Source organism: Pinus tabuliformis, chromosome 4_2 (assembly GCF_031772625.1).
Source record: "Pinus tabuliformis cultivar Carrire ecotype Pingquan chromosome 4_2, CPIR1, whole genome shotgun sequence".
In the NCBI taxonomy this organism is placed as follows: domain Eukaryota; kingdom Viridiplantae; phylum Streptophyta; class Pinopsida; order Pinales; family Pinaceae; genus Pinus; species Pinus tabuliformis.
Window position 1 is genome coordinate 530,820,278 of NC_142304.1, and position 144,179 is coordinate 530,964,456.

Here is a 144,179-nt window from a genome sequence, read left to right on the forward strand (position 1 = left end):
TGGGTCCTAACGCGTCAATCACGCCTGGAGTCCTCATGAGGCTCCTATGTTTATTCCATAACTGTAATGGATCTCTAGGCTCAGCTCTTACCCATAAGTCTAATCCGTTTTCTTGTCTTTGGAAGGCATTATAGGCTTTAAGCCATTTGATTTGATTAACTCCAAATGAAATAAATGCCTGCAATTGGATATCCCCAACGAAAGGGCCAGGGTTCTGCTCTGTGTCCTGATCTAGCACAAGGTTATGCATATAGAATTCACACAGTAGTCTTTGAACCTTTACTCCATAGTGCTTACAAGGGGTTCCTACTTTGACGGCCTTAATTTTCAATTGCAAATATCGTTCCATTAAAAACAAGGCATAATTCTTGGCAGGGGCTCTACATGCTAGGATGTTAGTGTACAAAGAGCATAAGGTATCCATCTGTCTGATACGACATCTAATCTATGAGTTACCTTTGTGACTTTTTCTTGTTATTTTCGCCATCCTTCAAAGGCCTGGCTTTCAGATAAATTGACATTCCTTAGCTACTGTTGTAATTCTTCATACTTTTCTCGAGAAACCGTTTGTTCTGTGAGTTTTCCTACTGCTTGCTGAGCTTGCATCAAACCCTCTCGTAGGGTTACTGTCCTCGGATCGTTGTCCCACATAGTAGAGGCCAGTGGAAGATTTACTTGAACCTTCTTATTGCATCGCCTCGTGTTTATAGTCTGTATTCCTTCAGATGATTGTGCCTCTGTCCAAACTTCCTTGTCACGGGCTGATATATCGTCTGTTTGCACTTCAACATGGGCAACAGTGGAATGTTGTTCCTTTTTCTTTTGAACAACAGTCTGCATTTCAACGGGGGTTTGAACAGCAGATTGTTCTTCAACAGCGGTTTGAACAGCAGACTGTTCTTCGACAAGGTTTTGAACAGTAGGCTGAATAGGGGTCCTTCGAACCTTTTTCTTGGGGGGTCTCACCAGAGTGGCTGCATGTCTCCCCCCTGAAGTTCTTTTTGCTCTTTTTCTCATTTTCAAAACCCTGATTTGCTGTCGAAGTCGAGCTATCACATTCAGTAATCTTTGTTGTTCTTTTCTTAATCGTTTAATTTCTTCCGTTTCCTTAGAAGGAACAGTTGTCTGTTTACTTGGGCCTGGACTTTTATCCTGGCCAATTCCCTGGTTTTCTTCTTGGGGTGCTCCTTCGTTGTTTTGTTCAGGTTGCTCAGGAGTAGAAACCCTAGCTGGCTTTGTTATTTGCTGGGTAACTTCCTTGTCCACCCCTTCTTCTTCATGCAATTCTTCTGGTGTAGTCTGGCTGGGAGCGGATTGTTCCCCTTCTATATCTTCATCATTCTCTTCTCTTGTCATACTTTCATCATGAACAGAATGATTCTCTTCGTTTTCTTCCTTGTCGCACAATTCCTCGGGTGCATTTTATCCTAAGCAGAATGCTCATTTGGTTCTTCCTCAATCTAGAGGCCTAGCGGGCTGAGAGGCTGGCCATATTCGCCCATATTGGCCAGAATTTTGGCCAATTCGTCCTCTTGCAATGGATTTTGCAATGGACTCTCTTCACGTTGTTCTGTCTCCGCCTCCACCTGCTCAGGTTGCTCGGTCTCTTCCTCTGTTTCTCCTTCCTCATTTCCTCCTACTTCTTTCTCATTCTCTTCTCCTTCCAATTGCGGGGGTTGCTCGTCCCCTGAGTCATCTATCTCCACAGGTTGGTTGGTACTCCCTTGGGGATTCTCCAACCTCCCTCTAATCTGTGCCAATCTAACTGATTTTCTTTGTTTTGATGGTCTATTTGGTGTACTGGTAGTATGTTTGCGTTTTGGGGCTGGCGGAGTCGACACCCCATCTATTGTAGCAATTAGCTCTTCCCAGCTGCTCTGTTGCTGAGCAAGACTATGGCTAACTATCAGCCGTATCAGTCCATGGTGACTTACTACCGATTCCACATGTTGTGACTTTTTCATGCTTCAGGCAACATCATGAAGTAATGAATTTAAAAATGCAGGTAGGTTCACAGAGCATTTCTCTTTTAATACAGCTAAGAGTTTAAGGTGTCGTGGTCTTACCACGTCTTTCCTACCTTCACAGGTGATGTAGGTCTGGATGACCCTCACCAACTCTACCCATGGCTCTCCTAATGCTGCTCGTAGGACTCCCTTTCCTCTGACTGTTAGGTTCTGGCCTTCATCCTAGAAGATCTTCATGATCTTTTTTAGTCTCTCCTTCTTTAGAGTCCACACAGGTCCAATGGCTGGCAGTCTCGAGACCTCTGCAATTACATCATCAGTAACTGCTATGTGTTTTCCCCTTACTGTGGAGTGGTGTTCTTGCAAGTTCTACAAGAATTCTCTTGCCATGGTCTCGTTGGATTCCTATAAACGATTAAGATAGACTAACCATCCTGCCCTTGCCAGGATTTCCCGTGCAGCGTCAAAAACTGTCAATACCTGTGGTTCTCTTCGAATTGACCTTCCTCCCATGCTTTAGCTTAATGTAAAAACACAGAGACAGCAATGGAACAGCAAGCTGTTCAAATTGTTAGAAACACAGAGAAAATAGCAAGATCGCAAGGCTCGCTCAAATTTTACTAATTGTTGCAAACTATGATACGGAAATATCTTAGGAACAACAAGGCATGCAAATTGAAAAAATCGAGATACCATTAAGCCTTGCTATTCCTAAGTAAGAATTTTCCGAATAATAGCCTGACACGTATGTCAGCAAATTATGAAGTCAGCGCCCCCCCCCCGCAATGTGATAGGCCATCCTCGGCCGTCAAATGAAGGAGCGGCGGGCCGATCTGTTCTGGTATAGGGTCATAAAGGAATAGTGTATGCCAAGATGCCATGTTTACAAAAGGAGCAGGTTACCGAAATCGAGGTGTATAATAGGATCGCTTAATTAATAGGAAAATGCGGTTACATGATGTGAGGCTGAGAAGATAGGAAAAATGACATGCACAACAAGTGTAATGTGATCATTATCTACTTTTCCCGTCATGATTGGTTATGATGGATTTTCATGTGTTTAATGGTTCGGGCAAGTGATATGCATAATCTTATTTGACAGATTACAAAGGTATAAGACAGGGACGGGTATTAATGATTACTATTGGTGTATAAGAAATGTGACTTCAATACCATTAACAAAGCTCTGCTGCCGACAGATGTCCATAACCTTGGCAGAGTTGTTTGTTTCACCCATGGAACCATGATCCTTTGTGTATGGCTAGGAAGTATTGTTCAGTGTCAAAATGGAGGTCATTATGCTGGCTTGGTAACCAGTTAAATCATAATGCCATTCACCAAGAAGGAGTGAAAGGTGGGCAGGCCAGCTCGTGATGAGACCTTCTGTTCCAAGGACTTTTTATTTTTTCTGATGTGCCTCTTGGACCATATCCCTGGTGTGGTGGCCATAGTGGGAATGCCACTTCACTTTCTTCCTTATGATCATGGTAGGCTGGCTCTTGATGAGACCCCTTATCCTGCATTTGACAATTCAAAACATTCTTCTTTTTTCTTTTTCTTTTTTTATAAAATGCTTCCCTATTTATACACAAAGGGTGGTTCGGCCCTCCTTAAGAGTAGGAATGGTGGAAGAAGTCTTAACATCTCAATAGAAAGATGTAAACACTTTGTTCTTATTCCTTAATAATGATAAAAAAAAAAGATTATGGGAATTTAAAAAGAACCAACATGATAAAGATGACCAATCATGTCAGTATTAGTAGGGTAATGACAGCGAAAGTGATGAATAATTGTGTCCTTTCTTTGTTCCTCTTTATCAATTCATAGCAATTTCCTGTAAAAATAGCGATTTTATATAATTTGCTGATTTCAGTATGCTCTAGCTTTGTATCCATTGCATGAGTGTATAGCTGTGCTCCAAAAGACCTAAAACAAGAGGAACATCAGGTATCTTTAGTCATAAGTAAAAGGAATACAAGAATGTTGTCGTTTGAAAAAGGAAGGGCAAAGGAATACAAGTGTTGTTCCTTTGAAAAAGGAACAGCAAAAACCGAAAGTGTCGTTTCTTTGGAAAAAAGAACAGCAAAAACTGAACATGTCATTCATTTAGAAAAGGAATAGCAGAAAACCAAAAGTGTTGTTCCTTTGAAAAAGGAACAACAAAATGCAAGTGCTAAAAAGCGTCGTTCCTTTGGAAAAGGAACAGCAAAAACGCAAATGTCGTTCCTTTGGAAAAGGAACAGCAAAAATCAAAAGTGTTGTTCCTTTGGAAAAGGAATAGCAGAAACGCAAATGTCGTTCATTTGGAAAAGGAACAGCAAAAATCAAAAGTGTTGTTCCTTTGGAAAAGGAACAGCAAAAATCAAAAGTGTTGTTCCTTTGGAAAAGGAACAGCAAAAACGCAAATGTCGTTCCTTTGGAAAAGGAACAGCAAAAATCAAAAGTTTTGTTCCTTTGGAAAAGGAACAGTAAAAATCAAAAGTGTTGTTCCTTTGGAAAAGGAACAGCAAAAACGCAAATGTCGTTCCTTTGGAATAGGAACAGCAAAAATCAAAAGCGTTGTTCCTTTGGAAAAGGAACAGCAAAAACGCAAATGTCGTTCCTTTGGAAAAGGAACAACAAAATGAAAATGAAAAAGAACGGCTGAAACAAAAGGTGTTGTTCTTTTGAAAAAGGAACAGCAACAACGACAAAAGTGTACATAAATGTTGTCTCTTCAAAAAACGGAATAACAAAATGACAACGTTGTTTCTTCTGAAAAGGAGAAACAGAAAAAAAAATGAAAATTCAAACATATATACAAAACAAAGAAATTATGCACAAAGTATAAAAACAGATGAATCACTTAATGAATCACAGGTGAGGAAGATTTCTCTTCCTCATGTAGAATTTGCATATCGGAGTCCTTGCGTAGTTGCTAGCAGAAGGATTCCCAAGTAAGTGGTTTGTGGTATAATCGAACTCAGTGGCCATTCACTTTAAAGGTATGTGCAGATCCATCAATAGTGACTAGAGTAAGGGTGCCATTGTCATGTACCTTCTGGATTTCATATGGCCCCAACCAGCGAGTTTGAAGTTTCCCGGGAAAATTCTGAAACCTGGAATCGTATAAGAGCGTCCAATCTCCTTCGCGAAATACTTTCTTTTTAATGAGAGCGTCATGCCATTTATCTCACTGCTGTTGGATTAATGCAGTGTGTTGAAGGGCAGAGAGCCTGATTTCATCTAATTCATTGATCTGCTGTAATCTACTAATATGTGCCTCGTTTAGGTCTAGGCCCACTTCTTGTGCTATTCGCAATGTTTGGATTTCAAATTCTATGGGAAAAATGGGTTGCTTTCCAAACACCAATTGATATGGTGAATAGCCAATAGTGCTTCTCCATGTTGTTTTGTAGGCCCACAATGCTTCTGGTAGTCTTGCAGCGCAATTGCGTCTATGTGACGCAATGGCTTTTGTCAAGATTGCTTCTATTATTTTGTTGCTGCTTTCTACTTGACCGTTTGCCTGCGGGTGGTATGGAGTAGTAATTTTATGCTAGATATGATAGTTTTTAAGTGTTGCAACAATCTTATTACCAGCAAACTGTGGTCCACCGTCTGTAATTATGTCTCTTGGAAGCCCATATCGCACAAATATATGAAACAGGAACTGTATGACAGAATCCTTTGTAGCTCTCGGTAATGCTTCTGCTTCAACCCATTTGGTGACATATTCTGTTGCCACCAGAATATATGTTTTCTGGTTCGAGGATGGGTTAATTGGACCAACAAAATCAAGTGCCCATCGCTCGAATGGTTCAATAACCAGTTGTGGGTTTAGGGGCATTTCGTCAGACTGGCCAGGGCGTCCTACCCTTTGACAACTGTCACAAGTTTGAACGAACTTCTTTGCATCTTTGAAGATCATAGGCCAATAATACCCTGTTTGTAGTACCTTATGTCCAGTTCTCTTATCGGCAAAGTGTCTGCCACATGGTCCGTCGTGACAAGCTTTCAAAATATCAAAAATTTCATCCTCCCGGACACATCTCCTGATGTGCATATCTGCTCCTGTATGGAACAGGTAGCCCCCAATCTAGGAAAATCGAGCACTTCGCTGGACAATCTGTTTTCGTTCATTGGGGGTCAGATGTTTTGGTAATTTACCTACTGCTAAGTAATTCGCAACATCAGCATACCAGGGTGTTTTAACAATGACAACAAACAAATGCTCATCTGGAAATTGATCTTCAACTACTGCTGCGTCCACTGGTTTTGGCATTCACGAGAGAAAGTCAGCTACATGATTTTCTTTTCCAGGTCTGTCCTTGATTGTAATATCAAATTCCTACAATAAAATCAGCCATCTAGTTATTCTACCATTTGTGATTGGTTTATTCGCTAAATATTTTATGGCAGAGTGATCTGTGTACAAAATAACAGGATATCCAGTAATGTAATGCCTGAACTTATTGACAGCATGTATTACAGCTAGAAATTCTTTTTCAGTAATAGTATAATTCAATTCAGCAGGGGATAAATTCTTGCTAATATAATAAATTGCATATGGTTTTTTATCTTCTTCCTGCCCAAGGACTACTCCAATAGCTGTATCTGAGGCATCTGATGAAATCTGGAATGGCAGGTCCCAATTTGGTCCTCAAAGGACTGGAGTTGTGGACACAAGCTTCTTCAAATCCTGAAAAGCATGGTCACATTTTTCTATCCAAAGAAAGTCAACATTACCTATTAGTGCATATAGAGGTGTAGCAATATGTGAAAAATGTTCTATAAACCTTCTATAATAACCAGAGAATCCAAGAAAACTGCGTGCCTCTATTTGAGTAGTAGGAGTGGGAATTAGCAAAATTATTTGAATTTTGGCTAGGTCTACTTGTATGCCAGCTGCTGAGATATAATGGCCTAGAATAAGTCCTTCAGTCATCATCATATAGCATTTTTCATGGCTTAAGCAAAGCCTGGTGGCAATGCAGCACTGCAGGACTTTTTCTAGTGTGTCCAATGCTGGATCAAAATCATCTCCGTATGGTGTAAAATCATCCATGTAGACTTCGAGCCCCTCATTTATTAGATCTGAGAAAATGCTGAGGATAGCTCTTTGAAATGTGGCAGGAGCATTGCATAAGCCAAAAGGTAGAACTCTGTAGGCAAATGTTCCCCAAGGACAAGTAAAAGTAGTTTTGTCTTGGTCTTCAGGGGCAATCTGAATCTGATTGTATCCACTGAAGCCATCTAAGAAAGAAAAGAATTTCTTTCCTGCTAGAGTGTCTAATACTTGATCAATGAATGGAAGGGGAAAGTGGTCTTTTTGTGTTGCTTTGTTTAATTCTCTATAGTCTACACAAATCCTCCACTTTCCATTCTTCTTTGGTACCACAACAAGTGGAGAGACCCATTTACTATCGGAGATAGGGTAGATGAAGTTAACATCTAAAAGTTTTTGAAGTTCAGCTTTTACAACGTCTTTTAGATGAGGATTAAGTCTCCTTTGTGGTTGGTGAATAGGTCTTGCATCCTTTTCTATATAAATGTGGTGTGTACATAACTGGGGATCAATTCCTTTCATATCAGGGTAGTCCCATGAAAATGCTTCTTTATGTTTCATCAATAATTGGATGAGCTTCCTTTCTTGTTTGGAAGTCAGGTTGAAGTTAATGTTTAAAGTCTTCCCGGGCTCAATTTCCACAATTTTGCTATTCGAAACAGAGGTAGTAGGTATTGTTTGATCATGTGTATCTTCAAGAAGATCCTCTTCTAATTCATTATCAAATGCCGCTTCTATCATGTGACATTGTATGTGGGAACTGAGTTCAGCTTGGCTAATGAAATTATTAATGGCATCATATTATGTTTGGTCTTTGAAATCGATGGCTTCTTGTATGGTTAATGGAGATCTGATATTTTTAGTGAGGTATGATACAAGATGCTTGTTAGTTTTTATTATTGTGACACTTGGCTACGCTAGGGGGTATAAAGCGAGATTCTTAATATTTGTCCCCCTAGTAATGGTCATATTACCTTGTCGGCAGCCAATATAAGCATCAGCAGTTGCGAGCCAAGGTCTTCCTAAGATCAATGGATGTTCATCAAGTCGGTTTTTGGGATTTATTATCAGAAATTCGGCCGGATACTCCTAGGAGTCAACAGATACCATAACATCATGCAGTGTGCCCTCTGGCCTAACTACAGATCGATCAACCAGCTCTAATAAAGTGGAGGTCGGTTCTACTGATGTAATCCCCAGTTTTTGGCAAGTAGTGGTTGTTAAGATGTTAATTGCAGCTCCTAGATCAACTAAGGCATTTGAGAAGGTTTGACCATAGATTTGTACAATTACTATTGGATTTCCTGGGTCTTCATATTTAATGGGTGTTTCTTTTCCTGATAATAAGTCAAATAAAGTGCCAACTACTTAGACTTTTGGGTTATTTTTTATTGTCCTCCTTGGTTTCTTTATACATAGTTCTTTGATAGTCTTTGCATATATCGGGATGTCTTGAATGGCTTGGAGGAGCGGGATTTTTATGTACAGGTTTCGTAATTCTCCCAGAATGTCAAAATCGGGATATTGTATAGGTCGAGGTATAATTAAGCGTTCTGGGAATGGAGGAGAGGATGTGGTTGTTGGATCATGAATTTGTTGTCTGGTCACGTCCTCTTCTTGTAATGGTTGTTCTACAGGCAACTGATTTTCAACTTGAACTGTTTTATCTCCCTCTGTTTCAATGATACGCCTAGATCTTAATTGAAGGTCATTACACTCCCTTAGATCGGTTCCTACCTCTAGTGTTTCGATTATTTTAATGGACTGGACCGGTCAGTTATTCGGATTGGGGTTGGGTTGGGTTGGGATTTGCGGCCTTAAATTAGACTGGGGGTTTTGTTGTAGGGCTGGAAGTGTAGGTTGAGGGAGCGGAATAGTTCCTACTGGTTGATTCATCGGTCTTTGCCAGTTTGTCTTCCAGTTTTGACTCTGTGAAGTAGGAGGAGTCCATTGTGGTGGATAAACATTGTTTTGCCAATATGGTGGGGTATAGGGAAAATTTGGCTAATTGGGTTGGCTTGCTTGATTCGGCCATGGAGATGATGAAGGGAATGATTGTTGTGACCAATTCGGGAAGGGAGGTTGATTTTGCCACATTGAATTATATTGTTGAGCATGGTATTGTTGAGGCTGGAAAGAAGAAGGTGGATCTAAAAACATACCTGTTTGTCGCGACTGCCATCGACGGCGCTGATTAAGTAGATACACCAACTCTGGCTCTTCTTCTGCTTCCTTGTATACTGCTTTCAATCCAGGAAGTGAGGGGCAGCTTTCTATGGAGTGGTCTTTTGTACAAATGGCACAAATTTTGACTGCATCTAATGGACACTCCTTATGGCTATGTTTCTTTCTGCATCGGGGACAAAAGATTGCCAAATTCTGTTCTGCTTCTGCTTGCATTTTTTTGGCCTGCATGATATCAAGTTGTCTTGTCAACGTCCCATATATGTCAGTTTTAAAATTTTCTAATAAATTTCCAATTTCTGCACGAGTTGCTCCTTCTGCCGAGATTCTATTATCTCTTACAAATCGATCATGTTCTGCTGGTTTTAGCCTTGTGCTGCGTCTTGAGCTCCTGATACATAAATCAATAATGCCAACAAAATTTTCTTGATAAATATCTCCTTTCCCCATAATGTTTAATGTCTCAATCCATTGTTCCTTCATTCCCCTAATTAATGTTGTTTTTAATACATTATCAGGTAAAGGTAATGATGCATAAGGAGATCTTTGAAGATTATATTGGAATCGTTCAACATACTCTTCTAATGTTTCATTTGGTTTAGCTACCATCTGAAATATTTCATCTTTTAACTCTCGAGACCTGCAATAGTCCTGATATTTTTTTAGAAAAGACTCTTTCATTTGATCCCAATTATTTATAACACCACCACCTAGTCCCATAAACCATCTTAAAGCAGCCCCTTTTAATGTAGAGGGAAATAATTTCAGTTTCTGGGGATCGGTGGTATAGTCATATCCTCTACATAGCACATCGAATTCAAACATAAATGCATCTGGATCTTCTGATGTAAGGCCATGGAATGTAGGGATATGTTAAAGAGGAATTGCTTTCATAGGTGCATTAGCTACGGTATCCACAATGGGGTATTGTAGTGTAGAGGTTTGGGTGTTAGGCTGATTCTGGGCCATTTGGTCAAATATATGCCAATAGCCTTTTGGGATATCTAGGAGGGTATTCCTAGGTTGTCGAGATGGAATGGCTCTAATGGGGATGGCCTTGACAGCACTTCCTTTATCTGGGATGATGAGAGTGCCTAATGTCTAGGGGGATTCAGGTTCTTTAATTTCGTTATAAATGATTTTTGCAGCACTTCCCTTATCTGGGCTGCTTAATGGCTGAATTACCCTAAGAGGAGATGTTGGTTCTTCAGCTTCTCCTGTTTCTCCTCTTCCTTCACAGAGATTGCTAAGGTTCCCTTCTTGCAATGATTTTAGGCTAGAATTTTCAATTTCTTGAAAATCTTGCTCTTTGGTTTGGCTATGCACCTCAGCAAAGGCTACAGATGGTGATCCTGTGGCCTGAAGGGAACTAGTAGGCTGTCTAGAAGTAACTTTTCTAGGTCCTATTGAAGGCTAAGATTATGCTTTCTTAAGGATTTCATCTATAAAGGTTGATCGGCCAAGGGTCACCGGCCCCTTAGCTTTATCAGGCTTAGGTAGAGGTTTGGGATTCTTTTCTGGCTTTTTCTGCTTAGTCATGCACACAAATCAACTGCTAGATTCTACCCAAACAAAACAACAACAAATCTATAGGAAAGAAGGCAAGGGAGAAGGGCTATTACATACTCCACATGCAGGTTCTTACCTTTCATTTTTAAAACCCAGATCTTTCCTAACAGGTTCTTACACTACTCTAAAAAAGAAACAAATGGCTACATTCTTCCCCAGCAGCGGCACCAAAATGTCGAGCCGTAAAAAGGGTCTTTTTCACCTCTAATTACCTCACATTAACTTGTCAATCCAGGAATGATTTTTTATTTCAAAGAGTGTACTCAGTTTGAGGCTGTCATTTGTCAGAGTAATGCTAGTAGTATAGTGCTCAAGGAAATACAAGAGTAAACGGATGCTTGAAAGAAAATCTATTTACAGCAAAATACTTTAAAGCCTAAATCATGCACTCGAAAAATTAAGCAATTTATCAGTCAAGGGTCCAATAACAATAACTCATCCCTTTGGAAACTGATGTAACTAATCAAGGAACAGATCATCGATCTGGGGACTAGACAACAAATGCCAACGCTCACTACAATTTCGATCGTTCTACACACCAAAGGAACAATAACGCAAATAACAAGAAATGGAACAACAACTAGAAAATGTAACAGCACTAAGTCTGATGAACAGCAACACCTTAATCTTCAGGAACAAGTGCAGTAATCGTATCCTACAGAAATCAGATGGCAATCTTTACTGAAAGGGTAAATCGGACAACACATAGAAATAGAACGGCAACCAATGACCAATGAAATATAGAACAACGCTTAGTGCCAATGATGAATATACAGTACCGAGATAAATAACTCACACAACATTCAGAGATATTAAGAGAAACAGTAATCTGAGTCTAATACCACAAATATTGATCTCAGTTAGAAAGGGTAACGATCGCAATTCATAATGGAACAGCAATGTCAATTGAACAGCAATCGTATGAAGTATAAACCATAGACGAATGCAGTAATACCAACTTAAGAATGTTACATCTTGGTTACTCTGTAGTTGAATAGCAATAACATTCTGTAAAGAACAGTAATGTTACATTAATGACTTAAAGGAACAGCAATATGTTATCAGGTCAGAATGAACAATACAACTTTCCTGTTACAGAGACGATATTGTAAATATAATAGAGCTATAATATAAAATAACAAAACACGCCAGATTACCGATCAAAACTGATAATGCAAATCCACACACGAGCTAAAGGTAATGGTACAGGAGCAAGTGTTCCACCAGTTCCTCGCCCTTAGCCTCCACGGATACACCACTTGAAATTATTCCAGAATCACAGATGGAACAGCAACCATATTTGTATTAAAACATTAAAACAAAGTTACAGGGGATCACTTCTCAACGAGAGTCGATGATCAAAGTTTCAAATACAGAGCAAAGTTACATAAAAATTAACAGTCTCCCTTGGGCTAGCAGTGTTGCCCCTACTTATAACAGCTAAAGTGGAGATATCAAAGATGCGAAAATAGTTAAAGCAGCGATCCCTCAGGATCAAAGGATCCTGATGGATTCGCCAAGCTGTTAATCCTCAGTTATCCGGTCATTTTCTTGCGCCGAGTCGATATCTCCTTTTCATTTCCTTGGCTGAGATGTTTTAATTTAGATCATCTTGTTTGCAAATGATTCCCCGCCAAAGGGACAACGGTTAGCTTGGCCCTATCTTTTTCTTTGGAGCGGCAATCTTTAGTTTTTCCCTTTTCCTGCATAAGAAATAGAAATTATTAGTGCTTTCATGCTGCATATAAACCTTATATATTTGTCATGATTTCCCATTATCTACCTAGTTCATGATGCAAAGATGTTACAAGTTCTAAAGAAAAGATGACAAAATAGTCAATAAAAACATACCTTCTTCAGTACTCCACAGTCATTTCTTGAGTTACCAGAGTCACTTGAGGACCAATGTGTTGAACTCGGAATTGTTCTAAGCATTCAACCTTTGTCATCTCATCCTCCGCCTACTTTCGATACTGGTTCATCTGCTGATCTTGGCCCAGAATATTCAAACAATCTCGTTCAAACTCCTGAGAACTCGTCAACCACTGACGGTCAGCTTGGACTGGTTATCTACCCTCTGAATCCTCTGTTTGACCCTGTTGTGATATCACCACAACGTCCTTACAGTCTGTACGACCAACCGAGTGTTCCTTTGGAACTATCCCCTCATACTTCTTCGGCCATTCGTCATCGTTTGTTCCCAAATATGGAACCCGAAGGCGATGCTCCAGTCACCTCTCCGGAAGAGTCCGAAGTTTCTACTCCACACATTGTCGAGGAGGAAGAGCAGCCTTTTCCTCCTGAGGGTTTCCCCTATACCGGGGGTATTCCCACCAGTTTGCCACCTAACTATGTGTCTTTGGCACAGTTGGTTTCAGGTACACCTAGTGCCTCATCACTTTACCATAACCCTGTTTGGGCGTCAGGCGCCATGCCTACTTCAGGTCTGTTCATTGCGAACACGACTTCCCAACAAGCTGTTACCTCAATCCCGGTGCAACCCACCGTTCTGAACACCCTTGTATCATCAATCCCAGTTACCCGTCAGGCACAACTGGCAGTTTCGAAGAATGTCTCTGTCAGTTCCTCCATCCCTCTAGTTAGTGGCCAAGCTGTGCCACCGCCTGGGGGGGAAAACCTGAATGTTTCTATGGTGTCAGGTGCCACCAATGTGAGTGGCTCACAAGCTCACATGCTTGTTATGAACCAGCCTCCTTCCAGTGTTATTCATAACCCTGTTGATCCTACTGGATCAAGCAATGTCCAATACCAACAGGTTCAGAATCTCGTTGGTCCGTCTAGATTGAGCAATGTTCGTTTAATGTGATTGGATAACCAGATTTGAAGTCTTATTACCGGTTCTAATTTTTCAATGTATTCAAAATAAGATAACCAAAGTTGAGTTTTTTACGATACATATAAAGTTTGGTTAAAGCACTCACACTATACGATGGAGCAATTAAGCGCTCTGACCGAGTCAAGGCCAGATCACTGATAGTATGTGTGCATTCATCTTTCGAATGGAATAGCCATAATCCGCATACCCTATTTGGTTGAATCATAAGGTCACACCCACTTGATCAGTGGCAAGAATAGCTCGAAAAGCAGGAACTGTACAGCCAGGGCCTACTCCTTACCACATTCAGTGCATGCACTAGCTTTCTTCGCGAAGAATATGGAATTTGTCTTCTTCGCAACAACAGACTTGTGTTGTTGTTGTTGCTGATGCTTACGGTTCTTCCATCTAACAATTATATCTGCGCCGCTTGGGATTCCGGTGGAGGTCACAGAAAGCAACCTATAATTCATATTATTCCTCTTGCCCTGAGACATGACCATGCTCATCCCAGATCTCTCATTGTTCCATTCACAAGTTTTGAAGTTCCTCTGTTGATCGTCCACCACATCGTAGTCTTCGCTAAATGGACGGGCTCTTCCATGTGTCTTGGCCAGGCCAGATCTGCCATTACAAAAATCCTTCCCTCCCGGTTGTGAACAGTCGAATTGTCCCCATCACCATCCAAGATCCCAAAATTTCTTGTGCCTTCCATTAGTTTTGAAATAGAGTTGGACTCTGCTTGGGCAAGCCGGCCATATGCCCCTGTCTGGTAACAGAATGAAATGGGGAATTGGCATCGGCGAGTAATGGAGTGGACAATTCGTTCCAATTGGTGCTTGCCAATGGCAACAATTGTCACAAACTTGCAACAGCATTGGCATCAACGAGTAATGTAGTGGACAATTTGTTTTGGATAATTCGTTCCAGTTAGTGCTTTCCAATTGCAACAATTGTCACACACTTGCAACAACTGTAATACACACTGGGTCAACCCCAACCCCACGAGAATTTCTTTTCAGATAACTTATTGATTTTTCAGTTATATAAGCATGGACTCCCGCTACTTGCATGCAGGGCCTAGCCATATGATTGACCGACTGACGAAAATGACGAGTCCATATATAGCAGCAACCAGCATCAAAGGGAGAATCTTATTGCACTGGCTTGCTCCCCTGCTGGTTCAAAATCAGTTGGTTTACATGTAAGTTAAGAGAGAATGCATTCTTGCTAGCTAGCGGCTTAAACTCTGTTTTTAAGCTCTATTATAAGCTTTGTTTGATAGATTTAGGCTTCACTAGGTCGTTGGCCTCCTGAACCCTTCTTACGTTCCCTTGGCTTAACGGGGCAAGATACCAGCTGAGTATAGCTATCCAAGCATAGTTGTCTCCCAAAATCTAACAGAAATAGTGCTTAAAGGATGCAATGATGTACTACTTCTGTTTGGATGGAGGGTGAGTGGGCCCGATGAAATCCATGCCCCACTTGTCAAATGGCTCAAAAGTCACTTGAGGTTGTAGAGGCATCTCATCCCTTGGGGTAGGTTTCCCCATCCTTTGGTACCAATCACACTGGCTGGTATACCTCCTCACATCTTGGTGAAGAGTGGGCTAGTAATAACCAACTTGTAGAAACTTGAATGTTGTTATTTTGGCTGCAAAGTGGCCTCCACAAGGCCCATCATGATAGACCAGAAGGATGTCGAAGATTTCCTCCTCCTTGACACATCTTCTTAGATTTTGATTCGGACCTAGCTTGAAGAGATTGCCCCCAATCTAAGTGGATGGGGCACTCTTTCTTATGATTCTTCTCTTTTCCTTGGAGGACAAATTTGGAGGAAACTCTGCAGACACCAAGTAGTTTGTTATATCAACAAACCATGGAGAGAGAACTGAAACGTCGAATAAATGTTCATCTGGTAACTAATCATCAACCATTCCTTCCTCCCCTATAGGCAAAGTCAATCTGGATAAAAAATCTGCAACAACATTCTCCTTGCCAGGCTTATCAATAATAGTTAAATCAAATTGCTGCAATAAACATAACCATCTAATGATCTGGGCATTTACATTAGCCTTATTCATCAAGTATTTAATTGGATCATGGTTTGTATGTACAAATGTTTGGTAACCAATAATGTAATGCCTAAATTTATTCAATGAATGCACAAAATCTAGGAGCTCTCTTTCAGTCATCGTGTATTTCAGCTAGGCTTTCGACAGATTATTACTAATGAAATAAATGACATAAGGTAGCTTGTCATTTATCTAGCCTAGAGCTGCTCCTGAACCTTTGTGAGATCCATCGGCATGAATATGAAAAGGAAGAGCCCAATTTGGGCCTCGGAGAATAGTTGCAGTATTCAACTTGTCCTTTAGGGTGTCCAGGGCTTCTTGGTAGTTGTTTGACCATAAAAATTCAGAGTCTTTGGCCAATATCCTAAATAAGGGAGAAGCTAGCTTGCTGAAATCTTTTATAAATATTCTATGGTATCTGGATAAACCTAAAAATCTTCTCACATCTCTTTGTTTATGTGGAGTCGAGACCCTTTTTATGATGCCTTATTTGGATCTACCTACAATCCTTCCTGGGATATGGAGTGACCTAGAAGAGTCCCTGCAATCATCAAGAACTCACATTTTTCGAGACTAAGGGATAAGTTCATTTCAATGCATTTGTTCAGCACCTTACCCAGGTTAGAGAGATCCTCTTGGAAATCACACCCATAGTGTGTGAAGTCATCCATATAAATTTCTACTGCATCGTGGACTAGCTCTGCAAAGATATTCAGGGCTTCCCTCTGGAAAGTGGTGGGAGCATTACATAAACCAAAAGGAAGGACCCTATAAGAAAAAGTACCACAAGGACAGGTGAAGGTGCTTTTATCATTTTCTTCTGGGCTGATCAAGGTTTGATTGTACCCATTGAAGCCATCTAAGAAAGAGAAGAACTTCTTCCCTACCAGACCATCTAACAGGTGGTCAATGGAAGGTAGATTAAAATGGTCCTTGTTTGCTTCTTTGTTTAGCTCTCTGTAATCAACACAAATGCTCCAATTTCCATTCTTCTTTGGAACCAGCACTAGAGGAGACACCCACTCACTGTCTGAGATAGGGTAAATGAATCCTGCATCCAACATCTTCTGTAACTCTTCTTTAGCTATATCCTTGAGAGCTAGATTCATTCTCCTATGGGGTTTTCGGATGGGCTTGCAACCTTATTTGATGTAAATGTCGTGATTACACACCGAGGGGTGCACTCCCTTCATTTCTTTGTAATTCCATGCAAAGGCATCCAAATTCTCTCTTAGCATATTACATAACTCTTCTTCTTCGTGTATGGATAGAGAGGGGTTGATTTTCAAGGCTCTTTCAGGGCCGAATTCTATTATCTTGACACGATTAGGGTTTGATTCAGCTAAGCATAGATCAACCTGATGGTTGTCCTTGGTTTCCTTCATTACTTCCTCCAGAGACATGGTGTTGGGAGTTGGATTTTGGAGTATGTGTTCAATCAAATCATCTTCATTGGGTTGCCCTCCTCCTATGGCAGTTTCTAGGGTATAGAGTTGAGAGGAGTAGACTTCATATTCTTCCTCCTCTTCTAGCCATAAATTTAAGTCATGTTATAAATATGGCTAAGAAGGAGGGTACATGACCAACTACTTCGATGGATGCCCATTTCTTATAGTCATGTTTCTAGCCTTGCAGCTTATGTAGGCATTGACAGTGGCTAACCAAGGCCTCCCAAGTATGAGAGGATAACCATTAAATTTGGTCTTAGGCTGGAGAACTAGGAAGTTTTCATGGTATTTCTAGGAGTCAATGGAGACCATCAAATCCTCAACGATCCCCTCAGGGGCTAGTGTGGATTAGTCAACAAGCTACAAGATTTTCGTAGTCTTTCTTAATGATCCCTGGAGATTCATCTTGAGCATAGTGTCCTTAGTCATTACATTAATGGCAACCCCAAGACCAATCAAGGTATGGGGGACAATGGTGCCATTGATGTGTACATCTACTATAGGGCTTCCAGGGTCTAAATACTTTGGGCAAATTACCTACCCCAACATTAAGTCGGACAACTGTCTAATGACATTAATGGTAGGGTGTCTCTTTTTCACCTCCTTGGATGTTTGAAACACTTCTCTTTAATCATCTTGTTGTAAATAGTTACATCTTTAATAACTTGGAGAAGTGGGATTTTGACACATAGATTTTTCAATTCACCCAGAAGTTCATTCTCTTCTAGAGTATGCTGGACTGCATGGATTAATATTTCATGAAAGGGTGGTGGATTCACTATAGGCATACTTTCCTCTCTTTCCTCCTCACTCTCCCTAGGTGGAGGTGGAGGTTGGTTATCTGGGAGCACTCTTCCAGACCTAAGGTTGATTTCATGAATTTCCACACTATAATTAGGGTAAGATGTCTCTCCGCTATAGACCTATTATTCCTCTCTATTGTTCGGGTTCGGGTTTGGCTGGGCATGCATCTGAGGTTTTCTAGGTGGAGCAGGGTATAAAAGTTGTGGTTGATATGGAGGTGAAGGCAATAAAGTTGGAGCATTGTTGTATGGGGGCTTCCACCCCTGGGGTGGTGCATTCCACTGAGGTTGTGGAGAACTATCTGATTGAAATGGTTGGTTGGTCAACTGGGAATTATATTGAGGTGCAAAAGACTAGGGAGAACGTGTAGATCAGGAGGGATGAGCAAGGGGGCCCCAAGATGGAATCGATGTGTTTTGATTAGGGTTGTAATATAAATAGGATGATGCTTGCATGCCCTGTTGGTATGGTCGAGGGCCATGAGGTCTCCTTTGATTTATGTAGCAGAGTTGTTCAGTCATCCCTTGAGTTCCCTGATACACAACTTTTATTCCAAGTAGAGAAGGGCACTTGCCTGTGGAGTGGTTTTCTTCACTGAATGAGCAGATTTCTATAAGTTTTAATGTACATTCATTCCTAGGGTACCTCCTTGTGCATCTAGGGTAGAAGATGGCTAATGCTCTCTCTGCTTCCTCCTGCTTCCTCTTGATTTGCATAGTGTCCATCTATAGGGTAAGGGTTTGCAACATTTTGTTGAAAATAACAACAAGAAATACTAAAAATAGAATTGCTAATAATAACATTGTTATAAATAGCAGTTTAGCCAGTGTTGATCTTAGCAACAATGGATGGAAAAATGGAAGGGATAAAAATAGAATTCTATAAATATCATTTCGAGATACCTTCCTATTTTAGTCAGTCCCTAAACTAAAATAGTGAAATAAAATTCGAATTTGATCTTAGCAGCAATTTGTAAATTAATTAATTAATTCATCTTGAGTTAATTAGTTAAGTAAAATCAAACTTGAAGTCTATGTGGGGACATGCAACAGTTTCTTGATTAATTGAGGAATTTATCCATCAATTAAAGAGATAAGGATGAGTTGTAATATTGAGTTGTAATTAGTTGACTTAATTAACTGAGTCAAGTCTAGTTAGATTAATTCAAACAGTTTTTTAAGTTAATGTAAGTTTAGTTAGTTAATGCTTGCATGCATGTAACTACTGCACTTCAGATAACTAAGTATTCTCTCATAAATAACTCATGCATGTCAGTTCAGATAGAGACCCAGTTGAGATCAGATGGAGGGGCAGTGTACTATAAATTGCTAGAATATTCCATTGTGAATATTTCTTGCATGCAGAAGGAATTATTTCCTTGAGGATTCCGCAGTTACTTCTTCAGGTTAAGTGAGTTTGATGAGGCCAATTCACACATGTGACATCATTGGACCCCAAGAAAAACTGCGGAAGGAAATAGGAGGCTTGGAGGGCTTGAGGAGGACATATACAATGTCTATTCAGTGTGTGAGTAGTATTGTTTGATTGCAAAGAGAGCAGGATAGCTTGAGAGATGATTCTTTTTATAACTTGAACAAGATTTCCACTTGTATGGTAATACAGAGTTAGGGTTTTAAGCTGAGGCTTTCCCCAAGTTATATCTTCTATGTTATTTGTGATTGATTTCTCATTCTCAGTTATATGTGTTCTCATTGATCGTGCTCAAATTGATTAAGCTTCTGCAATGTTTGTTGTAGAAGTAGATCTTGTATTGTGTTTTAGTATATTGCATAATCTCTTGATCTATAGTGGGAATTTGTACATGGTATCAGAACAAAGGTGATCAAGGTGAAAAATAGTATACAAGAAGGAGAAGTTCAAAGGTTGTGGTTCCTGAATATAGAAATCAAGTTCTTATCACATCTCAATTTCACTAATGGCATTCAACAATTTAAGACTCGAGTATGCCCTTGATGGAAGCTCGAATTATATAGGCTGGAAGGATCTCATGGAGGCAGTATTAAAGGATAATGGTCTAAAGGACTTCATTGGTCAAGAAGTCCCCAAGCTGGCTAATGCTACTCAATTGGTGGAATGGAAGAAATGTGTGGCTAGAGCAAGGAGAATCCTCGTGGAGGGAATTCGAGACCACATTGTCTCAAGCCTCCATGGGAAGGAGACATCATTTTCGATGTGGAAAAAATTGAAAGATCTATATTAGAACAACAACGATCAGAGGAAGATGGCGCTGAAAGACAAGCTTCGTAAGATCAAGTGTGAAAAGGGCGACACAATCTCTACATATCTGAACAAGCTCACCACCTGCAGGGATGAGCTTGGAAGTGTAGGGATCACAACCGCTGATGATGACATGGTGAGTCTTGCACTCCTCGGTCTTCCTAAGAGCTGGCATAGCTACCAAGACTCGGTTAATGGAAGAGAAAAACTACCAGATTGGGAACAACTTTGGTCGGATCTGATGTAGGAGGAAATAAGAAGAAGCACCAGAGATGGATCCTCATCAAAGCAATATGATGAGGAAAATCTAGCCTTATAAAGTAAGGTGAGGAAAGGGAATTGGAAGGCGTCCCATCCCAAATTTGATTCTTCCCATGGTGGGAAGAAGATTGACAAATCGATAGTGCGATGCTTTCATTTTCGTGAAGTGGGCCATTATGTTACGAATTGTCCACAGAAGAAATCCAAGAAGGGTTCCTCAAAGGGATCTGATGGTGAGGCACTGGCCTCATAGTTTGAGCTAGATTTCTCGCTTATTGCATGCATCGTTTCATCCATGGTGGGATGTGTGTGGTACATGGATAGTGGAGCTTCATTCCACATGTCAGGTGACAAGAATATTTTTAGTACCTTGGAGGAGAAGGATCTCCAAATACGGATCAAGATGGGCAATGATGGAACGTATTGTGTTTCAGGTGAAGGTACGGTTGTGTTTTAGAGGGAGCATGGAGCTCCCCTCACCCTGACTGATGTAAAGCATCTACCAGGTCTGAAGAAGAATCTTGTGTCTATCGCTAAGCTAGAAGATAAAGGCTATGATGTAGTCTATCTTAAAGGAATGGTATTCCTGAGGCATATCGGTACTGGACAGACAAAGCGAATAGCGATTTGAGTTAAGAATCTCTACAAGTTGGAGGTAGACGAATGTGTTGCTTTGAGTTCCAAAGTTGAGATGGTGTAGAGCCAAGATATTGGCGAGCTATGGCATAGAAGACTGGGCCACTTACACCATGGAACCCTGAAGATCATGCAGCAGATTTCTACTAGATTACCCAAGGGAAAACTTGAGTAGACGGCTACATGCAAAGGTTGTACCTTGGGTAAGTATGTGAAATCTTCCTTTCCGTATCGAGATAGTAGAGCTGGAGCAATTCTAGAGTGAGTTCACTCAGATGTTTGTGGACCTTTCTCTATAGCCTCCACTGCTAAACAAAGGTACTATGTTATTTTTATTGATGATTTTTCTCGTAGATGTTGGATCTACTTTATGCAAAAGAAGGATCAAACCTTCTTGAGGTTTTGAGAGTTTAAAGCCTTGGTAGAGAAAGAATATGGAAAGAAAATAAAAGCCTTGTGTAGCGACAATGGTGGAGAGTATGTCTCCAAATAGTTTAAAGACTTCTATGTTGCAGAAGCTACTAAACGGGAATTGATGGCACCCCATAACCCACAGCAGAATGGGGTGGTTGAAAGGAAGAAGAGATCGATTGTGGGAGCAACTCGAGCGATGTTTCATGACCAAAGCCTACCACTACATTTGTGGGTTGAGTCATGCAATACAACAATATACTTGTAGAATAGAAGCTTGCACTATATACTAGGGATGAAGACACCTATGGAGGCTTATTCCGGGAAGTGACTTGATATAAGTCACTTCCAAATCTTTGGATCATTAGTTTACTATCATGTGACCAAAGATGCTAGGAAGAAGCTAGACCCAACATCTGAGTTGGAAATACTTGTGGGGTACATGGATATACCCCACAATTATTGGGTGTACCTGCCTCCCACTCAGAGGAATGTGGTACGCAGGGATCTGAAGTTCGATGAGAAAAGAGCCATGCGCTTATCACTTGAGAGGGAGATTGAGTTGCATGAAGATGAGTAACTTTCAGTTCCTAAGGATGAGGAGCCTCAGATTGATGCGGAGCAGCTGCATGCAGAGGATCTGGGAGTGGAGACATCCACTCATGCTGATACTTCTAGAGATGGGTGGAAACACTCAAGGGACGCTGAGAGGTTGATACTGGATGCGCGGGAGAATGTGGGATAGCCATCTTCTCAGTGTAGATAGATGAGGTCACCCGAGTGGTACACTGGGTACATGGCCCTGGTTGGGGAGTGTGTAGATATCAAACCTTCTTCATTCGACGAGGTAGCGCAGCAACCAATCTGGGTTGAAGCAATGGTACAGGAGTATGACTCTATCATTTGGAACAGTGTGTGGGATGTTGTTCCAAGGCCTCAGGGCAAGTCAATAGTGAGTTCTTGATGGCTTTACAAGGTAAAGCAGGTAGTTGATGGCAATGTTGAGAAACATAAGGCAAGGTTTATTGCCTGGGGTTTCTCACAGGTCGAGGGGATCAACTACAATGAGAGTTTTTCTGCCGTAGCAAGGTACTCATTGATTATATCGATGTTGGCACTATCAGTTCCGTTGGGGTGGAAGATCCACCAGATGGATGTGAAGACAACATTCCTCAATGGGAAGATTGAGGAGGAGGTGTACATTGAGCAGCCAGAAGGTTTCGAAACCTTCGATCGTGAGTCACATGTGTGCATACTCAAGAGGGCTTTGTATGCGCTGAAGCAAGCACCCTGTGTTTGGTACACTAGGATCGACAACTATTTCACTAGTTTGGGCTTCACCAAGAGTGAAGTAGATGCGAACCGTTACCACATCATGGTAGAAGGTAAACCATTTATCACTGTTCTTTATGTCGATGATTTGATTTTGACAGGTGATGATGAGCTCATACAGTCTTGCAAGTAGGACCTTGCAAGGGAGTTTGAGATGAAGGACGTGGGCCTTATGCACTACATTCTAGGCATGGAGGTGTGGCAGAAAGATGGAGAAGTATTTGTGTCTCAAGGAAAGTATGCCAATGAGATACTCAGACGCTTTCACATGGAGAAGTGGAAGTCCACGTAGACTCCTCTAGCTAGGAACTGGAGCAAGGAGGATGCTACTTCAGGTGAGGTAGTAGCTCCTATTATTTATCGGCAGCTGGTGGGTTCACTTATGTATCTAGTGAACATACGACTCGACTTATGCTTTGCGGTGAACCAGCTGAGTCAAGCTATGGTTCAAGCTACTAAGCTATTTTGGAAGGTAGCGAAGCATGTGCTGAGATACCTCAGAGGCACATCTTAGTTCAGATTGTGGTACAGACAGATAGAGGGAGTGAAGCTTTAGGGCTTCACAGATGCAGATTGGGCAGGGAGTCCATCATACTAGAAGAGCACTTCTGGAGGAATCTTCAACCTTGGTTCAACTGCAGTTTCCTAGTACAACAGGAAACAAAGATCAGTTGAACTTAGCTCAGTAGACGTTGAATACATGGCTGCTAGTTAGGCTGAATGTGTGTCCATTTGGATGTGGAACATTCTAGTGGGATTGTTTGGTCTGATGATGGATCCTACAATGATCTACTACGATAACCAAAGTTGTATCAAGATCTCAGAGAATCCAGTTTTTCATGAAAGGTCCAAGAAAATAGACTTCCGGTATCACCTTCTTTGAGACTATGTGGTCAAGAGGATCATGTTGTTGCTATATGTTTTGACTGAGGAACAGGATGCAGATATTTTGACTAAGGCATTGTCAAGATGCAAGTTCGAGTTCCACAAAGACAGGATTGGGGTTACTGATAATCCCTTTCTTGTTGAGAGGGAGCATTGAAAATAGAAATAAGAAATTATAAAAATAGAATTGCTAAAAATAGCATTGCTATAAATAGCAGTTCAGCCAGTGTTGATCTTAGCAACAATGGAGGGAAAATTGGAAGTGCTAAAAATATCATTCTATAAATAGCATTTCGGGATACCTTCCTATTTTAGTTAGTCCCTAAACTAAAATAGTGAAGTAAAATTCGAGTTTCATATTAGCAACAGTTTGTAAATTAATTAATTAATTCATCTTGAGTTAATTAGTTAATGAAAATCAAACTTGAATTCTATGTGGGGACATCCCATTAATTGAGGAATTTATCCATTAGTTAAAGAGATAAGGATGAGCAGTAATATTGAGTTGTAATTAGTTGACTTAGTTCACTGAGTCAAGTCCAGTTAGATTAATTCAAACAGTTTATTGAATTGATGTAAGTTCAGTTAGTTAATGCTTGCATGCATGTAACTCCTGCACTTTAGATAACTAAGCATTCTCTCATAAATAACTCATGCATGTTAGTTCAGACAGAGACCCAGTTGAGATTAGATGGAGAGGTAGTGTACTATCGTTGCTAGAATATTCCATTGTGAATATTCCTTGCATGTAGAAGGAATTCTTTCCTTGAGGATTGCGCAGTTACTTCTTCAGGTTTAGTGAGTGTGATGAGGCAAATTCACACATGTGACATCATTTGACCCCAAGAAAAACTGTGGAAGGAAATAGGAGACTTGGAGGGCTTGAGGAGGACATATACAGTGTCTATTCAGTCTGTGAGCAGTATTGTTTGATTGCAGAGAGAGCAGGATAGCTTGAGAGCTGATTCTTTTTGTAACTTGAACAAGATTTCCACTTGTATGATAATATAGAGTTGGAGCTTTAGGCTGAGTCTTTCCTCTGGTTATATCTTTTGTGTTATGTGTAATTGATTTCACATTCTCAGTTATATGTGTTCCAATTGATTGTGATCAAATTGATTAAGCTTCCGCAATGTTTGTTATAGAAGTAGATATTGTATTTTGTTTTAGTATATTGCATAATGTGGTGATCTATAGTGGGAAAAACTACACATTTCACTCTTAAAATCTTCCAACATGTTTCCAATTTCCCTTTTTATAGATGTGTTGGAAGAGGATGAGATAGCCGTCGTTTCACTGACCCTACCCCTTTTTCTAGCTACCCTAGAATGATTCTTGAAAATAGTCTTGATACCATCATAGGGTAGCTGGTATATGTCCCCTCCTAATGGCAGGTTTAGTGTTTCTAGGAGATCTTCCATGATCCCCCTGAGAAGGACTAACTTAAATGACTCAAGATGAAGTGTGCACCTGGCCCTTTTATAGCTGAGCTGGAAAATTTCCTCATAATCATCTAAGGACTCATCATGTCCCAAGGTTATTTTAAAAATTTCCTCTTCAGTATCTTTGGACCTCCATTAATACCTACACTTTTTGTTGAAAGCTTGTTGCATCTGAGCCCAGGTAGTCATATTATACCTAGATAAACCCATGAATGAGCGTAGGGTTGCATCCTTGAGAGTGGATGGGAATAATTTCAACTTTTGATCATCAAAGGTGTAATCATAAGTTCTGCATATGACAACAAATTCCAATAGAAAAGTATCTAGATCTTCTGAGGTCATGCCATGGAAGTGAGGAAGAGAATAGGGGCATATGTTTTTCATCTTGGAATCCCCATTGGTTTCTCTGATGGGAAAATCACCCTCAATTCTTTCCCTATCTTCCCTTTAATTTCTATTTTCAGCCATTATGTCAATTGGAATGGTTTCTTCTTCTTCCCCTATAAGCTCTTCAAAAAAATTTGGTTGCTTGCCTAAGGGGTCCTCTAATTCACAACAATTGAGGAAGAGAGAAGGTTGGTTGTTTGAAGTGGTGGGGGTATTTGGCAGAAATTTTCCTAAAATTATCCCTATTCCTATGACGCATGAAATGAGTGTTTTTGTTTTGTTTTTCAATCTTTAAGACTGATTTCAAAATATAAAAGACACACTGAATTGAAACTAACTGTTGAATGAAATCAATTGTAGAATGGAAAGGAAAGAAAGACAACTTACAAATACTTTGCAAAATGGAACTAATAACAGAATGAAAGAGATAATAAATAGAAGAAAGAAATCAGAAACCACATCTACTTAGACACCTACCCGACAATGGTGCCAAAAAGTGATGAGCACCAATATTGCAGCAAGGATGTTGCAACCCCTGGGGCTACCAACCTTACTTCGTCAACTCGGGGTTCGTACAAACTTGGAGGTGAGAGTGTTGTATACACAAATAGATGTAATGGGTCCAGTCTTTTCCACTGCTGAGCTAGGGTGATAGACCACTAGGGCTTCTCAAACTAGCATTCTATATATTTAGAAGAAGTTTGATTACCAATTGAGAGAGGAGAATTTTACCCTAATTGAGAGAATTGAAATGCTACTTTCTGCAGTAGTGAAATACTGAAATAGATGCCTAGAAAACACATAACTCATCTAGCTATTTGTTAATATACCTTTCTTTCAAAATAACTCTAATTTAACACATGTAAAATGTTAACTAACCTAAGCATGAAGTCTGATGTAATCAAGCACTTAACTACTATGTACATGAATAAATATAAAAACCTTTTTCTTTTTATCTTTTTGTAAAAATATAAATGTTAATCCTTCTTGGTTGCATTGAAGGTGACATAGGTGTGGAGGGAGGTGAGTGAAATGGTTCATATGTCTTGGGAGGAAAAGAGGGGTCTACTCCTAGATTTGGTGATGCTTTTTTACAATTCGGGCTTAAAACAAACCAATACAGGTTTTCCTATAGGATGTCCTAGTTCACCTACAAGATCCCCTATTTTTCTAGAGGATCGGGCGAAAAGCATAGGAAGTGGGTTGGAAGGTGGTATGGAGCTTAGGGAAGGTGAGTAATGGATTAAATAAGGCAAGGGAGTGGTAGACACTCACTCATAACTCAAACTAAAGCTTTATGATGGTTATATTTGCTCAATAAGCATGGCAAGTTTCCATTCAAAAACGATAACTCGGATTGAGAACTTAGTGGCCTTTGGAGATCATGGGTGGATATGGTTTGGCTGAGGCTGATGACATAAGGTATTCCTGCAATGTAGAGACTCCTACAAAATATACATCATTGTTGGCATTTATCCATAAATCATTTCAAAACAAGAAGGGTTTACAAAATTATGAGAAAACATAATTTGCATCATTTGTTTGCCAAGTTCATGCATGGGAATGCTTGAAACCTATTATGAAAGAAACATCAAATCTAATGCAAAATTAAGATATCATAAAGGAAAATTGCAACCTATCTTTTAAAACTAAAGGATGGTGATTTAATTAGTAGAAAAACCCTAAATTCCATAAGAAACCAGAATTCTCTCTTTTTGGGCTGAATGGGAGTTGTTACTCAATCCATGGTCCCAAGAAGGGAAGAATGAGGTAATATCCACCTGTTATCAAACCTTCTTGAAAATTTCCTTATCTCTAGAATGTTCTTGTTAGATCTATGCACAAATGGAAGAAAACTAATCAAATCTACCAGTACTTGCAATTTAACAACACCAAAATCAATGTAACAACTAACCTATGCGATAATATAAGCATACAAGTACCGTAAGGGGAACCTATACTGCTAGGATTGGGCCCTAACCCAAGATATTAACCACTCTAAGTCAACTCAGTGCTGGATCAAGGGAATGCTACTCATTTTCATTAACATATCAAAAAATACATAACAGTGTTTTGGTCACAATCCTTCAATTCGAAAACTGCTTAGCTATCTTGCACAAAAATCTGAATTGTAATGAGGATCTAGGCCTCTTTATTTATGCAACTAAGTTTTCAAACATCTTCCTTAAATCTAGGGAGGCTTGGCTCCGAAACTTGAGATTAATTGGTTCTTAACTATCATTGGCTTGGTTGCCAATGGTCCTCATGACTCGGTTGCTTGCAACTCCAATCTGGTGTGATTTGATTAAGGAATATTCGTGTGAGTGAGGAGTTAATGAGGGAGATCCTATCTCCTATAATCTCTCCTTCTTGTTTCATTCGAGTTCATGCACCCTAATTAGCCACATTTTTCTCCCAAAACCTGCAATCAATGCACATTAGACCACTAGACATAACATCTTACTTTTACTCATCTTATTAAGCAAAATATAATTAAAACACGTAAAGAATTATGAGAAGAGTTGATTTTAGTAAGCCTGGAGGTGTATTAAGGTCCATATATTTTACCCAATGATGAGCCTCATCAACATTTTTGTGCCTGATATTATTTATTTTTGTGGAATATTGTGAGAATATTGGGAAGATTATGAAGATTTGGAGGAGGAGACAATTATTCTGAAATAATTTTACAGATTTTGGAGCTCCAATGATTGAGAAATCAAGGAATGTATTTTGTGTCATTTAATGCATATTCCTAGTATTGGGAACCAAATCCACTAATTAATGGATTTTGGTGGGGAAAGCTTCCTCATTTCATGGGGAATTCTTCCTAATAATTTTGTATAAGGACCAAGTCAAATTTTCCTCTAGGTGTAGATTATTTTTAGTCTTCTTGTGGAGAGAACTCGTTTTTGGTAGCTCCACTTTCATTTCTTGCAAGTATGTAATTGTATTGATGGAAATAATGAATATTGGTGTCATGTTCAACTTCTAAATATTGGTCTCCTTCATAGGACTTTCCTTGAGCTTGGCCATCCTAAGATCCTGAGAGCCCTTTTGTATCATTTAATTTTATTCCTTTCACTTTTTATTCACATGATCTCTTGTTCTTATCTTTCTATATTTCTTCATTTAGTATTAATGAGTTTTTGCTTTAGGATTGAGTTAAATGGTTGAAGTAAGTTATTTTTCAGGATCACAAGCATCATTTTAAGAGGGGAATAGCTTTGGAATTTCATAGTAATGAGTTACTTAGATTAGTTTTCTTATTCCCAAATCTAGATTTTTCGAAGTCCTTTGTGGAAAATTACAGTAAATTTCTGCTAATTTTTAGAGCATGTTAACGAGCTTCAATCAAGTTGATTCCACTTTCATTAAATCACAAAAAAATCTAGTTAATAAAAAAAACACCACATTTCATTTTCACTTGGTTAGGTTAGGCATTTTATAGTTTTTTTTTTTGAACTTAAGCATTACTACTTTCTATATTTCAATATCAAAATTACTTACAACATTCATATGTTCCAGGTGGCTAGCTTGCTCGCAGGAAACCAAGCAGCCACCTGTCAACATTATACACCGACCAAAATTTAAAAATGTTCATCTCCTTGGTTCTATCATGTCTATTCTTTCTAACCTTACTAATTATTCTATCTAGTAATATGTAATAAAACATCCAGAAACAATTCATTTACTACAGTACTTCAAACAAAACTAGCCAAGAAACCAGCTTCATCAGTCCTCATCTAACGAAAAAACTGGGGTGGGCGCCATGGCACTTGAACCTGGAGTCACATTCTTCTGCTCCAGAACCCATTTCATTTCCTACAACATTTGTTCCATTTTTCCCAGAATTTGATTATTGCTCGCGGCCTGGCTCTAAACCTCAGAAATTTTCTTCAGGAGTGTGGACTTTAAATTTTCCAATTCTTCCTATGTCTGACTCCTGAGCTGCTCCTCCCTCTACTTCCTTTCCTCCTCTTCTTCCTCCCAGACTGCCTGGTTCATTTCCATAGCATGGGCTACCACGTGCTTCATAATCCAATAATTTTGGATCGACTTATTAAACAAAGAATTGTGGCTCCTGGTATTTCCTGGATTTGGTACTAACTCTTCCCATTCCCACTGAGGAATCTCCTTGTTCGAGCTAATGGATCTCAGCTCCTGTTCCCACCCATTTATCTGTTCCCTGATTTTTGGGGAAATCTTAGCCATGTAAGGCTTTATCATATGCATTCTTTGCTCGGCCTCTGGCTTCCTTCCACGCTGCTTCAGGTTACTACTCAATCCTTCTTCATGGGTCCAAACTTGTTTCTCTTTCTTCGGAGCCATATTGTTGTTTGCCTGGAGACTATTCTTGGTTGTGTCTTTCCTACCTATCAAGACAGGGGACCACAAGTTAGTAACTCTATTGCGAATATCTACTTGAACCCACTCACTTACCACCCTTGCATGAATCTGGTGATCCCGAGTTTGCTTCTGATAAGAGGTCCCTGGCCAGTCCACGACCTCTCCTGCAAGTCGGCCCCTTACCTTCCCCCTCTCTCTACTTCTATGTACTTCCCTCGATGCCCCTCTTGTTGTTTTTCTATGTACTTAGCCATAATATCTCTTCTCCCCGACTGTCGGGGGAAACTGCTTTCCCACCTGTTTGCCGATGGAGTTCTACTCTTGGCCTTACTTAAATTGCCTATGTAGCAGACATGGTCATGGTTTCTGTGGCTAGTAGGGAACCCTACTCTTCCCGACTTAGCTACCCTCCCCACCCTACTGCCTTTCCTAGGCTTGGATTTTTCCTTTCTCAGAGAACCGTATTTCTTTCTACCTGGGGCATCATCATATTTGGTGGAGTAGAGACCTTTCTTCCCATATGTGGGATTGCCTATAACCTGCCTACGTCTGCTTTTCAACTTCGTTTTCATGGACATCTCTGAGAAATAACAGAATTTCCTACTTCTATCTATCTCAAGAGCAGCAGGGTAGGATAATGAATATACATACCACCTTTCCTCGCTGGTACTGTAGCTTTGGTCTGAACTCTGTGCCTTGCTACCAACTTTCATCATTCTCTCCTGTTTCTTGCTCTACTGCATGTAAAATCCTAATGCCACCTCATGCCCTTGTTTGTTTAATCCCCTCCATCCTTCTATCCTTACTGCCACCTGTCCTTTTTCTTTCCTTGCTCTCATCCTCGCGTCCCTTCCTCGGGATTTGTCTCTACCTGTCTGGCCGCCTTTACTCGTCATAACTACTACATTCTCCCGGCTGCTCCTATCGTATCCTTTCTGTACTACATTTGCCACTTGCCAACCCTTCGCGGCCTCTTGTCTCGACTCCCCACGCTCCTTCCAAGTCCTTTCTTAATGGCATCTCGGTTCTCTCTTCTGCCCCATCCGGTGACCCTACCCTTCCCTGCCCTGTCAGCTGCCCTGCTCCGTCACTTGCACTGCCCCTGTCCTTTCTCATGATTATCCTTTCTGTCACCACCTGCTGTAATATTTCTCCACATCTGCCACTTACTAACTTGTCCTGGCCGTTCTCCTTAGAATTTCCATGGCCACCCTTATCGATGTCGAGAAATTTCTGCAATTTCTCTCTCTCCTCCAGTAGCAAAAGCTCCATTCCTCCGTTGTCTATCAACTTTCCCCTGTTCCTGCTTCCCCAGTTCACTAACTAGTCTCCCGGCTGATTTCCTGAGCATCTTACATGGGTGGGGATCAGATAGTCTATTGTGGTAATTAGTTTCCCGATTTCACTGATGAGCCACACTGTTCGCCAGCTCTTACTTATTTTTTCCGCTTGTTTTTTCTGTTGCAGCTGCTTTACCATATCCACCACTAGTTTTGAGTCTCCTTCAGTTAGGAGACTCAAAAACTTTTCTTGAATCACAATTTCAAGGCTGCGCTTCGGCGCGTGTAGTTCCTCTTTGTTATTAGTCACCTCTCCACAGTCCATCAAGAAAATTCTCAAGGTTTTTCCTCTGTCATTCCTAAACCCCCCCCCGATTCCTACTTCTCCTAGGTTTTTTTTTGCCACGCCGTCGAAATTTAATTTTGAAAATCCCTGTGGGGGATGCCTATACTATTTAATTTCTTCAACCTCTCTGATTTGGTCCTTTCTTCGGTAACTGTCAATCATGATTTGGGTTAATTCTAGCCACTGCAAGATCTTCACCTCTGTTTGTATGACCTTCTAGTCCTCTTCCTTCCAGTGTTCCGTTAAATTTGTTTCTCTCATGTTCTTGATTGTTTGTTCCCATATTTCTGTCTAGGTTCACTTTTCTTCTTTGAAGATCACATTGTTCTGTGCCTTCCAAAGATTCCAGAGTAGGAACCCAGCGGACAGCATCCATGCATGATTTAACACCGGGTTTTGGTAAGGTTTCCTCGGCCAGTTTTCCAAGGTGTTTTTGATGTTTTGGAAGTTCCTATAGCGGTGCTCAAACATCTGGTAATGACTTTCCCATAGGGTGTTGCTGACAATGCATTTGTTCATAAGGTGTTCCATCGTCTCCTCCTGTTCATTGTAGATCGCGCATCGTGATGGTCCCTGCCTCCTTTTTCTCTGTAATTGATCCTAGGTAAGTGCCCTGCCATGCAACAGAATCCATAAAAACAAAGTGACTTTCGGCCAATGCTTTATTTTCCATAAGTTTTCCATTTCTTTGTCTCTATCTGTTGATTCTGTTTTGCTTTTATGTAATACCCTTCTGCTATAGAAAAGGTTCCTTGTATGCGGGTTCCCCATCTTAGGATATCTGGCCTTGTTTTTACCGCCATTTTATGGGATGCCATTTCTTTGTGGTAATCATCCCACCTTTCAGTGTCGGGGCCCATGACCCAATCCTCCTTCTATTTCCAATTGTGCCAATAATCCCCTATGCCTAGTTTCCAAAATTTTCCGACCACATCCTCCTCTGCCTAGGAGGTGAATGCTTGGATGACTTGAAGGGCTTCCTTATGGATAAGCTTTTCTCGTTGTTGCCAGGATTCCTCCTAAAACTTAGCTTTGTCCCCCTCTCTTATCTCCCAAAAGTTGTATTCTCTTATCAGCTCTTTATTACTCCTCGCTAAGTTCCATATTGTGGAGCCTTTTTCCTCTGTCTGGCTTCTCATCCTGTCTTCTGGTTGCTCAGCAGCTTCATATTTCCTCTCCCAGATTGCCTTCCATAGGTCTTGGCCGCCCTGAGTCCACCTCCACCAAAGCTTCGCCCCCATCACTTGGTTGAGTAAGTAGGGGTCCCGCAAGCCTCAGCCTCCATCTTTGGTTGGCTTGCTTGGCCACTCCCAAGAAAGTAAAGCCCATTTTCGGGTTTTACTACTTCCCTGCCATAAGAATTTCTTGAACATGGCTACTAGCTTTTGGCTGATGGACTTGGGAACAGCTTGGCTCGATATCTGATAAATTGGGATGGATTGAAAAACTGCTTTTAGAAGAATTATCCGACTGGGGGTGTTCAACAACCAGAATTTCCAATTGCCCATCTTTTTCCTGATCTTACTTATTAGAGGTCCCCAGTTAGCAACCCTATATTGTTTCTCATTAAGCATAATACCTAGATACTTCATTAGGAAAATTCCAATTCTGAATCCCATTGATCGAGCCAGGAATCTTTGGGCCGCTACCTATGTGTTAAAGAAAAGCATTTCTGATTTCTCTTTATTAATCTCTGTCCCGGATGCTTGGGTGAACTCAGATAGGGTTTTTAAGATCTGTTGGGCTTCCTTAAGCAAGGCTTGGCCATAAATCATTAGGTCATCTATGAATTGCTGGTGTGTTATGGGGATATAATTCCCACAAATTCTTAGCCCCTTTATCTGTTCCCTGGCTACTCGTGCTTTTACCAGCCTGCCCAGCCCTTCTGCTGCTAAGATGAAAAGAAATGGGGACAGGGGATCTCCCTGTCTGAGCCCTCTCGAAGGGTTAAAAGCTTTGGAAGGGGTTCCATTCAGCATTACTGACATCACCGTTTGCTCACCATTAACAAGATCCATTTCACCCATCTCTCATCAAATCCATGAGCTTTGAGGATGCCTTCTAGGTACGCCCAACTAAGGTGATCATAAGCCTTTACCAGGTCTAATTTGATTATCATGCCTTTATTTAGAGAGTTTTTCAAAGAGTGTATAACCTCTTGCGCGACTACAATTCCATCTATTATCTACCTTCCTTTTACAAAACCAGTTTGTTCCTATGCAATGAGGTCGAGCAGAATAGGCTTGAGTTTATTCATCATAATTGTTGCTAATATTTGTACACTACATTACATAGAGATATTGGTCTGAATCCCTGAGGTTCATCTGAGTTTCCAGTCTTTGGAATCAAAGCCAGGAAGGTGGCATTAAGGCCCTAATGCGTATGCTTTGTACACCTTGATTCCTCCACTAGGTCCAACACGTCACTACCCATAAAACTCCATGCTGCTTGGTAAAATTCGATGGTAAATCTATCATGTCTCGGGGCCTTATTTTTTTCCATTCTATTAACCACTTCCTCCACTTCTTCTTTTGTCATTACCCTAAGTAGAGCCAGATTTTGTTCTCTAGTTACTTTCTTAGGTATATGTTGACAAACTCTGGCGATTTCCTCCTCCCTACTAATGGTTAGTTCTGTTAGGATCCCTTTGAAATAGTCCACCAGGAGCTTCTCCATTTCTTCCTGTTGCAACACTTTGTTTCCTTGACTATCTTTTAGTGAAAAGATTCTATTATGTTGTCTATGGTTCAACATTGCTCTGTGAAAGAATTTGGAGTTCTTCTCCCCTTCTTTCAGCCATTGGACTCGTGATTTTTGTTTCCACATAATTTCTTCTTGCTTTTGTATTTCCTCTAATTGATTGATTATCCTTCCTTCCTCCTCGGCCAACTCCTCACTTCTTCCTTCTTCAATGATTTGTTGTTGAATTCCTTTCATTCTGGACTGTAATTTCCCTCTCTCGTTTTGAATGTTGCCAAATTCCTCCCTGTTCCATTTTTTAATTTTGCCCCTTATGTTTTTGAGTCTAATTTGGAACGTGTGCATTTTGTTTCTACCTTCCATTCCCATTTTTCTCTCTTGCGACTAGTTTTTTACTTTGTTTAAGAATTCTACATCTCTTAGCCAAAAGGACTCAAAACAAAAAGGTCTCTCTTTATTTTGATTATTCATAGCTATTTTCAGTTTGATTGGCCAATGGTTTGACCCTATGGAGGGGAGGATGGAGGCTTTGTAGAAGATGTCCATACCTATTATGTGTTCAGAGACCAAGAATCTATCTAATCTTGATGCTATTTGTTTGTTCCCACCTCTTCTATTGTTCCAGGTGAATTTCCCATTTATTGTTGGTATGTCTACCAGATTTAAGTCTGTTTGGACATCTCTAAATCTTTCCATCTCCGGGTCTTCCCTCCTTAATCCTCCTTTCTTCTCCTCTTTAGAGGTTATCATATTAAAGTCTCCTGCAATAATCCACCTTTGCTCCTGGTGCATATTCTTTAGTTTTTGCAAGTGACTGAGGAAAAGGCCTCTATCTACCGGGGTGTGGGGCCCATAGACTGCTGACACTACAACCCATTCACTTTTCCCAATGAGTCTGAATCTGCCAGTCAGGATTCTGGGCATTCCTATCCACCAGTCTGATAGGACTTTTGTTGGGTTCCATATTACTGCTATCCCTCCCGCACTTCCTTTAGCATCTATGGTTACTTGCTCATATCTTGCACTTATTTTATTGAGTATGTCCTCCATCTTATGGCCTAAAATTTTCATTTCTTTACTAAGCATTATCTATGGTTTGTCTTTCCTCAATCTTTCCGCTAAATATCTCTGCTTCCCTTTCCTATTCAAGCCTCTAATATTCCAGGATGTCAAAATCATTGAGGGTTTTGATTTAGGTTTTGAAACACCGTTCGTTGAAAGTGGAACCACTCTCCCTGTATTCACTAGCATTTCTCCCATTAGTTGGATGGAGTATTTAAGATTTTTCCTCCCTCTTTTTTTTTCCTACCCTTGATTTGTCCTTGCTGATCTATTCTACTGTCCTTCTGGTTCTCTTGGTAATCGTCAGGCACAGCTTTACCTTTTTCCTGTTTAGCTATATATTGCTGGAAGGTTTCCGCATACAACCTCTTCTGGTCTTCCGGGATAAATCTCTCATCCAAGTTTCTCCATTCGTTTAATAATTTTCTTAGAACTTCTTCTTCTTTACTGAGATCATCCCTGGTTATATCCATTTCTGTCTCCATCTGTTCTGCCTGTTCTTTGCCTTTGTCCATGACATCACTCAGGGCTTTCCTCTTTGTGTGAAATCTTTCATTGCTGGAGCTATTGTTTGACTCTTTATCTTCCTCATTTTCCATTTTTTGATCCTCATCTTCTCCCTCTTCCTGTAGTATTTCAAAACTATTTGATTTTCCTGGGTTTGTTTTTTTTTTCTTCTTGTCTTCTTTGGAGTTTTCTTTGGTTATTTTCATTCTACTTTTTACCTCTTGGAATCCTTCCTGGTCTACTGGCCCTTTCTTATGTTGCTTACTTTTCCTATCTTCTTCTTCTATTGTAATAGGACATTCCTTAACCAGATGTCCATATTCATGGCATCTGTGGCACCTAAATGGTATATGCTCATAGTCTAGGTTTTGTTGCTAGACTTCTTCATGATACTCTAGTTCCATGAAATCTGGGATTGGGTTTTCAATTTTCATATACACGCATATCCTAGCATATGATGTATACCTTCCTTTATTTGTAGTTTCCTCTATTTTCACAAAAATACCTATAGTTTTTCCTATCCCTTCCAAGATTTCCAAATCCCAAAAGTCCATAGGTAACCCAAATAATCGAACCCATACTGGAGCTACTAAATTTTTTTCGTTATCGGGGTTATAGCATTCTTCCCAATATCTCATAAAAAGACCAGCATTATAATAAAAATAGGGGCCATTTTCAAACATTGTTTCTTTATCTTGCAGGTTAGAGAAGATTATTGTAAAGAAGCCTTTAGCTCCCAAATTTAGCTCGATGTGTCCTTGGGGCTACCATTTTTGCTGAATCCATCTGGTAAGGTCTCTTTCGAATGGCTAGACACTGAAAAACTCATAGATAAGGGCATGATCCTTCATGTAGCTTCTATATCTTTCCAGTTTATTTGGTGGGATTACAAATCTTGGTTTCTCCTCCGCACATGGCAGGAATTTTCCCCGTCTGCCCACCTGCCATGTCGCTCCCAGAACAGGACCTACATTCTACTTCTCCTTTGCCGACTGACTGTTCTATCCTTCCCCTGCCGCTGCATCCTGATAGGAGGGGATCTCTCCCCTCCTGACCTCTTCTGTCATGACTGTGGCTCTCAGATGTCTGGCTTGTCTTCTGCTGTGACTCTTTGTTGTCTGCACCCTTACCTTTATTTATTCCTCCTTTTCAATTTTACCACATGGCCGCCATTAGGTTTTGGTTGCAGAGCTCCGCAGAGAGACACTGAAAAGTTTGGCATTTTATATATTTACTAGCTCACTAATTCTCAAATTTCTAGATATTAGGCTAGTAGTTTTTTGCTATTTTTTAGCATGGGTTAACAGAGGTCTTTTAGATTTATTCCACTTGGAATAGAGACCAAAGAAATCCTAGTCAATAAAAAAAAAATCCCATCCAATTTGGATTTGATTTTCTTTCCCATTCGGTGAATTATAGTTTCCTGTAGTAAATCTGTAGTTTCATGTAGTAACTATAGGATCTCTTGCAGCAACCTTCCAACATGTATATACTTGCCCAAGTTCACTAAATAATAATTTTTATTGTACCTTAGGGTTGAATCAAGACCCCCAGGATATAAATGAGTATGGAATACTAAATACCACTTAGAACTTGCCTCTTTACCCATGCAAAACATTTTAGCAATTTGGGCTAATGGATTGATTTATGAAATGGATAATACATTGATGATTGCCACATCCAATGAAATATGTTAATGAACCTAAACTCCTTGAAATTTAATTATTGAAGTTTACTTGATGAGATTTACTCTATGCAATTAGAGTATGTTTCTTTCCTTGTATTTTCTTTATTACAATAGGTTAAGGTTTCCATTTCGAGAATTTCACTTTATACAATTAGTTTAGGATTTGATTTCATTACAGACACTCCATTACATCATGAAAACAAACGAAGCACCCACTGTATTCTACACATATAGTGATGATACCTCTTAAGCTTGTATGAACCTTGGGTTGATAATTAAAGTTAGTAGCCTTGGAAGTTGCAACATTCTTGTTGCAATGTCGAGGCTCAACACTTTTTGGTGTCGTTGTTGGGGAGGTGTCAAAGTATGCATTGTTTTCTTCCCTAGTTGATTCATTTATTTTTACCTTATGCAGAAAAAAAATTGCATTAGGAATATTTCATTTCAATAACAGAAAATTTCATTGCATTATCATTCTTATTCAAAAAAAAAATACTTCACCAACAACACCACCCCCCCCGCCCCCGCCCACATTTGATCATGTGGTGTAGTAATATCCACATCACCTTTCATTTTTTCAAGTAGAAGAAGAAGAGGTGGAAGAGGAGGAAGAAGAAGAGGTGGAAGAGGAGGAAGAAGAAATGGTTGGAAATGATGACAGTGAAGAAGATTCTCTTAGATTACCCATTCAAGATACTGATGTCAATGTGCATATGAAGAACATCCCTACATCTTTTCTTTCGAACATTCATGGTCTAAGGTTAGAGGATCCGAAATCCTTTCTCTTTGAATTTGAAATTGTTTGTAGATCTTATGGTTATTTATTACACACTTAAAAATTGAGATTGTTTCCAGTAACATTGAAGGATAGAGCTCTTAAATGGTTCATGAGTTTAGGGACTATTTCAATAAGATCATGGAATGATATGAAAAATATAGTTTTAGAAAAATATAAAGATCGGTATCTTAAAGAACAAACCTTTAGAATGAATAGAAAAAAATATGAGAGCCTTGAGGATCTAATAAAGAGGTTAATGTATAATGTTAAGAGGGAAAAACTACATCATTTAGGATCCACCATACTAAAAACCCTCTTACTTAGAACAGTTAGGGATGAATGGATTGATCTCCTTGATCTCATGAGCATAGGAGATGCATTCCAACTATCATTTGTAGAAATTTGTGAAACTGGCAAACACATTTCAAGGGGAAGGGAAAGAGTAAGTAAATCAACATCAAGATTGATAATTCAAGCTAAACATGGAAATTTCTTTGATGACTTTAAAACAAAAATTCTTAGCAATCTAAGCAAACAAGTAGAAATGTTAAGAATGCAAGATGAGGAAAAACAAGATACTAATATTTGTGTTGTCCATGAATAAATCACATGTTAAATATTTCCCCTCATTACCAAGGTTGAAGGAAGTTTACCAACAAGACAATGGAGCAATTCAATTACCAATGAAGCTATGTTATGTAGCTCCAAGAGGGCCATGCTAGCCTATTAAACCTAATATGAGACAAAAGCCTAATTCACAATTTCAAGATTATGCACATCCATCTCAAAGTATTTGGAGCACATCCTTTCCTTAGCAACCTTGGTCATCTCAACCCCAAAACCAATATTGGAAATAATGTTGGAAAGTAACTTATGGGAGCCATCCACAATATCAACAATATTTTCCTCAATATCCTCCATACCCAACTCCATGTTATCCCTACCATCCACCTCCACCACAACCACAACCCCAACCACATCCATCTCAAATATCCACTCCCACTCAACTACGTATACCACCATTTCCAAACCAACACAAAGAAGTAGCTCAACCCACATACAATGTTGAGGCATGGCACTTCCAAACATCTCCTCTTGATCTCAATGGTATTCATATTAGCTCAATATGAGAATTGCAGAAAAGAGATTCTCTTGATGTCATTGAAGGGAAACATTCAGAAAAATAAGATTCAAATGAGAAGACCAAAGAATCATGGGTTGCACTTGATGAAGAGTAGACATGAAAATGAGAGATTAAGAAAGTTCCCTCATGTTTATCATCAGATCCTCCATGTGTTCAAGAGAATAATCAGCAAAAAGAAGAAGATCTAAATTTCATGGAAGAAGAAGACATCAAAGATGATCCAAATCAACAAGTGGACCAAGGGCATCACATCTATATTGTAGTATGGTTCCAGAGAGTCACTAAGTTGCAACAATACTCTCTTTTTCATTTGTGCTTGATATCATCAAAGTCAAATCGTTTGGTCTCTTACATTCAGGTACATGTCAAAGCACATATTTCAAGCCTACATATCAATTTATCTGTCATATTAATGTGAACATGGCTCCATTGAAAGTATTCTTATATTTGAAAGAGATTTTGTTTTTCAAGTAGAGTAGGATAGAAAAAATAAAAAATAAAAAATATGAGAAAAAAATAAAATCTCAAGTGAAAACCTCCTTTGAGGCACTCGATATTGGATCATTGATTGGAAACCTTCATGAGGTGGTCAATGGGTTGGTAAAAAAAAAAAGAGAGAAAAATAAAAGATCCTAGGTGAAAACCTCCTTTTAGGCACCTAGGTAGACTAGTAGTTGAAAACCTCATTGAGGCAGCTAGTAGGCCTAGAAGAAAAAAAAAGAAAAAATAAACAACGTTGCTCCATGTATCTCTCTCATGAATGCAGGTGTTCTCCAACCTCTGCAAGCAATAGAAACAAGTTAGCCACCAAAAGAAAAGTTGATCAAAAGCCTAGTGAAAGGAAGTCAAACTTGGAATTTCTCCTCCTTTTCTCAGATGCTCCAGAAGGACCAAGGCCATGCCAATCCATTACTATCATCTATTTAAACCATCTACTCATCATTCCCAAGCTTTTACTACTCATTTTCCTTGTTGTCCTAAAATGATACAGGAAGATCTTGTAGTTACTACAAGAAACAAAAATACATAAAGCAGAAATTATTTTTGTCATATCTTGAAAATGATGCATATGTTTTCCAATATGTTTCAGGGGAAGATGCATATGGATGATAGTAACATGCTCAAGAAATTTCAGAAAATTCTAGTGCACACTTTTCGAGAAATCGACCTCCATCACCTATAACCCTTTTTGGTTTTTCTCGATATTCATGCATCCATTTGCAAAGATGTTTCATGGGGAGATGAATATCGATGATGGTAATATGCCCAATAAATTTCTAAAAATTCTAGTGTACATTTTTCGAGAAATCAACCTTCATCACCTACAACCATTTTTATTTTTTCTCGAGATTCGTGCATCCATTGGGCAATTTTTAATGGTGAGATGCATAAATATGATGGAAACATGCTCACAAAATTTCAAGTCAATCCAGTATACCATTTGGGAGATATGGGTTTAAACGGGCTGCTACAAGGTTTCCTGTAGTTACTACAGGATGTTCTAGTTTACTACATGATGTCTTGGTTTTCTACAGGAAACTAGCTGAAGGATATAGGAAGGTAGGGAAGGTGAAATGAAGTGTTGGTAAGGGGTATGAAAGTTGTGAAAGGTGTGGGGAAGGTGAACATCACCCATGGCCTAGCCCATCACTCCAAGAAGGCCAAATTTGACTAAGATAGCTTGCTCACGTTATCTAGAATACAAAGGTTTATAATCACCAAGCTATGAAGACCCGTGTAGAAGAAAACAAAGGAAATTATGACCTCTAAAAGATCATGGATCGATCATCAAATTAGCACTAGTATGCATGCCTCTCCAACAACCATCAAGTAGGTACATGTATGCAATATTCGTGACCCCTTCTCTCGAGCATATTATAGTTAGAAATTTGTTTTCGATGCATGTGAAATGAGGTTTTATAAGCTAAGGATGAGTTAGCAATATTGGCCACCTTCAACTAGTTAATACAACTAACTCCTTCACTCATGTAATGTGGAAAAACCAAACTAGGAAGGGTGATGAGTTTGAGGAATGGGGACAAATTAAAAGAGGAAATTTATGCAAAGGCCAAGTCACCACAGCACTCCAAGCCTTCCATCCACTTCATATCCACTATCTACCCATCACTAATCCATCCCATTCCATAAGAAACAAATTAATTTTTTTCAAGAATAAACCCTATACTCTATGTGACCTTGAAAATTGCTTGGAAAAAACCACACAGAGCACATCCTCTCCATTTTCACAAACCTACACTACTCCCTTTGAGCCCTAGCATCATCCCCCAAACCCTCTACATCATTTCTCATCACTCCTATACAATTAGAAGACGCTGAAAGAGAAGGAATGACTGCTACAAGAAGGCATAATGATACTACAAGAAGGAAGAAAAGAACAAATTGCACTAAAACCCAAAATGGAAGTGCCTAAGAGAGACCTAATCAAAACATATAACTCTAAGGCCATTAGATAATCATATAGGCAAAAAAAGACAATAAGAAGACAATAAAAGGCAAGAAGGCATTCACTATCAAAATATAACTCAAACAATAGTGATGGAAAGAGGCTTTCCAAGAGGTCTCTAATCTCGTTCTAGCTCTTGTGCAAGGCGTAAAAGATGTTATGGAAAGGGAAGAAAGGCATGGAAGTTAAGTTTAGGGCCTACCTTAGGCTAAGACTATGATTTCTGCTCCAAACAGGTTTACACACGCTGCTACAAGGTTTCATGTAGTTACTACAGGAATTACTACAGGGTTTCCTGTAGTTACTATAGGAATTATTACGGGATCTCCTAGTTCTCATCTAAAGTTGTTTTGAAGGTTTCATAGGTGTCGAAATGGTGGAAAAGGGTAGCAGTAGGTTGGAAAAGGATGTGGAAGACCTTGCCAAACTGAAAAATATTCAAGAACCCATCTCGAATATGGGGAAGAAGGCAGGCTAATGGTCTCAAGAAACACTGTGATTTTTCTATGCACAAACAATTTTGGAAAAATGAGTGAAAATGTAATGAAGGTTTCAAGGGAGAGGATATGAATGAAATGGATCTACAAGCCAACAGAGTTCACTTATAAAGAGGAAATTTTTATTTTTTACCTTAAAGCTTGTTAAACAATCATGAAAAGAACTACTACATTTTTTTGCTTGTCCTTGCAGAATTTACAACCAAGATTCCTAATAGAAAGGACTGAGGAATGCACAAGAGAGAGGCCACTAGGGCCATGAATGAGGCACAATGAGATCACTAAGTTTCTCAGAGGATGAGCAACACCTTCAGCAGGGGGGTATGATAGGCCTCTAAATTAGACATAAATTAAGGCCCATTTGAGCATCATTAAGCACAATGAACCTCTCTTTTGCATTATATCATGTATTTTTAACTTTAATATGTTCATTAGGAAGGTTTATGGACAATTGCATATTTGTGCCTTATATTATTTATTTTTATGGAATATTGTGAGAATATTGGGCAGATTATGAAGATTTGGAGGAGGAGATAATTTAAGGAATTTCTCCCTACTACATGAGGATCAATATTAAATAATAAATCAAGAAGATATTCTGAAATAATTGCACAGAATTTGTAGCTCCAATGATTGAGAAAATCTACGAATGTGTTCTTTGTCATTTAATGCAGATTCCTACTATTGGGAACTGGATCCACTAATTAATGGATTTTGGTGGGGAAAGATTCCACCTTTCATGGGGAATGCTTCCTAACCATTTTGTATAAGGAACAACTCTAATTTTCCTGTAGAGGTGGATTCGTTTTAGCTTCTTGTGGAGAGAACTCATATTTTTTCAGCTCCACTTTCATTTCTTGCAGGGATGTAATTGTATTGATGGAATTAATGAAGATTTGTATCATGTTCAACTTCTAAATATTGGTCTCCTTCATAGGAATATGATTTTCCTTGGGCTTGGCAACCCGGGAGCATCAGAGCCCTTTTGTAACATTTACTTTTCTTCATTTCACTTCTTATTCACATGCATCTCTTGTTCTTGTCTTTTTCTATTTATGCATTTGGTATTAATGATTTCTTGTTGCAGGATTGGTTTAAATGGTTGAAGTAAGTTATTTTTCCATATCACAAGCATCATTTCATCATTCGAAAAACTTTTCAAGGTCATAGTAATCATTGAGTTACTTGGATTAGTTTTCTTATTCCCAAATCTAGATTTCTGGAAGTCCTTTGTGGCATATAACAGTAAATTTCTGCTATTTTTAGAGCATGCTAACGAGCTTCAATCAAGTTGATTCCACTTGAATTAGATCACAAAAAAATTCTAGTTAATAACAAAAATTAACCCATTTCATTTTCACTTGATTAGGTTAGGCATTTGATAGATTTACTAACTCACTATTTCTCGAAATTCTAGATTTTAGACTAGTACTTTTCTGCTATTTTTTAGCATGGGTTAACAAAGGTATTTTTTAGTGATTCCACTTGGAATGGAGAAATAAGACATCCTAGTCAATAATAAAAAAATGTCCCATCCAATTTGGATTTTATTTACTTTTTTATTCGGTGAATTATAATTTCTTGTAGTAAATATACAATTTCTTCTAGTAACCACACGATCTCTTGTAGTAGTTTTCCAACACGTATATACTTGCCCATATTCACTCAAGAATCTTGGTTATTGTAAATTAGGGTTGGATAATAATCCCTACACTCTAAATCAATGGTTAGGAAAGACTAAAGACCACTTAGGACTTGCGTCCTTACCCATGCAAAACATTTCAGCGATTTGGGCTAATGGATGGATTTATGAAAGGGATAATACAATGATGATTGCCACATCCAATGAACTTTGTTAATTTATAAAATTATAATAGGCTTATTTCCTTGTATTTTCTTTCTTGCAATAGGTTAATGCTTCTATTTCGAGCATTTCATTTTCTGCAATTAGTTTAGGATTTGATTTCATTATAGGAACTCCATTACATCATGGCAGCAAAGGAAGGACCCAATGTATGTTCCACATGTAGTTCTGATACCTATTAAGTTTTCACAAACCCCGGGTTGATAATTAAAGTTAGTAGCATTGGGAGGTGCAAAGTTCTTATTGCAATACCAAGGCTCATCAAGACCTAGGAGCTAGCCCCCCTGAGTGGTTGGGATGGTTCTTAGGAGTCCTATAGCTGATGTGAAAGGTCTTTATGTTGTGTTTCTATTGATTCCACTTGCTTAAGGTCACATAGGAGGTTGAATATAATGATAGTAGCCTCTTGTAACTTGTTTAACCCAGTTGGCCAGTTACTTGGGAAGATGTGGGAGGAGTGTGTTATAGAAATCAGGAAAAACACCATAAGATACACTTGTATCAACATTTATGTAAGACATGTACACATAAAAACATGTTCAAAGAGGGTATTCAAAAATAATTACTACATGATCAAACCATTGTTATAAGAACCAAATTGGTGTTCAAACCAGAAAACCTTATGGATTGAGAATTGGTCGGATTTGGACCAGACCCGGTAAAAAACCCAAATGAAAAAACAGTTCACCAAAAAGACATAAAATATTCATATTTTAAAGAAAAAAATATATAATCATGTGCATCCATATGAATCCAAACCATTTATACACAAATATTCCGAATTTTTCATTTCTATAACATGTAATACTGCATATAACCAAAATAACATAGTGCAAAACATCATTGAACCAAAAAACATCAAGAAGCGGGCTATAAAAGGCCTCTATAGTCCAAAATAACATGATAGTATGATACTACAGTCTACAATAATATAATTACAACCTACAAGTACTAAATGTATGTGGCAACCCTCATGAAAATTCCATGTAAAAATATATATAAGGTTGCAGTGATGAGACACCTATTCCAAGCTCAATGATGGGGAAACATCCTAATGGGTGTTGATTCAGATTATTATGGCTAAGTAAATTGGAAAAGGAAACAACTAAGTTTTTGGAAAGGCACGAGGCATTAATTGGCATTTTATTTATGAAAATAATGGAAATTAGGAGAAAATGAAGGTGAAAAGGTCACAGGTTTCATGTAAGGAGGAAAATGAAGGAAAATAATGGAAAATGAAGAAAATAGAGCCCTCATTAATAAAAAGGCTTTTGCGGATCAGTGGGAAAGACTTGATGATTTCAGTTTTGGAGCTCTCTCATTATTCTCTCTCTCTCTCTCTCTCATACTCTTGGATACTTAGAGTTTTCTTAGAGCACTCTTGGAGGGTGTGGCATACTTGGAGTTCTGGAGAAAGGAGGAAAAGGAAAACTAGGAAAGTGCAAGAGTGCATCAGTATCAATATCTACAAAGGGTTTTTCTTGCAGGTATTGAGTTGCATGTATGTTTTCCTCACTAGTTTTGGCATGCATGACACATGCATGTGGTTTCTTGGTTGTGATATGTCATTGGCATGGAGGATTTCCTCGATTGACAATGTATTTTTCTAGCCTTGCCATTTCTTAGATAGCCATGGATATTGTGGCTTTATTTCCTTGTTTTGTTTTAGTTTTTTCTCATATTTCCTTAGCTTGGGTTGAGTTATTAGTTCCCGTAAACCTTGGCTGGAAAAACGTTATGGAAGCCCTATAACAAGTTGGGTTGAGTTACTAGTCCTGGAAGCCTTGGTTGGACAATACTCTCGAAGCCCTGTAACAACTTGGGTTGAGTTATTAATCCTGGAAGCCTTGGTTGGACAAACGCTTTGAAACCTGACATGAGTTGTGAGTTGAGTTATTAGTCTTGGAGCCCTGGTTGGAAAAACACTCTAGAGCTTGGTAGTAGCCCTGGGTTGAGTTACTAGTCCTTGGAGCTGGGTTGGAACAAAGATTGTCGAGCCTTGGAAGGCAAGGATAAAAACCAATCAAATAATGGTTTTGGTGATGTATGACCATGAGGTGGAACTACTATTTCATGGCTTGAGGTGGATTGCCTCTGGAATCCTGGATGGCTTTTGATTGATGTGTTGTATGAGATCCCACATTCATGCTTGGAATATGGCATGAAGGTGAATGGTTGAAGAGAGATTTGGCTCAGCCATTTTACGGTTGGATGGAACATGGAAGTCCCATCCTCGGTTTGGATTTTATATCATTAATGAAAGGGTATTTCTCTTGGTATTTCGATGAGTATTATAATGGGTTTTATGTGGTGTATATGGTTGTGATTTCATTGATATTTTTTTCCCTATTATTCTAGTTATGTAAATGTTTTATGACAGCAACCATGAGTGGATATCCTCACATGGTTCTTACCTGTTATTGAATGATCAATGTATCTATGACCTAAAGGATGAAATGGCATCTAATAGAATAAGGAGACATTGCTTCATAGCGAATCTCGGATGAGTATGAGATCGCTATGCTCAGATCTTTTATTTACACATGTAGGTTGCATATTTACTAAGTGTTTGAAAAAAATGTCTGTCATGTCTAGTAGGGGTCTAGTCAAGGTCTTGAACAAGTATTTCCTTTAGTACTATCATTTCCATGTTATTTAACTGATTTCAAAATATGGTTCAATTATGTTCAATGACATGGGCTCCGGGCCTAAAAAAGTGGCTCAAATCCCTGAGTCGCTGGTATAACATTGACAATTTGGGTCTCTGGTAACTGGAAGAAAAGCCTATGAGAGTGACTATATGGTTACAGTCACATGCATGCCTTTTCATGGGAGTGAATTTGGGTTTAATTCATCTAACTTCTAGGTTAATGCAGGGGTTGGGCACCTAGAGTGGTGGATTAGCTCCTCAGGGTCCTGAAGCTCCTAAGGGAGGTTAGTTTGTTTTGTTTCCATTGATTCCATTTACTTAAGGTTACCTAGGAGGTTGAATCATATCATATTAGCCTCTCCTCGCATGTTTACCCTGGTTGGCTAGTTTCTTGGGTAGATTTCGGAGGAGGGTGTTACAATGTCAATATCGTCATTGGAATCACCATCCTAATCCTTCTCATCCTCTTTTGGAGAATGAGTAGCATCCAAGTCTACAATGCGATTAAAACTTGATACCCCTAGCCCTAAATCTGGTACTAGTACTTTTGATATATATACCTCTGCATCCTATGGAGGTGCATCCAAGTCCAACCACGAAATCTCTTCATTTCCAAATGTTGGTGCGTGACTCTCCATAATCCATTCTGATGTCAGATCAAAATCAGCCAAGAAAATGTTTCTTTATTCAGGGGTTTTGTTCAACAATTGGTTATGTCTCTACCTAAGGTTGTACTAAACAAAAAAATGTCATTGAATTTCTTTTCCTCCAAATGGTTCCTCTTCTTAGTGTGTATACACTCAAACACACTCCAATTAGTCTGACACCCTGAAGCACTACATGTCTAGCTCAATATTCAAATTGTAATTTTTTGCAATTGAGGGCATTCAACACCAAATTATTGCAAATTTTGACAATTCTTACCTAGGGAATTCTTTGGTCTATTTATTATAGCCATAGAAATGTCATAGGTACCAATACTCTCACTACAATTCAAAGGCTCGTCATGAATATGATATTTAGTCTTGGAATCTAGGACCATGTGCTCAATGAATTTATAAAATTCGACTAATACCTCCCCATTAGCCACAAAATTTGTAGTGTAATGGTACCTTCAAAGTTTAGAAAACAAAAACATATTGATCAACAAATTTAAAATATTTTGTAAAGATTTTATAATTAATAATGAATGAAAAATTTTAAAAGTTAAAACTTATAAGCATTGAAATCCAAATTACATACCTTGGATTTAAGTAGTAGTCAACTGCATGTAAATATCTATGGAGTTGTTTGTTCCATCTTTCATCATTGGTTCTCCATAGAGGACTGTACCTCTAACATATATCCCCATATGCTACCTTGATTTGTTGCTTGGCATAATCCATGACCTCATAAACAAAACTCATGGAAAGTTTATCATTATCCACCATCCGCAAAATTTTGACAAGAGGCTCACTAAATAGAACAATCTCCTCTACCTTTGACCAAAATATTTTTTCAAATGCTTGGTCAGCCATCTAATTCCCTTCATCATTATTGCTCCATTGAGATTCATTCCATTCATCACAGGGAAATATCTTCCTCAAGTTAGAATTTTGTTGAACAAGGGATTTCATCGAAAGAAAGTTTGTTGCAAAATCATGTGATCACTAATTGAACGAGCTCTTTACCTCTATTTTTCTTTCTCATAAGGTTTAAAACCCATGAGTGTTTGTAGATGTGCTTGGCTATGGATTTTTCATCATCCACACACTTCCTCACCCACTCAGTTTTTCAAATATTCTCAAGCATGGGGTCCTTAGAAAGGTCTGCACATGAAGACCACCAAATGGTGGGGTTTTTTCCTCCAACATCTTTCTAACTGCAATATAGTTAGAGGCATTATATGTGATCACCTGTGCAAAATTTTCTACCCCTACTTCCATAACTACATCACCTAGAAGACACAATACTAATTGTGCATCCTTCACCTAATCAGATGCATCAATAGATTTGAGAAACATAGTACCTTTTGGACATGCAATTAAGAAATTTAGTATGGTGTGAGATGAACAAGAAATTTTGAACAAGCTGAAAATAGTTTAGAAATGTGCTCATTAAGACATTGAATTACAACATTATATAGACAGTGCTCTTCAAGATAACATCGATACTGAGAATGAGATACGGGCTTTGAAGGATTTCAAGGACCCCTGTATAAAACTTGGAAATTTAACAAAATTAATTGCCTGTCATTTTGAAAATCTAATGAAATTCTTTGAAACAATATGCGATATGTGGAGAATTAACTAGTTTAATCAGTTACTAATGTCACAAGCTTAATGCCACTATTTTTCTATATATATTTATCCACAATTAACTACCTCAACCTCATGATGGATTGTTGTATATCTATAATGTCAATATTGTATATTTCATGTTTTACTTGTGGCACAAATTATAGTGTATAGGTCACACTTTGGCTGAGGTCAACTTTAGAGGTAGTGATACATCAATATAATTTATAAATATTATTATAAACATTTAAATATTTAATTTATTAATTATAAAATAAAGTTTCCAGAACGCTAAATTGGTGATCAAAGTGATATGAAATCATGTAAATAAAGAGATCCAAAGTTCAATCCCCTTGTTGTAACACACACACATAAGAAACTAACATTTATTTTTAATTAATCAAATTAATTAAAATAGCAGCATAACTTACTAATACCACATGCATAAAAGGCTAACATTTATTTTTTATTAATTAATTTAATTAAAATAGGAGCATAACAACTTCTAAGAAAAATCTTAAAATTTGAATTATCATTACTACTAAGAATATTCTAGAATATTTCAGGGGAGTTAAAAGCCCTATAGGAAAATACACATGCCTATTAGTGTAAAAATCATTTGATTCCCTTAAAAACCTCTACAAATCACCTATCACCATGGGATCCATTTTGAATGTCTCTATAAAGGATGATATATTTTCGTTGGAAGACATTGAGTCTTGGGTTAAGTAGCTAATGGGAAAGATAAGGACATTAAAGGTGACCAAGTTCAAATGTTTAAAATAGGAGAATCTATCCTCATTCTACACATACAAAAGGTCTTTAGCTATGAAGCAAAGATTCCCCAAGTTTTGTGATCTCATGTTAGGGCTCTATAGGCATATGTTATATGCTTGGCTAAATGACTCACATATTGGTGATGGGGATGTATGGATTATATTGGATTTTCATGGGAAGGGTGGGAAAATATCCCTACTTGTACCTGCTAGCACTGATGCCATGAATTGAGCTAGAGACTATTAGGATGTCATCTCCTTGAATTTCACAATGCTGTGAGGGTGGACTGTGGATTCAGTAACTCATGAGGATTTACTGATGGGTATCTATCAAGGCATAATCCTTGATACTTAACACCATTAGTGTCACAACATAATACAACATAGGAGTTTACAATGGTTCGCATCATCATGGTGACCATGTTCACATCTATTAGTCACATATGTATGAAGAGCATGTGGTGTAGCACCCTTGGAACTTTTTCATGGACTTCTTGAAGGGAAAACCCGACTTGAAACCTTTGACATCAAGAGGTTGAATGTAATAAATGATCATTCTGATAAATGAAAACATTAAAATAAATGGAACCAATAAAAAATAGTTAAAATAAATATTAATCTAAAGGTTAAAATTTGAGGGATAGAGAAATAAGGTTATACTTCTAGAAACAAATTTAAGATAAATGAAAAATTTCCAATAATCAGCCTCAGACTTAGAAATATTTGTAATAAAATAAATCCTTATATTTAAAATCCATGCCTTACAATGTCCATATTGGGATCCACCATGTTGTGTTATTGTTGGGGTTATATGACGAAGATAATAGAAGAAATAGAACATACCTTGTGAGGTTATATGTTGAACAAAATAGTAGGGTTAAATGGTGTGTAATACGTGACTATGAGTACTATGTGGAGGTTGAGTGTGTTTCTAATGTAAATCAGGAGTTTTTATACAATTTCTCCCATAAATTTTGTTGGAGCTATTTAGAGGAGTCTCATCATCCAATAGGTTGCGACATAGTCAAATTATGGAATGATCAAATTAATGATAGTGATTCATTAGTGTGTACTGGATATTTTGTAATTCCAAGTCCTACCCAAAGTGTAAATGACCAGTAGATAAAAATCAAGGGTATGTGCATATGAAATGTAGGCCCCCGTGAGAGTTTGAGTTATATTCGTTATGCCTTGGTGATTGGTCTACACATGGTGCTCACCTCCATTGCAACCAATAGAGGCATGAGGCTACAACATCAAGAATAAATGATTTGAATCAATCCAATTTGGCCTCCCATAATGTTATGAGAATGTTTCCTAAAACATCTTCTAATAGATTGGTATTTTATCTAGGAATATAGAAGGAAAATGAATAGTCAGGATAAAATTCCTTATTTGATATGTAGGGTGTGTGAGATGTACATGTTAAAAGATTGAATGAGAGTATATAGATGAGAATGAGTCGATCTAGTTTAACAAAGTTCAAATGTGTGATAGATGCATGGTTACAGATAATAAAATGTAGGCATATGCCTAAATGTACATATGCATATGGTTATTATTTGATGACGTCCATCGATCATGATACTCATATTGTTCGGAAAAACAAGATATTTTTGAATTCCTACAAGGTGAAGCTGAAAGTAATTTAGAACAAATTAATCATTGCGTTGAACATGAATTGCAACATCATATAGACAGTGCCCTTAAAGTTGGCATTGATACTAGGATTGGGAAAAAGGATTTGAATTATTTTGATAACTTCTATATAAGACTTAAAGTGTTGACAAAATTGATGGGCCACTATTTTGGAAACCTAATTTAGGCTTTTAAAACAATCTGTTAAAAGTTGGGAATGCACGAGGAAGAAGTGCGAGAGGCAATTAGAACCAATTAGTAGTAATTAGTGCAAGTAGATCTTTTCGGTGCAAGTAGCCTGGAGGATCAATTTTTATTTTCTCTATCATATTACTCATCTATATCTTTGTTCGAACAGAATAAGGATCTTAGTTTATGGAAACCAAATACTTGTGATTGATTACTAGTTCAATATTATTGTATGTTTGTAATATTTATTTCAATAAAAAAGTGATGATTTATATTTATAATTTATGTGTGATTTCATCCATGGATGTTATATTAAATGGCCTTATATCATGCATGTATAAGTTTAATAAATTCCATCATATCTCCTTCAAATTAAAGCTTAAATTGTAGGTTTTAACCCCGTACATAAATTACCTGCATACGAATTCTAAAACACAGAAAATAAACAATGTGAGAGAATAACACATAAAACACATATACATAGAGATTTTTCCTTGGATCCCAAAACTGGGACTACCAACTTGATTTTTTTTAATTATGTTCCTTTCAATGTTACAATACATATTTATACATGCCGAAGCATCTAATACCATGGACCGAAAACCATCGTGTCCAAAACCATGGACCGAAAACCATCGCATCTAAAACCATGTGCAAAAATCATGCACAAAATCATAGGTAGGTCCACGCAACCTAATATAAGGTCTTTTCAGTTAACCGGGGTGCTTCCCTGAAACCCATAGAGTGGGGTTACCTACACCCATCAAACCCCCTATGACCCCCATGCTACGCAATCAGCGCAGCAAATGGGGGGCTCTGCCCCCCTTCTAGCCCCCCGGTTAACTATGTGAGCTAGTCATTGAAATAATATAACACAACCCAACATTCTCGCACTTGTTGTTTTCTTACCACGAGGGGCCACAAGAGAGCTTAGTCATTTGTTTAGCCCTACAACGCCCATTGTTTCTCTACACCAAGAGAACTTCTCAGAGCTCACAGATTTTGCCAATGCATTTGCAATATTCTTCAAAATGTCCACCTTTACCAGCAACACCTTTTTTTCTTCTATCATATCCCTCACAAAGTGATACTGAACATCAATGTGCTTTGTCTTTGAATGATATGCAGGGTTCTTTTCCAAGAAAATTTCACTTTGGCTGTCACAGTCTGTCCTTATAGTACTAACCCCATACTTGAACACAATCTCTGCAACCAAACTGCTTCGTTGCTTGCATGAGTGGCTGCCATGTATTCTGCCTCTATAGTTGATAGTGCCACTATAGATTGTTTCTTACTCATCCAACTGACTGCACCTCCAAGTAGGTTAAACACATACCCACTTGTAGACATTCTCTAATCCAAATCTATAGCCGAGTCTGCATCAACAACGCCATGAATATCCAACACTCTGTCCAATCCTTGTCTTCCTTGGTAGAACAAACCATAATCACTAGTGCCACACAAATACCTAAAAACCCATTCCATTGTTGTTTAGTGCTCCTTCCCTAGTTTTGACATAAACTTGGTCAATACTCCCACTGCATGTGTAATGTCTTGTTTAGTACAGACCATCACATACATCAGGCTACCGATTGCACTTTCATATGGAACACGGGACATGTCCTCTTCCTCTTCTTGTGTCTTGGGACATTGTTGAGCAGATACCTTTACACCTACAGGAATAGGAACCTTCACTCGTTTACTATCTTTCATATTAAACCTCTGCAATATTGTCTCGACATATTTCCTCTAGTTTAACTAGAGCTTCCTCTTTGTCCGATCTCTTTTAATTTCCATGCCCAAAATACAGTTTACAGCACCAAGATTTTTCATGTCAAATTTGGAGGACAAATGGGTCTTCAAATCCTGGATAATTTCTTTGTCATTTCCAACCAACAACATATCATCCATATATAAGACCAAATAAATAACATGGTCACAAATTAATTTAAAATACAAACAATGATCTGCTTTGCTTCTCGTGAAGCCAAGTCCCCGTATAAATGTATCAAATTTCTGATACCAGATCCTTGGTGACTGTTTTAACCCATATATAGACTTCTTTAACTTACATACCAGTTCTTTCTTACCCTTCACCACAAATCCTTCAGGTTGCTTCACGTAGATCTCCTCTTCCAGATCCCCGTGTAGAAATGTTGTCTTCACATCCATCTGTCCTACCTCAAAATCAAAAGAAACAACAACAAATAAAAGTAATCTAATAGAAGTTACCTTGGCAATAGGAGAAAAAATATCACCAAAATCAATTCCTGGCACCTAGGAATAACCTTTTTCTACCAATCGAGCTTTGTATTTCTCCACCTTTCCATCTGCATTTGTCTTCTTCTTAAACACCCATTTGCTGCCAATGGGTTTCCTTCCAGCCAGTAACTCCACCAGATCCCAAGCCTCATTTTTGTGCAAAGATGCCATTTCATCAACCATGGCCTCTTTCCAAAGTTTTCCATCCTCTGAATCTACTGCTTCCTTCACAGTTCTGGGATCATCATCAGTAATAGATAAGGAAAAAATTGAACAGAAAGAAAATGGACTATACCTTTCTAGTTTCCTTGTTTCTCGAACTGATCTTCTCACACCCAGATTTTGTGGCTCTTCATCTTCTAATTCCTCCTCTGATGTAGAGTTTGAATCTTCCTCCTTTATCTCAAACTCTATCTTCTCAGGTTCCTTTGCTTGGAATTCATGTTTAAAATATCTTTCACCTCTTTGAACACCACATCTCGGCTATACACAACCTTCCTTATTACTAGGTTCCAAAGCTTATAACCCTTTAAACCATCCCTATACCCAATAAAGATGTACTTTTCAGATTTACTATCCAACTTGGTTCATTTCTCCTTTGGAACATGTACATATGCATCACATCTAAATACCCTTAGATGTGAAAGAGAGGGTTGATTACCAATCCATACCTCTTGTGGAGTCTTATCCTCCAACACTAGTGAAGGTGATCTGTTGACCAAGTAACATGCTGTCTCCACCGCCTTTGCCCATAATTCCTATCCTAACCTAACAGCACTGTGCATGCTTCTTGCCCTTTCCATCAACGTCTTGTTCATTCTTTCTACAACTCCATTTTGCTCAGGTGTATATGGAGTAGTCTTCTGCCATGCTATACCACACTTCTTACAGAATTCTTCAAATTCCTTACTGCAAAACTCTCCACCATTATCTGTCCTCAGCACCTTTATCTTCTTCTCTATCTAGTTTTCCACCAGAGCCTTAAATTATTTAAACCTGTCGAAGACTTTAGATTTATTATTAAGGAAATATATCCATGTATTCCTTGAGAAGTCATCTATAAATGATACATAGTACATAGATTTACCCAGTGATGGAACCTTCACAGGTCCAAACACATCACTTTGCACAAGATCTAATATCTATTTCGCCCTCTTACCACCAGAGGGGAAACTCACCCGATTCTACCTCCCATATACACAATTCATAGAAATAAAAATCCAGAGTGCTATTACTAAATACCTTCTAGCATACCTTTACCATGAAGTATTCGAAGGCCCTTCTCTCCAATATTTCCAAGCCTTTGATGCCACATCATCATCTTCTCTCCAAAGACCACTAGATTTTCTGCTCCACTTTCAGGAACCACAGAACTATTGCACCCATCAACAACAATGTTACCTTGCAGCTTGTACAGAGTTCTGATTCAAACTCCCCACATCAATATGAGTGCCCCCCAAACCATCTTGCAGGTATCCTTCTCGAACATTATTTTTACACGTGCATTATCCAGCTTGCTTACAGAAATCAAATTCCTGGCTGATGCAAGAATATGCAGAACACCTGGAAGTGTTCTAACCCTTCCACCTTGAAACTTCAACTTTACTTTTTCACGACCAATGATTCTAGCCCTTCTGTCATCCTGCAAGAAGAAATCACCACCATCATATTTCTCATACTCGCAGAACCACTCTCCATGGGGAGTGAAGTGAAAAGATGCACTTGAGTCAATCAACCATGCCCCATGATCTACATATGTACTTGAAGAATCCAAGTACACGTCCCCACCTTCATCTGAGGTGGTTTTTGCCTCTGCAGAAGGAGCATCATCAGATCCCTTTCCTTTATCAGAAGCTTTAGATTTACAATCCCTTTTTTATTTCCCTTCCTTTTCGCATTTCTAGGACACCACCTTTACAAGTTTTCCAGGAGATTTAGATCTCCCTCTAGATTTAGATCTCCCTCTAGATTTAGATCTCCCACTCAATGACTTATTTTTCTTCTATTCTGGGACCCTCCTCGTACAAACAAGGCATCACCATTCTAGCTCTCCCTATTTTTCCATCTCATCTCCTCCGTCAGTAAGGGTGAGACTATTTCATCAAACTACAAGGCAGTTGCATTGCTACCTATTGCAATAACTAAACTATCCCACAAATTTGGTAGAGAACACAACAAACTGATGCACTTATATTCATCTAAAGTTTTAATATCAATAGATAATAACTGACTTAACAAAGTATTAAATGCATTCAAATGTTCTATCACCGAGTCTCCATCATTCATCGTCAGGTTATACAGATTTTTCCATAGGAATAGTTTATTCACCAGAGACTGAGATTGGTACAAAGTCCCTAACTTGTCCCACAAAGCCTTCATCGTAGCTTCCCCTCTTAGATTCAGCAATACTGTATCTAAGACACACAATTGTATTGTGCTCTTAGCCTTTCAATCTAACTTCTTCCATTCTTCATCAGACACTCCCATTGGTTTAGTACTTGGATCTACCGGGACCCACTGATCTTTATCCACTAACAGATCCTCCATCTTGATTTTCCATAACTCAAAACTCTAACCATTAAATTTCTCGATCTCTATCTTTCCATTGCTCACCATCTTCTTTCACCACAAGAATTGATCTCACAGATCTCCCACTGAACAGGGTCTACCACAGGCCTGAGCAAAACCCCTCAGCAACAAAGGCGTCCCGTTGAAGCCAAAACAACTTTGATACCAAATGTAGGTTTTAACCCCATATAGAAATTACCCGCATACGAATTCTAAAACAAAGAAAATAAAAAGTGCGAGAGCATAACACATAAAACACATATACAGAGATATTTTCCCTTGGATCCCAAAGCCGGGACTACTAGCTTGATTTTTTTTTGTTATGTTCCTTTCAATGTTACAATACATATTTATACATGCCGAAGCATCCAATACCATGGACCGAAAACCATTGCATCCAAAACCATCTCCTTCAAATTAAAGTTTAAATTGGTTGGATTCTATAGTGGGAACCAACAAGTTTTTCATAGTTAGGCAAGGTTCAATTCCCATGAAAGCTTAGCCTTGATGTAGTTATTCAATATGTAGCAGCACCCAGAGAGAGTAGATAAAAATTGTTTTGTAATGTTTGCATAGATAATTAGATTATATCCCATTCATGTGTCCCTGTTTTAAAACAACCCGTGGGGTGTAGCTTAGTTAGCGATACAATGTTTTCTTAATGCACTCCTTCTGTAAAGGTCAACAAAAAAAATTAATAACCTTTTCCCATAGAAATGGAATATATGTGCACCTAGAAATTTCACAAGTTCAAACCTTGACTAGGCATATATTGGCAGCTAAAGATTTTAGTGTAATAGTGTTTTTTTTAAGAAACAATTGCATAATACATAGAAACAATATCATACTCACCTCTACTAGAATATAATTGGGTCATTTTTACTACTTACATCTAAGCACGAAAGATCACTTGAATAATCCAAAGGAGTTTTTTTTGTATTCACAAAGTAATCGAAAACTGCCACCTCCACTACTTGGGGAGGCCCATTTTCACATTTTCTTTTACCTCTAACTTTCATTGGAAAAATTCACATAGAAAGACCCTAGATTATTTAGCCTAAATGGAAAATGATAGCATTGATGAAAATACAAAATGTTAGCATGTTAATTCATAACCAATAAAAAGATAGCTAGAGTAGAACATAAGGAATTATACAACTATTCTTTGCAAATTTTATCACTTAAAGTAGAGATATAAAACTTCATATTTGTGTGTATTTTTTTCAATTCTTATTTCTTTCATAAATATTCTTTTGTGCAAGAGAGGGTATAATTTGACAAACCAACTATTAAAAATATTATAGGACAATAATCTAAGATTTTACAAATTTTTTGTTGCATTTACCTTAGTCTTATTAATATGCCATGGATCATTATGAATCATTGACACATCATTGTTCCAAAAAAATATTTATGATAGGACCTTCCTTAATAAGCATTGTGGTTGACACATCTACAAAAAATTAAAATAAGATATTCAAGTCAACTGCAATGCATCTCATTATAGTAGACTGCAATGCAACTTTTGAAGGCTGCTAAAAGTAGATTTCTTAATATTTAAAAAATCAAATGCATATGGCTAAAACCATCCCTATATCATTTACAAAAATGCCTTTTTAATTATTTCAAAATTTAGAGAATTTAACATAAAAATTATTTAATCCTCGATCATTCAGTCCATACCCAGAGTTATTTACTGATCTTGGTCACATGAATTTTTTTGAGGAACTACAATTTATTGGTGAGTGTAAAAACTTTGGCAAATCTTTATAATCCTCAAAATGTTAAGTATAAAAATTAAGTAAAATGTTTGTAAAGTTTTGTAAGATTGCAAGGATTTCATATAATTCTATAGAAATTTGTGAAAATTTTAAAAATAGAACAAATTGATCATTTAAAACTTGTTGAATACTCATCATCAATTGGTTAATCGTTTTTGTTATAATTTAGAAAAATAGAAAAATAAAAAACATTAGCCCCTGAATTGAAAAATACTCTAGAACTCACCTTCAAGAAACATGTAGACTAGAACTCATTCCAAAACTTGTAAACTTAATTTCAGTAATTTCATTGTTTGAAATGGCAAGTCTAGTTTTTTTTTTTTAGGGTGGTTCATGGAGACTGGGTGACCGCTACATCCACAAGAAAAATCATGGCAGATCAACCCAAAGGAATCTATTCGTCGGCCAAACAAGCAAGGCCTAACCCCAAGGGCATAGATGAGATTTGACCCCGTGACCTCCAAATGGAAATGTACTTAACAACGAGAACTCGACCAACTCAGCTAACCCTTGGGGATAGAATTCTTAATGTTATGCATACAAATATTTATCATAGAAAGTTGACAGTAATTATAATCTTCAATTTAATCCCTTGTATGGGTGGACAATATGGAGAGTAGCATATTTCTTTGACAAAGGAAACAAGAAAGCAAAGATATACCTCCTCCAGATTCAGGAAAAATAGATGGGATGCTTGTACTATTTTCTAGAACTCGATGGAATGAAATCTAGACTTGCATCAACACCAAACATTAAGTGTACATAAGCATACAAGATTATTGTATTGAATGAAGATAGAGTAAAAAAATATGAAATTTTAATTTATCTACACTTCAAAGAGAATGCATCTCGTCTAGTTGACTAGGATATCCATAAGTAGAATGAAACAGAGCTAGGGTTTCCTCCATGAAGGTCTTGAAAATGGGATTTCTCTAACTATTATTTTTTATGGGAATAAGTCATAATTTAAAATTTATTAGTAATATGGGAAAAACTTCACTTCACTTTTCGTACAATATCATGGGAGCTTTAAAAGGTATACACAAATATAGCATAAAATAAAATATATTTAATATCATCAAAGTTGCAGGGAATTGGGGTCAACCACCCACAAAAATTACTTTGAAAAATTCTTTTATTCATCAAGTTGCAAAGGCATATAATGGCTAACTACTTTGAAATATATAGAGATAAGGAATTGTACGAGACCAAAATCTCATAATCACCTTCAAGTAAAGTATAAAATGACATGAATATCATATTCATTTCCACTAGTTTTCAAGTAGCACCTACTAAGCACAACGCAAATAATAATTATAAACAACACTAAAAATTAAGTAAAATTGGGAAGAAAACATGTCTCACTTGCTGCCAAGTAATCCATGTTGTAACCTGCCTTGATGAAATTTGGAGTTTATGTCCTAGATTTCATCCTAGAACCTTAACAAAAAGCATTGTTCCCAAATCAAAAAATAGACATCCTAGTGGTGGACGAAGACTCAATGCCTCTTCACCTCTTCCTCCTACACTATACCTATCGTACCTAAAAACAAAGGAGTGTACATCCTATCTTAAGTCAAAGTACCTAAAGGCAATAGAAAACCTTAGTAAGGAAATTCAATTTCACATAACTTGATTCTATTTTATGATTAAATACATACTTCATAATTTTTCATAGAATTACACACTCTAAAGCTCCCAATAACTATGGGTCATTTCACATTTCTCGTTATATTAAAATAGGTTTGTAACACCCTCCTCCCACATCTACCCAAGCAACTCGCTAGCTAGGGTAAACAAGCAACGAGAGGCCACTATGATAAATCAACCTCCTAAGTCCTATTAAGGAGGTGGAACCGATGGAAACACACCATATACACATTCGACATCAGCTTCAAGATCCTCAAGAACCAATCCAACACTTTAGACAACTTGCCCTTGAGTCCCACTGAGATTTTGGATAGCTTAAGCCTCATTGGTTCCCATGCTATATGCATGACAATGTATAGAAACCTAGAGTTGCTCTCACAGGCTTTCCTGCTAGCATCCAAACACTCGTTTAGTTAGTGCTATCCCAGTGGCCCTAATATTTGAGCCACATTTTCAGGCCCAAAGCCCAGGTCAGTGCCCATAATTGAACCATCTCTTCAGATCAGTAAAATAACATGGAAATGAAAAAAGTAAAGAAAATACTCATTTAAGACCTTGCCTCGACCCCTACTCGTGATGACAGTAATTTTTTCAAACATATCACAAATATGTAAACTATAGGTGTAAATAACAGTGTTGAGCATAGGGATCTCATACTTAGCTGAGAATCTCTAAGAACCAATGGTGCCTCAACACATCAACTATCATTCCATCCATTAGGTTATAGATACATTGATTATTCAATTACAAGTAAAAACATGATGAATGACATATATAGCTGTTGTCATAATACACATAAATAGCCAACATAATAGCAACAAAAATACTCATGAAAGTACACCCACATACACCACATATAATCCATAAAAATGCTCACATAAAAACAAGGATAAAAATCCTTTCATTAATGATGCAAAATCCAAACCTGGGATGGGGCTTCCATGTTCCACCTAACCATAAAATGGCTAAGCCAAACCTCTCTTCAACCATTCACCTCGGTGCCATACTTTAAGCATGAATGTGGAATCTCATAGAACACATCAATAAAACTCGTCTAGGGCTTCCAAATGCCATCCACCTCAACCAATGAAACATTTATTCCACCTCATAGTCAGACATCACAAAACCATCATCAAATCAGTCTCTACCCCAACCATCTAGGGCTCCAGAGCGTTTGTTCCAACCGAGGCTCCAAGACTAGTAACTCAACCCACAACTATCATCGGGCTCTAGAGAGTTTGTCCAACTGAGGCTCCATGGCTAGTAACTCAACCCACCCAAGGGCTCCAGAGTTTTTGTTCAACCAAGGCTATGGGACTAGTAACTCCCAAGCTATTATAGGGCTCAAGAGTGTTTGTCCAACTAAGGCTCCAAGAACTAGTAACTCAACCCAAGCTAAGGGAACATGAGAACCAACCAAAAACGAAAATAAACCTAGAAAATCCATGGCTATCTAGGAAGTGGCAAGGCTAGGAAATCCACTATCAACTTAAGAAATCCTCCATGCCAATAACAGTACATGACCATGAATCCATTTGCATATGCAATGCATGCCAAAACTAGTGAAGAAATGATACATGCAACTTGGTACTTGCAAGCAAGTCTGATGTAGCTATTGATCCTAATGTCATCTTGCACTTCCCTGCTCTTCCTTTTCCTTCTTTCTGTAAGAATCCAAGTATGCCACACCCTCCAAGAGTTCTCCAAGAAAAAAATCTAAGTCTCCAAGAGTATGAGTGAGAGAAAGTAATGAGAGAGCTCCAACAATGAATTTTAAAAATATTACTAACTAATCCTCAGATTTTTTATTTATGAATGAGGCCTCCATTTTCTTCATTTTCCATTATTTTCCTTCAATTTCCTCCTCACATGCAACTTGTGACCTTTCACCTCCTTTTTCTCCTCAATTCCATTATTTTCATAAAGAAATGTGCCAACAATTCCATTTTGCCTTTCCAAATCCTTAGCCATTTCCTTTTCCAATTTGCTTAGCCATAAGCAATCACAAGTGATCCCCATCACTAGGATTTTTCCGAACATTCAGCTTGGAATAAGTGTCCCATCATTCATGGTTATTATTTTTCCTTTATTTACTTTTATTACATGGAATTTTCCCTACGGATGTTACAAGGTTTCAGTTGAGTAACTATCGATTTCACACAACTTTCACTTAAGAAATTATACGATTTTTTAATATTTTCTAAATGAATCTAAATTGAAAATAATTTAACTTTCAAAAAAAATGTTAATTTTAGTTTGGTGAGGTAGATAGAATATTATGCCATCCACTAAGGTTCCATTTTGTTAAGGCATGTACCACCTGAAGTCCATGAGTTTCATAGTGATGAGCCTCAATCCAAGACTTGAACTGCATGAGCAAACTAACCAACCTTTTTCAGAGTGAAGTGAAATTTTATTAGGTAGGGAGGGGCTCTTATGGGATATATTTTTGGGAAATGGGTGCGGCAGTCTCCATAGGGGAATGCCGCCACTTTAGAAACACTCAATTTATTCACATTGATAGTATCTTTACTCACCCATTCATACATGAGATACATAGCCCTACTCTAGGTAGAATTATAGGCTCTTAACATTGCCTAGAGGTGCAAAGAAAGAAAGAGACATAAAGAATCATATAATTTGGATGCAAAGAAAATAGATAAGCACAATTGGGTTGCAAAGAAATAAGTGAAGGGAATGACACTCATTGTGTGCATTTATGTGTTTCTTTTATTGTCATTTTATTAGTGGAAATATGATAGGCTTTCAACATCAAAGGATAACTATGGTATAGACTGTGGATCAAAATGTAATGTCACAATGGGTGGAAGGATATTCAATGCATATATCCCCTCCTGAAAAGAACAAATTTAAAATAAAATCACATACAAATATCAAAACAATGAACCACATGGAGATATATAAAGTCCAACCTCTCGTCAGTTCACATTCCTTATAATTCCACAACTTCAAATATGGTGGAATCAATTGTACAAATCTACCTTAACAATAATTGCATGGATATGCTTAACACAATTTCTTTCGAATCCATTATTCCAAAGAATTGTGTAATTCATGAATGAAAAAAGAAACAACAAATACGCCTTTTATGAAATAATTCTCTACTTGGTAAACTAAGTATATAGAGAGAACGTGGTGGCAACAATGCATAGCCTCTAGAATTTTCCAGTAAGCCTTTTTACAAGGATGTTTTTCCAACACAATCTAACACCATGGCCTAAAATTAAATTTACTTCCCTCAGTAAGGCCCTATTATTTATGGAATTTTTTAGAATTTTCATGGTCAAATAAGACAATCAAGGATAAATATTTCTTCCCTAGCCATAGAGTCATGTTACCACAGAAGCACTAGAGCATGTGGAAAAAATACCAGCCGACAATGGAGAACCCTCTTGAAAATTACTAATAACTAGCAAAACAAAGGGGATGTTTGATGCCAATAATTTGAAAAATGAATGGACAATGTATCTTGATATAGAAAAAATGAATGCCAAATCTATAACAAAGTAAAGAAATGGAGTTACAACTATACTTAAAAGATGGCTAAAGCACCTCTTGTTGAGATTTCCTTTTACTAGTATCTAGAACCTACGTAGATGGCTATGTTACTCTCAACCCAATGAAAATAGAAATTTCACCCACGTATGTTAAATTCAACCTTAGCACATGGCCAACAACAATCGTTTGGAGTCTCCCAAAAAGACGTGTTCATAAATTTGGGGTTACAAAACCTTTTTCATGCTAGTCCTTACATTCATTCTTATATTGTATATTGTTTTTAAACATATTTGTTTTTATGGTATGCATACATTGTTTTTAGTCCATGGAAAAAATAATTGCAATAGATTTCTTTCATTTGAAAAGTCATCATTTGAGGACTTGATTTAATTTCCTTTTGATGATGTTGTAGAATGTTAGAAGGGCAGTGTTTACATTGTAGCTAGTGGTTATAAGAATTGGTTATAATGGGAAAATCTCACAATAACGGTCTTGTATTTCAATAACATTTTGCTTGACATATATATCAACCTATAGTTTTATGGAAATATCCAAACTACCCTCTAGAATAGGAGTGAATAGAATTCCACATTTGATTTGTAAACTTCCATGGATATTGCACTCGACAATTTACCACAACATATATGATAATAATATATTCAAATACTGAAATTTTACACTATTACAATTTATTAAACTTTAAGATTTGTGGATTTAAATGTAATTAGTGCATGCATGTGAATATAAATTATGCGTAAAAGTAGAGAACGACAAAATAAACTCACACACATAAGACACAAGATATACTCTCTAGGAAACCCTTTCGAGAGAAAACCCAACTAGAAGGTGAGGTCGCTTTGCTCCCTTTCTTTGTTTAGAAATATGGTTGCAGGTGCAAAGAAGTAATGCATGTGGCTCATGAGTTGCTATAGTGCAAATATCCTCTCTATGCGCTCTACCTCCTATCTCTCCTGGCTATCTTTTGCTCAGCTATGGAAAAAAATTCTCCTGAAAGAATGGAATTCCTCTTCCTCCTAGTGCCCTCGTTATAACATAGCCTCATAACCTACTAGTGGTTAAGTTTGACTACATCAAATCTTAACTAAAGTTACAAAATAGAATCTTCTAGAGTATTTTACATCAAAAACACGTGGCTAGCCCATTTTCCATGAATAATGGGGGCTGACACGACATCCTCCTTAACTATAGCTGTGAAAACAGGAAGGTCAACTTATGAGTGGCATAACTTTTGCATACAAATGTCGATTGACATGCTTTTTGCGTCATTAGAAAGGTCTATGTGTGTAGAATAGCATAAAAGAATGTTGCACTAAAGAGAAAAAAAATTACCACCAAAAATGTAATTTGATGCCTCAAAATGCTTTCGAAAAGTTTTAGATCTCATTTCACCAAACGTGGTCCCGCTAGTAAAAATGGTCTCGTGAGTTGATTCCTCCACTTTTTCCTCTCCAAATATATTGATATGGATGAAAAAAAATATAATGATCTAATTTGAATCACACCTTCCCATTTTGGGAGGCTTTTGGTCCCCAAAAGATCTTACTAAATTAGGTGAGAAAATATTTCCTCCAACTCTCTCATGTACCATTTAGCTTTGCCTCAAAGTTTTCCTTTCAATCCAATCTTCCAAAGGTCAGATTGCCTCTATCTTGTAGTTCTGGACCTTTTCTCCAAAATTGTATCTCTCACAACTTTGCGTGAGCATCTCGTGCCAAATTCTCCACAGAAAGTAGGACTTATTCGTCTTCCTCATCTAGCATGGAAGGCTCATAGAGCTTCAAATTCTCTACATTCACAACTGAGTAAATACACATATATGGTGGAAAATTGAGTCGATAGGCATTATCACCAACCTTTTCCAGTATCTCAAAGGGACCATACCGTAGAGCCTTGACTTTCTTGTGAACCCCCTGCAACCTCTCCTTGTTCAAGTGTAACCATACTCTCTCTCCCACCTTGAATGATTTCTTTGTTTTGTGTTGATCATGCGTGGCCTTATACTTCTCCCGTGACTTTTGTAGTGTTTCTTGTACCTATAGATGGATCTGCGTGATCTTCTCTATAATTCTTTCATCCCTCAAAGCATCTCTTGTAAGATCTTCCCTCACTCCTCATTGCTTCCCCTATGTAATATCCAAAGGTGAAGGTGGAAAATATCCAAAACAAGTCTCAAATGGGGACTTTCTTGTAGAAATGTGGACTTCTTTGTTATAAGAATGTTGTGTTGTATATCTCTTCAACTTTATGTCCATCTTCTCCCACAATGTAGTCAAGAATGCACTCAGAAATCTTGTGCCCTTATGTGAAATGATGCTCCTTGGTATTCCAAAGTGCACTGACACATGTCCATTGAACAAGTTTGTTGCTTCTTGTCCGTTGATGGTATTTTTACATGGCATGAGAACACACATCTTCCTAAACATGTCAACTACCACGAAAAGGTAACCACCACTAACTAGTAATTCAAGGTGGTGTGATTTTTCTTCATATATATACAAAACAAGCATTAATCTAGTAAAAGAAGGTGAAATACAATAGAAAAGGAAAAGGATATATCAGCCATCTAAATATTTTTCTTTTTAAGATAGGAAATACCAAAGAAGTGACGTTCAAGGTTAGGAGTACCATTTGTATGCATAAGTAGATTGCCTGTATTGGGTTCAATCAACAGATATAGGTAATCACCAGTATTATATAGGTAATCACCAGTATTAATGATATGTATAAGAAAGCAAAGAAGTGAAAATAGTTTTATATTTTAAGTATAAGGTTTAATTTTAGTATTAAAAGATAATTTACTATATAATAAATTCTTGAATTGAGGCTTCTGTGATCCATATCAAGTTTACCATAGATTTTTCGATGTAAATCACATTGCCTTTCATTTTTCGACGCGTTTCAAACCAACTAGTGTGGTTCATCGTGAGGACAAGTTGAATGAAGAGATCTCGCTTTGCGTATTAAATAGATAAACCAGAACATCCAACGAGTAAATCTCATGACTATGTAACGGCTAAATTGAGAACGGTTAGATTTGACCAGTAAAGGGTTAGTTTTGACAGGAATAGGGGTAAAATTTAATTAAATAAGTTAATTCAGCTACTTATATTCTTATTAAAATCAAAGTAAATGGACCAATTTTATAAACTTATAATTATAGATATATATTAAAATAAATAAATTATAAAATAAATTAATTTAAAATTAATAGTTAGTTATCAAAGTTATTAAATATAAATATTAGAGTAATTAATAGTTAGTTGTAAACATTATTAAATATGTAAATATTAGATTAATAAATAAATAGTCAGTTAAATTTTTATATATAAATAGTTAGTTAAATTTTTCTATATTTATAAATAAAAAATAATTAATTATAAATTAATAGTTATTTATAAAAGATATTAAACATATAATTGTTAGAGGAAAATAAAGGTTGGAAGGAATATTTTAATATTTAAAATTTTAATATTTTAATATTTTAATATATATTTATAATTATAAGTTTATAAAATTGGTCCATTTAGTTTGATTTTAATAAGAATATAACTAGCACAATTAACTTATTTAATTAAATTTAACCCCTAATCCTGTCCAAACTAACTGTTTACAGGTCAAATTTAGCTGTCAATTTAGCCGTTACCTAGTCATAGATTTACTCGGTACTTGGTCATAGATTTACCCGGTCAAATTTAGCCGTTTTCAATTTAGCGGTTACCTCGTCATGAGATTTGCAATTGTATTTAGTGAGACTTTCTGGAAGCTTTTCCGGTGGGTTTTTTCGGTCAGATTTCTCTAAAATCCGGCAACAATTTATTGAAATCCCAAGGTTGATAGGTAATTTCTGCACAATCAAAGCGTCCTAGGGTTCTTAAGGGTGCTGAATCCAAATATGCAGTTAAAAAACCATTTTAAATAATACAAATCAAGATTTAACCTCAATTTTTTCCACCGGATTCCGTCACCGGAATCTCCAAAAATCGCACTAAAAACAAGTCCATGAGATTTACCTATTGAGCAGTTGTCAATTTAGCTATTACCTGGAAATTTACCCGTTGAACCGTTGTCAATTTAGCCTTTACCTCGTCATGAGATTTACCCATTGGATGTTCTGCATTATCTTTTAACTCCATGATACTCTCAGCTCTCATCACACTGAAATGTGCTTTTGCTTCTCTGGCGTTATCTTGGCGTTTGGTATTCTCATCCCTCCTCCCTTTCTGTCTGTTGTAGGTGCGGACTAGGTTTTCATTCTATGTTTGAGGAAGCAGAGCAACCTTGATAGCCAACCTCCCCTGATTTATTCTATTGCCTTTACCCCAGATTGCACAGGCATTCTAATTTTCGTGAAAAATGGCAGAGATATATGACAGAGGAAGCGATGAAAGTGAAAGCGAATTGAGATATGATAGCATGGCGGACATAGCACCAAGTCATCGTGATGACAATACCAGACGTATGAATTACACCGTTTTAAGTCTGGACGACATTCGTGAGCGTCATCACAATGCTACCAAAAGCATTTCCAATGTGCTTGTTGTCTCTGAAGCCGAGGAAACTATTCTTTTGCGTCACTTTGATTGGAATTCTACTAATGCCTACGATCAATGGTTTGCCGATGAGGAGAGAGTGAGGAATGTTGTGGGCCTATTGTTGCAGCCTGACGATAAACAGGAGAGCAAAGAATAAAAATGGGAGGAGTTAACTACCTGTCCGATATGTTTCCATGATTTCAAGATCAGAGACATGAAGTCACTCAAGTACTGCGACCATTTATTTTGCCAAGATTGTTGGCGAACTTTTATTCACACATCAATAAATCATGATGGTTCAGGATGCCTCAACCTACGATGTCCACATCAAGGTCCACGATGCCGTGCCATTGTGAGTGAAGACATGGTTTTTTCTCTGGGGTTATCTGAGGAAGATAAGAACAAATATAGAACCTATCTTGTGAGGTCATATGTTGAACAAAACAGTAGGGTTAAATGGTGTCCAGGGCCAGACTGTGTGTACTGTGTGGAGGTTGACTCTGCTAATTCTAATGTAACTCATGAGGAGGTTGTCTACAATTGTTCACATAAATTTTGCTGGAATTGTTTAGAGGAGTCTCATCGTCCAATAGGCTGCGACACGGTCAGAAAATGGATTGATCAAATTAATTATGGTGATTCACTCAATGCGTACTGGATACTTCATAGTTCCAAGCCGTGTCCAAGATGTAAACGAGCAATAGAGAAAAATGAATGGAGTATGCACATAACATGCAGTTCCCCGTGTGAATTTCAATTCTGTTGGGTATGCCTTGGTGATTGGTATAGCAATACTCATTCTGCCCATCGTTGCAAGCAATATAGGTCTGAGGCTACAACATCAGGAAGACATGATGGGAATCAATCAACCAATCCAGTCTCAGATAGATTGGAATTTTATGCAAGAAGATGGAAGGCAAATGAAGAATCAGAGGAAAAGGCCTTATCTAAGTTGCAGCGTGTGCGAGAGGTAGAGATTAAAAGATTGAATGAGTGTATACAGACGAGAAAGAGTTGATCTGGTTTAACAGGGTTCAAATGTCTGGTAGACGCATGGTTACAGATAGCAGAATGCAGGCACATCCTTAAATGGACATATGCATATGGTTATTATCATGATCAGGATGCTGATATTGTTCGCAAAAAACAAAATATTTTCGAATTCCTGCAAGGTGAAGCTGAAAGTAGTCTAGAACGACTTCATGATTGCGCTGAACTGGAGTTGCAACATCATATAAACAGTGCCCTGAAAGCCCTTAAAGCTGACGCTGATACTGGGACTGGGGAAAAGGATTTGGAAGATTTTGATCAATACTGTACAAGTCTTGAAATGCTGACAGTATCGATGGGCCAATATTTTCAAAACCTAATTCGGGCGTTGGAAAACAATCTCTCCAAAGTTGGGATTAATGCAGGAGGAGGGTGCAGATGAAGATGATTTTTTCCTCATATTTCCTTCGAACAGAATATGGATCTTTGGTCGAACAGAATAAGGGTCTTGGTTTTGATGGACGACCTCGTCAATATTATTGTCTGTTATTAATATTTATTCTAATATAAAACGATGAATCAGTAATAAATATATTTATTGTTTTTTATCGAATGGCATTAAAATAAATTATTATTTAAATTTAATGCTTGACTCTATTTATGGAGATTATATTAAAGGGTATTTTGACATACACATAACTCTATGACATCCCATTTTTATATTGTTCAATTTGAATATTATGGTCTGTTATTAATATTTATTTTAATATTTAATAAATTAGTTATTGTTTTTTATTTTATTGTAATAAAATAAATTATTATTTAAATTTAATGTCTGCTTTCATTTATGGAAATTATATTAAAGGGTATTTTAGGATACACATAATTTAATCAAATTCAAAGAAATCATTATTTAAATTTAATGTTTAATGAAACCAGCTCAAGAAAAGATAGAAACGATAGATCAACGCCTTAGAATTCAGCCTCTTCGAGGGGGCAACCTCCTTTACATTACATAAATGAACAATTAGTGGATGATTCAAATGACAAAATCTCCTTTCTATATATAAGAGTCTAAGGAGTCACAATATAACCGAGCCGACCTAACAATAATAATATAAAACCACAAAAATAACAATAGGGGGATTCTATGGGGCACAATAATAACAATATGGGGGCAATAGGGGCACAACAATATTAATAAGGGATATAACTACAATAGTAATGGGGTAATCACTAGTATTATAGGGACCCAACATTCCCCTCTCCTTCAAAAAAGTGTTGTCCTCAACGCTTGAGTAGTTCTGGATACTTTTGCATAAAATTCTCATCCTCCCATGTGGAATCTTCATGAGATAAGTTCTTCCACATACTCCAAAATTGATCGATTTCGTAGCTGTCGAGTTCTTTTTTCTATGACTGCTTCCGGTTCCAATATAATTTTTCCTTCCTCGTCAAGTTCTGGCAATATTGTTTAAACTGGGAGCTTGTTGCCTATAACCTTCTTTAAACATGAAACATGGAAAACTAGGTGCAATCGAGAAGCTGCAGGAAGCTCCAATTTGTATGCCATAGTACCAATATTTTGCAACACCTTGTACGGACCATAATACTTTGGTGATAATTTATTATCCTTCTTAGCTTGCTTGAGGCACATTTGCTTATATGGTTGTAGCCGTAGGAATACCCAATCACCTACATTAAAACTTCTTTCACTGCAATGTTGATCTGCATGTTGTTTCATTCTATTCTGTGCCAACACGAGGTTATCCTTTAAGAGTTGGAGGACTTGTTGTTGATGTTCGATGTGATGTTCCGCTACCTGAACCTTAGAATTTTCTCTTAAAATGATGTGATGGATGGTGGTTGATACCCATAAAGTTCCATAAATGGGGTCATTTTAGTTGTTGTATGGAAGGAAGTGTTATACCACCATTCAGCCAGAGGCAACCATTTGACACATTGTGTCTGTTTATGAGATACAAAGCAACGAAGATATCCTTCCAAATATTTGTTTACTATCTCGGTTTTCCCATCAGATTGAGGATGATAAGATGAGCTATGAGCTAATTGACTACCAAGACAAGAAAATAGTTCTGTCCAAAAATTTCCAGTGAAAATGGGATCTCTATCACTTACAATAATCTTTGGGTTTCCATGTAGCTTTTGAATTGTTTCCATAAATGCAGTAGAAATTGTACTGCCTTTAAATGGATGTGATAATGCACAAAAGTGTGCATACTTGGTAAGTCTGTCAACTACCACCATGATGACACTCTTTCCATTAGACTTGGGTAAACCTGTGATAAAATCCATTGAAACCTCCTCCCAACATTGGCTTGGAATGGATAAAGGTTGTAATAGACTCGGTGCCTTAATTGTTTCAAATTTATTTTGTTGGCAAACCAAACATTCCACCACAAACTTTTGAATATCTGATTTAAGGCCATCCCAAAAAATTCCTTCTTAACAGTGTGGTAAGTTTTTAAAAATCCTGAGTGCCCTCCTAACGGAGAAGTATGCAATTCCATAAGAATCTTTTGTTTTGGCTGGGAATTCTTACAAGAGGTATAAGCGATCTTTGTACCATAATGAATCATTTTGCCAGCTAAATGTATCAGATGTACTGGAATCTTGTTGTACCTTTCGAATAAGTGCCCACACTTCTTCATCATTGTTCCATTCCTCACTTGCTTCATTTATCCAATCTAGTTGGATAATAGAAATGGCGCACAACAATGCTTCCACATTCTCATCCTTTCTTGAGAGTGCATTTGCCACCACATTTTGCTTCCCTTTTTTGTAGATGATTTCAAAGTCATAACCCAACAGCTTTGTGACCCACTTTTGTTTCTCTTTAGAGGATAATCTTTGTTTTAAAAATTATTTAAGGCTATCATGATCCGTTTTTACCTTGAAGTGTCTTCCCATTAGGTAGGGTCGCCATTTATTAAGTGCATGGAGTATTGCCAACATTTCCTTCTCATAAATAGCTTTGCTTAAAAACCTTTCCTTGATTGGACAACTTTCAAAAGCAGTGGGTCTTTCATCTTGCATTACAACAACACCAATTCCATTTCCTGAAGCATCACATTCCACAATAAAGGTTTTCGTGAAGTCTGGTGTAGCTAAGACTAGTGCTTGGCACATTGCCTCTTTAAGATGTTCAAAGGCCTTTGTTGCTTCCCAAGTCCATGAAAATGCATCTTTCTTCAATAATGTTATTAGAGGTGCTGCTATTCTCCCATAATTCTTAACAAACTTGCGATAATACCCTATCAACCCGAGAAATCCTCGCAGATGCTTTATGCATGTGGGAATTTTCCATTCCTTAATGGCTTTAATTTTGCTAGGGTCTACCTTAACTCCTTCATGAGATACAATATGACCCAGATATTCCACCTCCTGGACTCCAAAAAAACATTTGGATCTTTTTGCATATAATTGTTTCTCCTCCAATAGTTGTAGCACCCTATCAACATGTTCAACATGATCCTTCCAAGACTTGTTGTAGATTAGTATATCATCAAAAAATACTAACACAAATTTTCTAAGGAATGGTTTGAAGATTGAATTCATCAAACCTTGAAATGTTGAAGGTGCATTGGTAAGGCCAAAAGGCATGACCAAAAACTCATAATGACCCTCATGGGTTCTAAATGTTGTTTTCGGAATGTCTTCAGTCTTCATTTTGATTTGATGATATCCTGAACGAAGATCCAACTTGGTGAAGTAAATTGATCCATGCAATTCATCCAGTAATTCATCAATGATAGGAATTGGGAACTTATCTTTAATAGTGAGCTTGTTAAGCTCCCTATAATCCAGACACATGCACCATGATCCATCCTTCTTGTGCACCAATACTACTGGAGCAGAGAAAGAACTTCGACTCGATTGAATTATACCAGCCTCTAGCATTTCTGCAACCATACGTTCAATTTCACTCTTTCGGACATAGGGATATTTATACGGCCTGATGTTTGGAGGAACACTTCTTGGAATCAGATGAATATCATGATCATGATCACGCACAGGTGGGAGAGCTTTGGGAGTCTCAAATACCTTGGAATGATTGTCCATAAATTTTTGGAGATCTAGAGAAATAGATGATTCCGATGTGGAAACATCTAGCGAACATAATTGTGCAATTACACCTCTTTGCTCCTATTTTAGAAGCTTTGTCATACCATTAGAGCTGATTATCTTTCCTGGTTTCCCTGCAATACCCCTTAATTCAACTTCCTTTCCTTCCGTAGAAAATTTGATGAAAAGTTCTTGAAAATTAAAAGCTATTGTACCCAAGGATTGTAGCCATTGGACTCCTAGTACAACATGAGCACCTCGCATTGGAATGGAAAGCATTGGGCTAGTCAATACATATTCTCCCATGGACAGCTTGTTATTATGGCACTTTCTAGAGCAATTTATTGTTCCTCCATTTGCAATCATCACTTGAAACTCTCGTGCTGGATATAGGAAGCAATTCAATTCTTTTGCTACCTTACAGTGAATAAAATTGTGGGTGCTTCGTAAATCAATCAACACTATTACCTTTTTCTTCTTGATTTGTCCTTCTATCTTGATGGTTCCACCAATGCATTACAAGATATGGCTACAAAATAGACTCATGACCAATCAACCACATCTTCTCCCACATTCCCAGAATGATTAATTATACCTCGACCTATACAACATCCTGATTTTGACATTTTGGGAGAACTGGAAAACCTGTACATAAAAATCCCACACCTCCAAGCCATCCAAGACATCCCAATATATGCAAAGACCATCAAAGAGCTACATATAAAAAAACCAAGGAGAAGAATAACAAATAACCCAACAGTCCAAGTAGTTGGCACCTTATCTGACTTATTATCAGGAAAAGAAACACCCGTCAAATATGAAAACCTAGGAAATCCAATAGTAATAGTACAAATCAATGGACAAACCTTTTCAAATGCCTTAGTTGATTTAGGGGTTGCAATTAATATCCTAATAACCACCACTTGTCAAAAACTAGGCATTAGATCAGTAGAACCAACTTCCACTTTATTAGAACTAGCTAACCAATCCGTGGTTAGGTGAGAAGGCACACTACATGATGTCATGGTATCCATTGATTCCTGGGAATATCCTACCAATTTTCTGATAATAAACCCCAAAAACTGACTTGATGGACACCCATTAATTTTAGGCAGACCTTGGCTTGCAACCGTAGATGCTTACATTGGCCGCTGACAAGGCAGTATGACCATAACTAGAGAGGCTAATATCAAGAATCTAGCCTTATATCCTCCAGCCCAGCCAAGTGTCACAATAATAAAATCTAACAAACGTCCTGTATCATACGTTACTGAAAACATTAGATCCCCATTAACTATAGAAGATGCCCTCGATTTCAGAGATCAAACAGAGGATGATGCCATTAACAACTTTATTAACCAAGCTGAAACTAGATCCCGCATACAATGTCACATGATAGAGGCAACATTTGATAATGAATTGGAAGAAGATCCTCTCAAAGACACTCATGACCAAACAATACCTACTAATTTTGTTTCGAATAGCAAAACTGTAGATATTGAGCCAATAAAAACTTTAAACAATAATAGTAACCTAATCCTCGAACAAGAAGAGAAACTAATCTAACTACTGAGGAAATATAAGGAAGCATTTGCATGGGATTACCTTGACATGAAGGGAATCGATCCCTAGTTATGTACACACCACATTTATACACAAAATGATGCAAGAGTTGTTCGCCAACCCAAAAGAATACCTAACACTCATCTAAAAGACATTATGAAAGCTAAACTACAAAAACTTTTAGATGTAAACTTTATTTATCCTATTTCCGACAACAAATGGGTCTCTCCACTTGTAGTGGTGCCAAAAAACAATGTGAAGTGGAGGATTTGTGTAGATTACAGAGAACTAAATAAAGCAACACAGAAAGACCAAATTCCCCTTCCATTCATTGACCAGGTATTAGATACATTAGCGGGAAAGAAATTATTTTCTTTCTTGGATGGCTTCAGTGGATAAAATCAGATTCAGATTGCCCCTGAAGACGAAGACAAAACTACTTTTACCTGTCCTTGGTGAACGTTTGCCTACAAAGTTTTACCTTTCGGCCTATGCAATGCCCCTGCCACATTTCAAAGGGATATCCTCAGCATCTTTTCATATTTAATAAATGAGGGGCCCGAAGTATACGTGGATGATTTCACACCATACGAAGATGATTTTGACCCAGCACTAGACACATTGGAAAATGTGTTGCAACGATGTATCGCTACCAGGCTTTGCCTAAGCCATGAAAAATGCTATATGATGATGACTGAAGGTCTCATCCTAGGTCATTATATCTCAACAGCTAGAATACAGGTAGATCCGGCCAAAATTCAAATAATTTTGTTAATACCTACTCCTACCACTCAGACAGAGGTACGCAGTTTTCTTGGATTTTCTGGTTATTATAGAAGATTTATAGAACATTTTTCTCACATTGCTACACCTCTATATGCACTAACAAGGAATGTTGACTTTGTTTGGATAGATAAATGTGACTGTGTTTTTGAGGATCTAAAAAATCTTGTGTCAACAGCCCTAGTACTCAGAGGTCCAAATTGGGACCTGCCATTTCAAATTTCATCAGATGCTTCAGACACAGCTATTGGAGCAGTCCTTGGGCAGGAAGAGGACAAAAAACCATATGCAATCTATTATATTAGCAAGAATGTATCTCCTACCGAATTGAACTATACCATTACTGAAAATGAATTTTTAGCTGTAATACATGCTATAAATAAATTTAGGCATTATTTCACTGGATTCCTGTTGTTTTCTATATAGATCACTTTTCCATAAACTATTTAGCAAATAAACCAATTGCGAATGGTGGAGTAACAAGTTGGCTGATTTTATTGTAGGAATTCGACATCACCATAAAAGACCGACCTGGAAAAGAGAATCCTGTAGATGACTTTCTTTCACGAATGCCAAAGCCAGTGGACGCATCAGCAGTCAAAGATCAATTTCCAGATGAACATTTGTTTGTTGTCACTGTTAAAACACCCTGATATGCTGATGTTGCGAATTATTTAGCAGTAGACAAATTACTGAAACATTTGACCCCCAATGAACGAAAGTAGATTGTCTAGCATAGTACCTGATTTTCTTGGATTGGGGACTACTTGTTTCATACAGGGGCAAATATGCACATCAGGAGATGCGTTCGTGAAGATGAAATTTTTGACATTTTGAAAGCTCGTCATGACGGGTCGTGTGGTGGACATTTCACAGATCGACGAACTGGTCACAAAGTCCTACAAACAGGGTATTATTGGCCCACAACCTTTAAAGATGCAAAGAAATTTGTTCAATCTTGTGACAGTTTTCAAAGAGAAGGATGCCCTGGACAGTTCGAAGAAATTCCCCTGAACCCATAGCTAGTCATTGAACCATTCGAATGATGGGTGCTCGATTTTGTTAGTCTGATCAATCCATCATCAAACCAGAAAAAATATATTTTGGTAGCAATAGAATATGTCACCGAATGGGTTGAAGCAGAGGCATTGCCAAGAGCTACATAGGATTTCGTCATACAGTTCCTGTTCCACATATTTGTGTGATATAATTATGGATGGAGGACCATAGTTTGCTGGTAATAGAATTGTTGCAACACTGAAAAATTACCATATTCAGCATAGAATTACCTCTCCTTATCACCGATAGGAAAATGGCGAAGTAGAGAGCACGAATAAAAATAATAGAAGCAATACTGACAAAAACCATTGCATCACACAGACGTGCTTGGGCTACAAGATTGCGGAAGCCTTATGGGCATACATAACAACATGGAGAAGTACTACCGGTTATTCACCATATAAGCTAGTATTTCGAAAGGAACCCAACTTTCCAATAGAGTTTGAAATACAAACATTACGAACAACACAAGAAGTCGGTCTAGATTTAAGCGAGGCCCAGATAAATATATTACAACAAATCAACGAGCTAGATGAAATCAAGCTCTCTGCTCTTCAACATACCACGTTAATCCAACAACAGCGAGCCAAATGGCACGATGCCCTCATCAAAAATAAAGTCTTCTGCGAAGGATATTGGGCGCTCCTATACGATTCTAGGTTTCATGATTTTCTGGGGAAACTTCAGACTCACTGGCTGGGACCATACAAAATCCAGAAGGTACATGATAATGGCACCATTACTATAACTACCATTGATGGATCGGGACATACCTTTAAGGCAAACAGCCACCGAGTTTGATTATATCGTAAACCACTCGGGAATACTTCTACCAGCAACTCTGAGAAGACCCCGACAAGTAGATTCTGGTTGAGGAAGAGAAATCTTCCTCACCTTTGGTTCATTAAATGATTTGATTGCTCTTACATTTTGTACATAATTCTTTTTCTTTGTTTGTATAAATTACTTTCTGTACATATTTCTGCATTTCTGCAATTTGTGCATTTTGCTGTTCCTTTTGGGAAGGAACAACATTTTCACCACTTTGTTGTTCCTTTTTGAAGGAACAACACTTCTGCACTTTGTTGTTCCTTTTGGAAGGAATAGCATTTTCACCGTTCTGCTAATCCTTTTTCAAGGAACAATACTTCTGCATTTTGCTGTTTCTTTTCGAAGGAACAACAATTCCACCATTTTTACTGTTCCTTTCTGAAGGAACAACACTTTCATGTTTTGTTGTTCCTTTCCGAAGGAATGACACTTCTACATTTTTGTTGTTCCTTTCCGAAGGAACAACACTTTCACGTTTTTTTGTTCTTTTCCAAAGGAACAACACTTCTGCATTTTTGCTATTCCTTTCCAAAGGAACAACACTTTCACGTTTTGTTGTTCCTTTCTGAAGGAACAACACTTCTGCATTTTTGCTGTTTCTTTTCAAAGGAATAGCACTTTCACGTTTCGTTGTTCCATTCTGAAGGAACAACACTTGCATTTTCTATTGTTCCTTTTGCGAAGGAACAACACTTTCGTTTTTTGCTGTTCCTTTCCGAAGGAACAGCACTTGCATTTTCTATTGTTCCTTTCTGAAGGAACAACACTTGCATTTTCTGTTGTTCCTTTCCGAAGGAACAACACTTGGATTTTCTGTTGTTCCTTTCCGAAGGAACAACACTTTCATTTTCTATCATTCCTTTCCGAAGGAATAGCACTAGCATTTTCCGCTGTTCCTTTCCAAAGGAACAACATCTTCATTTTTCTGTTGTTCCTTTCTGAAGGGGCATCATTTTCACATTTTTTTCTTGCACTTGTTTTCTTTGCTATTCCAATTAAGGGACAACTGTTGTTCCTCTCAATGCACAGCAGTTTCGAGTATATTTTTCCTTTTGCTTGCGATTTTGTGTATAGTACATGTTTTATCATTTTAGAGTACATTTTCTTCTTTGTGTGTTTTATCATTTAGATCATTATTGAAGCACAACTATACATTTATGCAATGAATACAAAAGCTAGAGGATACTGAAATCAACGAATTACATAAAAAATTGTTATCTTTAGAAGAAAGTGCTTTGAATTGATGAGAGAAAAGAGGAAATGACACAACTATTGATCACCTTGATGTCATTATTCTACTAATACTGATATGATTGATTATTTTCATCATGATGGTTCTTTATCCCCATAATTCTCTTTGAACGTCATTATTGAATAAGAATAAGGGCATATTATTTTTCTATTGAGATGGTAAGACTTCTTCCACCATCCCTACTCTTACAGAGTTTTGAACCACCCTCTGTATATAAATAGGAAAAGTGTTATGTAAAAGTAAAAAAGAAGAAAAAGAAAAATGTTTATATGATTGATAACATGATTTGTCAGAAGAAGGATAGGGGGTCTCATCAAGAGCTAGCCTAGCATGATCATAAGGAAGAAAGTGAAGTGGCATTCCCACTATGGCCACCACACTAGGGGTATGATCCAAGAGGCACATCAAAAAAATAAAGAGTCCTCGGAACAGGAGGTCTTATCACGAGCTAGCTTGCCCACCTTTCACTCCTTCCTAGTGAATGGCATTATGATTCATCTAGTTACCAAGCCAGCATAATGACCTCCATTCTGACATTGCACAACACTTTCCTAGGCATACACAAAGGATCATGGTTCGAAGGGTGAAATAAACAACTCTGTCAAGGTTATGGACACCTGTGGGAAAGAGAGCTCTATTGATGGCATTGAAGTCATATTTCTTATACACCAATAGCAATTATACAACCCTTCTTCTTATATCTTTATAAATCGTTCAAATGAAATTATGTATATAACCCTTTCGAACCTTTGAAACATGAAAATCAATTACAATCAATTATGACGGAAAAAGTTGATAATGACCACATCAGACTTTTTTTGCATGTCAGCTATCCTATCCTCCAATTCTCGCATCATATCACAACATTTCCTTATTTATTAAGTGATTATATTCTACGCCTCAATTTCGGTAATCCGCTCATCACTGTAATCATGGCACTTTTGTATACATTTTTTCTTAATGACTCTGTGCTATGGTAGTTCAGCATGCTGCTTCTTCATTTGATGGTCGAGGTCGGCCTATCATATTGCAGGGGGGGTGAAGGTGACCAGGTGATCCCCATAACTCGTTGGCATACGTGTCGGCTTATCATTTTGAGAATTAATGACTCGGGAATAGAAAAACTTAATGGTATTCTATTTCCCAATATCCATAGCCTATTGTTCTGAAGCTATTTCCATGTTTTTCTCTACAAAAAATAACAGTAAATTAGAAATTCAAATAGCTTTTTGTTCCGTCATCTTCTCTGTGTTTGCTAACAATGAGCTAAAAATTTTGAACAGCCTGCTGTTCCATTGCCGTCTATGTATTCTTTTTTACAGTGTGCCAAGCATGGGAGGAAGATCAACTCGCAGTGAGCCAGAGGTACTGATGGTCTCCGTTGCTACATGAGAGATCCTAGCAAGGGCAAGATGGCTGGTTTATATTAACCGCATACAAAAATCCAATGAGACGATGGCAATTGAGTTTTTACAAAACCTGCATGAACATTATTCCATGGTGAGAGCGAGATAGATAGCAATCACTGATGACATAATTGCAGAAGTTTCAGGACTGCCGTCCACGGGATCTATGTGGACTCTGAAAAAGGTGAGATTGCGGGATGCCATGAAAATCTTATAGGATGAATGGCACAACCTAACTGTAAAAGGAAAAGGAGTTTTACCAACAACCTTGGGAGAGTCATGGGTGGAATTATCAAAAGTTATCTAGAGCTACATTACTTGTGACAACAGGAAGGACGTGGTAAGACCACGGCATCTTAAACTTTTAGCTGTGTTAAAACAAAATTGCACTGTGAATTTACCTGTGTTTTAAAATTCTTTATTGCATGATGTCAGCTGAAGCATGAAGAAATATCGCCACTTAGAGTCGGTAGTAAATCATCATGGCTTAATATGACTGATAGTCAGCCACAACCTTTCCCAACAACAGAGCAGTTGGGAAGAACTGACTTTCACAATAGGCGGAGGACTGACCTTGATAGCCCCAAAAAGGAAACATGACACTGATGCATCAAGCAGACCTATGAAATGAACGAAATCTGTTAGATTGGAAAGAATCAGGGGAATGTTGAGGGATCTCCAGGAAAACAGTGGTCAACCTGTAGAATGCATGATTCTGGAGATGAAGAACCCCCACAATTGGAAGGTGGGGAGAACGAAGAAGAATTGGAAGGGAATGACCAGGAACCGGAAGAAGAGACCGAACAATCCGGTCAGAAGGAAGAGGAAGCAGAGAAACACAGTGGAAGTCCACTACAAAACCCATTGCAAGAAGATGAGTTGGCACATATTTTGGCCAATATGGGTGAATATGCCCAAGCTCATAGCCCACTTAACCCCCACATCGAAGAAATATTGCAGGAGCACTTTGTTCATGACAAAAGTGCGTCCGAAGAACTGTGTGATGAAGATAAAGGAGAGGAGGATCACTTTGCTCATGATGGGAGTGTATCTAGGAAAGAGAATGATGCAGGAGAAGAGGAACAATTTGTTCCTAATCAGAGTACACCGAAATAATTTCATGATGAAGAGGAGGTAGAGGAAGAAGCTACCCAGGTAATAGCAGAGCAAGCTAGGGTTTCTACCCCTGAACAATTGGATCAATATAGCACTAAGGAAGCGCCTCGAGGGGAAAATAAGGAAATTGGCCAAGATGAAACCACATCACTTAAGGTAAAAAGTCCAGGCCCGAGTAAACAAACAATTTTTCCTTCCAGGAAAATAGAAGAAATTAGAAGATTGCGAAAGGAATAGTAGAGATTGCTTAGCGTGATTAAGCAACTTTGGCAGTAGATAAAGGTTTTGAAAATGGGGAAGAAGACAAAAGGGAACTCTATGGTAAAGCATATAACCACTTAGACAAAACCCCTTAAGAAAAAGATTAAAAAGACTCAAGTCCAGCCTACCATTCAAAACCAGAAGGATTAACACCCAGATGTTGCCCATGTCGAAGTACAAATAGATAACATATCAGCTTGTGACAAAGAAATTTAGACAGAGGCAGAGTCCTCTGAGGAAATTCGAACCATAAATACAGGATGATGTAAAGAAGATTTAAGTAAATGTCTCGCGTACAACTACTATATGGGATAGTGACTTGAGGACAGTAACTCTGCGAAAGGATTTGGTGTAAGCCCAACAAGCAGTAGAGAAGCTTACAGAGAAAACTATCTCTCGAGAAAAGTATGGGAAATTACAACAGCAGCTAAGGGACATTAACTTATTCGAAAGTTAGGCCTTCGAAGGATGTTGAAAGGAAGAAGAAAGAGTCAAAAAGGTAACTTATAGACTAGATATAGTGATCAAACAAATGGATACCCTATGTTCTTTGTATACTAATGTTCTAGCATGTAGAGAACCTACTAGGAACTATGCTTTGCTTTTAATGGAAAGATATTTACAATTGAAAATTAAAGCTATCAAAGCAGGAGCCCCTATAGAAATAAAAACTATTGGTGACTTCATAAACTGTTGTAAGCACTATGGGGAGAAAGTTCAGTGACTGTTATGTGAATTCTATCTGCACAATCTTGTATTAGACGAAGAAATAGATTAGAACCCTAGCTCTTTTGTGGGAGATGTCCAACTGCAGGAATTCATTTCTTTTGGTGTTAATCAAATAAAGTGGCTTGAAGCCTATAATGTCTTTCAAAGATAGGAAAATGGATTAGACTTATGGGTGAGAGGAGAACCTAGAGACCCATGGCAATTATGGATTAAACATAGGAGCCTAATGAGAACTTAGGGAGTGATCAAAGCATTGGGACCTATCCACACAATAGGTGTACGGCAAGCGATAGAATACTTCTTTACCATCAAAGACCTTTCCATAGCAGCAGCCAAGTTCCGATACCAAACTTCTAATCCGAACATCCAAAACCGAGAACCATTCAATTATGAGAACTTTAAGCTAGCTGCTGACAGCCTGAGTCTCTATGGTGACCTCATTTTGAGAGAAGGGCCATCTTGGTTGGGTTGTAGATTCAAAAGCCCAATTATTTGGCACCCTGCACCAGGATATCAAGCCTTATATGAAATTCTTGAAGGACAGACAAGGAATTTCTTTGAATTCCTACCTAGTAATCATGGTTGTAGACCACCTCATGAGATCCCTTCTCCAACCTATTCCATCACTGCTTTGCATGTCAATTACAATGTTTTCATGAGGGCATGAAAAAGGGTAAGCAGGGGGGTGTGTTGAGCACTAGAGAAGGTATGTAATTACCACTCATTTTGTCATATTTTCCTTAAATTCATAACTTCTTTACATTATGAAATAAGTATATGGTGAAAGATTATGATAGAATCTACATGATTTCTATGCAATGTGAAATAACTAATAATTACCCTTTTCCTATGCAGAAAAAGGAGAAAATGGAAGATTGCCATCCCAAAGGAAAAGACAAGACAAAGTTAACTATTGTCCCTTTGATAGGGAACCACATTCAAACGAGGCAATCCAAATTGGATCATATCAGCTAGGAAAAGGAAAAGGAGATACAAAATTGGCGCAAGAGGACAAGAGGATAACTGAGAGCTAACAGTTTGGCGATTCCCTCAAGATCCTTTGATCCTGAGGGATCGCTACCTTAATGATTTTCTGTATCATTGATATCTCCGCTCGGTTGCTATAAGAAGGGGGCAACATTGCTACCATGGGGGAGGATGGACTATTGTTGTTTTATGAAATTCACTATTGTAATTGGAACTTTGATCATCAACTCTCTCTAAGAGCGATTATTGTAACTCTGTTTGATGCGTAATATATAAACTTTGGTTGATGTTCCATATTTGATTCTCGAGTAATCTTAAGCAGTGTGTCCCTGGAGGCTAAGGGCCTAGCCCTGGTGGATCACTTGCTCCTGTACCATTATTTCCGATTCGTGTGTGGTTTGATTTCTTCTATTCAATCTATTCAGTAATCTAATGTTCCTTACTATTTTACATTTCGGTTCTATTATATTTCATTTATACTTGACTAAGTAATGTTATTCTCTGCAAAAGGAATGTTATGCTACTCATTCTAACTTTATATCACATCGTTGTTCCTTTAACAATTGATATAAAATTGTTGTTCCTTACAGATTTCCATTGTTGTTCGATTACAGATTAACAGTGTTGTATATTCATAAATCGGTATTACTATATTTATCTATGTTTTACTCTTAAACGTGATTGCTGTTCATTTGGGATTGTTATCCATCATGATCACAATTGTTGTTTCTTTATAAATATGATTCATACTTGCTGTATCGAGCTCAGATTACTGTTCCTTTCAATATTAGAGTGTCATGTGTAATATTTGATTGGTTTGCGCACATTTACATTTGATTTAAGTTGTTATTCTATATTTCATTTCCGATTAGTTTGTTGTCCTATTTCCATTTGTTATTTAATTCATCTCTAATGTAAAGATTGTTACTCAATAAATATAGGATATAATTATTGCTGCATTCATTTCTGTAGGTTAAGGTTTTGTTGTTCAATCCTGTTAATAAGATTAGTTGTTGTTCCATTTCCTGTCATTTGAATTATCATTGCTTTGGTGTTCAGAACGACCTGAGACTATAGTGAACATTTACATATGTTGTCTAGTTCCCAGATTGATGATCTTTTCCTTGATTGCTTTTTAATTACATCAATTTACAAAGGGAAGAGTTACCATTATTATACCCTTGACTGATAAATTGTTGTAGCTTTTTGAATGCATGATTTGAGTTTTAAGTCTCTTTTTGTAAGTATATTTTATTCCAAGCATTTGTTTACTCTTGTATTTAGAGCACTATACTAATAGCATTACTCTAACAAATGACCACCTCAAACTGAGTACACTCTTTGAGATAACAAATTGTTCATGGATTGATAATTAATGTAGAGTAAATAGAGGTGAAAAAGACCCTTTTTACTGCTCAACGGCAGGATAACGTGAATGTACTTTGTGAGAGACAAAGTGTTATTCACTTGGCTACAAATCTTGCATATCACAACAGAACCAAGCACATTGATGTAAGGTATCATTTTATGAGACATGTGATCGATGGCAAAAAAGTAGCTCTTCAAAAGGTCCATACACGAGAGAATTGTGCAGACATATTCACAAAGCCAGTTACAGTAGAGAAGCTACGATGGTCTTTAGCTTCTCTTGGCTTACAGGTAACATGATGAATGGGCATGGGCAAGGGATTAGGAAATTTGTTGTCAAGATGGAGTTTTTTGGTAGTTGACAACTAATTATCTAAATTTGGGTAGAATGTATTAGTTATTAACAAGTTATTTTTATACTAAAACATCAGTTATGTAACTGAGGAGGCTCGTATAAAACTGATGAATGCTTGAACTATTGTAAGGAGAATCATTTATTGATTGAATAGAGATTCCAATCCCTTGCCCCGTGGATGTTTCCTTGACACCCTGTCAAGGTTTTACCACGTAAAAATCTTGTGTTTTTCCCTGTGTCTTACATTCAGTTTCATTCGGTTTTATTTATATGGTTCTTGGTTAATTAACTGTTTTTGCCAACAGTGTATATGAAATGAGGTGTATCTTTCCAATGTCCAGCAACTAACTAGTACACAGAGTCCATCTATAGGTTCATTCATGGTACTTATATCTTGAAACCAATCTCTGTCATGGATGAATTCAACAGTCAAGGTATGCATCTTCACATCCAATTCCTTACAACCATGAACTATAACATAAGAGGATGACATCCAAAGGGATCGCATTGATTCACATTTCCAAACCTGCTAAGAGAGCTAAATCACCAAATTGGATCTCCCTCATATTAAGGTTACGGAGATTTGTATAGCTTGATAGTACACATTGCAATACAGATGGGAAGCCACACCACTTTTATGCCTTACCATCCTCTTCCGTGAACTTTAACATTCAGGGTTACTTGACACTCGAAAGGTATACATTTACATTCCCCTTTTAATATTCACCTTCAAATAGTCTGTTATTTCTCTCTATCATATGTATTTTCACTGCATATATTCACCCTTCAGCATGTCCACACAAAACAAACAACCAGAATGGAACTCAATGTCTGAGATTCGACAAAACTCAGCATGATATGCAATGACCTCTATGCTCAATTCCTAGATTGACATTACTAAAAGACAATGAAGAAATTCCTAGCTTAGCTCACCAAAAATCAATGTAGAAGAGGATGTAACGGTTCCTTTTCATGTGCTAGTAACTTCACTTGACACACGACCCCATTTGGCACACTAGTATAAAATAATGAGTCTATTAAGGTAACTCCTACCGTGTCAGGTAAGGGAGAGAGGGTTGTGTATAGGGAGATTGTGTTGATTATGAAGTTTGTGTGGAAGGATCACACAATTGGACATGAGAAGGATAAAGAAACGAACGGAAAATCGTTCTAAAGGAAAGAGAAGGGAGGCGTTGATAGGGTTCCACAATATCAATGACAATCTATGGGCACTTTATGAGTGCCCAGGCTCTAATAAGAATGTTTTTTTCCTCCCATAAAAAAATGAACGACTAAAGGAATCTCTAGTTGCTATTAGGTGATGTTATAGCCTACATCTACCTCAGGCTGAGAAAGGCAAGTCTAGGGTAACATCAAATGATGCTTAACCTGGTAGCTAGCCCTACCAGGTCAAAAGAGGGATCTTTCCTTGTCAATCTCAAAGAAAATATGGCAAGTAAGGCTTGAGATGACTGATATGAATACTAATTTTAGGCTAGGTATATGCTCAGAGGAATTTGATTTATTTTAATGGTTGGTTGCTGGATCAGATGAGGAAGGCAACTTTAGGTCTGGGAAATCAACTTAGATTTGCAGAGGTTTATGTGGGGCGAGGTAGGTAAGTGTTTTATCACTTTGAAATGAATGTGATGGTGAGTCTAAAGACTGGTGAGGATTTGGAGAGGGCATGCAATTTTCATGAGTCCTCTTCAAACAGCAGAAAACATTTAGAACTAAATAAACGCGAAGGCAGAGCACTAAAACACCAATGGGTTCCACCATTTACTCTTGATTCATTTAGTTATGCAGAAAAAGAGAGATGATGGAACATATACACATAAGATAAAATGAATAACATAGGAAAAATCAATGCTAAATCACATTACCACAAGAATCCCACAAAATGTTGCAAAACTCTGGTTCATTTCCTTGCCAAACTGCAGAAGTGATTTACAATAGTGCTCAATGCATCCACAAGAATCCAATCTTGACAAATGACTAAGAAAGTACAAGATATAGGCATAAAACCACCTATGCTACCCATCAGGGGTTGAATCCATGATTCAAGGAGTTGTTTCAACAAGATCTAAACTAGGAATTAAAAAATAGGTAGTGGAACAACTTGCCTCTAAAACTATGGAAACTGATTCATTCATCCTCAAACCAACTCTAACTGATGTATCTACCTCATTAAGTCATTTTTCATCATATTTACATCATGGTACATCAAGTTACATCAAATTACATCATTAATTGACCAATAGGGAAGAAAAAGTCAAACTAACAGCAAACTAGGTGAAATTCTGAACAAACAAGCAAAACTGGCAAATTTTTCTCCTATGTGCCGCACCACTGATCCTATGCATAGCACTTTTTCCAGACCAATTTTGGAAGGCTTCCCAAAGTCCAAATCAAGTGAAAAATAGGTCGTTGGAAAGCTTAGTTAGTCTTCCTTCTGGGGCAACTTGAATTTTTTGATCTGGAGTTCATTTGGCCCTCCAAAAATGGAATCTCCCAAGACTGCTCCATGTGTGGCAAAAATGTGGCAGAGAGGGCACTTTTTGGGTGTTTTTAGCCCTTTTGGAGGCGCAAAACTTGTCAAAATTTCTCAGCCATTTCTGAGAAAGCATAAATTTTCATGCTGATTCCAAAAATGTAAACTTTTTTGCAAATGGAGGCCCCCATCAAAATCGTAGCGCCGGTGGCGCTACGCACCTGCTGAAAAAACCTATTTTTTGCTTCAAAAATTTCAAAAATGACAAAAACTTCACCAAATTTCTTGAAATTTGGCATGAGTGATCCTTTTTATGTGCTATGCTGGGCCAATGATGCTTTAGCCAAGATCTTGAGCTTGTCTTGCTCTTTTTTGCTTCTCAAAGCTCTCTTTAGTTTCGCCTTTAACCTCTTCACCCTTGTTTTGCAAATCTTATTCCGGGTTAAGTAGTGATAGGCCATATGGTGCAACATTTTCTTCTCTTTGTTAGCCTTATCAAGCAGCTTCTCAAGGTGGATATTCACTCTTTCCAACCATGATTCCCGGTCAGCCTCAATTTCTTGCTCTAAGGATGTCATCCTAGTTTTTCTTCTTTTTGCCACTTGCCAGTTTTCTCTAATTGTGTGCAGCTCCATGATTGCTTGTTTGTCCTCCAGTTGCTTGTTCTCTTGTTCAAGGAAGTTAATAATCCATTTAGCCCTCTCAAGGTCAAGTGATAAGGCCTGAATTTCAGCCTCCTTCTCCTTGATGATCATATCTTTGAGTCTTGAGCTTTGAGGGCCCAAATCAATGTCATCCTCCTCAACCAAGACAAAATATCTATCTTTCCCTTCAATAGGGCCTTCATCATGCACCTTTTTCTTTCCTTTGTCTTTATCTTATACCTATTTAACTGAAGAAGAAGGCAAAGCCCCTTTCACCCCAGGTGAAGATAGCATTTGCCTGTGATTCGGTAAAGAAAACGAGACCCCTTTCACCCCTAGTGAAGATAGTACTCGTTTGGCCGTAGAAAAAGTCTCCTAGTGCCTTTTTGATAAGTGACAAACACTGGTACAGCTGTAGTTTTAGTCTCATGAACATCTAGCTATCTTGAAGGGCCTCCTTCCTCTTGGAGCATCGATGGAATCACCTGAGGGCCTTTGAAAATCTCATTTGCAATAAAGGTATCCCATGGTAAGTTCAGCAGGCTTAGCTGATGCAAAACAACAACTTTGATTAGTGAGAAGTGGTAAATGTTGTTGAACTACTGAGGAAAAGGTTTATGTTGCACATGTAGAGCCATCTTCTCAATATTCCTACAGATAAAGTATGGAAGATTCATCATCCTCACTCTTGTGAAATGCATCAACAACCTGACATGGTAGGTATAGAGACGAGAAAACCTCCCTTCACAGGTGAAATACTTGATGATGAGTTTCATGAGAGGAGCATATGTGTCCTGCAGGTACTTGAAAGGAAAAAACCTGCTAATTTGCCTCTGATAACCAGCCTTGATGTAAGGCTCATAATGCTCTCTGCCCACATGCTGCCCCTTATTCCACTGTTCGCCTACAATTAGGGATGCATGTTGCTATTGTAATAGTTTTAGGTGTCAAGGCGAAAGAGAAACTAGCTAGGTTCAACTAGCCATTCTGAAGATGAAGAACAAACAACCAAGCCAGCTCATGATGATACTTCACCCTTTCTACCATTTCACAACACTGATAACAAGATTGATGTTTAAAATAGGCTACAGCAAGAGGACAAACAAGTAATTATGTGAGGGTGGTAGGCTCCTCCCAGAGATTTTTTCCTCCTTTATGTGGTTTTCTTGGCACATGGGCTTCTTGGGAAGAATCACTAACAGTTTCATCATCCCTCTCATATTCTGAGTCTGTCTCCATGCTTGTGAATTTGGAGTGAAAACTAATGAGTATGAAGATATTTTAAAAGTATGAGGCTGAATATTGTATTATAGGAAATGACTACTCTTTTTTTTTTGGGAAATGAGGGAATGACTGATATTATGACTGTATATGAGGGTTTTGATGATGGAATGGATGTAATGAGGGAATAGGAAATGGGAATTAGGATTTTGGGAATGTATGGGGTTAGGGTTTGGTAATAGGGAGTGGGATTTGGGAGGTGAGTGCTAATGATATTGGGAAAGGAAAGGGAAAAGTGGTTTGGGGAAATTAGTTTAAGGGAAAAGGGTGTAGGGAAATAACTCAAGGGAATAGAAACAATAGAACACAATACCCTTTGCAAATTTTAGAAGGAAATTTAGAGACAGCTAGGGTTTAATGTTCTTGACATACAAATCACCACCACTAATGAAAAATTCCTTGCTAGATAGGATGAGAAACTTCACTTACTTGTTGAGAGGCCAATTGTGAAATTTGAGGCAGAGGATGGTGATAAAATTCGTTTTGAAGCTCAACAAACAAGTGCGTAGCACTGCCTCCCAGGTGCGTAGCGCACTTTATATGCGTAGCGCCCGAACAAAACTCAGTGCAAAACCTACACCAGGTGCGTAGCGCCAGGTAGGTGCATAGCGCTAGAGCCCAGGTGCATAGCGCCGGTGAAATTTCGGGCTCTTACTCTGTTTTTTGCCTCTTTCCTCCAAAATCGTGATTTTTGCATCTAAACTCATTCACTCACAACAAATGAAGATTTCAAACCATAGATGAGCTTTTATATCTCCTTGCTTTAATTTTTCATTTACCAAACCCACTTTTCTAATGTCTTTGTCACTTTTCTTTTAAAACATTATTTTTCCATTTGTAGTTTAACTCTTCTTGATCATTTTATGAAATAATGCATTGAAGTTATTGTTTCTTGCAGTGGCTGGAATTGGAAAGGTGACCAAGGGTAGCAGCTGGAACTTATTACATATAGAAAACACTTTAAATTACATAAAATTTGTAGATAGAAATAAAAAACCTTGTTTTCACCTCAAAACAGAGTTTTGAGGTAAAAACCATTTATTGATCATATCATCAGTAAATTTATAATCTTATGAACTTATAAAACCTCCTCATGTGCCTACTGACTTTTTATTGACTTTTGTATAACCATGGTGGCAAAACCTAGACCTAGTGAGACCTAAAACTCTAAAACTAGCTTTTGCAAATGAAATGACACAAAATGCCAGTAAATGATATTAACATGTGAAATCCGGCCAGCATGTAAATTCCATTAGGGAAATGAAAAATGAACCGCTACCATCAATTGATCCATGACCTAATGGAATGCAGCTGATCGGATGGGACACCTAATATGCATGCAAAAAGAGAAATTTGATCACTGATGGAGGGATGAAGATATTGACACTAACGTTGGCTCCAATGGGGATGGTAGCTCCTTGGAGGTGCCAAGAACCATAGATATTTGGGAAAGCAGACCAGTGCCTTATCCGTTGGGCATGAAGTCAAAAAATCAAACTGAAATGGATGACTGAAAACTGACAACTTGACGACACAAATTGACTTGAAACTAACTCAATACTAAAACACAACTCACAAACTTGAAAATATGCTCAAAATGGAGCTTATTCAATAAAACCTACTCTAGTTGTTCCATTCATCACCTAATCCAGTGAAATGAGACAACCAATGCAACCATGCAAGCATTTTGGCTGTTGTTTTCATTCACCACAAGTTCTTGCTTATGAACCATAAGAGAAAACTACTGAAAGGCAACTCCCATGAAAAATTGTAAACAGATCCAAATTTTCCCAAGTTAAATAATATAGATTCTCTATCCACCTCCAAAAAGACTGCATAAGGATCATGAAATTCATGTGCACTGGGACTTAGCTCATCCAATGGAGTACTTATCTTCTCCTCGTACCATGAATGCAAACTTTGATCTAAGCACTGTGACTAGAATCCTATTGAAAATGACAAAGAAACCAGCTGTCGGATCAAGTTTGTATCAATACTTTTGTCAAGCTCATAGTTAGCTAATGGAGAAGGACTTTGACTGTAGATATCATCCAAAACATCAGCTATTGGATCGTGAAAAAAATGAAAATACTGTTGCAACCCATTTTCTATTGTTTCCAATGAGATTGCATGATTTTCTACAGGCTGCTCATCCTTTATTGAAGATGTACTATGCAAATTTCCCTTCAAAAACTGAAATTATTCAAAACAAAATGGTACAGAATCATCTTTCATCATTTGATCATATGTTCCAGATTCCAGGTCTTCATCTGCAACTTGCCAATCAATGGCATTCGGCGGCTGCAAATCTGGATATGAAAAGTCTTGAACAAGGATTTCATTGCCCTCAAGATGATCCAGATCAAGTCTTGTCAACAGTTGATTTCTGATTGCATGAAAGTTGTCTCTGATGAATTGAAACGAAGCAAAAAAAAAAGGCAAGGATCCTTAACTTACTTGAAAATTTGTTGCACTTTCCTCCTCACTTCCGTAGCTGATATGTCTGAAAGTGAACTTCCTCCTTCCACAAACCAGCTGCTTATTTGTTTGCAAGACTAGCTTCGGTTTGAAGGACATAATCATCATCATACTGATCAAACTGAGGCAAATCATCAGTATAAAACACATCATCAAGCATACATGTCAGATCAATAGATCTCTCTTCTCCAAGATGATCTATAAAAAAATCATTATTAGGTCTATGACAACTAGGATAAGAAACAAATTTTTTTGGATCAACAACTTGTTCTTCTTCAATCAGTGGGCCATGATCTTGAACATCATACTTATTCCTTATGGTGATCTTCTGCATCATCTCTTCCACTGCATTTGCCAAAATGTCAAGCTTTACCTCTAAAGATGTCGATTCCTCTAGATCTATATTCTTCATCTCTTCTTCCTTCAACTTTGCCCTTTTGATCAGCAAATTAGCCTCTACATCTACTGCATTGTTCTGCATCTCTTCAAGTGTTGCAAGATTCCTTTCTTTGAGCTGAAACTACATTTCTAGATCAAAAGCATCCTGGTAGTGTAAGAGAGTGGATCCAAGAGGAGGTATTATATTAACAGGCATCGAGTAATAAACTTGGTTAAATCTTGCAGAAAATTGTTGTATTGTCTCCCCTGGAAATCTTTTTAGTTGTTTATACTCTTCTATAATCAAGAAAGGGTTTTGTTTGACCACCCACCTATCGAGGAAAACTTTGACGAACTGCTGGAAATCTGAGATGCTCGCATCAGGCAAGGTTTTGAACCAACTCTTGACTTTGCCTTGCAAAGAAAGAGAAAAAATCCTAATACTGACATCTTCTTCATCAACTTCAAGAAGGTCGAGAAAAGACTCAAAATTCATTACATGTCTCTCAGCAATGATGTTGTCACATTCACCATCAAATCTTAGTAGATATAGGTCATGATTTTTAGGGAAAGCATGGGATATATGAGGTAAAATCAGAGGCTTGTACCGATCTGGAATTTTACAAGGTATATGAGTATGTACAGAAGGAGTAGAATTAGTCTTGGTCTCTTAAGGCTCATCAGTTTGAAGACGGTCATCACAAGATTCAGAAGAAGGATCTTGATCAAGCTCAAAGGAATGCAAATATTTTGTATTCACAATCTTCAAAGGGAAGTAATCAAATGCAGACTGAGGATCTTTTCTCAAATACAATATACTTTGCAAAGCCTTCTTGACATTCTCGGGAAAAGCGAAGAAATAATTTATAACAAAGCACAAAATGTCTTGTATGAAATTCCAACTTGAATACCCGATCTTTCCATATTGTCCTTTCATGTTTTTTCTAGTCAAGTTCATCCTCCAATGGAGTCCTTGGATCTGATGTCGAAACTGATTTGGAGTAGCCAGGTGAGTGATTTTAGCCTTTCAGTGTCTGATCGTTGTCCACCATTAACAATCAGATCTGAACTTGATTACATTTTGTTGAGGAACAAAAAACTACGTTCCCCAGTATGGTCACCACTATGTTATAGCCTACATCTACCTCAGGCTGAGAAAGGTAGGTCCAGGGTAACATCAAACCATGCTTAACCTAGTAGCTAGCCCTACCAGGTCGGGAGAGGGCTCTCTCCTTGTTAATCTCAAAGAAAATATGGCAAGTAAGGCTTGAGATGATTGATATGAATACTAATTTTAGGCTAGGTATATGCTCAAAGGAATTTGATTGATTTTCATGGTTGGTTGCTGGATCAGATTGTTAGGATATTCCAACACATAGGAAATAGTTAAGTACAAATTGGTCTAGTATAGAGTTAGGTAAAGTGTGTTTCTTTACTACGTACATTTTGTAACTTACAATCTGACGGTCACGATATGTAGTGATCCGACGGTTCATTCTCTCCTCGGTATTACCGACACTTGATCCATGGATTCACACCCGATTGGTCCATGATCTCTATTTAAAGAGCATGGAGGGTCATTTGTAGGGTAATCCATCTATGAGAGAAGCATATGTAAATTTTCATTCTTTTATTAATAAATTGCTTGAAGTGGCCGCGTTGGCTTAGGCCATGGACTGTTTCCCTCTTTGAGGATTTTAACCACGTCAAAATACTAGTGTATTGATCTGTGATCTGTTTGTGAATGGTGTCCTTTGGTGTTCTGTCTGAGGAACTTACCCTATAAATTCCTACATGGTATCAGAGCTATTTTAGGGCCGCATCTATTTGTGATCCAAATCTGAAGCCGGTAGAACTGCATCCGACAACCGTTTCCTAGATCTACTGTTTCTGACTGCTTTTGGGTCGAGAGGACTGCTCTGTTGTGTTGGGAGCATATGTTCTAGTGAGGAACCCCTTTCGTTTCACATAAAAAGGTTTCCGGTAGCCTAGCTGCGTCATTTTTAAGATATGGAGGTATACAATGTTTATTTGCAGTTTACAGTCATTTTCTCTCTGTTTATTTCGGTTTCAGTTTATTTAGCCTTTTAATTACCGGATCTATACCTTTGATTTCTGCGTATGCTCTTTGCCCTGCGACTCTGTGTGAACTGGGCAAATCAGAAACAGAAAGGAAGGATTTTTCTCATGCGTATGCTCTTTTCCGCTGCACCTTAGTGTGATCTCGGAAAATCAGAAACATTGAGGAAAATATTTAGTTTCCGGCTAAAGCTAACTTTGAGCCGTAAGGTTCGTTTTTGAAAATATCTAGCTTCTGGCTAAAGCTAACTTCGAGCCGCAAGGTTTTTTTTTTGTATGTCTGTGTTTGGTTTTGTGTTTTTTGTTTTGTAGGGAAAAAAGAGCTTTCTCAAAGCAAGCATGCAACCCAAAGCATCAACAAACCCCCCCCTCTCTCTCTCACTCTCTCTTTCTCAAACTTTTTGTATAGCTCACTTGGTGCAAAGCTAATTTATGAGAGTAGAGGTCTTAGGTTCAAGTCTCCATTTTGTGGGGGCGGATTTTTCATTTCCGAACATTCCCGCACTTCGTCGGCAACTTCATCAAATTTTCTTCAAAAAGCCATAACTTCTTCATCCAGAAGTCGTTTTCAAAACCGTTTTTTTTGAAATAGCCTAATTTTTCGAGATATTTCCATTGGTTCACTTAGATTTAGCATCTATAGCTTCAATTTTTTTTTTAAATGGAAAGCCTGTGCCAAGTTATTCTTGACAGCACCAACTACTTCCAATGGTGGTCCTACATTGTGTATTTACTTAGATGTAAAGGTCTTTACAGAATAGCCACAGGCCAAGAGACCATACCAAAAGATGAAGACAAGGCAGCAAATGGGAAAATAGGCAAGACCAAGCACGTGGGTTGATAGGAATGTTTATTTTTCCAGATCTTAGATTCCATATTGCAGAACTTGATACTCCTGATGAAGAAATGAAACATATTACTAAAGTCTTTGGAATTAAAAATGAACTTAAAGCCCATCAACTTGAAAATGAATTGCTTACATTTGACCCCAATAATTTTTCTTGCATTGAAGATTTTTTGTCCAAGTTCAAGACCCTTAGACTTCTCTTGGAAGGTGTTAAGGTTAAGAAAGAAGATAGTAGCCTTATCTACTCCATTATTACTAAGTTGGAACCAGCCTATTCTGTGTTTGTTTCCACCTTCCATTCTACAAGAGAAGCCTTCATTTCTTAAGGACAAACCTACAAGTCCCCTTCCTTTGATTCCTTTTGTGATTCTTTAATAAGAGAACAAGAAAAAATCTTACACCTTGGTCTTCTTCATCTTGGAAACTCTTCTAAGAAAGTGTTAGTCGCCTAGCAGCAACCAAATCCAAGGAATCCTAAGAAGTTGTATCCTAAAAAGAATGGTCCTAAACCAAACAAGGGTCCTAAGCAATTTCAGCCTCAAAATGAAAAATCATTTCAACAAAATGATAAGACAAATAAAAACAAAGGGAAGAAGACTGATAGACATTGCAACTTTTGTAATCGAGGTGGCCACTTAGAATCCAAATGATTTAAGAATATGGAAGCCTTGGAAGCAGCAATGAGGAAGCATAACATCCATTTGGAGCAATCTTCAACTTCAACTTCATCTTCAGGAATGGAACTTTCTGCATGTGGTTGTCAAGCATCTCGATATGGCTATACACTAAATGTATCTTCTTCTTCTCATTCTCATGAGTGGCTCATTGATTCTGGAGCTTCTTATCACATGGCCAAAAACAAAGCCATGTTTTATTCTTTAAACGATTGTAACACCAAAAATATATATGTTGGTGATGATAGATCTCTTAGTGTTGTAGGGACTGGAACTGTTCATCTAGACAATGGTCAGTTTAATTATGTATTATGTGTTCCAACCTTATCTTGCAACCTTCTATCTGTATATCAGATAACCCATTCATGTGAGGGTAAAATCGTTGAATTTTCACCTCACGATGTTGTAATTAAGGACCTAAGAGATCCTAAACAGATTTTAGCTACTGGCATTGCTGATGATTCTACAAGGTTGTATAAGTTTCACAACTTTGGGTCATCAAATATTCCCTCAGTATTTGTTGCTCATAATGATGAAGTGAGCAAACTTTGGCATGAGCGATTTGGTCACTTAAACTATCACTCTCTTCAGAATCTATGTAAAGAAAATATGGTGATATGTCTTCCAATGGTATCTTGCAGAGATGGTGTTTGTTCCGGATGTGTACTCGGAAAACATCATCAGGACAGTTTTGAAAAACGTGCCTCTTGGCACGCCTCAGCCCCTTTACAGCTCGTGCATAGTGATTTATGTGGTCCACTTCCAGTTGCTTCATTCTCTGGCTACAAGTATTTCTTAACTTTCATTGATGATTTCTCCAGACGCACTTGGGTATACTTCTTAAAACTCAAGAGTGAAGTATTTAACATGTTCTTGGCCTTTAAGGCCTTTATTGAAAAACAATCTGGACATCAAATTCTTAAGCTAAGATCTGATAATGGCAGAGAATATGTTAAAAACACATTCATCAACTTTTGCACTGAGAATGGAATTCAAATGCAACATACTGTTCCATATACTCCACAACAAAATGGTGTGGCTGAAAGGAAGAATTGCACCTTAAAGGAAATGGCTAATTGTATGCTTCAATCTAAAGGACTTAGTCTTAATTATTGGGCAGAAACAATTAACTGTGCAAATTACATAATAAATCGCACTCCTACAAAGGTCTTAAAGAATATTACTCCAAAAGAAGCATGGAGCTCAATTAAACCAGATGTAAGTCACTTTCGTGTTTTTGGAAGTGAAGCATGGGCCCATATTCCAGATGAGAAACATAAAGCTTTGGAATCTAAGAGTGAAAAATGTATTTTTGTTGGATATTCTGAAGATGTCAAAGGATATAGACTTATTCCACTTAAGTCCAAAAATGTTATCATTAGAAGAGATGTAAAGTTTGCTGAAAATATATCGGCCTGCGAGCCTAGTTCAGTGGATGTGCCACCTCTCCCTATCTCTTCTACTTTTGAAAAAATTTCTTCTTCAGATGATGAAAGCGAGGATGAAACTCCTCTCCCACCTTCTCAGGATCCTCCCTTAGCTCCTCAGCTTCCAAAATGGGTCCGTGCTACTCAGGATGTAGCAGGTGATCTTACCAGTGATCCTACAGATCAGCGATGTACACGTTATCAGTTCGATAGAGCCTCTTCTTTACTGGTTCAAGCTTCAGTGAATTATGATCCTGACACCTTTGCAGAAGCTTCAGGCCATCCAGATTGGGAAGCAGCTATGAATGAAGAATATCATTCATTATTGGAAAATGATACATGGGATCTTGTTCCTCTACCAAAGGGACGAAAACTTGTTAGATGCAAATGGGTTTACAGAACCAAGTATGGACCAGATGGGAAAGTTGATAAAAATAAGCTCGTCTTGTTACTAAGGGTTTTTCACAAGTTGAAAGCATTGACTACACTGAAACCTTCTCCCCTGTTGCCAAAATGAACTCTATCCGCCTTATTCTTTCCCTTGCTGCTTCTTTCAAATGGGAAGTCCATCAGATGGATGTTAAATCTGCCTTCTTGCATGGGGACTTGCATGAAGAAATCTATATGTAACAACCTATTGGCTTTATACAAACAGACTCCAGCCTTGTATGTCGGCTTAAGAAATCCCTTTATGGTCTCAAGCAAGCTCCTCGAGCTTGGTATGCCAAAATGGATAACTTTCTTTTAGACAATGGCTTTTCTAGGTGTCATTCTGACAATACTGTCTACACCAAGAAAATGGGCAAGTCTCTTATCATTCTTATTCTTTATGTTGATGATCTTATCCTGACTGGTAGTGATCCCAACCTTATAAACCATGTGAAGTCTAGCCTTAAAAGGAAGTTTGAAATGACAGACTTAGGACACTTACATTATTTTCTTGGTCTTCAAGTCTTGCAATCCAAGGAAGGTATTTCCCTTTCCCAATACAAGTATGCCTGTGATATTCTACGTCATTTTCACATGGAAGACTGTAAGCCAGCCCCTTCTCCCTTTCAGTTTGGAGTCAAACTTTCAGTCACTTTTACTTCTCCTGAAGTTGATGCTACCTTATACCGTCAACTTGTAGGAAATCTTTTGTATCTAACCTATACTCGTCCTGACCTTTCCTTTGCCATTCGCCTTGTTGCTTGATTAATGGAAAACCCACATGAAAGTCATTAGAAAGCAACTAAAAGAATACTTCATTATGTTCAAGGTATAGTTCAGTTTGGGATTCATTACAGTGCCGAAGCAGCTCCTCTATTGGTTGGTTTCACTGATTCCGATTGGGCTAGTGACCCTGATGATCAGAAGTCTATTGTAGGTTATGTGTTAACTCTTAGTTCAGGACCTATTACATGGGCTTGCAAGAAACAAGGTTCCATTTCTCTTTCTTCAGCAGAAGCAGAGTATCGTGGTGCCATAGAAGCTAGTAAGAAAGCCTTGTGGCTTCGTCAGATCCTGTCAGAGTTTGGCTTTCAGTAGCAGCATCCGACTACACTTTGGTGTCATAATCAAAGTGCCATTCAACTATGCAAAGATCCAGTCCAACATCAACGCAAAAAACACATTGAACTGCACATGCACTTCATCAGAAAGCTCATTCACGACCATGTTCTTGAAGTGCAATATTGTTCAACAGATGATCAAGTTGCAGACATCATTACAAAGGCTCTCACAGAGGCGAAGTTCACTAAACTTCGATTTATGGTTGGAGCTCAGGAAGTTGTCACGAAGGGGGGATAGGCTCTAGTGCCTCCTTCCTTCTCCTATTGTGTCATATTTGTAAATCCTTCAATCCTATCCCAAGTTGTTCTTAAGGGGGGATGTTAGGATATTCCGACACATAGGAAATAATTAAGTACAACTTGGTCTAGTATAGAGTTAGGTATAGAGTTAGGTAAAGTGTGTTTCTTTACTATGTACATTTTGTAACTTACAATCCGACGATCACGATATGTAGTGATCCGACGGTTCATTCTCTCCTTGGTATTACCGACACTTGATCCATGGCTTAACACCCGATTGGTCCATGATCTCTATTTAAAGAGCATGGAGGGTCATTTGTAGGGTAATCCGTATATGAGAGAAGCATATGTAAATTTTCATTCTTTTATTAATAAATTGCCTGAAGTGGCTGCGTTGGCTCAGGCCGTGGACTGTTTCCCTCTTTTAGGGTTTTAACCATGTCAAAATACTGGTGTATTGATCTGTGATCTGTTTGTGAGCGGTGTCCTTTGGTGTTCTGTCTGAGGAACTTACCCTGTAAATTCCTACATAGATGAGGAAGGCAGCTTTGGGTCTGGGAAATCAACTCAGATTTGCAAAGGTTTCTGTGGGGCAAGGTAGGTAAGTGTTTTATCACTTTGAAGTGAATGTGATGGTGAGTCTAATTACTAGTAAGGAGTTGGAGATGGCATGAAAGTTTCATGAGTCCTCCTCAAACAACAGAAAACATTTAAAACTAAATAAACCCCAAGGTAGATCACTGAAGCACCAATGGACTCCACCCTTTACCCTTGATTCATTTAGCTATGCAGAAAAGGAGAGAGGATGGCACATATACACATAAGATAAACTGAATAACATAGGAAAAAATAATGCTAAATCACATTACTACAAGAATCCCACAAAATGTTGCAAAACCCTGGTTCATTTCCTTGCCAAACTGGAGAAGTGATTTACAATAGTGTTCAATGCATCCACAAGAGTCCAACCTTGACAAATGACTAAGAAATTAGAAGATATAGGCATAAAACAACTTATGCTAGCCATCAGGGGTCGAACCCATGAGTCAAGGAAGTTAATAATCCATTTAGCCCTCTCAAGGTCAATCGATAAGGCCTGAATTTCAGCCTCCTTCTCCTTGATGATCATATCTTTGAGTCTTGAGCTTTGAGGGCCCAAATCAATGTCATCCTCCTCAACCAAGACAAAATCTCTATCTTGCCCTTTAATAGGGCCTTAATCATGCAGCTTTTGCTTTCCTTTGTCTTCATCCTATACCTTTTTAGCTGAAGAAGAAGGCAAAGCCCCTTTCACCCTAGGTGAACATATCATTTGCCTATGATCCGATGAAGAAAACGAGACCCCATCCACCCCTAGTGAAGATAGTACTCGTTTGGCGACAACAAAAAGTATCGTGGTGCCTTTTTGATAAGTGACAAACACTGGCAGCTGTAGTTTCAGTCTCATGAACATCTGGCTATCTTGAAGGCCCTCCTTCCTCTTGGAGCACCAATGGAATCACCTGAGGGCCTTTGAAAATCTCATGCGCAATGAAGGTATCCCATGGTATGTTCAACAAGCTTAGCTGATGCAAAACAACAACTTTGATTAGTGGGAAGTGGTAAATGCTAAATTGAACTACTGTGGAAAAGGTTTTTGTTGCACATATAGAGCCATCTTCTCAATATTCCTGCAGATAAACTATGGGAGATTCATCATCCTCATTCTTGTGAAATGCATCAACATTCTGACATGGTAGGTATAGAGACAAGAAATCCTCCCTTCACAAGTGAAATACCTGATGATGAGTTTCATGAGAGGAACATAAGTGTCTTGCAGGTATTTTAAAGGAAAAGCCCTGCTGATTTTCCTCTGATAGCTAGCCTTGATGTAAGGCTCATAATGCTCTCTGCCCACATGTTGCCCCTTATTCCACTGTTCACCTACATTAGGGATGCCTGTGGTCGCTGCAATAGTTTCAGGTGTAAATGTGAAAGACACACCAACTAGGTTCACCTGGTCATTGTGAAGATGAAGAACAAACAACCTAGCCAGCTCATGATGATACTTCACCCTTTCTACCATTTCACAAAACTGATAACAAGATTGATGTTTAAAATAGGCTACAGCAAGAGGACAAGTAAGTAATTCTGTGAGAATGGTAGGCTCCTCCTTGATATGTTTTCCTCCTTTATGTGGTTTTCTTGGCACATGTGCTTCTTGGGAAGAATCGCTAACAATTTCATCATCCCTCTCATATGCTGAGTCTGTCTCCATGCTTGTGAATTTGAAGTTAAAACTGATGAGTATGAAGAGATTTTAAAAGTATGAGGGTGAATACTATATTGTAGGAAATGACTGTTGTTTTTCTTTTGGGAAATGAGGGAATGACTGATATTATGACTGTATATGAGGGTTTTGATGATGGAATGGATGTAATGAGGGAATAGGAAATGGGAATTAGGGTTTTGGGAATGTATGGGGTTAGGGTTTGGTAATAGGGAGTGGGATTTGGGAGGTGAGTGCTAATGATATTGGGAAAGGAAAGGGAAAAGTGGTTTGGGGAAATTAGTTTAAGGGAAAAGGGTGTAGGGAAATAACTCAAGGGAATAGAAACAATAGAACACAATACCCTTTGCAAATTTTATAAGGCAATTTAGAGACAGCTAGGGTTTAATTTTTTTGACATACAAATCACCACCACTGATGAAAAATTCCTTGCTAGACAAGATGAGAAGCTTCACTTACTTGTTGAGAGGCCAATTGTGAAATTTGAGGCAGAGGAAGGTGATAAAATTCATTTTGAAGCTCAACAAATAGGTTTGTAGCGCTGCCTCCCAGGGGCGTAGTGCACTTTATATGCGTAGTGCCCAAACAAAACCCAGTGCAAAACCTACGCCAGTTGCGTAGCACTAGGTAGGTGCGTAGTGCCAGTGAAATTTTGGGCTCTTACTCTGTTTTTTTCCTCTTTCCTCCAAAATTGGATTTTTTCATCTAAACTCATTCACTCACAACAAATGAAGATTTCAAACCATAGATGAGCTTTTATATCTCCTACTTTAATTTTTTCATTTATTAAACCCACTTTTCTAATGTCTTTGTCACTTTTATTTTAAAACTTTGTCTTTCCATTTGCAGTTTGACTCTTCTTGATCATTTGATGAACTAATGCATTGATGTTTTTGTTTCTTACAATGGCTGGAGTTCGCAAGGTGACCAAGTGTAGCAGCTGGAACTTATTACATATAGAAAACACTTTAAATTACATGAAATTTGTACTTAGAAATAAAAAAACCCTGCTTTCACCTCAAAACAGAGTTTTGAGGTAAAAACCATTTATTGAGCATATCATAAGCAAATTTATAATCTTATGAACTTATAAAACCTCCTCATGTGCCTGCTGAATTTTTATTGACCTTCTTATAACCATGGTGACAAACCCTAGACCTAGTGAGACCTAAAACCCTAAAACTAGCTTTTGCAAATGAAATGACACAAAATGATAGTAAATGATATTAACATGTGAAAGCAGGCCAACAGGTAAATTCCATGAGGTAAATGAACAATGAACTACTACCATTAGTTGATCCATGACCTAATGGAATGCAGTTGATCAGTTGGGACACCTAATATGCATGCAAAAAGATAAATTTGATCACTGATGAAGGAATGAAGATACCAACACTAACAGGTGCAACTAGCATAAGCCTAGGTTGTGGAATAAGTGAAGATGATCTATCTTAACGAAACACAACACTATGAAATTGGATTGGCTTAGAATGTGCAAGGATACATTCTCTCCATATCCAAGACAATTTTTGTTCCTATTAATGCTAAATTCATCCCAAGGTTTGATGAGGGGCTTAGGAAGTGCAAGTTGAACCTTTGCATCTTCATGTAAATTTTCTCTTGAAGTGGCCTCATTGATCTAATTAGGTGTTGGATCCTAATGGGGATCAACTTCAACCTAAAAAAGGGAGTTATTTTGGACATACACCACTTCAAAATGTTTATTCTTTTGCTATAGCTGAGATTCAAGCTGTAAACGATCAATCTTCTCTTGTGAATTTTAGAAGCATGTTCAAATATTAGAGAAAATGGATTTTTTATTTGTACTATATTCTTCAATAAATCTAATAATCAATCAAGTCTAACCATTTTCTTAAGATCAAAAAACCCAAAGGGTGTCAACTTCAACTTTAAAAGTTCTCAAGTAAATTTGAAAGAGATCTCTTCATCTCAAGATAAAGTAAAGAGTGAAATGAAATCTACTCAACAAAATAAGCTAAGTAACATAAAATCATGTCACAGTTTTTTAAATCATAACTCACCAAAGTCTCCACTGCTTGAGGTAAAAAACATTAACTAATGTCCAATATCCTAATGCTCCCATTTTGTCAAGGTAAATTGCTGGCTATGCCTCTATATAACAATGCTCATGAGGGATGAAAACTAAGATATTATGGAGACATGTCAATATCTATACTCAAGATTGAACTATGAGGTATGATAGATATATCTTCTTGGTTGTTGAAGACCATTTCCAGGAAGCGATCCATTGAACTTGAATCTATGGTCTTGCAGAAGTCTTGTTTCTAGAGAATTATTTCTTCTCTTCTACTCACACCAAAACACTACTCTCAAAACACACCAAAATCCACACAAATTATGAATCCTCTTCTCAACTATATATCTCATTTTTGCGCACAATTCTCTAATATATCATTGCATAAACTATGTGAGGAGTTGCTTCATTCTATACTCACTCATAAATCCCCCATAATAGCATATTCTCTCACTCTCACAATAGCCAGCCGAAAAGACTCGATGATTTCTTCTATTTATCATTTTTATATGTTGAGTCACTTAGTAAATGTTACATTTTATGGACCACTAAGCAATCATTTTCACATGCTTCATATCTTGTTTAGATAGGCTTCTTGACCAAATCAAACACTAACTCCACTATCCCTTTTATATATTAAACCTTGATGAGCTTCTAGAGGCTTCTAGAGGCCCCACTAATAACCATATGCCAAAATTAGCTAAGTAGCATGAGGAATGTAGAGAAATTGCCGCAAAAAAAACTTGGTCTCTCCCACAACACAGGATCCATGTGAATGCAACTCTTGAGTCACTCCCATAGGCCTTCCTGTGAGCAGCCGCTCCCACAAGCTTGGCTCCATGCAACTCTAGCTAAATATGGTCAAACCTCAGTCAACTCAGCTTAGAAACTATTCAACCTTATTCCATAGCTTGACAAGCCTTTGTAGGACCCACATAAGACAATCACACTTTTCCAACACTTCACCAAGCCACTTCCATATCACCAACATCATCACAGGTCAAACTAGGTAAACTAGGATGCCAACCAATAACCATGTAAACATCTTGGCCATCAAAATTCTACACAACATATTTTCCATTGATATGCATCTCCAAGACCTCTTAGACATCCTCTAGTACCTATACAACCATCTCAAACGTCCACTCACACATGTAGATCCTCTCCAAGTCCAAAGTATAACATCATCAACATGAGAGACCTAATGTGGGACATGGAGACTTATTCAACAAGGCCCCTCAACTGTAACTCCTATAACAACCACCAACATTTGTATGCAGCAACATGGTCAATAATATCATCATCATTGGAAGGCCTCCAAGCTAGTGCAACACACCATCATCCAACTCAATAATAACAACATGATCATGAGGACCATGACATCCTCTGATCACACTCTATATGAAACACATCATCCACATACAAACCTCCTAGAGCCCACAAATACCCATGCTACTAGGTTGACATAAATATCAACCAACCAACACATCTGCAACACACATCAATGCCAACAATCTCCCCCTTTGGCATTAATGACAACCTCATATAAAAGAAACCATATGAAAATTAATCAAAAATTCATCTTCATCCTCACATTCTCCCGCTTTGACATCAATGCAAAAGGGCTAAATTTGTCAAAGAAAAAATGCTATAGATCCTCTAAAGCAATGGAATCTATCAATAAAAACAAATCCACCTAAGAACCATATGCAGGTGATGAGTAATGCTCCCCCACATAACTAAAAAATATGTGCAATAAACTCCCCCTAGACATAAGCTATGCTCAAAAAGAAACACAAAGGAGAAGAAACATATATTTCCCATGGGAGCATGATAATAAGCAACAACAACAAAAAATTGAACACATGCTCTCTCCCATGAAGGAACTGCAACACAATCCATGTCATAATAATAGCAGTAGACGAAATGATCACCAACACATAGCAACAACAATGTAATACGACCAACTAGAAGAAACAACTTTGATAAACTCCATAGTAGAAACAACATATATCCAACCATCTCTGAAACAATAGCAAAAAACACATCCTCTGTTATGAAACCAGCTCAAGAAAAGATAGAAAAGAAAGAGAAATGCCTTAGAATTCAGCCTCTTTGAGGGGGCAACCTCCTTTACATTACATAAATGAACAATTCTTGGATGATACAAATGACAAAACCTCCTTTCTATATATAGGAGTCTAAGGAGTCACAATATAATCCAGCCAACCTAACAATAATAATATAAAGCCACAAAAATAACAATAGAGGGATTCTATGGGGCACAGAAATAACAATATGGGGGTAATAGGGGCACAACAATATAAATAAGGGGTATAACTACAATAGTAATGGGGTAATCACTAGTATTATAGGGACCCAACATGCCCCTCTCCTTCAAAAAAGTGTTGTCCTCAACGCTTGAGTAGTTCTGGATACTTCTGCATAAAATTTTCATCCTCCCATGTGGAATCTTCAGCAGATAAGTTCTTCCACTTGATAAGATACTCTGAAATTGATCGATTTCGTAGCTGTCGAGTTCTTGTTTCTGTGACTGCTTCCGGTTCCAATATAATTTTTCCTTCCTCGTCAAGTTCTGGCAATATTGTTTGAACTGGGAGCTTTCGCCTATAACCTTCTTTAAACATGAAACATGGAAAACTGGGTGCAATCGAGAAGCTGCAGGAAGCTCCAATTTGTATGCCATAGTACCAATCTTTTGCAACACCTTGTACGGACCATAATACTTTGGTGATAATTTATTATCCTTCTTAGCTTGCTTTAGGGACATTTGCTTATATGGTTGTAGCCGTAGGAATACCCAATCACCTACATCAAAACTTCTTTCACTGCGATGTTGATCTGCCTGTTGTTTCATTCTATTTTGTGCCAACACGAGGTTATCCTTTAAGAGTTGGAGGACTTGTTGTTGATGTTCGATGTGATGTTCCACTGCCTGAACCTTAGAATTTTCTCTTAAATATGATGTGATGGATGGTGGTTGGTACCCATAAAGTGCCATAAATGGGGTCATTTTTGTTGCTGTATGGAAGGAAGTGTTATACCACCATTCAGCCAGAGGCAACCATTTGACCCATTGTGTCTGTTTATCAGATACAAAGCAACGAAGATATCCTTCCAAACATTTTTTTACTATCTCAGTTTGCCCATCAGATTGAGGATGATAAGATGAGCTATGAGCTAACTGAGTACCAAGACAAGAAAATAATTTTGTCCAAAAATTTCCAGTGAAAATGGGATCTCTGTCACTTACAATAATCTTTGGGTTTCCATGTAGCTTTTGAACTGTTTCCATAAATGCAGTAGAAACTGTACTGGCTTTAAATGGATGTGATAATGCACAAAAGTGTGCATACTTGGTAAGTCTGTCAACTACCACCATGATGACACTCTTTCCCTCAGACTTGGGTAAACCTGTGATAAAATCCATTGAAACCTCCTCCCAACGTTGGCTTGGAATGGATAAAGGTTGTAATAGACCCGGTGTCTTAATTGTTTCAACTTTATTTTGTTGGCAAAACAAACATTCCGCCACAAACTTTTGAATATCTGATTTAAGGCCATCCCAAAAAAATTCCTTCTTAAACCTGTGGTAAGTTTTTAAAAATCCTGAGTGCCCTCCTAAGGGAGAAGTGTGCAATTCCATAAGAATCTTTTGTTTTAGCTGGGAATTCTTACAGAGGTATAAGCGATCTTTGTACCATAACGAATCATTTTTCCAGCTAAATGTATCAGAAGTACTGGAATCTTGTTGTAGCTTTCGAATAAGTGCCCACACTTCTTCGTCATTCTTCCATTCCTCCTTTGCTTCGTTTATCCAATCTGGTTGGATAATAGAAATGGCACACAACAATGCTTCCATATCCTCATCCTTTCTTGAGAGTGCATCTGCCACCACATTTTGCTTCCCTTTTTTGTAGATGATTTCAAAGTCATAACCCAACATCTTTGTGACCCACTTTTGTTGCTCTTCAGAGGATAATCTTTGTTCTAAAAAGTATTTAAGGCTATCATGATCTGTTTTTACCTTGAAGTGTCTTCCCATTAGGTAGGGTCGCCATTTCTTAAGTGCATGGAGTATTGCCAACATTTCCTTCTCATAAATAGCTTTGCTTAAAAACTTTCCCTTGATTGGACGACTTTCAAAAGCAATGGGTCTTTCATCTTGCATTAGAACAACACCAATTCCATTTCCTGAAGCATCACATTCCACAATAAAGGTTTTTGTGAAGTCCGGTGTAGCTAAGACCGGTGCTTGGCACATTGCCTCTTTAAGATGTTTAAAGGCCTTTGTTGCTTCCGGAGTCCATGAAAATGAATCTTTCTTCAATAATGTTGTTAGAGGTGCTGCTATTCTCCCATAATTCTTAACGAACTTGCGATAATACCCTGTCAACCCAAGAAATCCTCGCAGATGCTTTATGGATGTGGGGATTTTCCATTCCTTAATGGCTTTAATTTTGCTAGGGTCTACCTTAACTCCTTCATGAGATACAATATGACCCAAATATTCCACCTCCTGGACTCCAAAGAAACATTTGGATCTTTTTGCATATAATTGTTTCTCCTCCAATAGTTGTAGCACCCTGTCAACATGTTCAACATGATCCTTCCAAGACTTGCTGTAGATTAGTATATCATCAAAAAATACTAACACAAATTTTCTAAGGAATGGTTTGAAAATTGAATTCATCAAACCTTGAAATGTTGAAGGTGCATTGGTAAGGCCAAAAGGCATGACCAAAAATTCATAATGACCCTCATGAGTTCTAAATGTTGTTTTCGGAATGTCTTCAATCTTCATTCTGATTTGATGATATCCCGAACGAAGATCCAACTTGGTGAAGTAAATTGATCCATGCAATTCATCCAGTAATTCATCAATGACAGGAATGGGGAACTTATCTTTAATAGTGAGCTTGTTGAGCTCCCTATAATCTGGACACATGCGCCATGATCCATCCTTCTTGTGCACCAATACTACTGGAGCTGAGAAAGAACTTTGACTCGGTTGAATTATACCAGCCTCTAGCATTTCTGCAACCATACGTTCAATTTCACTTTTTTGGACATAGGGATATCTGTACGGCCTGATGTTTGGAGGAACACTTCCTGGAATCAGATGAATAGCATGATCATGATCACGCATAGGTGGGAGACCTTTGGGAGTCTCAAATACCTTGGAATGATTGTCCAGGACTTTTTGGAGATCTGGAGAAATAGATGATTCCAATGTGGAAACATCTAGCGAACATAATTGTGCAATTACACCTCTTTGCTCCTTTTTTAGAAGCTTTGTCATGCCATTAGAGCTGATTATCTTTCCTGGTTTCCCTGCAATACCCCTTAATTCAACTTCCTTTCCTTCCACAGAAAATTTCATGAAAAGTTCTTGAAAATTAAAAGCTATTGTACCCAAGGATTGTAGCCATTGGACTCCTAGTACAACATCAGCACCTCCCATTGGAATGGAAAGCATTGGGCTAGTCAATACATATTCTCCCATGGATAGCTTGATATTATGGCACTTTCCAGAACAATTTATTGTTCCTCCATTTGCAATCATCACTTGACACTCTGGTGCTGGATATAGGAAGCAATTCAATTCTTTTGCTACCCTACAATGAATAAAATTGTGGGTGCTTCCTGAATCAATCAACACTATTACCTTTTTCTTCTTGATTTGTCCTTCTATCTTGATGGTTTGAGGAGTGGTAATTCCCGCCAATGCATTACAAGATATGGTCGGATTTATTTGTTCTTCATCTAGGCTTTGTTCCTGGAATATATCCTCTTCTTTTGACCTTTCTTGCTCCTTTTCTTCTTCCTCTTCACAATCTATGTAGAATAATTTCTTCTCAGCACACTTATGACCTTTTGTGTATTTGCTATCACAATTGTAACAAAGCCCTTTTGCTCTTTTTTCTTCCAATTGTTGTGGTGTCAACCTTGTAGGTTGTGGAAGACTATGGGCAACAACACTTCCGTCTTTATAGTTGTGAATGGTATGCTTCCTAGTTGCCATAATTTTGCTTTCCATTTTTCTTGCTAACCTGAATGCCTTCTCTAATGAATCAGGTTCCCAAAGGCGCACATCATGTTGGATATTATCCTTTAAAGACCCTATGAACACATCAATCCTATGCTCCTCTGGAATATCTTTTACCCTTATGTTCAATTTTTGGAACTCCTCAATGTGCTCCATTATTGAACCCTTTTGTTTGAGACTTATCAATTGGCTAAAAAAAGTGTTGCTTTTTGTATCCTCATAATGTGCTATCAATTCTTCTGTAAAAATTGCCCAAGTGATAAATTTTTTACGAGAACAAAGCCATTGATACCATACAAACTGATTTGGTTCCAAATATAAAGTTGCCATCAAACTTCCTCATATCGATTTTTGGAACATGGTGAGTCTTCGATCCAACATTAGAGTCTATGGAATAATGATTAACATTTCTTTTGTTCTCATCATGAGTTTCATTTAATACTCTTTCACCCTTAGTGACCATTTCTTGTAGCAACTTATTCATATTTATCTTCAATTCTTCCATCTTATCATCCATGCCATCAATTTTAGCGTCCATGCCATCAACCTTAGCTTCCATGCCATCCATCTTAGTTTCTACGCCTTTCTTTAAACAGTCCATCTTAGCTTCTACACCTTTCTTTAAACCATCCATCTTAGCTTCTACATCTTTCTTTAAACCATCCATCTTAGATTCTGTTCCTTTTTGTGCAAGGGACAGTTGTTGCACTTGGTCTTGTAATTTTGATATATCATGTTGCATTTCTTCCTCTTCTTCATGAGTCATGCTAGAGCTTTTAGGTTCCTTACTAGGTGTTTTCATTTTCTTTCCTCGGGGCATCAGTTACCGATAATAATGCTCTACTATGCCCTTTGAATTCTTTCAAAATAAATTTTCAAACCAAGCTTAAGCAAAAATTTAAAAAAATCTACACACCTTTTTTCACTTTGTAGGAGCTTGATATTGCCTCTGATGTATCTCTGTACTTTCCAATCATCTAGTTCTGAAATTGTGACCTGTAGTAGCCCTCTGTGTCCTCTTTCCAATGCCACCAGTCTGATCCAAATTGGATTCTCCAAGAAAGAGTTATGCACAATCTCCCAAGATGACCTGATTATGGACCTTTCGAGAAGAGTGAACTTGTATGAAGTGCCATGTGTACAATTTTCGACCTTTGGTTTTGAAACAGATATACAAGAAACTACAGTCCGTCCTATTTCTGTACCTTCTTACGAAATTTCAATCCGATCCCTAGAGAGAAAGTTATGACAATTTTTCCTAGGTCACCTGTTTTGAATGTAATTCAAGAGTCTGCAAAAAGACCAACTTCCTCAGAGCATATCTCCGAAAATATTGCGCACAAAGATCTGAAATTCGGACCCAAGGTTCAGCGTGATTGCTTCTCAAATGGGTTTTTTTGTGACTTCTGAAACGTCACAGAAAAAAAGTTATAGCGACAATGCCACGATGACCTGTTTGGAGCAGCGAAACCCTAGAATCCAAAGCTCTGATACCAAATGTTATGAAACCAGCTCAAGAAAAGATAGAAAAGAAAGATCAACGCCTTAGAATTCAACCTCTTCGAGGGGGTAACCTCCTTTACATTACATAAATGAACAATTCTTGGATGATACAAATGACAAAACCTCCTTTCTATATATAGGAGTCTAAGGAGTCACAATATAATCCAGCCGACCTAACAATAATAATATAAAGCCACAAAAATAACAATAGAGGGATTCTATGGGGCACAGAAATAACAATATGGGGGTAATAGTGGCACAACAATATAAATAAGGGGTATAACTACAATAGTAATGGGGTAATCACTAGTATTATAGGGACCCAACATCCTCACTACAATGAACTATCAAGCAACAAACTTTCAAGCAACAGAAAACTCATACATCAACAACAACAATGATTATCTCGAAGCAACATCTCTCTAGAGTAGACATGGTCACCGATGAGCCCCAGAAATGGGTAATTATGTGGGCTTATTTTGCCTAATATTCTCATTTAATCCACAATTCTCCATAGTTTTATGCATGCTTTTGAATATATTTATGTTAATTGTGTGAATGGGAATAGTCACTTTACCACAAGGTCTAATACGTGGTTATTGCAGATTTTTGGACATTTTTGGGACCAAGATCAAGCATTTATGAGTAGATTGGTAGCCAAATACGAGGAAACAAGGCTGAGGATTTGTAGTATGGATGTCTACTGCACTAAACGACCCCTTCCTCTAATTCTCCACCATCAGCTTGGAGTTCTACAACCCACGAAAGATGATTTCAAGGGCAGCTGAGTAGGTCTAGTGAAGTGGATGATTAACTATAGTTTTGGGCAGCTAAGCTCCTCAAGTTAAGGAGGATTGTTGGGAGTCCTCATATGCATAAGTAGGAAGGCTTCAAGCCTTGGTATTTTAGTCATTTTGTTAGTCTATTTTCACACATTAGTGCAACTCTATATCAGCACATTTTCAAGCTTCTTCTTGTAGACAGTTTTTGGATGTAGCTATTATTTTTTGATCAATGAAGATGGATCTTGATTTGTGCTAGCTATGATCTTTATTAGGAGGTTGTAGCTCTTGGGGTTGGGCCCAACCCAAGTGCTAGTACCTCCTTTGTGTACTTTTATGTATTTTTCTTGCATTCATAGACTAATTTCTGTTACTTAGGTTAAAATCTTGCTTCATTTCTTAGGTTGCTTTTGATGATTTAGATAGCTGTTCATGCTTCAGATTGATTTGACAGTTTGGTAATAGAAAAGATCCATAAAAAGGCTACCAAGTAGTCCTTGATCTCAGTTCTCCCTCCTTGGGATCATGAATTGAGACCAAGGTACACTTGCTGCCACAAAAACACTGTTTTTGCCTTCTAATGCAATTGATAGTGTTAGATTTTGAATTGGAAAAGTTGATATTAGTTGTGTCTTCATGTTTAGATCTATTCTTGCTTAGTTTCCATAGCTCTCTTGCATTATTTTATGTTTATACACTACTGTTCATCATATTTCTGGTTTTTAAGAGTAGATTAGGTCAACGTAGATAGATCTCTGTTTTTTTGTCTTTGTTTGGATCAGTTTTTGGAAAGTAATGTGCAGAACACCTGTAATACATCCCTACCTACCCTTCCTCCATCATGCAGCATGCTCCAACCCCTCACTCAAGATTTCTTCCCTTCATTCGCCACACTTTCCCAACTAACCCTAATTTCTATATTTTTGTGCAACATTGCTTTCTACATCCTTGAACAAATCCAACCATCTTCATCACTCCTTAGCTTCATTTACCAGGTCCCACACCTCTTAAAAACCTTATCCATCCTTCATTCCCACTTCCCCACCATTTTTCCTCCATCAATCTTCAAAAAATCACTTTCGGCCTATTCCTGTAGAACTTCCTGAAGAATTTCCTATAGATCCCCAACAGCCTCCTGTAGAAGATAACGCGTGCAGTTTTTCGAGATTTGAGCATGGTGGAAATCTCCAAAAGGGTGATAGGGATCCCTTAGGTCCTCTCCATACCTTCCTAACCCCTGCAAACACACACTCCATTTGCTTTCGCCAATAAACCTCTGCACAGTAAAAAATAGTCAAAACTCATGCATAACATTTTTTGCATAAAATTGCTCAAAAATACCAAAAAGATGATTTTTTCATATTTTCTTTCAGAAGTAGCTTAAACACATGTATTTTACCTCTAAAAGAGTCCATGGTATCCATTTCAGTAGTTGTACATCTCTTTTCTTGCACAAGTAAGGTTAGTCAGTAAAACTAGGGTTTGATAGGGTTTGCATTTCCTTTCAGCTTTCATCTTCTTTCTGCAAGTAGACTAGCCTCTTTTGAGTTAGCCTTAATCCATCACAGTGAAAAGCTTCTTCTAAGAACTCATAGAAGTTGGCTTAAGCTCCTAGCAAACTTGTGCTAGCTAATCAAGTGACAGCCTGCAGTAAGAGCTAGTACTTGTGCATATAGCACCGTCGCTTCCAAGTTTGTTACGAACTACCGGGTTGATAAAAGTAAAGTAGAGAGTCCCAGGAGTTGCAGCATTATCAATGCAACACTAGAGCTCACCATATTTTTGGTGTCGTTGCTGGGGAAGTGTCAGAATATTTTGTGATTACTGCTTTTCTTCTATTTTCTACTGCAAACATTCTGCTAAAGTTTATTTCAGCAAGAGTAGAGTAGTTGTTTCCTTTTAATTCTGTAATTTCAATTCAGCAAGCATACGTTAGACATTTCTTTCTTTCATTTCATTTCTGCCATTTCATTTAAGCAAAAATAGATTAGACATTTCCTACTTTCATTTCATTTCTGCAATTTCATTTTAGAAAAATAGATTAGTCATTTCCTGCTTTCATTTCATTTCTGCAATTTCATTTCAGCAAAATAGATTAGTCATTTCCTGCTTTCATTTCATTTCTGCAATTTCATTTCAGAAAAATAGATTAGCCATTTCCTGCTTTCATTTCAATTCTGCAATTTCATTTCAGCAAAATAGATTAGTGTTTTCCTGCTTTCATTTGAATTCTGCGTTTTCATTTCAGCAAGATAGATTTTAGTTAGTTACAGTTCAATCTATTTCAGTTTTTGTAGGTACAAGCAGAAAAAACAACAAAAGTCACCCAAAAAAAGGGATTTCATTTCATGCCTCGTAGGAACAGAGACAATTCAGGAAAATTCCTACCCAACACCCCCACCACATCACTGAGTCACCCTTATCTCTTCTTTGGTGGCAGTGATCCTGAAGAACCTATGGGTGAACCTCCAGAGATATACGAAGATCCTATAACAGAAGAAGAGAAAGAAACCATTCCTCTTGAGACCATGGCTGGAAACAGAAATAGTAGGGGAAATGGGGAGAGAGTAGAAGGTACCTTTCCCATCCAAGAGACCAATGGGGACACAAAAATGAAAAACATCAGTCCCTCAGCCTTACCTCACTTCCATGGATTGACTACTGAAGACCCTGATACCTTCTTGTTTGAGTTTGTTGTCCTTTGTCGAACTTATGACTATGTAGAAGATGAGCAAAAGTTGAAACTCTTTCCTTCTACCCTCAAGGATGTAGCACTCCACTAGTTCATGGGGCTACCCGGAAACAGTATCACAACTTAGGCTCAAATGCAACAAGTCTTTAACAAAAAATATCGGGACTACTATAGGTCAAAGGATACAAAAGAAGAAATCTTTCGAATGACCATGGGAAGTGATGAATCTTTAGAAGACTATGAAGAGAGGTTTCAACTCAATTATAAAAGGGCGAGGTGCACACTTGACCCCGAATCTCTGAACTTGGCTCACTTAGAGGAGTCCCTGAAGACCTTCTAGATACCATCCATTTGTTGGCCGGGGGAGACATCTACCAGTTACCTTATGATGACATAAAGACTGTATTTAGAAACCATTCTAGGGCAGCCAAAAAGAGAGGTAGGGGAAGTCAACTCTTAGTCAGTACCCCCTTATCTAGTTCATTCCTAAAAAAGGAGTTTTCATATCAGATGGAAGATTTCAAGAGTGAGATGAGATAGACCACTTCCATGCAAATGGATACCTTGCAAATCCAAAAGAAACAAGATGAAGACGAGAGGGCTTTGGCCATCTCTTGTCCTAGGTGCACTAGAAAGCATCCTAAGAACGAATGTCCATTGCACTCTATAGAATTGTGTTTTGTCTATGAAGAAGACCATCCTACAAATCAGTGACCTTCCTTGCCCGGATTTAAAGCTATGTACCAAGGGGTTGAAGGAGCCACTGAACCACTCTACTTCATGAACCAAAAGAGGCCACATGGACCCAGACCTTACCAGCAGGGAATGCAAGGGACATCCCAGACTTCTTTCAACCCTAATCAAGCCACTTCCATGCCTTCTTGGGGTCCCCCTGGTCATCCTTCCTGGTCCACACCCCTCCTTGGTCGTATCTTCCTCAATACCATACTCGACCAGCTACTCACTTGTTTCATTTTCACACTCAGCCACAACCTCAGTGGAATGCACCTCATCAGGGGTGGAGGCCCCAATACAACTCTCCTCCCGCTCTTTTGCTTCCACCACCTACTGAACCACAACTCTTACCTCCTGCTCCTCCAAGACAACCCCAAATACCTGCTCAACCGATCCCCAACCCCAATAATAGATAGGCCCAACAAGTATATACTGGAGAAACCACATGCCCTACCTATGCTGTGGAGATTCAGGAGATCAACTTACGATCAGGGAAGGTCCTCCCAGATAGCTAACCTCCTCATAAGGAGGATGAGGAAGAGAAACAAGAAGGTGAACCCAAAGCCATTGCACCCTTTCCTGAGAGACTAACTATAACCACGCAACCAAACCCGGAAGAAACTAAACTTCTGGGAGAACTCAAACAATTGTATGAAAATACCACTTCTCCAGGCCATAAAAGATGTACCAATCTACTAAGTTGATCAAAGAGAAGTGTTTCAGGCACCCAGGCAGGCATAAGAGAGATTCCCCAACTATCAATATCATAGGACAATTGTCTGACCTGATGTTGGGACAGATAATCTGTCCAAAATATCTGGACCCTGGGAGTCCTGTAGTTGATGTCCACATAAATGGTGCCATAATTACCCACACTTTGATTGATCTAGGGGCTACCATTAACGTAATGACTAGGGACACTATGCTCAAACTCAAACTTCAGAGTTCCCTAAGAAAGACCTCAACAGTACTGCAGTTGGCAGACCGCTCCACTGTGACTCCTGAAGGGATTGTGGAAGATGTCATGGTCTCCATTGATTCCTGGGAGTACCCTACTGACTTCTTGGTCCTTCAGCCAAAGACAAAACTCATTGGGTATCCCATCATCTTGGGAAGACCTTGGTTAGATACTACAGATGCTTACATAAGTTGTTGAGCTGGGAGCATGACCATCAAGAATGGGCATATGTCCAAACAGCTAGTCCTATATCCTCCTACCCAACCTCTACTAGAACATGACTTACCTCTCTGGTTGGAGGAGGAAGATGAAGGTGAAGTCTACTCTGCCCCATTGTGCACAGTGGAAGCCACCAGGGGAGGTCCTCAAATCGAGGATGATCTTATTGAGAATTTGATTCAAAATCCACCCCCCAGTGTGCTGCCATTAGAAGAGTTGGTGAAAGAAACCCAAGCCAGTGCTTTAGTTGATCTTTGTGTGGCTGATCTAACCTCTCTCCAAGTTAAGAATGTGGAATTTCACCCTGAAAGAACCTTGAAGATCAACTCATCCCTATCCACCTCTCAGGACAAAGAGCTATGTAGCTTATTGAACAACCATTTGGATGTTTTTGCTTGGAGCTATAAGAAGATGAAAGGAGTCCATCCTTCAGTCTGTACCCATCACATCTACATTAAAGAGGATTGTAAACCAGTCAGGTAGCCTCAAAGGAGGATGAATCCAACCCTTAAGGATATTGTCAAAGAAGAACTGCAAAAGTTGCTGGATGCAGGATTCATCTACCCCATCTCTGATAGTGAGTGGGTTTCTCCTTTGGTGGTTGTTCCCAAGAAAAACGGGAAGTGGATAATCTGTGTAGATTATAGAGAACTTAACAAAGCCACCAAGAAGGACCATTTCCCTTTTCCTTTCATATATAAAGTGTTAGATGGCCTGGCAGGGAAGAAGTTCTTTTCCTTCCTAGATGGGTTTAGCGGGTACAATCAGATCCAAATCAGCCCAGAAGACCAAGATAAGACCACTTTCACTTTTCCATGGGGTACCTTTGCCTATCGAGTCCTTCCCTTTGGGTTATGCAATGCTCCTGCCACTTTCCAGAGAGTAGTACTGAGTATATTCGCTGAGCTGGTTCATGTTTCAGTTGAAATCTATATGGATGACTTTACCCCTTATGGTTCTAACTTCCAATAAGCTCTGACTAACCTAAGGAAAGTTTTAGCCAAGTGTATTGAGATGAACCTGTCCCTCAGTCCTGATAAATGTGAATTCCTAATGATTGAAGGGACCGTGCTAGGTCATACAATTTCTCAGCAAGGTTTACAGGTGGATCCCAACAATATTTCTATCATCCAAAGGGTCTCACCTCCTCAAAAGGTAAGAGATGTTCAAAGTTTTCTAGGATTAGCAGGATATTATAGAAGATTCATTAAGGATTTTAGTAAGTTGGCCTCTCCATTGTTTGGTATTTTGGGAAAAGATGCTGAGTTCATATGGACTGACAATTTTCAAGAGGCTCTGGATGCTTTGAAAGGTAAGTTGATAACTCCCCAATCTTGAGAGGTCCAAACTAGGCCCTACCTTTCCACATTCACACGAATGCCTTGAACAAAGCCATAGGAGTAGCCTTAGGACAAGTTCAGCAGAAGCTACCATATGCTATATCTTTTATTAGTAAAAATTTATCCAAGGCAGAGTTAAACTATAGTGTAACTGAGAAAGAGCTCATGGCTATAGTCCATTCTCTAAACAAGTTCAGACACTACATGACTAGCTATCAAACATTCGTGCATACTGATCATGCTGCAATTAGGTATTTGATGAACAAACCTAATGTAAACGCTCGTATCATTAGATGGTTACTTTTGTTGCAGCAATTTGATTTGACCATTGTTGATAAACCAGGTAAGGAAAATGTTGTTGCTGATTTTCTGTCTAGACTAGATTTACCTACAGGAGAAGAAGGGATGGTGGATGATCAAATGCTAGATGAACACCTATTTTCTATTTTGGTAATCTCTCCATGGTTTTCTGATATAGCAAATTATTTTGTTTCAGCACAATTTCCACCATACCTCTCCTCAAAAGAGAAGAGCAAGATCGTCAGGAAAAGTGCCCCATTCACTTGGATTGGGGGCAATCTTTTTAAGCTTGGCCCAGATCAGATTTTGAGGTGATGTGTCAGGGAGGAGGAAGTTTCTGACATTTTCCTAACCTATCATGATGGGCCCTGTGGAGGCCACTTTGTAGCAAAGAGAACTGCCTTCAAAATTCTACAGGTAGGATACTATTGGCCCACTCTTCATCAAGATGTCAGGAGATACATCAACCAATGTGATAGATGTTAGAGGATGGGGAAACCTACTCCAAAGGATGAAATGCCCTTGCAGCCTTAGGTGACTTTCGAGCCATTTGAGAAGTGGCGCATGGACATTGTGTTATGCTCTTAACCTGCAAAAGATACTCAAATATAGAATATGCGAAGAAAGATACCCATAACATATAATAGTGAGAGACAACAACAAATATTTTATTATTCAAAAAGCAATGTTCACTGGCGTCTTCGATGGGGCAACCTCCAATAGAGTAGAGCTCGATACAAAAATAAGACACGATGCTCCTCACAGGGAGTCTCTATCCTTTATATATGACTCATACATGCAATACCATGCATCAATACAATGAGTTTTGTTAATACCATCTATCTAATACCATGGCCCATTTGCAACTAACTATGGTTCCGTCATTAATTGTGGGTTAACCACTTACAATTATCAATATGGGCTTTATTGACTCTTTACTATGACTCGATCCCACTATATAAATAAGGGGGTTAGGGTGGGACCCTAACATGCCCTCCCCCTTAAGAATAGTCTTTTCCTCAAGGTTGAAGCGGCGGAAACTGCTGAAGAATAGTGGTTGGTTCCCAATTTGCATCTTCTGGAGAGGTGTCTTTCCACTTGACGAGAACTTCCCTAATCATGCGGCCATACAGATGCCTTTCTCATGTGTCTAGGACATCTTCAGGTTGGAGCTAGATTGACCCTTCCTCTTCCAATTCAGGTAGACTGGTTTGAATTCTGCAATTGTCCCCAATCAGTTTCTGGAGGCATGAGACATGGAAAACTGGATGGTTTTTTGCAGTAGGCGACAAATCTAACTTGTAGGCTACTTCTCCAATGAGTTGAAGTACTTGATATTGTTCGTAGAATTTTGGAGATAGTTTCTGACAACCCTTGTCTTTGAATGATGTTTGCTTATATGGTTGCATCCTCAAAAAGACCTGATCCCCTTCTTGAAATTGGCGCTCTGAGCGATGCTGGTCTACGTGTTGCTTCATGTGGTTTTGAGCTTGATGAAGATTCTCTCTAAGATGGGCGAGCATGGTTGCACGTTTTTGTAGGAGTTGATCGACTACTTGTACCTTTGAGCCCCCCTTGATATAAGAAGTAGCGGAAGGAGGGAGTTTACCATATATTGCTTCAGAGGGAGTCATTTTGGTGGTGGCATGATAGTTGGTGTTATACCACCATTCAGCCAGAGGTAACCATTGTACCCAAAGATGTTGCTTTTCTAAAGTGAAACACCTAAGGTAGGTTTCCAGACATCTGCTGATGGCTTCCATTTGACCATCTGTTTGTGGATGATAAGAAGTACTGAGTTTTAGTTGGGTGCCTTGTATCCTGAAGAGTTCCTGCCAAAACTTACTGGTGAAGATCGGGTTGCGATCGGACACAATAGAAGTGGGCATGCCATGCAATTTGAAGATATGATCCATGAAAGATTGAGCGACCAAATTCGGTGTAAACGGGTGGGGTAGGGCACAGAAATGAGCATACTTCGAAAGTCTGTCCACAACCACCATGATGACTGACTTGTTTCCTGACTTTGGAAGACCTGTAATGAAATCCATAGAAACTTCCATCCATATTGCTGCCGGGATGGGCAACGGTTGTATTGTGCCTGGTGCTTTGACAGTCTCCCCTTTGTGGCATTGACAGACATCGCATTCTGCTACAAAAGTGAGGATGTCCTTTTTCATGCATGTCCAAAGAAATGATCTTCTAGTGCGAGCATACGTCTTCTAAAAGCCTGAATGTCCTGCAATTGGGGATGAGTGCAATTCTGCCAAAATGCGACTTTTGAGGGTGGATGTTGGTGATATTACGACTCTGTCCCTGTAGCGAAGAATCTCATCCTGCCACGAGTATCCCTTGGTCGAATTTGGATCCGCCTGCAATTGAGAAATGAGTTGGGAGAGCTGGGATGTGAAAACCATTCCCTGCTAGCTTCTTCAATCCATTCTGGAATGGGAAGGGAAATTGCTAGCAGGGTACTTCCCTCCTCAAATTGGCGAGATAATGCATCAGCTACACTATTTTCTTTCCCTTTATTGTAAATGATCTCATAATCATATCCCAACATTTTGGCGAGCCACTTATTTTGTTGTGGGGAGGATAGGCGTTGCTCCAAAAAATATTTAATACTTTGATGGTCTGTGCGGATTTGGAAACGTCGCCCCAATAAGTAAGGTTGCCAGGTCTCTACTGCATGTAAAATGGCCATCATTTCCTTCTCACAGGTAGATTGGTCCAGGTTCTTCCCACTTAGTTGTTGGCTTGTGAAGGCAAAAGGTCGCACTTCCTGCATTAAGACCGCCCCAATACCCGTACCCGAAGCATCACATTCAATGACAAAAGATTTGGTGAAGTCAGGTAGTGCTAAGACTAGAGTGGAACACATGGAATTTTTGAGAGCTGTAAATGCCCGTTGTGCGTCCTCATTCCAGAAGAATGAATTTTTCTTCAGGAGTTGAGTGAGGGGCTTCGCTATGCGACCATAGTTGTGGACAAATTTGTGATAATAGCCTGTGAGACCCAAAAATCCTCTCAGGCTCTTCAAGGTCTTAGGTTGAGGCCAATCCTGCATTGCCTGGATATTTTTAGGGTCCACCTTGACACCTTCATGCCCCACAATGTGGCCCAAATACTCAACTTCTTCCATGCCAAATGAACACTTGGACATCTTGACAAATAGTTTATGCTTGTAGAGTAGTTGCAAGATTAGATCTACATGCTGAAGATGTGCGGCCCAAGTGCAACTATAGATGAGGATGTCATCGAAGAAGACAAGGACAAATTTCCTAAGATATGGTTTGAGAAGGTGCTTCATAAGGCTCTGAAAAGTAGATGGGGCATTACAAACACCGAATGGCATGACCAGGAACTCATAATGGCCTTCATGAGTTCAGAAAGTAGTATTTGGAATGTCAACTTCCTTCATGCGAATTTGGTGGTAGCTTGAGCGAAGATCCAGCTTAGTGAAGAATTGAGCCCCATTGCATTCATCTAGAAAATCTTCAACCACCAGGATGGGAAATTTATCTTTGATTGTCAACTTATTGAGGGCCCTGAAGTTTGGACACATGCACCACTCCCCATCTTTCTTGAGCACCATGACCACTGGTGATGAATAAGGACTAATGCTGGGATGAATGACACCTGCTTCCAAAAGTTCCTTGATTATTTTTTCTATTTCATTCTTTTGGGTGAACGGATATCTGTATGGGCACACATTTGGGGGTTGGACCCCTGGAACCAAGGTGATGCTATGATCATCTTCCCCACTCGAGGGTGGAAGCTCATGAGGCTTTTCAAAGACCGACAGATGGTTATTTAAAATCTGTTGCATCTCAGGATGAATCGGCAGAGACTTGGTTTCGACTACCTAGATGGCATTAAATTGAGCTATAACTCCATGATGGCCCTTTTTTAGCAATTTTTCCATCCTATGAGAGCTGATGATAGAGGGAGCTCCCGCCTGGAGTCCACAGAGGGTATGTGTGGAGTTGTTCTGCTTAAAACTCATATATAACTCCTGGAAATCCATTGTGATTGGCCCAAGAGTGCAAAGCCATTCAGCACCACGGACAATGTCGCACCCTCCCATGTGTATGGCAAACATGTGGGTCTTCAACTGATAATCCCCCATTTGAAGTTTGACATTTTCATAGCGGCCTTCACATTTCATTGTGCCCCTATTCGTAATTTCGACTTGGAAGTTAGAAACTGCTCGTAGAAAACAATGCACTGCTTCCCCGAATTTTTGATGGATGAAGCAACAGAAGAAAAGGTAGCTGAGTTTTTGAGGGAAAATATCTTCTACAAGTTTGGCTACTCAAGAGAATTAGTCATAGATCAAGGAAGTCAGTTTACCTCTAACTTGATTGAAGACCTGCTCACTCATCACAAGATTAAGCACAGAACTTCCACCTCTTATCATCTGCAAGAAAATGGACAAGTGGAAGTTACTAACAGAGATTTGGAAGGGATTTTGACTAAGGTAGTGAGCAGCAACAGAAAAGATTGGGCAGATCGCTTGGTTGAGGCCACCTGGGCCTATAACACTACTTGGAAAACTACAACAGGTTTCACACCCTATTAGTTGGTCTACGGGAAGAAGGCTTTGCTATCCATAGAATTTGAATATAACACATTAAGGTTGATAGCTCAGCTCGACTTAGATCTCAGCCATGCACAACAGGAAAGATTTCTTTAGCTAAATGGATTAGATGAATAGAGAATGTAGGCCCTTCTCCACTCAGAGGTAATCCAACTTCAGAGAAAGATATGGCATGACTAGCACCTAAAAGAAAAGAAATCTTAGCCAAGGGATTGGGCACTATTCTATGATTCAAGGTACAAGGATTTCAAGGGCAAGCTAAGGACAAGATAGCTAGGACCATATATAGTGGAAACATGCAATGACAATGGTGCAGTCCTTATTCAGATCATTGATGAAGAAGCCATCCCCATGGTTGTTAATGGGCATAGATTGAAAATCTACAAGAAGACCCTTTCTAAGTAGGAGTTCATTGAGACTCTTGGCAAATTAGTATTGGTAATGGAGTAGGTCTGTCTACCTACATCATGAAGAAAAAAGGAAAGAAAAAAATAGAAAAAACACAGAAAAAAGAATAAAAGAATAAAAGATCCTTGGGTGAAAACCTCTTGGAGGCGCCTAGGGAAGACAGTGAGGGTGAAAACCTCCTGGAGGCGCCCCAGCTATCTCAGAGAAAAAAAAAAGGAAAAAAAAAGGAAAAAAGAAAAATAAATCTGATTTTTGTTGAATAAATTGCAGGTTGCAGGAAGGTCATTATTGGTTTTGGGAGAATCGCGCAAGTCAAAGAAAGAGGACATGATTGGATGCATGCATCCCTCACAGTCCATTCTTCCTTCATCATTAGCTTTTCCAAAGATCTGGTCTCATTTGGCCCGAATTCCACATCCTACAGGAAGCTCTATATCTTCTACAGGAGGCTTCTGTAGAAACTATAGACAAGCCAAAATTGGACTTAGAAGAGGACTCGAGGGTTTGAGATCCCTCTATGAGGCCTATAAACCTCCCTGCCTCCATCCGTCGCCATATGTCATCCTTTTCCATCTTTGTACACCTCCATTCCACTCGTTTTCATGTCCCTGCATAGTCACACAAAAATCTTGTTTTTTATGTTGCAAACAAATTTTAGTGACAAATCAAAACAACAATTTTTCTTTTCACTCACCATACCTGCTACCCTCCATCTGAGATTCCTTGCTAGCAAAGACCCTCGTCAATAATTATAGCCCTACTCATTTTAGCTTGAATCTCAAAAGGAGAAGCACCTACAAGAAATCCTATAGGATTCCTGTAGCAGTTGATCCCTCTGAAACACATACTACAGAGCTAGGGACAGCAAAGTATAGCCTATGAAACATGCATGAGCTCTATTTGAATGTATAAACATCAGCAACAGTCCAAGGTTGAGCATGCAGAATGCAAGCATCCACAGCAATGAAGAAATGGCTCCTAGAATCTGAAATGTGCATAACACGGCCGCGACTGCACAGGTAAGTGCCTAAACCTATTCTGCAATTACATGAATCATATTTCGAGGCTGCGTGACTATGGGAATGGTTTGGTTTGAATGGAATTGGTGGCCAGTTAATTGGCCACCCTCAATCAGTTACATGTCCTCGTGGAATCCAAACAAGCCCTGTCAAATTCAAAACTACTAATAAGATGCACAACCAACACATGTGGAATGTCCATTCACAAAGAAATAATCGGTACTGGTAGTGGTGGCAGCGGATAACGAGAGTAAGGGAGGTGATGGCAGTCAGATGGCATGCAGAAACATTATGGCCCTGACATAGGATCAACGGTCCAGTCTGGCCACCTCATCACCTCGCCATGAATCACGCTTGCAGATAAAACACAACTCAGTTAAGCCATTCATCAACTTTTGTTCATTCTGCACTCACAACATTTTTGACTGGAGTACGCATCTACCACTTCCAGAGCAGCTAACTAGTTGTCCTCCGCCAAATTTCTACTTGTTTTACGAAAATATCCCGCATATTGGACTCTACAGGAAGCACAGTTTTATTCTACAGGAGACAGGTGACTTCTACAAGAAAAGCAGAGAATGGATCTGCAGCAAGAAAACCCGGGACTTTCATCGAATTTCAAGCCCAAAACGAGGTAGGCTCAGGAAAACTTCTCTGTGCATGATTTTTTGGTGCAAGATGGTGAATTGAACATTGCATTAGGTTGAGAAACAAGAATAAAAGTATGCATGTGCATTGAGAAAAAAGTGAAAGTCTGCCTGCATATTTCACTGAGTTTACCCAGTTTTTTTCCTCTGCATCTAAAATCTCCTCATCATCATTTTTTTAAATTCTCCTGTAAGGAAGATACGCAGTAGTAGAGGCCAACCTGTGTGTGTGAAAAAACCCGAATTTACATATCTATCTATGTGCTGAAAAAAACCTATGTCCTTATGCTCTGTTTTGTAAGTTTTTTTCTTTCATAAACAAATAGACCAATTCTGGGTGACAACAGTTTTCAAACAGGGGAATTATTGCCATTTGATATTGTAAGGAGCACATGAGAAATTCCTTCTTTGATCTCAGAAAACAAAACTGAATTCAACTATCCTCTGTCTCAGTGATTGACTATGTTTTTTTCCCCACTTGAGCATTTTCTTTTCTGGTTAAAGCCCACACTCAACACCATGCTAGGAGGATTCATGAGGAAAGAGCCCTTAAACTCTAGCAAATTGTATGAGAACCCTGAGGTGGTGGACCTTTTCACCAGGGAAAATTGGATATCCTTCTTTAACAAAATCCAGGCTTATGATGAGGAGGTGACTAAAGAGTTTTTGATGTCCCTGAGACCACATTCAAAGACACATGCCACAGTTAGTTTTAAGGGTTTGACCGTAGAACTTACCCCTGATTTCATCAGTAGAATTACCGGTTTACCAATGGGGATCCCTTGGAGCAAAGAGGAGAAGTCGTTAGGACAAGTGGCTAAGAAAACATTTTTTATGCCCGAAGAGAATCCTATAGAAGACAAAAATGGGGTCAGAAGGACAATCTTGCCTCCTCTTTGGAGTGAAGTCAGTTATCAAATCATGAAGTATATCACATGTGAGGGGAGGTTTAGCATCATTTAAGGTTATCATTTCAGGTTGCTACATGAATTAAGGTATGGGATGGACTTACCTCCAGCTAAGAAACTGAACATCCCATATTTCCTCCTTCAGTATTTGATTGAATGTGGTACAAAGCTAAATGCAGGAGTCCTAGATCAGTTAGCCCACCATTTACTCATCAAACTATTGGTGGAAGATTCTTTACACACCTATATTATCCCCATAGCTTGGGAAATCTTCAGAAATATGTCCAAGGGTGATAGCAAAAGAACTTTGACTAAAAACAATAGCCCATCCAACAGTAATGAGGGGGAGCAAACTGAAAAAAATGAGAACATTGATGAGGGAGCATAGGACATCCCAGAAGAGGGAAAAATAGAGGAAGAACAAAAGGAAAAAGAGGAATTTGACAATACTGCTAAACCTAAGACAACAAAGGAGAAAACAACAAGAAATAGAGAAAGGAAAAAAGACAAAGATTGGAAAGAAAAAGGCCAAGAAGGCCCAAAAGAAGGTTGCCACAGCCAAGGTAGGCACCCAGCAAGAGAAATAAGAGACACACCCTGAGATATGAGGGACACAAGAAGAAACAGGGGGCATAGAGATTTCTCTAGAAGAAGCGAAGAAAAAGAACAGCAGGAAGATAAATCCCCTGAAATGATGGCAAGAGAGGTAGCATTTGTGCTTGCTACATTAAGCACACCTACAAAATAAAGAGGAAAAAGAAAAAGGACCTCCATGTACTTTAAAGCCAGAAAAAGCACAAGGATCAAAGTAGGCAAACCTCAGCCACCGTCCAAGAAACCGATTTTCGTTGAGGACTCACCCACTAAAAAGAAGTAAGAGTCTCCTTCCAAGATATCCATCACTTGTGAAAGAGGAAGCCCAAAAACCTCTACATGGAAAGAGAAAATTAAGTTGATGGACTCAAAGGCAGTTCTACAGGAAGCTGCAACATCTCTACAGGAAACTCTAGCCAAGTGAAAAGAGACTGAGAAATTGGAGGAGATGGTAGCTAAACATTCACAAGGGGAGAGAAAAACTGAAGAAATACCTGAACCAAGCCCTCAACCTGATTTGGGCTCATATTACAATCTGTTAGAGGGTGGGAAAATCATCCCATAGAAATTTGTTGTCCCATTATTTTTCAAATTAGAGAAATAGAGGATCAGAACACACACATGGATGAAAATCACCAAATCTAAGGGAGTTGAGGACATAGGCCACATGGAGGATAATTTAAAAGAATGAATGGGAGAATTGGCCATGGTAAGGCATGTATAAATCTGCAAAAGAGCCCAGTTGTAGGAGGAGAATGAGCTGCTGAAAAAAAAAGTTGCAGCTACAGGAAGTCCACAAGGAAGATAGGTTGTCCATTTTGGGAGGACAACAGTAGCAAGGAGGACCTCCAGTAGACAAGGACACGACTGAGAAACAACAGAAAGAGGAAGAGCTACAAGCTAATGAGGAGATGCTAAAAGAACTACTGCAAGAATAGGAATCTCAGGCAGCAAAAGAAATACAAGTTTTGAAACAACAATTGCAAGAGAAAGAGGCCAAATTGGCCTACATGGCTAGTTAGGCAGTAGAAGCCTTACAATGTAGGCAACCTTCTAAATATTATGCATTATACCTTAAAGACCAATGGTTGCAATTTCAAATTAACACACTGGCCCAAAGGGGCACCACTCCATTTCAGAATTACAATCAGTTTTTGCAATTGTGTGACAGTAGCTCAGTAGAAGATAAGGCCAAGATGGAAAAATTCTATTTACATAACTTGGCACTACCTAACATGAATCTATGGGACCCAAACATTGTATTAGGAGATCTGCAACTAATGGCCATGGCTTCTTGGTTAAGCCATGAGGAAAAAAGGGGAGTAGAGATTCAGAAGATTATGGCCAGGGAACTAAATGAGCCACTTATGATCAGGGCAGAACCAGAAGATCCCTCAACCCTTATATATTCCCATCGGTACCTTGCAGACAACCCTCACATCGTGCCTGACTATGTTGAAAGACAAGCTCAGGCCATTGCTCACTTTGAGGACATGGAAAGACTATTTGGTGATAATTGCATTCATGCTTGCACAAGGAGATGGAACACCTTGTCCCATAGTCTGAAAATAAGAGAGTACCACTCCCCAACTAGGATGAGGGAGGCTATGAGAAGAGTACCCCTATACAAACAATCAATGTAGAACCTGAAATCCAATTGGATTGGCCTTAAGTTCAGCCCTCCACTACTGTTGGGGCTATTAGAAGGGGTCAAGGAGGAAGTGGAGCAAAGTTAATGGGAGGAGGTAGAAAAAAAGGTAGAATTTCATGATAGGGAAGAGGACATCACCTCAAAGGCCTGGGATGTTGGAGAGGTAGTCAAAGAAATCAAGGATGATGAACTGGATTAGTTGCTGAGAGAATGAGAAACACATTCAACAGGGGGGCGATGATGAGCCCCAAAAATGGGTAACTATGTGGGCTCATTTTTCCTAATATTCTCATTTAATCCACCATTATCCATAGTTTTATGCATTCTTTTGGATATATTTATGTTAATTGTGTGAATGGGAATAGTCACTTTACCACAAGGTCTAATACGTGCTTATTGCAGATTTTTGGACATTTCTGGGACCAAGATCAGGCATTTATGAGTAGATTGGCAGCCAAATACGAGGAAAAAAGGCTGAGGATTTGTAGGAGGGATGTCTACTACACTAAATGACCCCTTCCTCGAGTTCTCCACCATCAGCTCAGAGTTCTACAGCCCACCAAAGATGATTTCAAGGGCAGCCGAGCAGGTCTAGTGAAGTGGCTAATTAACTTCAGTTTTGGGCAGCCAAGCTCCTCAAGTTAAGGAGGACTGTTGGGGTTCCTTTTATCCATAAGTAGGAAGGCTTCAAGCCTTGGTAGTTTAGTCATTTTGTTAGTCTATTTTCGCACATTAGTGCAGCTCTGTATCAGCACATTTTCGAGCTTCTTCTTGTAGACAATTTTTGGATGTAGCTATTGTTTTTTGATCAATGAAGATGAATCTTGCTTTGTGCCAGCTTTGATCTTTCTTGGGAGGTTGTAGCTCTTGGGGTTGGGCCCAACCCAAGTGCCATCACCTCCTTTGTGTACTTTTATGTATTTTTCTTGCATTCATAGACTAATTTATGCTACTTAGGTTAAAATCTTGCTTCATTTCTTAGGTTGCTTTTGATGATTTAGATAGTTGTTCATGCTTTAGGTTGATTTGGCAGTTTGGTAATAGAAAAGATCCACAAAAAGGCTACCAAGCAGTCCTTGATCTTAGTTCTCCCTCCTTGGGATCATGAATTGAGACCAAGGTACACTTGCTGCCAGAAAAACACTATTTTTGCCTTCTAATGTAATTGCTAGTGTTAGATTTTGAATTGGAAAAGTTGACATTAGTTGTGTATTCATGTTTAGATCTATTCTTGCCTAGTTTCCATAGCTCTCTTGCATGATTTTCTGTTTATACACTACTGTTCATCATATTTCTGGTTTTTAAGAGTAGATTAGGTCAACGTAGATAGATTTCTGGTTTTTTTGTCTTCGTTTGGATCAGTTTTTGGAAAGTAATGTGCAGAACACTTGTAATACATCCTACCTACCCTTCCTCCATCATGCAACTTTTTCCAATCCCCCACTCAATATTTCTTCCCTTCATTCGCCACACTTTCCCAACTAACCCGAATTTCTATATTTTTGTGCAACATTGCTTTTTACATCCTTGAACAAATCAAACCATCTTCATCACTCCTTAGCTTCATTTACCAAGTCTCACACCTATTAACAACCTTATCCATCCTCCATTCCCACTTTCCCACCATTTTTCCTCCAGCAATCTTCAAAAAATCACTTTTGGCCTGTTCCTGTAGAACTTCCTGTAGAATTTCCTATAAATCCCCTACAACCTCCTGTAGAAGATAACACGTGCGGTTTTTCGAGATCTGAGTGTGGTGGACATCTCCAGAAGGGTTATAGGGACCCCTTAGGTCCTCTCCATACCTTCGTAGCCCCCTGCACACTCAATTTTCTTTCGCCAATAAACCTCTACACAGTAAAAAATAGTTAAAACTCATGCATAACAATTTTTGCATAAAATTGCTCAAAAATACCAAAAAGATGATTTTTTCATATTTTCTTTTAGAAGTATCTTAAACACATGTGTTTTACCTCTGCAATAGTCCATGGAATCCATTTCAATAGTTGTACATCTCTTTTCTTGCACAAGTAGGGTTAGTCAGTAAAACTAGGATTTGCTAGGGTTTGCATTTCCTTTTAGCTTTCGTCTTCTTTCTACAAGTAGACTAGCCTCTTTTGAGTTGGCCTTCATCCATCACAGTTAAAAGATTCTTATAAGAACTCATAGAAGTTGGCTTAAGCTCCTAGCGAACTTGTGCCAGCTGATCAAGTGATAGCCTGCAGTAAGAGCTAGTACTTGTGCATATAGCACCATCGCTTCCAAGTTTGTTATGAACTACCAAGTTGATGAAACTAAAGTAGGGAGTCCCAGGAGTTGCAGCATCATTGCTGCAATACTCGAGCTCACCAGTAGCAACAAATACATGATGACCAGTCATGCTCTACTGAATGCAAAAATCTCCATGGCTGAATCTAAACTGATATATATGGCTAGCAATGCCTCCTTGCCATATGCAAGAGGCTACTCCACATGGTCCAATGACTATGAAGAAATGATATGCAACAAATTTCATGGTTTCATAGGCCTATTACATGCTTCTAAAATGATAATACATGATTGTACAATTTCATCAATAAGCCCATATAGGCTGAACCATGAATCGCATGACTCTCTCTCAATGTATATCTAATACAATGTCATAGTGAAAGTACAGAGAGCATATGATCAACCACATGTCCTTTTGATGGAAGCAAGATAATGTTAATATAAATCACACAAGAGACATGTATCGAACTATTTCTAAATAATCAACCACAAATCAACATTTCAATAACAATAACTGATAACACATAACAATACATAGTGGCACAACAATATCATATATTAGCAACATCATAAGCCAGCAAAATACCACACCAATCATCCCTATATATCATCTATCTATAGCTATATATGGTAGCAACAATAACCATCATAGTAGCATGATCCTCTACAAGATAAAAAAAATTGGTAGCAGCAAAATCACATCAACAACCATACTGAAAAACATTCATCATAAATATAAGCATCATGCACCATCATCATACTAATCTCCATGGCACAACCACATGCATAAAATCATGAACCCAAAAATGCATGATACAAGCCAACTGCATGTCAACTCATATAGGAAGCATATAAACCATGCATAATAAAAACATAAACATCTTCATTGAATGTGCACATAGCATGATTGGCATAGACAACTCCTCCAAGGAGCCATAATTCCATCATAATATTGGAAGAATATAAAGTGCCCCCCCTGAACATGTTCAGTCTCTCCTCATGGTCACATCTTAGAAAAGACAACATTAGTAGCAAAAATCCATCATCAAGAAATCATAATCAAAGAGACAAGCATCAATAACATCACATTTAACTACATACAAAAACAAGATGTGCCATTTACTCCCATTGAGCCTATGAAGGCCTCACATTTATTTTTCAGTCTAAAGGATCTATCATGTAAGAGCGGACTATAATATATGCTGATCTCTTTTACTTAGAATCTAATTATGAAGATTACTTCTTTGATCTCCTTTCTTTACTTACTCTTCCCTTCAATACATAAATATTGTTGAGTGTCTTAACTCTTTTAGAAATTAACCTCTTTGATCCTTCTTTCTTGATGAAGCAACATTTGGAGTTGAATAGCATTTCCTATGTTATCAGGAAATCTATTGTCTATGCAGAGCTTCTAGTCCCACTAAGACTGGTAGCTATCTTAGAAACAAACAAACTAAAACTATTTTAGTTTTCTTTTATGAGAAGTAGATAAGAGGGGAACAAAGGAGACCAACCTCTATCTTGTGCTTGGTTCCTTGCTTGATTCCTCTCCCTTCTGATAGATCTTCACCACTCGCTTCCTTGTCTACCCAACTTCAAAGAGCACCTATGCAATCAAAGCAGCATAATGCTATCCAAGAACAGAGATCTACTATCATAAACAACATAGGACCAAATATATATCAACCACACAAATTCATATATCATCAATCATACAAGAATGTGGACGAAAAATTGAATAGCTTTATTATTATCAAGAATAGCAAAGAAGATTACAACCAATTTTTCTGACCCAACATCATCCTCTCAGCAAGAAAGCCCTTCTTCACCTCATGAAGAGCTTAGATCACCCAACACTATGATGTTACACCAAGAAACCAACAGCACTTCCTTAAAAGATACAAAATTCCAGCCTCTGGATCTCTGGGATGAGGGATCCATATATAGATGTTTGCAAGGGGGGTGAATCAGCCTCTGAGATTTGATTAGTGTCCTCTCTCTGATAGTTCTTGATTCCACTTGGAGATTTATGATCTCTTACTCATCCTTGGGCGAATGCAGAGAGGTAAGTGTCACAGGAGAAGTTTCTGGAAGATTCCATGATCATCCACCTCGCAAATTGACTTTGCCATTTGTCCACTCTCGCCCATCGCACCCCATAGAATGGATTTTCAATATGAATCGCACCTCCTGTGTGCATTTAGGTGGGATGCAACGCACTTTGACCATGGAGCAGGTGAGATGGTCCAACTTTGACCAGTTCTGAGTAGTTTTTCATGGAGAACTTCTCGGAGATGATGTAATCAGCTGACCTTGTTCTTTTAGGGGATGGAACAACACTTATAGGGAATTAGGAGCCCTTGGTTTATGGACATGTTTGATTGGGGTTGCAGTGCCCAAAAATTTCTATAACAGTTTCCCCCTAAAGCATGAGGTTGTTAATCTTTTGATGTCGGGTGAAATGCTTTATCATGAGGATCTGAAGTTTTTTCGAGCTAGAAGGCGACCTGTAATAAGATACAATACAATACATTATCTTCATAATATTTTCATGATCTAGCTAAGGCGGGAATTCCCATGCTTAGCTTTATAAATTCATTTTCATGTACATAAGACATACAATTGTTTGTGTGCAGACTGATGATTCTGGTAGAGCCATCATCCCTTAGATTGGAAGATTATTTGTGCAAAAATGATGTACATTTGATGTATTTATTTTCCTGAATATATATCGCAACCCGGATGGATGAAACTAGATCTGGGGTCTTCAATCTCATTCAATCTTCACTCAAAGTGCAAGTCGATCCATGTGAAAGATGTTCTGGAGTCGAACATGGAAAGACATCGCCTGATTACCAGCCAATGATGTAAGCTGTTAACAGGCGCGAGAGGAATCACCGATAATGATGATGACCCTCAAGGTACTATAGTACAATTCACGTGGTGTGAATAACGGACTTGGCGTCGAACACCACACAAAATCTTGCGGTCGAAGGCCATTAATGTAAACCTGTCGCTGGAAGTGAGAAACTTTCCATTGAGGTATGCAAGCTTCAAAGTACTGAAAGGGGTGTCCCTAAGTCGACTTCTTGGATAATGAGCTGATGTCGACAAGAAGTGACCCGCCATAGGAGGGCCTTAATGAATCCCACATCTACGGCAGGGAACAGAGTAAATGATTTTAATGGAGGTGAAAACGATATGGTGATATAAGGTTCAGGGTGGCGGTCATGAAAGAATGGAGCGTAAATGTATTGCAGTGGATGAGACACAGGTGAATTCTCTAAGCGACTTCTCTTGAACATATCGGCAACACTGACATGATGGATTGGTAGCGTTAACCCCAACTATGGATGTTGTGATGGGCCAGTGGTGATATGACCAGTGAACGGAACAACCCAACCCGACTCGGATGTGGAGTGAAAGTGTCATGTTCAAGAGTGACTTGCTACCAATAAAGTTTCTTCAAGTTTTCTTCCCAATTTTTCCCCAGTCATTGTTGACCAGTACCTCTTTATTTTTGTCAAGCTTGAGGAGGATAACATATGCTTGTTCTATAATTTGCCCTTCAGGCAAACCCATCGCTATGTTTTAACGAGCCTAGCGATAGTGAAACTCATTCTTCTCTGTGTGGACAAGTTTGTCGCTATTCAGTTTTAACAAGTTTAACGACAAAGATAACTCGGTCCTTTTCAATTTTAGAGAGTCTGAAAAGGGACGTAAAGAAAACTCCAACAATCCTTTTTCGTCATATAATCCCTTAAGTCTGAAAAAGTATAAAATAATACAAAAGGGATGAATTTTCGGTAATTTTAACAAGCCGAACAAAACAAGCGCTCGATCTTTTTGTGTAATAATCCCTCGGGTCAAAAAGATTAAAATCTAGAGGAGGGATAGCACTCCCAGTCACTTTAACGAGTTGGAGAGGCCAATTACTCGGAAATCTTTTCATATTTTACGAGTCAGATGAAAAGAGCTTAAAGGAGACTCGTTTTTCGAGGAACGAGTGATAAATTTGGGTACAACTAATTCCAGGTAAGGTTTGGAATTTTCCAATCACGGCAGTGTCACAAAGATGGCTAACAAGATCACTCTTTGCAACTGTTCCTCAAAAAGGGTAAACAATCAAATGGAGGTGAATGATCGGCCAATACAGAGTGGACTTGATGATGAGAACATGACCAAGGCTTCAAAGGCTGATGATACTGCACTCACGATGGTTATTTATCGGAAATTGGTTCATTTTTTAATGAATGAGCTTAAACTCTGGGAGAAACATTTTCTCACTGCTTATGTTTAATTTTTAACGAGCTTGAACTCCACATAAAAAATGCTCGATCCAGTCGTATAATAAGGATGTCTCATCTAAGATGGCATTTTTTCAAAGCTTTGCCCCGCATCCTTTCTTTATGCAAGTTAGGAAACGACCAATCCTATGAGTTTAAAGGGTTAGAGGACCTACAAATTTAAAAAAATAAATGGTCGCTCTTCGCTTGCATGCCAAAAGGTTTGCATGCCCCCAGGTATAGCGAAAAACTTCCAGGTTACCAAAGATTTCTCTATCCACACTTGCAGACAAAACACTTCCTCGGCAATGTCTACCGAAATAGACAAAGGTGAGCGGCGCAACTTGCCTCCACTCACATAACTTTGACGGAGGAATCTTATTCTGGTCCAATTTCATAAACCAGTCATATATCCTTCGCAGAAACCTGCCCTATACCCAAGGTTTTCCTGCCAAAACAGACCAGGGTGCATGCCGCCTCGGTTTCAGTCATGTCCTCTTGAATCACTCGTGCTCATCAGGTGGATAGACTGGGGATTGATGAGACATTCCTTGCATGAAAAGACCATTCAGGGATGGTATTTGACTATTTTCTATGTGTGAATTGAGGAATGAAAGCTGGTCTACGAGCTTGACCACTGTTCCTTCATGCAGAAAACACATTACTCTAAAGAGTGAGGAGATAATGGCTCCCATGCAATAAATATAGTCGCGTCCAAGGAGTAGATTATAATCCAGGGGTCCTTGGACTACCATTACATTCATGTGAATGGTTTTCCTTCTCAATGTTATCGGCACATTGGGAAGGATCCCTAACGGTCGACTGGTTCCTTTGTCAAAGCTTGTTAGATTTCTCATCTCAGGAAAATCCAATGGCGAACCAAGCGCTTTCCAAGCAGTTGAGGAAAGGATACTCATAGAAGCCCCTTCATCTATGATGGTACCGACCAGGACCATTCTGTATATTTGAGCAATGATTCGAAATGTTACACTAGCCGGTAAATGGGGCCTGCCTAGTAGATTCCAATCGAAGGAAACAACTAGGTTTCTTGGAGGTGGGATAGAATAGACAGCCGGATATGACTTTGATGAACTTCTTTCCTGCGGTAAAGGAATGGGTAGACTGTCCCCATGCTCATCGGAGTCTTTGTTTACGAAGAGAATCTAAATGGTGTCGCTCTTGTTCTCTTCGGTGACTGTATCATATAAAGATGGACCTTCTGAAGGCAAGATCGGGTCAAATACCGCCTTGACCTTTTGACTTTTGTCTGGTGTAAATTCAGATGATTTATCTTCAATGATACACGTTTCGACCGACCACAATGGTGTGTCAGTTGGATTTTCAACTAGTGATGGACTTGGCAAGAGTTTCTTATATCCAGGAGGAAGCCGTAACGGTGAAACCGGATGGTCGTCCAAAACTCTTTTAGCCTTGTCTAGGAAGGGGCAATGGTGGATGGCGTGATTGCCTTCACACAGTTTACAAGGGAATTTACTTTTCCTTTTCTATCCCGACATTTCGCTTTCACTAGTTGATGGTGTACTTTCAACATGATCATCAGAGGTTGTTGACACCGGATTGTGCAAACGAGGAGACCAGTCCCTTAAGATCCAAGGGATGCAAGGACAATCTCAATGATAGTGATCTCCTTTGGAAATGACACATGGAGATTTAGGCTTTGATGGTGCAGTGTGTGGATTTTCACTAGATGATGCCTGGTTGCCTCTTTTTGCCTTTTGCTCCTTCTTCTTCTTCTCTTTCTTCTCCTTCCCCTTCTTCTCCTTCTTAGTTACTTGATTTTTGGCTTTACCAGCTTCATCAAGTGGAGAGGAAGGAGGAGAGGGAGAACCGGATGAAGTAGAAGGTTGGGGGGTAGCTTTGGTATCGTCTAGTTGCTTACTTGAATATATAGGAATCACGGTGTTTCGAACAACAGAGGTCGAGAAGAGCCATATGGGTAGGCCGATTGTCAATCCTGGAAGCGACAATGTGGCCATATGGGGTGCACCAACATCTCCCCAAGAGGAGAAAGGACTAGGATTTCATCCAAGGGGAAATCCTTGGTTGGTGGACTCCATTTTTCTCAACCTAAGACCAACGTAGGAAAGGTGATATTTATTTCGATTAAAATAAATTTTAGATGCTTTGACACAACTTTTTTTTTCAATTTATAAGAGTCAAGAAAAAAAAAAGATGACTCTAGTCGCCTTCGATTTTTAATGAGCTTGAAGTGACAAGTGCTTAGATGGACCTTTTCCTTTAAGGAGTCTGAAAAGGAATGAAAGAGACTACTGTGGAAATCTAGACAGAGGGATTACCAAACCAATCGCAAAACTGCAGAATACTTTTTACGGTACGACAGTCAATCTTCCCGAATGTTGTGTTCAGTGCATTGCGATTGATAGGGCAGTAGACACAGCTTCCTATGGATAAAGGATATAGCCTCTTGTGGTCTCCTAATATATACTCGATGCTACGTGGGAGCACAAGTCCGTACTGACACTTTTCATCTCAAAGTGTAGGAATCACCCAACCAGTAATGAAAACAACAGTTACCAGGCTTTACGACGCCGAAATACGTCTCTAGCCTAGACTTCTAAATGTTGTGCGTTAGGTTCCAAAGCGTTTTTAGATTCATTAAATTTATTTTACAGTTGATCATGCTTAAGAAATTTTCCTTTCAGGTTCACCATGTGATGTAGATATACAATTCCTAAAATGCAATCTAAGATGATAAACAATAGTTTAATCTTCTTTTTGCAATGAAAATCCTAGCTACTAAAGAAAGAGAGATGATATTCTTTCAACATAGAGTAGAGAGCACACACTATATGCACTGTCCTAAATCAAACCAACAAACAGTCTAAATGTAAATGCACATGCAATGTATTTGTTTTCAGCCTTCTTAATGTGTAAATGATAAAAAGAAAGCTAAGCGCAAATCTGAATTATTTTTCGAAGCGACATTACTAACAAGCTTCCTTTCAAAACAAAATGAAGACAATGACGACACTTTGTGATTTGGAATGGAAAAATTTCTTTCGAAACTTGAAAAACTGCTAATTCAAATCAAATACAAGAGTAACAGCATAATCGACTATCAAGAACAATCGGATTCTCTTCTATGACTGTAAACGACACTTGCGACACTTCCAAATCAAGAAACAACAGTTCAATTACACTACTTCTTTGTAAAAGAGAACTGAAAATGGCTCACAATACATAAAAACATTTACAGTTCTTTGCACAATGGAGGTAGAATAATGGCAAGGAAGGGGGTTTCCAACAGAGGTATACTGACTACAGACAACAAAACTCCTGAATAGAGCTGAAAATAGTGAAGAAAAACCAAAGTCTGGAGGCAAAATTAGCCTTTTCTGATCAGTGCACCTGTTACACAGGGATTCCAGTATGCATCCGACCTACAGCACATGGGAAGTGCGATGCATACTGATATCCTTGAAGAGAGGGTGAGATGGTACAATGTGAGACTTGTGATCCAGTTCTTGATCACAGTTTGCAGCACAGTTCAGGGATTTAGTCCGAGCAAGTGATAATCAGTAAATAAATCATAGGGGTAGATCTAAGGAGGTTACTAGAGCCACCACAATGGAAATTAGAGAGTTTATAAATCAATTGTTCAGTTCATAAACAAAACCCGGAGATAGACTGAAGCAACATTGATCTACTTTGCACTTGCATAGAAAATGTAGTTCGAAGGCTAGCTGGCTTAACTTCAGGCTCTGTCTGTAAATTTATAAAGAAAACACATATAGACAAAAAAAAAAAATATTCGCTCCCCAGCAGAGTCGCCATTTTGTTATCGGGAAATCTAGTGTCTATGCAGAGCTGCTAGTCCCACTAAGACTCGTAGCTATATTAGAAACAAACAAACTAAGACTATTTTTTTTTTCCTTTATGAGAAGTAGGTAAGAGGGGAACACAGGAGACCAACCTCTGTCTTGCACTTGGTTCCTTGCTTGATTCCTCTCCCTTCTGATAGATCTTCGCCACTTGGTTCCTCGTCTACCCAGCTTCAAAAAGCACCTGTGGAATCAAAGAAGCATAACACTATCCAAGAACAAAGATCTACTATCATAAACAATATAGGACCAGATATATATTGACCACACAAATGCATATATCATCAATCATACAAGAAAGTGGAGGAAAACTTGAATAGCTTTATTAATATCAAGAATAACAAAGAGGATTACAACCAATTGTTCTGACCCAGAGTCATCCTCTCAACAAGAAATCCCTTCTTCACCTCATGAAAATCTTAGATCACCCAACACTATGATGTTACACCAAGAAACCAGTAACACTTCCTTACAAGATACAAAATTCCAGCCTCTGGATCTCTGGGATGAGGGATCCATATATAGATGTTTGCAAAGGGGGTGAGTCAGCTTCTGAGATTTGATTAGTGTCCTCTCTCTGATAGTTCTTGATTCCACTTGGATATTTATGATCTCTTACTCATCCCTGGGCAAATGCAGAGAGGCAAGTGTCACAGGAGAAGTTTCTGGAAGATTCCATGATCATCCACCTCGCAAATTGACTCTGCCATTTGTCCACTCTAGCCCATCGTACCCCATAGAAGGGCTTTTCAGTATGCATCACACCTCCTGTGTGCATTTAGGTGGGATGCAATGCACTTTGACCATGGAGCAGGTGAGATGGTCCAACTTTGACTAGTTCTGAGTAGTTTTTCATGGAGAACTTCTGGGAGATGATGTAATTAGTTGACCTTGTTCTTTTAGGGGATGGAACAAAAATTTTAGGGGCTTAGGAGCCCTTGGTTTATGGACATGTTCGATTGGTGTTGCAGTGCCCAAAAATGTCTATAACATCCTACCTCCATATACCATTTGTCTCACACACAATATTGTGCTTTAGGCCATCAATGAGCCTTACATATTCAACATTGGTCCTCTTTTCACCAAGGTTGGCCTTGCCACTTCCCAATACTCTTGTTGGTTCACTTCCTTAAAAACCAACATGACCACTTTTGATTGTCTTGAGAAAATGAAATTTTCTCCTATCTCCTCACATATGATGTGAACATTCGCTATCAATATACCATTTATCATCCTCATCACGTGAACAAAGAGAAATACCACACTTTCCTAACAATTCCTTCTTTTTCTTCCACATAGCTCCTGATGGGTTCCTTTATTGTGCAAGTTTTTTTGGCTTCTACTTTTGTAACAATGGTATCATGGATATAGGCATTTGGAAATCTTGGTCATCTGTCAAAATTTGTGACACATATAACATTCTACATTACCAAGATAAAAAGCCAAAGGATCTCACCTCTTGTTCCTTATACTAGACTTCCAACCTCTCATACTAGACCTGCAATCAATGACCTTATGGCCAAAAAGGTTACAAGCATAACATAAACCATTAAACAAAGTTGAATACCTGAAGGAAGATCCCATTCTTCTTGTCCAAATTTTTGCATGGATGTGTCCAATTATCCCCTACAAAAAGCTGCGATATGTCCAAACTTATGGAAATTAAAACAATTAATCTTGTTCATCAAAGGAGAAAATGAATTTCGACTTCTCATTTGAATTCTACTACTATCAACTCTAAGAGTGAATGATTTTCTTGGAATATAAATTCCTTTTGAATCTCTTCTTTGTTGTTGATGAGATTGTTGCCTCTTTTCTTCAACATTTTCATGGCTTCTCACAAATTTCATTGTAGGATTCTTTTAATCTATCTTGTTAATATTTCCCACATCTAAACTTTCATATCCTATTTAAAGGTTAGAGCTAGATCTGTTTACTACTATGTTTCTCTTAATCATTTCAATCTCTTGGTCCTTTTCTTCAAGTTGCACCTTCAGTTTATCTACTACATTTTTATTGCATCTACATAACCCTTCTTTTCCTTTTTCTTGTTGAACATTACTTCTTCATTTATTTTTGAATCTGCTAGCTGGTTTCTCAAGGTAGTGAGCTCCTTCTTGAGATTTTTCTCCTCATCACAAATATGCAACAATTTATTATAATCTCTACATGCAACTATTATTTTATCTACTTAAGGAGCTAATTCTTTGATCATAACCATGGTTGATTCATGTTCCTCCTTAATGACAGTAATATCCTTTTCATCAGATTTGGTTGAGATTTCACAATGTGCGTCTTCTTTTGTAATGGATTGATTTTCTTTGTTCTTCAAATTCTTCATATTTTGATACATCCTCTTCTTCCTTCTAGCCATGATCCACGTTCTAATCTCCAAGCGATCAAGCTTCATTGAAGAGAACTTGGCTCTGATACCAATTGTTGGAAACAAGATCACTACTGAGAGGGGGGTTGAATTAGTAGTGATGACCTTTATACCAATTTTAAATATCTTCCACAAGCTCAAATATTCATGCACATTCACAACATTAGCTCATAAAAACATGTAAGAAACAATAAACTCAAAACAGAATAACCATGAGAAATATCAACACAAGCATGCACAAATAAGAGCACAAGTATTTATGGTGGAAATACTTTCAGGAGAAAACCACCCTGTTGTGCTTTCACTGCTCAATTCTTTTATATATGTTGAACATATTATACATGGCTTAGATTACACCCATTATCTAGAAGACTTGGCTTCCTTTACAACATGATGACATCTATTTGGAATATTGTTTCTCTCAGGGATCTACGAAAATCTATCCACTTGAAGCTCCCACGACCAATGATCCTCACACAACTACCATTGGAATGTCCAATTCCTATTGGATGGAAAAATATCTTCCTACTACTAAATCCACCAAATCATTGTCTGTTATGAAGCCTCCATGCCTTCACTTCCTCCATCTGAACCACATTTATCAATATTCCAAACTGGGTTCTCAATTCGCTCAACATGAGCAACCCAAAAACATCATGAATATGCTCATCAAATCTAAAAAAAAACTTTCCCTGGAGAGGGCTATTTCTTCTCTTCTACTCACACCAAAACATTGCTCTCAAAACACACCACAAGCTGCCAATTTTCTACCACAAACAACACAAATTCTAAATCTTTTTCTCAACTCTATCCCTAACATCCTCTAGTACTTGTACAACCATATCAAACATGACCTGACACATGTAGATCCTTTCCAAGTCCAAAATATAGCATCATCAACATGAGAGACCTAATCTAGGACATGGAGACCTAATCAATAAGGCTCCTCAAATCTAACTCCTATAGCAACCACCAACATTTTTATGGAGCAACATGATCAAGAAGATCATCATCATTGGAAGGATTCCAAGCTATTGCAACACACCATCATCCAAATCAACAACAACAACATGATCATGAGGACCATGACATCCTCTAATCACACTCTATATGCAACACATCATCCACATACAAGCCTCATACAACCCATACATACCCATGCTACTAGGTTGACATCAATTTCGACCAGCCGACACATCTATAACATACATCATTTCCAACAATATGCCCATTTGGCATTGATCGAAACCTCATCTAAAATCAACCATCTAAGACCTAATCGAAAATAGATCTTCATCCTCACATTCTCCCCCTTTGACATAAATGGAAAAGGGATAAATATGTCAAGGAAAAAGATGTTATAGCTCTTCTAAAGAAATGGTCTCCATCAACAAAACCAAATCCACTAAAAAATCATATTCAGTTGATGAATAATGGAGTGCAAGGCTAAAATATAATAAAACACTCCCACACATAAATGAAAAATATGTGCAATAAACTCCCCCTCAACATAAGCTATGCTCAAACAAAAGCACAATGATGCAACAACATATATCTCCCATGGAAGCATGATAATAAAAAACAACAACAATAATTGGAACACATGCTCTCTCCCCTAAAGAAATTTCATCATAATCCATGTCATAATAATAACAACAGACTAAATCACCAACACATACAAGAAACAACATAATATGACCAACTAGCAGTAGAAACTCTCATAAACTCCATAGCAACGACAACAATATATCCAACCATCTCTGAAACTATTGGAAACTAGATCACTACTAAGAAGGAGGGGTGAATTAGTAGTGATGGACTTTATACCAATTTTTTTTTTCTTAATTATCGATTCCAATACACATTCATGAATTAATTTAACCAAACATGTAAGCAACCGTAAACTTAAAACATAATAACCATGAGAAATATAAACAAAAGCATGCACACATAAGAAAACAAGTATTTCTAGTGGGAAACATTTCGAGAGAAAACCACCCTACTGCTGCTGCACTGCTCAATTATTTTATTATTCTACTGAACAAATTGTACATGGATTAGATTACATGCATAAGATAGAAGACTCAGCTTCCTACAAAGCATGTTGGCACTATCAGATAGGAAATATGTTTCTATCATGGTTCTAAGAAAATATCTCCACTAGAAGATCCCATGACCAATGATTCTTGCCCAACTACCATTTGACAATCCAACTCCGATTGGATGTAGAAATCTATTCCATCTACTGAATATGCCAAGTCACCATATTGATCCGGATTTAAGCAGGAACGCAATAGATTACAGAGATAACCATAAATACAGAGATGCGATAACCATAAAAACAGAGATGCAGCGGAAATAATTGTTGGCATTATGGCTAAAGTGTTGTCCTTGATGGCAACCCATTCAGGTGATAGATCACAGTACTTCAAATCAGCAGCAGAGATTGATGATCAGCTATTAAATATTGAAGAAAATAAGGGGTACGCAGGTACACCTTACATAAGATGCGTACACGCAGGTCGGTGTTACATAAAGTGCGTACATACCCGCAGTTATCCCGTTCAGGAGGTGCGTACCCCCAGTGCACACATTTCAAGGCAAAGAAAAGCACACGTGGGGTTTCTTATGTTTAACCTTTGGTATTTAGCCGACGGTATTTGTGTTATTATGGTGTCGGCTCGTGGTATTGATCCATGATTTGAGGAAGAGCTTTCCTATATAAAGCAAAGGAGATCATTTGGCTTGAGCATGTTTTGGGTTGAATATCTTATGAGGGCTAGATCTGAAATATTATGATCTCTTGGGAGTATGTCTAGATCTAAATAAGGTGAATCTACTGATGGATTGAGATCTCTTCGGCGCATGTTCAGATCTATAGATCTAACTGTCTGGGTTATTTCTGAAGTCTTGAAATCATCTATGCCCGAAGGTACGTAGGTACAGTGAAAGAAAAGTGCGTACATACGCAGGAACGAAGCGTTTCAGGTGCGTACATACGCAGGCACAGAAGGGTTGCAGGTGCGGAGGTCCGCGGGCAGTTCAATGGACTCAGAGCGAGGTACGCAGGTGAGCAGTTGAGCAGGGTGCATACGTAAGCAGGCGAGCAGTTGAGCAGGGTGCGTACGTAAGCATGCGAGCAGTTGAGCAGGGTGCTTACGTAAGCAGGCGAGCAGTTGAGCAGGGTGCTTACTTCTCTTAAAATATTTGTTGTGTTCTGGGTTTGGTCCTATTATTGTTGATTTGGTTACTACAAGTTGACTGGGTGATTTTCTTATACTTGATGATCATTTGATGCTTATGGATCCAGTTCGAAAATTTATGAAAAGTGGTCCTTGTAAGAAAAGAAGTAGGGGGTTGTAGCTCCCTTCCAGGAGAGACTGGAAAACGAGAGAGAGAGTTGTAGCTCTCTGTAGGTTGCAGCCTGCATACTGGTAAAGGACTGCACCAGTACAAAACCATTGTAAAAGGAGTTTCTAATTTGAAAGAAGATAGAGACATATTGCAGCAGGTGGTTTTCACCCACATTGGGTTTCCACCTTACATCTTGTGTTCTTTGGTGTGACTATCTGTTTTCTTTGTTCATGCTCATTATTTTATGGTACTGACATGCAAAAATAATTCAAAGAACAAATAAAGAAGATTTATTAAAAGAATTAGATAATACTGATTCACCCCCCCTCTCAG